Below are 125377 nucleotides of genomic sequence, written 5' to 3' on the forward strand. Positions count from 1 at the left end.
TTTTTTTTTTTCATCTCCTGTCCGTCTGTTGATTTTAGGTTTGGTCTGTCTTTGTCTTCTTGGGATTGTTTTTCTATGATTATTTGTTAGATAGAGAATATGATTGTTTAATGTTATAACTGGAAATGTACAAATAAAGTGTTGAAAAAAAAAATCTTAGAAATGTCCTAAAACATTCTTAGAAATGTGGGAACATAGCGCTGTGGGGAACATATGCATGCTCCCGTTGTCCTTAGGGCTCCATGTTTCAAATAGAACGGAGGGACCGCATAGCTGGTCCGAGACTGAACACCCACCCCAGCCTCCTCCACCACCGACCCCTCCTCCCTCGCTCCTCATAAAAACACGCACAACCACGCCTCCAGAGGCACGCGCACAAGCGCAGGCTCAGACACACCTCCTCCTTCCCCTCCATCACACACACACACAAACACACAAGAGAGCATCGCCGGGTGAAGTAGACAACATGTAAAGGCAGCGGGAAGGACAAGCGCTCGGCTCCGGCAGGCTCGCGGCAGGTGCGGTAGGCTACGGCCGAAGCTGCACGGTCTCGCGGAGGACGGGCTGCCTTTTCACCATGCCCCCCGCATCCCGACTACTCTCTGGCGAGACGGTAAGGCCCTTCGTTCACTCGCAAAAACCTTTCGTTTCCAAACTTGGCCGAACTCATATCCCCCCCTCCCCTTTTCCGGTGGGCTCTGTCCTGGTTTGAACCTGCTCTTTCTTTCTCCGCAAATGATGATGCCGTTCCGGGCTCAAAGGCGTTAGGTCGGTCAGCTACGGTGGATGGAGGGCCGATATAGTGCCGCAGCACCAAAATAAAAAAGGGGGGGTCGAAGTGCGTTACAGCAAGTAACGTTAGGCGATTTGGCAATTAGGCTGCGCTGCAAGGCTGACTGCGCCTCGGCGTGGCCCCATCGGGAGGTTTCAGGCGAATCCCCATCCCATTTGTTATTGTCTGGAAAAGCCTGCAAAATGGCAGAATAGGCTTTAACAGTCGAAGTTTTAGTTATAAACTGGCAAGCAAATTAATATTTACGCGCAAATAATATGAAACCGCATGCAGAATAACCTACTACAACAAAATATAGCACAGGAATACAGCCATTGGCTCTATAAGTAAGTTATTGATCAATATCATTGGTGCTTCCTTTGCTTTCAATATAAAGCCGCACTCGTGTGTCACAGATTTTGCCCACTCAGACAATATTAAAGCAATTCGTAATGTTGGCAGTGCTCTTTTTTTTTTCTCAGACTGAAATTGTGCCCTGGTGTGCAACTCCAGGAGTGTTTCATGGTTTCTTGGCTGAGTGCTGTAGCCATGGAGACAGTATGTGGCATGTGGTTTTATACTTGTGCAAGAAAGTGTAGTCCATCTATTCCAGAACAGCCTCAGACCATGAGGAAGCAGAGGGAAGAATGCATGCCTTTAGTTAGTCTCAGCTTCTTGTCCTGTAGTCTACTTTTAACAACAAATGTGCTATTTTGTCTTATAACTTCAGTCCTAGATCATTAACACATTAACACTTGACTTTGGAAAACAGAACAATATTTCCACAGATACTTAAAAGTGTGCCTGCGGTGGTCAGTAGTGATGTTACAGTGGCCTATTGTAGACCCACATCATTAATTCTGGTATTTTATTAATCTCTCGTGGCATTTATAAACTGAAGCATTCCTATGGCTTGTAGGCTACAGCAGCTTTGCAGGACTATTTTCACCGTATCCTTGCAAACCCATTCATATCTCATTTAACAACATAATTTGATACAAACGAAATGGGGAGCTATTGTTCATAACCACTGATGTATTAAAGCTGGGTAGCTGTTTGAGCCAGATAGATTGTGGAAGTGAACGACTCACTGAATGTTCACTCTTCACATCCTGCACCCTGTTGGGTTTATTTTTTTTATGCTGTGTAATAAAATGAAGTCTCATTAAGGCCCTTCCCATCCTGCTGACACCTCACCTCATTCATTTAGAGTATAGGAAGATTGAAAGTAAGATGGATTTAAGGAACTTTTTTTTTCTCCTATTTACTGGCATTTAGTTTTAACTTAAGTATGCAGCTCATCTTCATTTACATATTCTTCACTGATACGATATTAATAATGAATTTATTCTTGCTATATTGGCTATAACTGACATAAAATGAGTCCCAGATGGTATGACATTTCAACCATCAATTAGACATTAGTGACCATTAGTCCCAACAGTGATAGAACAGCTGATACTAGTACAGTGTGGAACCTGTCTTTTCACTTGACTTTTGGGAAACATTAGTTATTTTCAGAATTTAAAAGGTGGGGAAATTTGCTCCCAAGCTACAATGCATTGCAGGTGAAACACTATAACAGGAATACAACAGTATTTACTGTACTGCATGTAATTGGACAAATTCAACATGATAATTATAAGGAAAAGCTGATACTGTATGTAAAACTAACAATCCTATACTTAGGTCATCCATCTTGCCAAAGAACTAATTTATGTGATGTGGTATCAATTTGCTATGTTTTTACCCACTGACACCCAGTCATGTTAATCTTTTTAAATTAAATAAATAATCTTTATATGCAACTGTAGCTGCTGTGTTTATTTTTATTAAGAGCAGCAAAATACACACACGGGTTGGTTTGTCTGTTGCGCTTGGTCATGTGTGAAAGGACGGGGTGTTTAGGTGTGTTGTGGAGACGTGACGGGGAGATGGTTGGTCGGTCTTCTCTCATCATGATGAACAGATGGTAGCTCAGGGTTAGCTCGTGGGTCGGTGCCAACAAGGAAGCCTATGTGTGTGTGACATATAAATCCATTGTTGAAACTGAATCATTTTGTCGACAAAAATATCCGAAAGGCCTTAAGAAAATACTGTGGATGTTCAAGCGGAGATTGGTTCCGCAGTTGTCGGTATATTATTTATTCATAAGATGTGAATAATTCAAACCGTAGATAACAGAAATGCTTTGTTGCACTGCATTTAAAAAAACCCAACAACAATTAAAAACAATGATAGCCACTTACTGAAACTCAAACTAACTTTTTATTGTAATTTTGTTTACATTGTGAGGTCTCTAATATGTAACTGTAAACCAAGACATGCTGCGGTAATTCAATACAATTTGTCACAGATTACGGTATATTTTCATCAGAAATAGTTAAAAATATCTTTAATATTATAGTCTACAACCCTGTTTAGTGACTAATCTTTTGAGCAAGTTCAAAAAAATCAATACCAGCAGTTTGGTATTAGGCTGGCCGCACACTGGCTGCGTGAAGCGCTGGCGATGGCCGGGCAGTAACGTACGGCGATAACCCGGCGTGTACAGTAACGTACGACGTGTACGAATGGCGTGCGTTCTGTTGCGTGTCAGTTGTGTGGTGGCTAGGGGTGTGCAAAAAAAATCGATTCATATTCGAATCACGATTCAAGCTCTACCGATTCAAAATCGATTCAGAGAATTCCAAAAATCGAGTCATATTAAAAAAAAATATCTATATATAATTGCTTTTCATTTTCTTTTTTAATTGTATGTCTACTGCAATCACATGGGAAAAGTAACCACATTTACATACTGTGAATTGTTTTTTGAATCGAGAATTGTTTTTGAATCGAAAATCGATTTTGAATTGAATCGTGAGCCTAAAAATCGGACATCGGATCGCGACGTTTTCTGAATGGTTCACCCCTAGTGGCGGCTGGCGGGCGTTTTCTATGTCTTTTCACACCAGAAACGTGTCTGACGCGGCGCTGCTGCTGCTAGCCTTGTCTTTACACATGTATGTTTCCCATTGATTCACTGCACTCAAGCAGTAGTATACTTCATGCTAAACATAAATATATACTGATTTGATTACAGCAAAGACAACGTCGGCAGTATTGACTGCAAAATAGGCTACAGAACATTTTGTTCTGTAATTGACAGGTGAAATATTTGAAAATCGATAATTATTATAATTTTTTTTAAATTACATTTATATCTGCATTTATGTCAAAACCTAGAGACTTTCAAACATCAACATGTCATTTATTAATATGTATTTGTGTCAAAATGACATATAAACATCTTTTCCTATTCTATTTTGCGCTTACGTGTCGCGTGAAAAATAGCCGTCGGTCCTATTTTTAGCATGCACGCGTTTTTGCCTGAGACGTGTGCGTCACGCAGGCAGTGGGCAAGCTCTAACCTGTTACCATGGGAGCCGAAATAAAAACGGACACGCCACGCAGCTGACGCACGCTCACGCCACGCAGACAGTGCGCAGCCGGCCTTATATCATGCAAGTCATGTTTTGCATTTTCTTTTACTAAAGACACCTTCTAGTCAGCAGTGCAAGATAATGTACAGACCTTTTTTTAGCACACAGTGTCCAGTCAAATTAAAGGAGAACTCCGGGCAATTTTTACGTTAATCTTGATCGCTATATGTATATGAGTACTGTCGATAGCAAAACAAACGAGCCGAATCGGTGCTAGCAACACGGAGCTGCTGCAGCTAATGCTGAGAGCTCCCACTCAGCTAAAACGGCAGTTATGGGGGCATAAGATAAAGAGTGTCTTTGTGCCTCTTAACAGACACAAAATGCAATTAAAATGTGCAACATGAACAGGGCCCTTACATGACAACAAGATGCGTTTAGCAACTTAGCCATTGTTTAAATTCACCTACCCTCTTAGCTGCTAGCTGCCGTCTGGGATGAGGGAGTGTGTTCAGCCAGGCTCCGGTAATAATCATCACGCAGCAGTTCCATGTGTATTTGTAGCATATATATCCATTTTGTGTGCTGTCGTTGGTGAATATGAGTCTCTGCAGTGGCGAATTGTGTGGTAGTTTCCTTAGCCAGGCTAGCAGCCCCGACCGGGCATCCTTCTACTTCCTCCCCGCCTCCCTCGCCTGCCGCGCCAACAACAATCCACAGGCGCCCGCTGGTCTGGTGGATGTCCTCCAGAGGACAGGTCATGCTTTCACGGCGAAATATTGAAGTTTATTCCCCCCTCAAAAATAGGTAATTGAGCACTGTAGTGGTTATGATCATATCAGAGACTATGTAACTACATGGTAAAAAGACCAAATGATGCCTGTTTCTTGTAAAGTAACTAGCATTACATAAGGCTGTAGCCTTGCGCTGAAGCCCCGTGGGAATTCAGTTGTAGCAGGAAAAGGTAAACAACGGAGCGTAGTGTGTGAAGAGTGAAGAACGGAGGTGTTCACAAGGGAAGAAGCTTGGAGTAACGTAACTATGGAGCTAGAGCTAATCTTCAATAACGCTATTCGTAATAGTATTACAAGAAACAGGCATCATTTGGTCTGTTTCCATGTAGTTACATAGTCACTGATAGGATCACTTCAGTGCTCAATTACCTATTTTTGAGGGGGGAATAAACTTTCCAAATTGCCGTGAAAGCATGAACTGTCCTCTGGAGGACATCCACCAGACCAGCGGGCCTGTGGATTGTTGTTGCGCGTGCGGCAGGCGGAGGAGGAAGTAGAAGGATGCCCGGTTCGGGGCTGCTAGCCTGGCTAAGGAAACTACCACGCAATACCACGCTCCCCCCTGCAGAGACTCATATTCACCAACGACAGCACACAAAATGGATATATATGCTACAAATACACATGGAACTGCTGCGTGATGATTATTACCGGAGCCTGGCTGAACACACTCCCTCATCCCAGACGGCAGCTAGCAGCTAAGAGGGTAGGTGAATTCAAACAATGGCTAAGTTGCTAAACGCATCTTGTTGTCATGTAAGGGCCCTGTTCATGTTGCACATTTTAATTGCATTTTGTGTCTGTTAAGAGGCACAAAGACACTCTTTATCTTATGCCCCCATAACTGCCGTTTTAGCTGAGTGGAGCTCTCAGCATTAGCTGCAGCAGCTCCGTGTTGCTAGCACCGATTTGGCTCGTTTTTTTTGCTATCGACAGTACTCATGTACATATAGCGATCAAGATTAACGTAAAAATTGACCGGAGTTCTCCTTTAAAGGTCAAGTCTTGTCAGTTTCCGTGGTTGTGATTACATACAAACGTCCCTCTCAAATATGCTAAATTATCTCAAGGTTTCAAAATAATGAGTCCTTGTCCCATTGCTCAGATACAACGTTGTATTGTGGCTTTTGGTATGACATTAACTTGGTTAGTAAATGAGCAACTACTACTGTTCAATTCAAACGCACTCATCATTACAGAGGCGTCTGTATCATGGGGTCAGGTCGTTCTACAGATTCACTCACATCTGATTCAGCTTTATAGATGCTTTTAAATAAAATTGATTTAAAAATGTGTATAGAGATTTTGGTTTACAGACTAATCGAACATAAACTGATCCTACTACTGCTGTATATTGTATTTTACCTCACGTGTGTACATATAAATTGCATTGAAGTGTATTTGTTTTTTCTCTCTTTCTTCCCACAGGCTGTGGTGATCTTGAATCACACTGAATGGAGAGCATCGAAAGTTCATTAAGATGACACGAACACACCCCCCTGATATACTGGCATCAACTCTATTTCGGGACTTCACTCTAAATCCCATCCCTGACCCCTCCATTTCTCTCCACTCCTCCCGGCAATGTGACTTGAAAATGATTGACAAACCGGAAATCATCAACAAAAGACACTGCCGTAGCTTTGACTTCATTGAGTCCCTGGACGACCCGCAGTCCCTCGCTTCCTCAATGGAGTACCCTTACAAGAGGGCCGAGCATCAGACATTAAACAAAGATCCAATGTGGAATGGACTAGATCAACCGGGGCACCTTCGCTTTTCTTCTCCCGATCTGTTCAACACCAGGCTCTTCCAGCAGCACACCACCCAGGACAAAACCAGCCACCTTACGTGGTCAGACTCTAAAAAGAGAACACGATCTAGAAGCGCTCCGAGAATTAAGTCCACCCTCACTCCTGTGCCCATCTCCGTGTCTCCCCCAGGAGCCCGGAAGGGGAGGGACGCGCCTCAGGTCGCGTCAGATACCTTGAGGACTTCCGAAACAAACCGAGAACCCTACTCCTCCTCAAACAGGGCTTTTTTAAATGAGGTGCATCCCATCAAACTGCAGCCTCAGTCTCCCCTCTACGTTTCAGACTGTTTCGAGGAGGATAAACCGGATAAACCAGCCCTAACCCCTCATGTCAGGTGCCGTGTGGACATTAAACCAGATGCTGCTGTACTGCAGCACACATCTCGGCAGATTCCCAATGTACGGCCTGAGCATCTTTGGCAGAGATACTCCCAGGCCAGTAGCAGTAGGGGTTTGTATGTACCTCGGCAGATTGCCTCCTCACCAACGCCCACTCCGAGCGAATGCTACAGTGGAGATTTTAGACAAGGATATCACTATACCACCAGCATGTCTCCCATCTCATACCAGCATCTTGACATGCACAGAATGCCGTCACCGACAGCACCATATCTGAGTCAGGAACAAAGAGCTTACTCAAATCCTAACATACCAACCAAGTTTTTCTATACAGAGGACCCTGTTCGGTATCCAGTCCATCCCTACTCTAGAGCATACTTTCAGGACGACCGGTCCAGTCTGACCAGCCATGGTAGTACAATGACTAGTCAGTATGATCCAAGGACTCGATGGGTGCACACACTTCCTGTCAGGCCGTATTACACCGAAAATCTTTCCAACAGAGAGCCAGCACACTCTGTATATAGTAGGCCTTACTCCACCAGTGAGGCAGGATCATACTTTTCTCAAAGCCCACTGTCTAGATCTTTCTATGGAGAGGACAGCCGGTTCAATCCATACCATATGAGTAACCCAAAGTTGTTTTATTCCAAACCATGCTCTCCTGAGGAGCAGTACTTTCCACCAAGGCCATACCATACGGAGGGTCGCCGACGCCCTCGAATGTCGCAGGCCTTATCAGATGACTGGTATCGCTCGAGTATATCTGGTTACTCTAACCAGTCCTCCCAGCACACACCACTGAGAGTAAGGCAAGACCCCAGTATACCCCCGTGGTTTACTAACAGCTGTGTGGAGACAAGTAGACTAGGTGCAGAGGTCAGAAACCACTCCAAGTCTTGGGACAATATTCTATATCCGCGGCAGGACAGAGAGCAATCTGTGCCTCGTGGCCGGAGCTATGAGAACCTGTTTCACCAAGCAAAGCAAGCAGCATCGTCTGAAGTTACATCTCAACCTGTTATCCTTAACCTGTCGAGTTCACCGAGGCGCTACGCCGCCCTTTCGCTCTCTGAAAGCTCATTAGAGAGGGGCTCAAGCAATCCGTGGAGGAATACCAAGAGCGGGCACTGGTTTGTAACTCCTGAGATCACCATAACAGATAACGACATATGTGCAGGCAACAGAAAGCGGCGCGACGTGCACTCTGTCAGCTGGGATACGTTGGACGAGGAAAAGACACCGTCTCCCAGAGTAATGCATCACAAGCAGCCACAAAATACACCGGACATTACCAAAGAGAGGAAACACAACAACTTCTCCCTCCAGCAGAGTCTCGAGCAACTGGATGAGCTCTTAGCTGATTTGGTTATTGATTACAAACCACCCACTAGCAGAAAGTCAAGCGTAGACATTTTAGACCAGCTGAAACAACTCATTACCGAAGATGACGACAAAGACCGAGGATCTTCTGGGCTTGAAAACGTAGGATGTCTGAACTCACAGCTCCCGTCCTCTAAATCCAGCCCAGACACAATCAAAGACCCTGACAGTGGGTTCGACGCTTTACAAAGGAGTGCAGAAGAATGTTCTCCAGACCACAGCACCGACGACGACGACACTATGGTGTGCTCCAACAAGAAGTGCAACCGGATCGAGAGCATGTTCAACGCCTGCTTGTACTTCAAATCATGCCACAGTTGCTACACGTTCTACTGCTCGCGAAACTGTCGCAGGGATGACTGGGAGATCCACAAAGACACCTGTCTGTACGGCCGCGTGAACAGCGTGTGTCGACACGCTCTAAAGTTCTGCAGAGAGAATTCAGAGATCCACAAAGCCTTCTCTCGCGTCGCTAAAGCTGGCTTCCTCTCCAGAGGGAGAGGCGTTCTCTTTCTGGGTTTTGCTAATCCGGAGACAGCCGACAACTTCCTCCAAGTTGGGCTGGAGAGCCTCCTCATGTCTCCCACATACCTATCTCTCAGAGAGCTGGACGGCTTCAGGGACAACCTCGGTGAATACTGCAAGGAACTACAGCACGCAGGTAACGAGTACGACCCCAACGAATGTTTCCTTCTGAATGTATCTGTGGCTGTCGGTGAACTAGTGCCTAACAGACCTTCACCAAGGGTCCAAGCACCAACAGTTCGAAAATATGCAAAGGTATCCTTGGCCTCCTCAAGCCCTGACAAAAAGGTACTCAGGAAGGACAGCGAAATGGAAACCCTCATACTCACTCCGCCTCCAGGCACACCGGACATTGACAAGGAGGGGGAGGAGGGAAGGAAGGCCAGAGAGGTGTGCTTCGTCAATATCCAGCGCGAGCTCAGGACCAGGGGAGTCTTCCTACGTCACGAGTACCCCAGAATCTATAATCAGCTGTGTGGGTTTGTGGAGAGCAACAAAGGGTTCACGCCAACTACAATTTACCCAATAGATAAGAGAACAGGGAAACAGTTCATGTGCATGATCATGGCTGCATCCGAGCCAAGGACACTGGACTGGGTGGGTACCCCTCATCTCTTGGATGATATAATATAGTAGGCTACAGCACTAAATGATAATGATGTCAGCAACACTAAATGTACATACTGTAAATACATGGCGTGGTTTAGCAAATTGAGCGTTGATATGGAACTGTGTGTATACTGTATGTGACCAATCTCTCTTTCTGTCTCTCTCCTCTTCTTTCTCTCTGTCGCCACAAACACAATGTCACTCGAGCGCGTGCGCACACAAACAACACACACACACACACACACACACACACACACACACACACACACACACACACACACACACACACACACACACACACACTCCTAAAGGTTGCCCTATTTGTTTTTTTTGGCTTGTTTTGATCCTGTTGCACTCAGAAGAGTTATTAGCCTGCATGTCGACAAGGCACAAGTTATCCAGGTGTTTAAGATGTGAACATGTATGATCTGTGCAGTTTCTGCAGACAAATGTATGAAGCACACAATATTTATGAAGTACACACATCCCACCCCATAATAGTAGGCACAGCCAGGTGTTATATTGTAACATTCATCCATTTTTGATTTCACCAACAAATATTATATCAGAGATTTATATTATACCAGTGGTTGTAATATTACAACTGTTTATCAGTACTTTATTTCCTAAGTATACTGTAGTTGTGTGAGTACTTTTTTTTTTTTATTATTGTCATATTAATTATTCTTTGACGGATGAAGAAGTACAATCAAAGCACCTATTTGTTTCCCACTTCATTAAGTTTATTTTAAGTTTTTTAGTTGGAACTTATTTAATCTTGTGATAAGACTTGATGTCATTCTTGTGTAAATTGCTTTGTTTGAAAGTGGCCTTCAGTCGAAAAATAAAGAAGCATTTGACACAAAGCAATGTATAGGTTTATCTATTTCTAAAGGCTTGACAGCTCTTGACTAAGGTTGTTTGAACTATCATTGTAAAAGAACAATTATTTTGCTCAATGCATGTTATTTATATTTAGGTATTTTAATATGGATATTGCGTATAATTAAATTTATTATGTTAAGGAAGTACCATTTGATGCTTAGAAATGTAAGAGGTGTAATATATATATATATATATATATATATATATATATATATATATATATATTGAATATTAGATAATTTAAGCATCATGACCTGAGACCTTATCATAACTAATACCACAGTATGTTCTTAAACAATATGCAATAAAAGAGCAACCTTAAAATCTGTATTGTAAAATCCTATTTTATTATTAATATTGAATAATTCCCTGGAGCCAGGAGCTGTAAAGACTTTGTTTGCACTAAAACATAAATTATAAAATGAGAATGTTCCTAATACAGCTGCAGCACTGAACCCAGATGTGATGCTATGTCTACTAGTTTCCATGGCTTTTTATTATTATTATTGACTAATCTGAGATTGCTCTTTTACTTGATTATATATATATATATATATATATATATATATATATATATATTGTATATGTATATGTATATGTATATATATATGTATATGTGTGTGTGTCTAAGTGGTCAAAAGTTTGGGGTCACTTAGCTAATTTCCCTTCTACTCCATTATAGACAGAATACCAGCTGAGATCAGTTGCATTGTTTTTTTAATCAGGGCAGCAGTTTTCAGATGACATTATGTGCTTACATAATTTACAAAAGGGTTCTCAACTGTTGTAGAAAGAAGTGGCTGATATTTAATGCAATATCTAACTTGCCCATTATCAGCAACCATTCATCCAATGTTCCAAAGGCACATTCTGTTTACTGGTTAAAAAAAACAATGCAGCTGATCTCAGCTGGTATTCTGTCTGTAATGGAAATGTCTAAGTGACCCCAAACTTTTGACATATATATATATATATATCTATATATATATATATATATATATATATATATATATATATATATATATATATATATATATATATATATATATATATATATATCTTTGTGCAAGACCTTCCTCAACTTTCTATTTTGTGATGTTTATAACCTATATATAAATATATAATAAATGGAATTTAACGAGTGACTTTGTGGCTTTGCATTTCTCTTCCATAGTACTCCTTATTAGGCATTTACAGGGTACAATTAGACTGTCAATAGAATTGGTGGAATATGGATCAACATGTGGACATCGGCCGCGGTGTCCCATTCACTCTTCAGCTAGGAAACATTGTTTTATGACACACATGCAGGAGTATTCACAAGAAAAAATATACCAATCAACCCCCTACCTTAAAAAAGTTGAAATGGATTAGGTACATTACATAAGAACGAAAAAAAAGTATTAAGTGTATATTGTGTATGTATTAAGTGCAAAAACTATAACAAAACACAAAATGCTGGTCGGTTGAAATCTTACAAATTTAGTTATTATTTTGATGCTCCTCTCTTGATGCACCTGAATATATTGATATTGACAGTCTGTCAGCATTAATACAAGAGTTTATTACATAATAAATAAATAATAATATTTAATTCTTTTCGAAGGGTAACCACGTACTTAGTCATCATCTCTTGCAGTAAATACAGGTTTAAGCCTTATAGTTCCAGCTTTTTAAAAAGAAGCGGCAAATAAGGTTTCCACAATGGCCAAACATTAGTTACTGCTAAATGAAAGCCTGGGCTCCCAACCTCTATATCCTGATTCATTGGCCTATTTCAAATTGGCTGATGCTGGCAGATTCCCTTATACTTTCTTTCTGTTTCTTTTATTTATTTATTTCACTATAAATGTGCTACAACATGTCTAATATATGTTACTTCAACAAGTTGCTTACTCAAGGATTTTCCTGCAATCATTCTTTTATGTTATTAGACCACCACCTAGTGGTAGAATGCACGTATTATGACTTTAAAAAAAACACACTGTACCCACATCATGTCCATAATCTGTGTTATTGTATTACATAGTAATATTACAGTGCTGTCAGGGGATGAAGTTCATGCCTTGGGCATGGGGGACCTGGGTTCGATTCCCACTGCGATACGTTAACCAATGTGTCCCTGAGCAAGACATATAACTCATAGTTGCTCCAGAGCTGGCAACCTCTGATATACTGTTTAGCAATTGTAAGTCGCTTTGGATAAAAGCCTCAGCTAAATGACATGTTATGTATTGTAATGAAAAAGCCTGTGTTGATGTTTATATCTTTTCATTACCTGCGAATTAAAGTATATTGAAGTGATTTACTTTAAGTTATAAATGCATAAGTTTTTTTGTCAGACAGTTGCATTCAAATGCATTATTAATATTTATGTATATGCTGAAGCATTAAATGATAGGTTCACAATTGTTTTTAAAACAAGAGGTCTACATGAACATATATGTTAATCTGAAGCTAATATGAGGTTTCATCAGACTGAGTTTGTTAATTCAAGTGGATATATTTCAAAGTTACAGTCTGTTTAGTTTAACATCCCTCTCTGTTTCCCCAGACAGTTTCCTTGCTGAGCTGCGGTGGAGGGATAGTCACACAAAGAGGGAATTTTGAACCAAAAACGATAGAGACTAAAAGTTAAAATTTTAGAAGATACCCACTTGAGTTTTTAACTCATAATTACATCTTCTGTCGAATCTGTTTTTGCATTGAGCAAGCACTGAGGATCTTGTCCACCATCACTTACATTGGATGAAGGAAGGAATCTCTTTACGGTCACTATAGAACTGGACGCATGATAACAGCCAGCAAAGCCAATTTCAATGTTCAAAAGGACACATGAAACAATGTGAACCTATACTTTAACCAGCTTAAATTGTGTCCTGTAATCCTGTAATTATCTCATATTGGCTCTCTGCATCAGCTAAACCCAGCAGAGTACAGTAACAGAGTGGCCATATTAAGACATCTTTATTTATACGGAACATTTAAAAATGCATTACGATGGCACTGCATCGTACACAAACATAAAAACCTAAAATGCAGGAATAGAGATACAAGTGTTATAACTAGCTAGGCCTACACCAAACTGTGTTCTGTACAAATAAAATAAAACATGAATTTAGTGCTACAAAATTAGGTTATTCGTGTGACACTGGATCCAGACAGATAATACTCAGGTATTTGCAGTATTTGAAATACCAGTATTTCTCACTAAGTATCTCACTAAGTAGCCTAGACTGAAATTTTGGAGAGAATATGAAGAAACATTGCTATACAACCATGACGACAAAAATTACAATTTGTTATTTCAACTAGTGTGTACACTAATCTGCTTTAAACCCAAAGGCAACAGTTAGCAGAAAAACCTGAATTGATGATATGTGAAAATGTTGTATTGAGCCAGTAAGACAGGACATACAGCGTGTGAAACAGAAATTCACGAAAAAATGGGTTATAATTGTATACATTTCTGATTTTAAACTGCTTTGTCAGAAATTGCACCAACCTATTACATAAATAACATGATGTGTATATGGAGGCCCGTGTGGTGGGAAAGCTTCCTTTAACAAGCCTTTACGCATGCGTATTACGCATGTCTCCTCGTGATGACAGCAAATGACAGCACTGTTCGCTCCTGCAGCAGCCAGCAGTGTGAAGACGGCCAACCGCCAACAAACAACTCCTCTGATTCGAGAAATCTCATGATCGGCTGTGTTTGGAGAAATAGTGAACAACCAGTAAACGCTAATTACAGTAGGTAAGCTGCTGAATTTATGTTAGCATGTTCTGTTGATCACGTTTGGTCACCCAGGAGCTTGCAGCCTAAAGCTAGGCTAACGTAGCTAACTAGCTTATGGCTAGCTTACCCTGCTTGACTAGCAAACATTAGCCGAGTTTAACTTGGTTAACGTTAGCAGGCTACTGCTAGAGTTAGCCAGCCACCAGTTTGCTGCCTGTGCTCCTTCTCTAATTAGCGAGCTAGCTAGCTAGTGCAAACACAAGCCCGTCCTCACTGGTAACGTTAACCAATGTAACTGGGTGTCTTGGGTTGTGTCAGTTTTCTTTACAGCATTTAGCCAACCTAACGTTAGTTACGTGGTTTATATGATATGTTTCTTAGATTGTTGACTGTTATCTAACGTTAAGCCAAGGTTACCTAGCAAGCGGTAAGAGACATTAACTTAACCTAACCCATGTCGATTTGTTGGCTAAATCTCAGTTGGCTAGTAACCTTACACCATCAAATAAAGGGCACCATAAACTTGCATCTTAACGTTAGCACATTAACATGTTCCAGCTTTTTGTGGCAAATGTGCCCACACCCACCCATTAAGCTTGTGAAAAGGATGTTTAGCTAAAGTTGTAGCCTAATAACAGAACCACTCACACCGTGTTTATAACGTTGAGGCTTGTAAGACTGTGGGATATCGCGTACAGCCATTTAACATCATTAATGTTTAAAGACGGGATATTACTGTTAACTCTTTGTATCACAGAGGTAATTCTCTCCTCTTTTTGTTCAATATTACTGCAATAATTCGTCATAGATTTAAATGAGTCAAGTCTCTTTGTTAGTTAAAATACTGGTTTGCTGGTTACCACTTCAAATATGAGTTTTTGCTGCTTTTCTCTATTTTATATCGTCAAATTGAATACTCTTGTGTTTATACGCCTTACCAGACTAAAGATGCTAATAGAAGGCCAGAAGGCTCAGTGAACTTGTGGCTTAGATGAAAAATGATGTAAAATAATATTTAATTTACTATTTAATAGTCATTACCTCCCTCTTTGACAATACCTGGTGTCATAGTATATTGTTTCCTGAAATATCCTAGCTCTGTATCCACTCAACCCAAATAGACTAACACAATTTTTACCCAGTGGCAAATGCCACATTACACAGCAAATCATGCCTTCACGTTATAGACCTTTTTCAGGGCAGACATGTTGACATGTCATAGTAGGAAAAGCACAGGTGTATTCAAAAGCATTACTGATGGCTGCATTCCACTTAGGAGAGGTCCTGGTATTAAACCATTAATGATGGCTGCATTTAGGGGTGGTACGGTTCACAAAATCCACGGTTCGGTTCGTATCACAGTTTTAGGGTCACGGTTTTCGGTTCTGTACGGTTCTTGTTATTTTTTCTTTTAATCTTTAACACTCCAGAATATACTTCAGCATATGACATATAGCTAAAATTAGCATATTGAATGCATGTTGCACAAAACATGCACACAGTGGCAGTTCTATATATATTGTTTTATTTCATCATAGGTACCATGAAATCCAAAATGTTCCCACACACCAGACTATAAACGACGCTGGCGCATCCTCTCTCCCACCTGACATTTCTGCAGGTGACGTGACGTGACCTGCAGCGGCGCCCCACTCCACTTGAGGAGCGGTCGGCTCGGTCTCTCAAAATCTGACGAAAATCTTTTAAACTGACCTTTGTCGATCTGAAATGAAGACAGATTCAGCAACTGCATGGCCTATTTCTCGCTTAAAATGTTTTCAGAAACACGTTTCGGTGAACTATTTTAGTACGATATGAGATCGTATTCTGAACGAGCCGCCATGACAGTCTGTTTTGAAATTAGGGACCAGCCAGACCCATGTGACGCAATCGTCCAATCAGCTGCCGTGGGTTGCGTTTGTCACGCCCATCCCGCTCGTCATTTCCAGTAACTGTTTTAACATAGGTGTATAAAGTGGGCACTACGGCAGTAAGAGGTTAGTGCAGCTTAACAGTGTACTGACGAACCGTGCGGTACACACATGCTCCGAACCGAGACTAGCGAACCGAGCGGTTCGGTGTTTTTTTCATGAACCGTACCACCCCTAGCTGCATTCCACTTAGGAGAGGCCCTGGTATTAAACCATTACTGATGGCTGCATTCCACTTAGGAGAGGCCCTGGTATTAAACCATACTGAATGGCTGCATTCCACTTAGGAGAGGCCCTGGTATTAAACCATTACTGATGGCTGCATTCCACTTAGGAGAGGCCCTGGTATTAAACCATTACTGATGGCTGCATTCCACTTAGGAGAGGCCCTGGTATTAAACCATTACTGATGGCTGCATTCCACTTAGGAGAGGCCCTGGTATTAAACCATTAATGATGGCTGCATTCCACTTAGGAGAGGCCCTGGTATTAAACCATTACTGATGGCTGCATTCCACTTAGGAGAGGTCCTGGTATTAAACCATTACTGATGGCTGCATTCCACTTAGGAGAGGCCCTGGTATTAAACCATTACTGATGGCTGCATTCCACTTAGGAGAGGTCCTGGTATTAAACCATTACTGATGGCTGCATTCCACTTAGGAGAGGTCCTGGTATTAAACCATTACTGATGGCTGCATTCCACTTAGGAGAGGCCCTGGTATTAAACCATTACTGATGGCTGCATTCCACTTAGGTTAGGCCCTGGTATTAAACCATTACTGATGGCTGCATTCCACTTAGGTTAGGCCCTGGTATTAAACCATTAATGATGGCTGCATTCCACTTAGGAGAGGCCCTGGTATTAAACCATTACTGATGGCTGCATTCCACTTAGGAGAGGTCCTGGTATTGGGCATGCTGACTCACTGGAATAGCTTACTGGGACACTTGATGGAACTGAGCCATCGTTAAGGTTATCAATTTAAGCTGTGCTTTTCTTACTACAGGGCTCCAGACTAACTTTTTTCACTAGGAGCACAGTGGCCCCCAACTGAAAATTTTAGGGGCACAACCAGAAAAGTTAGGGGCACACACCGTAAATCAACATGCTAACCAAATATTCACATTTCTAATTTCCACTGTATTACTAATAAAAACTTTTGATAATAGATTCAGAAATTACAATGTGCTGTTTCAAATTCAGTGTCACTTTTGAAGATGCAACATATAAGGTAAACTGACAGCCCCATCGCTGTCATGACAGTAAAAAGTAAATGTATATATATTTAGTTTATTATTGTGTTTGTATATTTTTTAGCCAGTTTTATTTTTATCATGACTGTTTTTAATTGCTCTTTAATGTTTCATTGCTGAAAGGTGCTGTAGAAATAAAGTTGCCTTGCCTTAACCTCAGCCTGTCAGTCAGTCCCCAGGGCATTGAAACCACTGTTGTGCCTGGCTGCTCGTCTCCGAGGAAGTGTAATGTAACGTCAACAGCACCGCGACCACTTTCGGCTCGTCATTAATATCATATCGCAGCAAACGCTGTCTGCGTGAAGTTATGAAAAACTGTAACCACACTTGAAACCACATTATCGGCATTTCCGTGACTCACTGTGACTTGAACAAAACTGCAGAGCCGACGTAGTTTGCGTCGTCTGCAGTTCTGCGTGTGTGCGAGTGTGTGTGTTTGTGTCGGAGCACCGCTCTCTGTCAATTTTCAGAGAGGACAGATAAGCTTGCGCTTACGTGCTCTCAGGTACCGAGATTTCAACGTTTAACGTGTAAAAAAGGGGGCAAATTTACTGGTCGCACATGTGCGACAGGATGTAAAATTCAGTCGCACACTCTCAAATTTTGGTCGCAAAATGCGACCATCTGGTAGCAGTCTGGAGCTCTGTACTATGACAAGTCAAAATGTCTGCTGTGATAAAGGTCCATAGCTTCAGAAGTCAGCTTCTGTAAATGACTTTGTTGTATGATTTAAGTTTTAATCAGCTCAGATTGAGGCTCAGTCAGCAGGAATTTTGTCTGCTTTAGTGGGATCAGCCCACTGTATGGTTTGAGAGTGGAATGACTTTTAAGTTCAAGTGTGACCAAGGGATCACACGCTTGTTGCTTTGTAACTGGATGTATGATCATTCCTAGGCTCGTTCATTACTTAGAAGTAGGTCCATCTTTACTTGGCAGGATGCGCGCTACTGGAAGTTTTGCAGAAAACCGACAACAGCAAAAAAATTCAGTTGATGCAGATGACAATATTAATATTCTTTAATACAGTGCAATACCCCCATCTGTCTCCTTTTCTCTAGTGGTGTTAACGAGGGCTGCAACTAACGATTATTTTCATAGTCGATTATTCTGTTGATTGTTTTCTCGATTATTCGATTAGTTGTTTGGTCTATACAATGTCAGAAAATGGTGAAAAATGTGGATCAGTGTTTCCCAAAAAGCCCAAGATGACGTCCTGAAATGTCTTGTTTTGTCCACAACTCAAAGATATTCAGTTTACTGTCACAGAGGAGCGAAGAAACTAGAAAATATTCACATTTAGCAAGCTGGAATCAAAGAATTTTTACTTTTTGTCTTAAAAAAATTACTCAAACCGACTAATCGATTATCAAAATAGTTGGCGATTAATTTAAGAGTTGACGAATAATTGATTAATCGACGAATCTTGGCAGCTCTAGTGTTAACCTGATGCTTGGTTTATATGTGTCACATGTTACATGTGTTACAATCTGCGGTCACTGAAGGAGATGACTGCAATTTGGAGTAGCGAAATTAGGAGGATGTTGAACTGCAGAACTGGTGGTCTGGGTGTGTGTATCTGTGTTTGTGCTGTTTGCTTCACTTTGTCAGACTGCTGCTGTACATTTTAAACCTACATTCTGTACTTTTTTTGAGTTGATTCTTAGCAAAAACCCCTTTGTTCTTTCACAAATATGTGCTCATTCATGTGTAATTACTTCCACCATCTAATCAAAGTATTCTCGTAAGCGTAGAATGTGCCATTCAGAATACATACAGGCGAGTCACCTTAGCCAAAGAGGGACATACCTCCGTCTTTCACACTTTTAGACTCATTGGCACCGTGACGAATGCCAGCTGGGAGGGAAAAAAGAGAATTAAAATGACAATGCGACAGGGAAAGCAACAAGACCAAAGTTAATATTGGAGTGGCTAGAACGGCTGCGTGTAAACAATGGAGCTAATTTCGGGTTTGTCCACCGTAGCAGTTGAAACGATTGGAAAGTTTGTAAGTACACCAGGAGTTTATTTAAATAACACTTGCCTTCTGCTCTCAGCTGCTACAGGCAGTAAGACGAGTGCTTAGGGACGTCTACAAATTACAACACAGAAAAGAGATACAACACAAATATATATATTACATTATATATATATATATATATATATATATATATATATATATATATATATATATATATATATATATATATATATATATATATATATATTAATTTAATGATTAAATATGGTAGTATCTCCAAACTTAACTCAATTATAACTAGGGCTGGGGATCCTTGAAAATATTTCGATCCAGTGCTAATTTCGATACCTGAGTTTCCATGCCGGTTCCTAACGATACTTTTTTTGATACTATATGTTTTAAAATCCATTTCAATGTCAACAAAAATACATTAAGATCAAAGCTTTTATTTTCCACCTTAATTGTGACTCAAAACAGTTATCAAAATTAAAAAATTCTGGTAAAACTGCTCACTCAGAGTAACATTATTAAAAGTGCCTTGCCTTGCAAGCTCAGCCTGTCAGTCAGTCATCAGGGCAGAGAAACCGCTTTCGGCTCGCCATTAATATCACATCGCAGCAAACGGTGTCTGCGTGAAGTTTTGAAAAACTGTAACCACAGTTGAAACCACTTTATCGGCATCGCCGTGACTCTCTGTGACTTCAACAAAACTGCGGACAGTTTACTCGGTGGGTGTGGGTGTGTGGGAGTCAGTCGGTGAGTCGGAGCTCCGTGTCAATATGCAGAGTGGACAGATAAGCTTGCGCTTACGCGCTCAGACACTTTTTGAACCGAAATTTGGCACGAAAGAAATAATTTTTTGGTGCCATAAAAGTATCGACGTTCGGTACCCAGCCCTAATTATAACTTGTCTCCTGCTAGTTGCACTACAGCACTTACTTTAAAACAAAAAAGAAGTTAAATGAATAAATATTTTTGTTGTATCTCTTTTCGGTGTTGTAATTTGTAGACGTCCCTAAGCACTTGTCTTACTGCCGGTAGCAGCAGCAGAGAGCAGAAGACAGCAGGCAAGTGTTATTTAAAATAAACTCCTGGTGTAACTTTCCAATCCATCGTTTTGAGTACATAACCTTTTGTACTACTGTAGAAGTTTGGTATCATTTTGGGCATTATTAGTGGGGTAACCTAGGAAATACACAGTTGGATCCATTAGCGCCTGCACTAAGCTATTCAGCTGATAACGCTAACTCTCCCAGTGTTCGATCCAGGTGAAAAAAGCTTGGCTCGAGGTCATGGTGCAAAGGACCCTAGGGTGAAATTACTCCGAACCATCACTTTAAGTTCCTCTCACCGCAGTTCCTGTAACTCTTTGAGCGCCTACTTCAGGGCAGGGTCTTTTCCCTTTTCCGCAAAGGAACCCTTAGTGACCTAGCAAACCGTAGATATTCTTCACTGTCTGTTGCAAATCGCCTACGTATGCTAACTCATAAGACAAACATCACGCATTCAACCAGCTTAATTGTTAATGCTAGTTAAACTTATCCGTCGTTTCGTTTGCCTGTTGCGCTCTGTTCTTTTATCTTCTCCCTTCATATTAATTAGGATCATATTACGCTGGAGCCTTCGTCTTCTGTGTTTCTCTGTTAAGTACTCCAGCCTAGTCTTTAAACGCCGCCGTTCGAACTCCGTTATGAAGATCTCGGCAATAGAGGATGGATACCCGGGATCGGACAGATATTTAGAAATGATGTTCGGGTTTGGGTCGGGCTCGGTCACGTCAGTGCGATAAGGCAGTGAACATTTAAAATTTTAAAACAGCTTGTTGTTGAGACCTTTCTACGCTTGTTGTTTTAAACTGAAAAATTGTTGATTTAATATGTCAACAAAATATATGCAACTTCCGTGCGATTCCGCGTGTATAACAGAATTCCATTTTCATGTGTAGATTGCGCGATTCCGTCCGTGTTTTCCGCATCGCGGAAATCCTAGGGCCCTATGAACCTCAGACTGGCAGGGTAAACCTGGGTGGGACCAGTGAGAGAGTAAATGCCTCCCCCAACTAACCAACTCTTAAGAATCAGACCAAACACTCATTGAGGTTCAGTACCCAGCCCGGATGGTGGGAAAGGTCTCTCTTAAACCTCATGTACTTATTGTACAGTATCTGCTTGCTGAGAATTGTAAGAAATTACCTGAAAGGGAAGTGTGAAGAGGATGTTGGTTCAGAAACATGAATACCTTTTATAGAAAGTGAAGGCCTGTGAATATCCTATAAAAAGCACTTTGTTCCATTGGTGTGTGTGTGCGTGGGTGTGTGTGTGTGTGGGAGGAGTGGGCTTTGTTCCAAACACCTTTACTCTGGTGCTGTGATATATTCATAAAGTAGTGTTCTGTGCTTTGCATTTAAAAAAAGAAATAATAACTTAATGTGGTTGGACCTTGCGTTTTAAATCACTTGTTTTGCCTTTGCCCTGCCTCTTGTGTCTTATGCTACCTTGTTGTGATAGTTACAGTAAGTGCTTACACTGATATTATGGCTATACGGTTGGTTGTCTCGTCATGTCTCATGTTAACTGTATTCAGTGGCTATCCTGCCACAACTACCATCACTCTCACACAACTCCGAAAGTTGCCGATTTATGCTTTCCCTCCGACCGTCTGTTGTTTGGTTTCGCTTCTGCTTTAGAGTTCCTCAGCGCTCTCCACGACTGACTCACCAGGTGGCTTTATGCAGTGGATTGTATTGGAGCTGATGGGCACAGGAGGCCATGACAAATGGCAGCTAACCTCTCTGCTAGCCACTTAATAGCCTGGTTGTTTTTTCACTTCCTTCCAAGAATGTGATGAATGTGCTTTATTCAAGAATATGAGTCTATACATTTATTAAAAAAAAAAAAAAAAAAAAGACGGATGTAAAATGTTTTTGGACTGTTGGTCGGACCAAAAAGCGGTTTGAAGATCATCAGCTCTGGGAAATTATCATTGGCATTTTTCACAAATTTCTGACATTTTGTAAACTTTAGTCGATTAATAGGAAAAAAATAATAATCTGCAGATAATGAAAATAATCATAAATTGCAGCCCCAGTTAATAGCAAACAGATGTCGCCACCACTCATTTCCCACCCTCATGTAGCAGGACTACACATTTTCAGATTGGGCCAAAACTACTACACTTTAAGCCCCGCTTTAGTATTTATAAGCGCCAGACATTGAATAAATGGTTTATAACCAGGGTTGGAAATTAAAGCTGTAGTAGGGAATTTATTTTTCGGCATTGTTGGGCAAAAAAAGCCATACTTATCTTTCAGCATATTGTAATTCAAGTGGTCTGAGGGGAAAGAAAGACTTCTGCACCTCCTCTTGGCTCTGTTTTCAGGCTTTACAAAATCTAGCCCGTGACGGGAGACTTTGGCCAATCACAGGTCATTTCGGAGACAGAGAGCGTTCCTATTGGCTGTTTTGCGCATGCATAGCCTGTGAGAGGGAGAGCTGCAGGAGGAGGTCTCACTCTACTTCAAATTCTGCCATTTATTTTCGCTTTCTACCCATTAACTTAACTAACATTAACTAACATTAGCTTTAACTTTTTGGTCGTTTCCAAAATTTACCAGCAGGTCAAAAGGCTGCTGAGTGAAGTGAATCCAGCAACCACTTGCATATTTTACCAGTAGGGTTGGTTACCTTTCACATCTGAACCACTATCGGTACCAGTAACGGTGTTGTTCGGTCTCTGTATTCAACGGTACTTTTTTCGGTACCTTACTCTAACTGAAACTGTAACGCCGGTTTGTAACAACTACTAAATTTGATTATAGTTAAAAAAAAAAAAAAAAACTTCTCAGTTTAAACATTTTATTTAAACACAATACAAACACCCTCCCCACCCCACATATGAACATTTTGTCCCCCTCATAAAAATATGAACAATGGACAGTAAACATAAAAAAACAACACACACACTCAGTCAAGCTCATACATAGATCAAACTACTGCTGCTACTACTAATAAGTAGTTCTTGTGTAATTCTTTTTAAGAAAGACTAGCATGTCAACTCTTGCAGGTAAGAGCCGCGCCCGCTCAACACTCACTGTGTCCCCACCTGTTGAGAACACCCGCTCTGAGGGTGTGGAAGGAGCCGGAACACAAAGAGATTTGTTGGCAAGCTCGCGCTGCCGGCCAGTCCACCTGAACCGTTGGCTTGCTGTAAATAATATGTCATCTCGTTATTACTTTCAAGGTTGGCACAATAAATTCAGCCATTTTGCTCGCTGAAACAAATCGGCTGACTGAGGAGTGTGCCCCCGCCACAGCCTCGCTGACTCCCGGGGCTCAGTCTGGTCTGCTCCGCAGGTAGCAGCTAGCTAACGGGAGCGAACTGACCTGCCCAGCATTAGCAGCGTTAACGGCGGTGATTTCACAAACAAAGCCAGTAAATATCGGATGGGATGTTGTCGTGTCTCGTCCTACCTCCAGCCTTTAGCTGAGAGAGGTTATTTCTGAATGAACCTGAATGCCTCACAGGCTAATTCACATCCAGAATCAGCGGCCGCTAACAATAATAATAACGGGGATGATATAAACGTCTGGCCGGCCTGTGAGCTCTCCGAGCAGGAGGAAAACACAGCGGGATGTCGAAGTTGGCAAACAAACAAACAAGCAAAGTACCGAAATTCTGCATAGTTTGATTTTACGTGAACCAATACTGACATGATTTGATCGGTACCGGTAAAAGCACAGGGTTCGGAACCCAACCCTATTTACCAGCATTTGTCTAGTGGCTGGTGCTAATTTCCAACCCTGTTTTATAAGGTAGAACTTTGTTAGCAGCTATAATGGCATGTTTAAGTTTATTAATGTACAGTATTTATCAGCAATTATAACCTCCTCTGAAGATATTTTATACAACTAGAGGTGTGAATCTTCACTGATCTCCCGATTCGATTACGATTATCATGTCTTCGATTCGATATCACAATGCGTAAAATACATTTTTCTATTGAAGCCATGTAGGATATTTAATTCATAGCTTTTCAAGCTTCAAAAACCAAACATTCTGCAGTGCTCTGATACTAAATAAATTGGATACATAAAACTACAGCACTGAGCACATGGCACTTCCTGGATGTGCAAAACATAACAGAATATGTAAACAGAAATGTTGTTAGGCCTACATTAAATTGTAAACAGAAATAATCGATTAGGAGCTATGTTTTTACTGATACATGACTGAACGATGAATTGCTCATGAGATTGTCTGTCCGTTCTTTTTGTGTTGATGGACTGCAGCACCCAGGCAGGCGGCCATCATGTTTCTCACGTGATATGGAGCAGCTGTGCTCTTTGAAGAAATTTATTTTTTTCTACCCCAAACACACAAAATAACAATACTGAATGTTTTTCTTTTTTGTATTAGAGGCGTATTTAACTAAAATGGGTTTTTGAACCTTTTTTTTTTTTTACTTACAAAAATTATGACAATCTATCACAGTAATTGGAGACCAGTAATCACTATTTATTCTTGGTTTGCCAAGGGAGTTCAATGTGAAGCCTATCATTATGTGTTTTAAATCTGCATAACCAATCTGATTTGTCAGACCCGTCAGCTCCAACGTTGTGGTTGTCTGTTAGCTTGCGAACAATGACAGCGCCTTGCAGTCCTTGCCTCTCTGAGGCAGTTTTCTCCAGTCTAGTCTCATTCTCCTCCCAGAGCTGTAACTCTACAGTTAAATCCCCCGTTTGCTAGGTTTGCAGCCTGCCACAAAGACGCTTTTGTGCAAAGGATTCACCAAGAAATCATTCAGATTTCATGCACTCAGCTTGGTTTGTATGTTTTGGCTGTGTACATATCTGGAAAAGGACGAATGATTTGCATATTCTGCTATGTAGCGTCCCCTGAAGCTTGTGAAACACGTGCTTTTGTTGTCGTCGCTGGGACAGCGTGCGATGCGCATGGAATATAAATGATCCCTTCCCTTGCATGACAACGAGCATCATGTGTGAGCTGGCGTTCAGCCAGACCTTTGCAGAAAGTGAATCAGTTCTCGCATCTCGTCTAAATACAGTTACTTATGAATGCAGCATAGCTCAAATCATGCATACCAGAGTTTTCCCTACTATTATAAGGCTTATGCCCAGCATCCAAGCCAGTTTGGGCACCACCTAAGCCTAATGACTTTTCTCAGATCGAATGAGTGTAGTTGGTCCCCAGTGGACTTCTTTAGCAAGTTTTGTCTTTAAGCCTTTTGAAAGTGATTTATTATCTGCTCCAACGTTTGAAACGTTTTTTTGGTCCAAAAGGATGTGAAATGTAATCCTTTTTTGTTGAAAAAATTTAACATTTTCTTTAGGGAGGACTCCTTAACTTCTAGCTAAATATGTGCCCCTAAGTCTTCCACAAACCTAGGGAAAACGATGAATACTGATACTATTTGGAAATGGTAAGGTGAGTTAAACTACTAATGCTAACTTTCTTGGGTGTTCATTGGAGTGTGTTCATTGAAATACGCATGCTAGACGAGTCCTACAGCATCCTAACCAGTCCCATGCCGTAAAGTTCCAACAATGACATTCTGAAAAACTGACAGCAATAACAGGGCTGGAAGAAATGCTGTTTTTCCTCTTTGATTGATGTGCCTGCGAAAAAAATCCTCCCCAGTTCACTGTATTAAAGCTTAACGCCGTATGCCAGCAATTTAATAATTCCACTTCTGTAACGTTGGGGGATTTAGGGAAACGGATTAAAAAAAGGGTGGTCAAATTTGAAGTAGCATATGGTCATATCTTGACATTGCCCTACTTGGAATAGTACAAAAATGTTCATCACAATGTCTCAAAGATTTCTTGTTTTGTCTCCCCAATAATCCAAAACCCCCAAAATATTCAGTCTACAATGATATCAAACCGAGAAAAGCCACGAATCTCCTAATTGGAGAAGCTGGAACCAGAGATAGTTGGGTGTTTTTTTTTTTTTTCTTTGATAAATGACTTAATCAATTATCAAAATTGTTGTAATCACATTTTTTTTTTTTTTGTGATCAATTATTTATTTTCTTACAATCATTCATACATTGAGGAGGAAGCATCTTCAGAAAAAAAACAACAAGAAACCTTAGGCTGATTACATCGCCATTGAAAACACAACAAAAGCACAACAAAGTGTTGTTCAATTCTGATGCTTGTCCCCCTCCAAACCTCACCCCCAACAAGACTCGCTCAAGGCACTGAACAATTAGAAAAAAAAAAAAAAAAAAAAAAATCACATTTTTGAGGATCGATTTATCCATTAATTGACTAATTCAACTCAACGTAGGCTTTTTATAAATGTGTAGCCTCGAAGCCCGAGCCGAGGTAACCTTAATGACATCATCGTGGGTTATTTTCTCCGACTTGACAAAGCATCTCCAGAGCCACCTTGGTGCCATCCGTGACAAGTACACTGATCTTTAACACAGCTGACTTCAGAATCTCTTTTCTTGCCTGTTTGATTTTGGCTGAACATTTGATTAGAGGTTATTTGAGCTTTTGTTTAGTGTCCGTTTCCACACATTGACCTCGCTCGCCTGTTTCCGCCCCGTCTTGTCCCTCCAGTCGCTGACCTCTCTGTCTGTGTGAGCTGGGGAAGATGGTGAAGCCAGACATCCACACTCTGGCCCACCACCTGAAGCAGGAGCGGCTGTATGTGGCATCAGAGAAGCAGCTGATCCAGAGGCTCAACAGCGATGTGCTGAAGACAGCCGAGAGGCTGTACCGGGCCGCCTGGATCGCCAAGCAGCAGAGGATCAACCTCGACCGTCTTATTCTCACCAGGTCAGACCTACCGTCACGATCCACTCTGGCCTTTTTAAAAGGGAATAGTTCAACCTTTTGGGCAATAGGGTTAGGGTATTTGCGTGAGAAGGTGGATTTTAATGTCATGTCTGTGCATGATGTACAGAGCTAGAGCCAACATGTGGTTAGCCTTGCTGAGCATAAGTCAGGGGGCTAACTGCTACAGTAGCCTGGCTCTCTCCAAGGTTAACAAATGTGTCACTCACAGTCACTTCCTATAAAAGATGGCTTCTCAGTATGTAACACCATTTGCCTGATGAAGATCTAGTACTGAAACGTTGTGTGTGTGTGTGTGTGTATATATATATATATATATATATATATATATATATATATATATATATATATATATATATATATATATATATATATATATATATATATATATATATATTTATTTATATATATATATATATATACATACATATACATTTATATATATATATTTTACATACCAATTTTCTATTATGCATGCCTGTCAGTTATTTTTGTATCTTATTTTACTCGTGTCAACAGAAAGCACTTTTGAATGAATGACGGAGAGCAATAAACAGTGTGTTGTCAGGAAATGGTAAAATACTGGTTTTTATTATATGTTCAAATACCAAACCATGTTTCAATTTTGAGGACGTGCTGAGCATTTTCTAAATGTAAATTCTGTTGTGCTGCTACAAATGCTAAGATACCAACCCGAGAACAAGTTTGATGCTGTGTGGTGTTTGCGTGTGCACTTGACCCTGTCACTACAGTTTAGATCAGTTGTCACAGTTAAGAGCCTGCGGAGCCCGAGCATCCCCTTGATCTTTGAGCTTGTGAGCTAATGCTTGTAACTTGCTTGTCTAAAGGTGGATGCGTCAGTCAGAACAAGTTGGACAATGTGTCTTCTACCACTTAGGAAAAAGCCGAATGATTTTATACGTTGGATATTTACTAATGAAAAAAAAACTCTGTCGTACAGTGCGGAGGCCTCTCCGGCTGAATGCTGCCAACATGCCAAAATGCTGGAAGACACACAGTTTGTCGATGGCTACAAGACTCTGGGCTTCCAGGAGACGATCTATGGCGAGTTCTTGGCCAGGTTATGGGAGAACCCCAGACTGGTGGCTTCCTGTCTGGTGGCAGGAGAGAGGCTGAACCAGGAGAACACCCAGGCGGTCACACATACCGTCTTCACCGCACTTTATGGCAACTGTATTATGCAGGAGGATGAAAGCTACCTGCTACAGGTCAGTGGCCTTACCCGTCACAAGTGTTAGACACAGTGGTGGAATGTAACAAAGTACATTTAATCAAGTAGTGTACTTAAGTACGAATTTTAAGGTGCTAGTACTTTACTTGAGTCTTTTCTTTTCATGCCACTTTCTACTCCCCTACATTTCAGAGAGAAATATTGTACATTTTACTCCACTACATTCATCAGACAGCTTTAGTTACTTTACACATTTTTGCACACAAAATGCATGTAGTATCAAAATTCAAACTACCCAACAATATATAGGCTTTCGAGTCCAGCTGAAATGATTAGACGATAAAACACTAAGTTGATTGACAGAACAGTTTTCATCGTTTCCAGTTTGTAAAATGTGAGGGTTTAACCTTAACCGTTGCGTTGAGTACTTTTAGTATATTTTCCTGATGATACTTACATACTTTTACTTAGGTAACATTTTCAATGCAGGACTTTCACTTGTAACAGAGTATTTTTTCACAGTACATAGTAATTGTACTTAAGTAAAGGAGCGGAAGGCTTCTTCCACCACTTGGTGCACATTTGCAAAATAATTGACTAGCCTCTCTTTTGTCTTGGTGCGACTTTCTGTCTTGCCAACTCCCAGGTGCTGCGGTACCTGGTGGAGTTTGAGCTGAAGGAGAGTGACAACCCTCGGCGCCTACTGCGACGGGGGACCTGCGCCTTCAGCATCCTTTTCAAGCTCTTCACCGAGGGCCTATACTCGGCCAAGCTCTTCCTCACCGCCACCCTCCACGAGCCCATTATGCAGCTGCTGGTGGAAGACGAAGACCACCTGGAGACGGACCCTGCCAAGGTGACAGAGCGCCTCACTCCGGCCCAGCAGGAACGCTTCGGAGAGAAGGGCTCCGAGGGCTACAAGCAAAGGGTGCAGGCCGCCGTGGAGGCCAACGAAGCCAAGCTGGTCGCTCTGGTCAACAAGTTCATCGGCTACCTGAAGCAGAACACCTACTGTTTCCCTCACAGTCTGCGCTGGATCGTGTCGCAGATGTACAAGACTTTGTCGTGCGTGGAGCGTCTCGAGGTGGGCGAGGTACGCACCATGTGTACAGACCTGCTGCTCACCTGCTTCATCTGCCCAGCCATAGTCAACCCCGAGCAGTATGGTATCATCTCAGATGCACCCATCAACGAAGTAGCCCGCTTCAATCTAATGCAGGTGGGTGGCACAGCGGGCGTTTTGTTGACACATCCTACATGTGGGAATCATTCTGCAGTAGGGCGTGGTACCCAACTTCGATCCTTTTTAGGCATCGACCGAATTGCCTCTGTAGTATTGGTTATCGAAAAATACCTAGTCATTCAATACCAAATTTCAATACCTAAGGAGCAAATCTCATCAGCGTTGGCGAGCCAATAAGCACGCAGCATGCTTCTACCAAGATCTAATAATCGATTGGCTGTCTAACGTTACAGGTCAAAGAGGCATGCAGGAAAAAGTGTGTGTGTGTGTGTGTGTGTGTGTGTGTGTGTGTGTGTGTGTGTGTGTGTGTGTGTGTGTGTGTGTGTGTGTGTGTGTGTGTGTGTGTGTGTGTGTGTGTGTGTGTGTGTGTGTGTGTGTGTGTGTGTGTGTGTGTGTGTGTGTGTGTGTGTGTGTGTGTGTGTGTGTGTTGAGAGGCTTGACTACAGTTTGCGTCACATAGGTGTAAAGCTAAAATGAGGTTGGGATAAAAAATAAATAATTGTTTTCGTTTAAATGTATTTCATAAAATTGGAAAAAATGTTTTGTTCTGGAACCGATATAGAATTCCCGGTATCTGTACTGGTATCGGTATTTAAATTTTTTTTTCTAACTATACCCGGCCCTATTCTACAACAGTATAGATTGATTTTGCATATTTCTTTGTTACACAGGTTGGGCAGCTTTTGCAGCAGTTGGCCATGGCCGATGATGATGCAGACCCAAGGCGGAAAAGCAGTTTGTCCAAATTTGATAAGGTGTGTGTGTGAACCATTTTGTAGTTACTTCCAGCCCAAGCGCGACATATTTCTGCTCGTACTAACGGACACTTCTTCCTCTCTGTCTGCAGAGTTGTGTAGCCGCCTTTCTGGATGTGGTGCTTGGGGGAAGAGCAGTCGAGACCCCACCCATGTCCTCAATGAACCTTCTAGAAGGCCTCAGTAGGACTGCGGTCTATATTACACATAATCAGCTGCTCATGCTGGTAGGCTCTTTTGCAATTGACATCCGAATGTGACATTAGCATACCCATACCCCCAGACTGGAACCCAAGAACAATGCATTCTAAAGTTCTTAGGTAATCCCTAGACAGGGAAAGAGTTTGGAGCACCTTGCTGCATACATAAGCCTATTTCCTTGGAACTCAACTACAACTACTTAAAATGTTCCAATTAAAAGTCCATGTACAGGTAGAGATGGCCATATGTAGAAAATACCAACTACCTCTATTGATATTGCGGCAATAATGTAGGATTGACTATTGGTGCTTTCACAACATATTTACACAATGAGATTTGAGAAAAATAATTAGCAATACTGTGGATATAATGACTTAAGTGGGTAAAAAAGGCAAATAGAACAGTCTGGTAAGTTCAGAAAATGACATCACTTTGCTGTAATGCAGCCTGTAAAACCAGGAGAAGACAACGCTTGTGTCATATTATGATATCCAAAATTTAAGACAGTATCTAGCCTCATGTATCGATATAATTTTGATATATTGCCCAGCCCTATGTACAGGCAGTGGAGAAAATAACGACGAAAATACCTAACAATACATACTGTGCAGTAAATATCCTTTGGGAAATGCGGAGTGTGTTTAGTCATTTGTTAAGATCAGGCATGTTGTTTCAATGCTATTGTTTAGTCCCTCCAGAAAAACGTGATTATGCGATCGCATAATTCAATGCAGAATCAACCAAAGTCCGCATATTTATGCAGGGGCCGCATAAAATCACATATATCTTAGCAGAAAGTTGAAAAATGTTGCGTTTACTTCACACAAGAGCAGCCATATTCCCCTGTTGCCATGGGAACGTTATGAAGTGACGTAATTACGCAACGTGAACATCATCAAAAGCAGTGTGTTGGGGGAATCACTTTTTTTTTCTCTTTTTCATCAAATCGCAGTTTTTGCATGTTTTTTAAGAAAACGTGCCGCATAATCATGGATTTTTGCCCGCAACAATCACAAAAAAACTCAGCATTTTTCTGGAAGGACTGATTGTTAATGTTTCAGGCAGAGTTTGTAGAACTGCTGAGCAAATAGCTTGCTCCTCCAGTCAGTGTTTACGGTTTTCTTGTGACCAATTGCCTTCGCAGCTTTTCATCTGTTGTTCTTCACCTATTGTCACGGTACATTTTGCGGTGTTTACCAGTACATTACTAGCAGTTTCAATTAGGACTATGTAGATCACATTTTAAAAAGGGAACTAATAAAGGGAGTCACTTTCACTTGAATGCCAATAGCGGTATGTGAAAGCTTTTAATAGAGGTGCGACAAACGCTGTTCTTCTAGGGAACGTGCCAAAGCAACCTACACACAGGTAAAAATAGGCTAGCTAGATAGGCAGTGTGACTTGCAGATGAGTCAGTCGCAAACAAAAGCAGAAATGTGGCAAGAGGAAAAGCTTATGTATTAACTTACCTCATGACTTTAGTGTTACTTCAGCGTTTGTCAGGACATAATCCACCTTTTAGCTCAAAGGCCTTTTTTGGTTTATTTGTGTGTAATAGCCATGTGTGGCTTTTGTGTTGATTCTTTCTCTCCATTCATTACAGAATACCTTTCATCATTGGACTCTTATGAAGCCATGTGTAATCATACAGTTTGTACCAGGAACAGTTTAGGGTCCAAGCAGACTTTGGCGAATGCAAACTTGTCATCTCACACCCTCCCTGAGAAAAACTGTTGACGTCTAATGATTGATTTTATTGTGATTGTCTCGAGAATAAATGTGTGCCAATCCCTGCATGCGTAGGTGGACTTTGTGCGGAATGTGATGGCAGGGGACCACCTTCGCGAGGAGGAGCACATGGCTCTGGAGACCCTGCTTGCCAACGTGCCCCAGTCTCGAACTGTGAAGAGCAACAGTCTGGAGCTCACCCCCTCCAACACCCCCCAGCTCTCCCCAGCCACCACTCCTGCCAACAAGAAGAACAGGCTCCCCATAGGTACCTACCTCCACGGCCTCTACGCCTCTGTCTCCCTGTCACTTTTTAGAAAAAAGAATATGTATCGATGTGCTCAAAGTGATGCAACCTCTTGTAATTTTCCGATGTGAGCATCTAAAGGATATTTTGCTTTATAGGAATATCACAATTTGAAACAAGAACTACTAGACAGAAGTGTAATATTTTGCTTAATGAGAAGCAAAATAAACAAGTAGAGCCGAGTGGTGATGACTAGTGAAAAGGCCTGCGTTTTATAGGAAGCTAATGAGCGTCTTCTCTGCTTGTTATGAAGAAAATTAGCACGGCCTGGATTGAGGCTCAATTACAGAAATGACAACCAATTAAATTACCAAATATAAATGAACTCATTTTAATTGGAATGGATGGAAAAACATGCATAGACTCCCCTCATTAGCATTCTCAAGACAAATGATACTGTAGCAACACCCCCTTAATTAGAAATGAACCACTTGTGCTTTGCTACTCTGACAATATGACATTTTTACACACACACACACACACACACACACACACACACACACACACACACACACACACACACACACACACACACACACACACACACACACACACACACACACACACACACAAGCTTGACTTGTTACTTGAAATACTTTGAAACATTCTGAGATGTACTCTGCATTCTTTCTCCAACTCCCTACTTTGTCCTTCTCCCTTTTCCTCCCGTGCTGCCATTGAACGACTAGGACAACACTTAGCCGCTATAACGTCCTGGGACCCCACCACCGCCGCTCTGTCGGCTCACATTCCATTAGTAACCCCTTTTGGTGGGTAGCCTGTCACTCGTGTTAGAGCTGGAGACAACCTAACCCATGCAGCTGTTGTTTCACCAAGATAACTCCCATCCAGTCCATGCTCCTAGCTGAACAGTAACCCCCCCCTGGCTCGCCCACTGTTAACCTAGATAGGGCTGGGTAGCGTTAACAAATTTTCAATACCGGTAGCGATATCAATACAGGGTTTCCTGCGGGGTCTTTAAAAAGTCTAAAAAAAAGTCTAAAATTTCAGGCCTTAAAAAGTCTTACATTTGCTCTCAAGTATTGTGATCTAGGTTTTAAATAATTTAAAACTGGTCTTAATTTCCCTACGTCCATGTAACGCTACCTCTAATGCTCATTGAAAAAAAATTATATATTTGTTGTATATGTACAGATTATTATCACTCTGTCGCTTTTTTCTTCTTCAATTTGAATACATTTATTTACTTTGCAAGTACGTTTGTGACTCTGCATTCCGTATTACTTTTATGTTGTGATATAGGTCTTAATTCATTCATAAAGGTCTTAAATTTGACTTGGTGAAACCTGCAGAGACCCTGCAATACCGTGCGTTCGATACCGGTTCCTAAACGATACTTTTTTTTTTTATACCAACTTTAGAAAAAGAAATTACAACATTACACAATACAGCACAAATCTTTTAATACATTTTTCAGCTCCTACTACGTGAGCCCCTTCTCTGTGCGTAACGTAGAGTTTTTCCTGCGTGTCTCTACCAGGTGTAACGTTAGACAGCCAATCACCAGCATTGTGAGATCTTGGTAGAAGCACGCTGCGTGCTTATTGGCTCACTGACGCTGCTGAGATTTACTCCGTAGGTATTAAAATTGGGTATTAAATGACGAGGCATTTTTTCAATACTTGACCCTTCAGAGCCAGTACGGCCGGTGCCTAAAAAAAAAAAATAAAAGTATCAAATTGGGTACCCAGCCCTATGCCTAGCACTGCTGCTGTTTGGTGCTCTTCACCCTGCTTGCTTTGCCTTGCGCAGTGCTTTGACTCATTATTGGAGCTAAAATGTTTGATCTCATTTCGTTTTTCTAAGTTTTCCCCCCTTTTGCTTCCTTCATTCAGCGGATTATGGCTTTTCATTACCAGGTAGCGTGGGAAAAATAAATAAAAGAAGACACTAGTGTAGTTACTCACAATGATGGTAGCTCTGTGATGGCGTAGTTGTGAACTCAATAGCACGTATGGCATCCACTCATCTCTGAGAAAGTAAGGGCAAACGCAATTAAATTGACAATAGCAAGGAGTGTGAGTGATTGTATTGGCTCACTGTGTTTGAAAATGAATTGAAGGACTGTTAGTGTTTCAGATCTCTTAACTTGAGATAATGTGTCGTCGAAGAATGTGTGACATGACCACCCTTTCTCTTGTTCTTCAAATGGTTCATTACCTATTAATGTTTTGATGGAAGCAGTGTTGATTCAAAAACAGCACCTTTTATTAAGAAGGAAACCCAGGATGAGTGTAATGTGGTCAAATGTCTTGATGGCCTTTATGTAATTCTCTTGAGATGATTGGAAGCGAGTACCAGACATCCCATGCAAATCCAGCACTCCAGTGAAATTGTACATAGTTGTTCTTTTGAAGTGCTCATATTATGCTAATTTTCAGGTTCATAATTTTATTTAGAGGTTATATCCGAATAGGTTTATGTGGTTCTAATTTTCAGAAAACGCCATATATTTGTTGTACTGCACATTGCTGCAGCTCCTCTTTTCACCCTGTGTGTTGAGCTCTCTGTTTTAGCTACAGAGTGAGGCATCTCACTTCTGTTATATCTTTGTTGGGAGTCGCACATGCGCAGTAGCTAGGTAAGGACTACTAGCCAGTCAGAAGCAGAATATGAGGGCGTGCCCTGACAGTAGCTAGGTAAGTACTGCTAGCTAGTCAGTTGCAGAGTATGAGAGTGTGCCATGCTAGCAGCTAGGCAAGCATTATAACGTGTGTTCCAAAGTGACCACGTTTGTCTCTGAAGTAAAGGCTGGACTACATTAGAGCTGTTTGGAGCAGTTTGTGAACAGTGTTTTCTGGTGGAGATGGTAAGTCCCTTTGGGGGGGGACTTTGGGCTTTTTCACTTTGTAAACCTATAACATGCACAAAAGAGATATATAACACAATAAAGGAAAGGGGAAAAGCCAAAAAGCATAATATGAGCACTTTACATTTCTAAGAAATAAATCGAGTTAGTGTAGCTGAAGAAGTCTGTGTGTGTCTGTGTGTGTGTCTGTGTGTGTGTCTGTGTGTGTCTGTCTGTGTGTGTGTGTGTGTGTGTGTGTGTGTGTTGCAGCAGCCACAGAAACATTGAGCTGAAATGTATCCGAGAGCCGTCTTTGTGAGTGGTGTGAATGGCACGTGTTTCTTTGTGCCAGGCCGCCCATTTTAATCCAGCAACATTGTGAAAACAAGCCAGATGGTATTTCTCACCAGAGTTGCATGTTTCAGCACAAGACATACCAAATGCTATCAAGAGTGACCTTAAATCATTTTTCATGTTAATATTTCTATGTACAGTCAGTGTTTTTAGAACTTCTATGTACTATCAATTCAATTCAATTCAATTTCAATTCAATTCAATTTTATTTATAGTATCAAATCATAACAAAAGTTATCTCGAGACACTTTACAGATAGAGTAGGTCTAGACCACACTCTATAATTTCCAAAACCCCAACAATTACAGTAATTCCATCAAGAGCAAGCATTAGCAGTGGCTATCGCGACAGTGGCGAGGAGAAACTCCCTTTTAGGAAGAAACCTCGGCAGACCCAGACTCTTGGTAGGCGGTGCCTGACGGGCCGGTTGGGGGTGTGATGAACAGTGCCAATAAAAGTCACATTAAAGGTCACAGTGACTTCGAAGGTTATCGTGGAAGTTCATGTCATAGCAGGGCACATCGTGTCATACTGAGTAGTGCAGTCCCCTATACCGGATCCAGACTACTCTGTGCATAGGAACATCACAGCAGGGCGTTGCAGGATGTAACGTGGCGCTGCAGAGCATGGGTGGATGCGGCGGATGCAGCAGGCGACTAGCAGGACGCGGCGAAGTACGAGAATCGCAGAGCATAGCTCCTAAGAGAAAGCAAATATAGAGACTCCGGGGAGTAAACTCCCCAGAGCTAGATTAGTAACAAGCAATTCTGGGACAGGATGCATACAAAAGTAACAAGTAGAGATGAGAGAGCAGCTCAGTGTGTCACAGGAAGGAAACAGCCTCCCCTGCAGTCTAGAATTGTAATAGCATACAATACACAGGGCATACACGGGCTGTACTGGCCTGCCTCCCTCTACTCTTGCTATATTATTAATTATACAGTATATAAAACTGATGACTACGAGGAGAAGCAGGTGGGCCGGGTTAGGTGGACGCTGCGACTCCTCACTCCCTAACTATAAGCTTTGTCAAAGAGGAGGGTTTTCAGTTTACTCTTAAATGAGGCGACGGTGTCTGCCCCTCGAACCCAGACTGGAAGCTGGTTCCACAGAAGCGGAGCCTGATAGCTGCCCTATCGTTGCTAAAATAATTTTGTTCAAATCATATGGCAGATGAAGCATATTTAGTCTTCTAGAGACCTCTTCAGCAAAGCTGTCTATGCACTTGTGTGTCCGTTTTCTGCTTAACCAATGAACAGTGGGAATACCATTTTCAGATAGAACAACAACTTAATTTTCATGCTCAAAGAAAGCTACGCCTTAAACTAACTACCGCCTAAGATCTAAATACAAAAGATAAACTCGTCTTTAATGTCACACCAGTGTACGGTATAGCTCCATGAGCAATAACTTGGAAATCATTCAAAAGGTAATTTTGACATTTTCTGTGTGAAAATGATAAAGCCATTGTGACTTTTAGCACATTTGGTAGTACAATAGGCCTGCACGATTCGGGGAAATGTGAATCACGATTTATTTTAGCTTAGAAATGATATCACGATTCTCTGCCACGATTTTTTTCTAACAAAGTGTAATGTTTATTGCACACATGAGCCATGACAAAACTAAACAAATTGGCAGTACCAAACATAGATAGTTTTTTTTTTTTGTGGCACCTATAGCACATTGCGCATCACCACAAGCCTGTAAACTTAGAGGCTTCAATGAATAAAGAAAATAAAGTACATACTGGCCATTTACAGTAGGCTACCAAAAATAGTGACATAACACACTGAACTAAATATGGCCCTGATACAGGCTCTATCTGAACTCCTTGAACATGTCTTTACATAATTAAAACTTGTCAATGTCAGGAGAAAAAGTCAAAGTTCTTTAAAAATTTAATCTCGAACAGGGGTGAATCGAGATCGCGATTTTTATAACGATTTATCGTGCAGGCCTATAGTACAACTTTTATCACGGGCACGGTATTGGTGTGACCTCACAGATGAGTCTTGCTTCTCTCGTTTTCAAGCTTTAGGCTAGAGCTGTTCATTCTCACAGAATTTCCTGATTCCTGATCATTTGTGGGTTCAACACCTAGCAATACATGTTGTCCTCTGAATGTAACGATCAGAAAACAACAGCGCTTTCCCTACTAATTTCCCTTCAACCCTACCAACCAGCAGCGGCTCGAAGCCGCAGCCGTACCAACATCGCCCAGGAGGGGGAGGCAGAGGCCAGCTCCCAGGAGTCCCTGCAGGAGCTGATGCCAGAGGAGGTGCTGGTGATTTCACTAGGAACTGGTCCTCAGTCTGTCCCTGGGATGATGTCAGAGAATGAGGTAATGGGACTGGAATGAATGTACTCATTTGCAGGAGAGATGATGATGTGATAAATTTAATGTCATATTTTTTCTCCCTGTCACTGAAGGGAGTAAGGCTTCTCGGAGCCAGTGTCATGCATTTTCCAGTGTTTTATGCAATGTTATGCAATTGATGAGAAGCCATCACGTATAACTAACTCCCTGATCTAAATTTAACTGTCTCCCGATGCCTTTGGATGAGATAATGCCTGGGGTAAGAATGACTCATGGCAAAGCGCGTTAGCAACCAAAAATAAGTGTTTGTATGTATGCCCTTCCTCTCTCTACTGCTCTGTAGGTTTTGAACCTGCAGATGGCTGATGGGGCCCAGGGGGACGGCCATGCTGATGATACTAAGCTGCACGGTAAACCTGACAAAACCCTGCGCTTCTCCCTCTGCAGTGACAACTTGGAAGGCATCTCAGAGGGTTAGTCTGCAGTCTGATCACACATAATGCTGAAAAAAACAAACACATTTTTTTTTTAAATGCATGTTCAGAGTAATATCAGAAAACTTGCAATGTAACTTGCAATGTAATGTTTTTTTGGTTTTGGGGGAAGCACTTCATTGTGATTATGAATTAATGCTGTTTTATGGTCGTAGTAGCCTACATAAGTGGCCTGGTGTTTATACTTATACGGCGTGTGTGTGTGTGTGGGGAGAGTGAGAGAGTGAGAGAGTGACGGCGATTAGCTTCAGAGCGAGTAGCGACTCTAGAGTCCTAGTGAGAGAAACAAAGTGTCTCCCTGTGTTTTCTAACCGCGGTGGCAAATCTGTAGCAGGAAAAGTTAACCCCCTCCTTGATTTCATGTTTATGGAGAAGGAGAACCAGGAAATGAGGGGGGGGGAATGCAACGCTACCAAGCCATGGCAGAGCGACGTGCATCGCTGCGACATGTAGTTACATTTTTCGAGAGGTGCAAGTCAGGCTACGGCGTAGGGTCCGGCGTAGACGCAGAGGGGTGTGCGGGGGTACGCCGTTGATTCGACGCACAACCATAAAAAGGCCTTTAGTCTCCATCAGAGCATGTGAACCGAGGACGAGTGGGAGGACTTTTTGAGTGCATGGCCCTCATCTGGTGCAGAAAGACAAGTCTTTTTGTCTGCGCTCTGATCTCCTCCTGCTCCGTGCGCGCTCCGTCTCCACGCGGTTCTCCGCATCCATGGCGGCCTGGATCCTTTCTCGTGCGCCCTGCTTTATTTCCGCATCCAAGTAATGGTCTTGATAACGCGGATCAAGTCCAGTCGCGATGAAGTGCAGAGGATCCGAATAGATCTCACTGAAACGTGTGCTGACAGACTCTAAGAGTACTTTTCATTGTTTTCACTCCGTGTTCCGTCTCAACCTCGTTGCCTAGGAGACGCTTTGCAGGTGGAACGGATCGGGTACTGACATACGTGCAGGTCGCGGTTACTGTTGGCGTCATCACAACATTTCGGCCGAAAACTGAAAATGCCCTTTTGGGCCATTTTCGGCCGAAACGTTTCGGTGGCCGAATATTCGGTGCATCCCTATGTCCGAAAGGTTGGAGCGTCGCCCTATCTCTCACTACAACTTCGCTCCGGTACGCCACGACTTAAATGCATGCCAGAGGCCAAGCCCAGAATGCATCTGTGTATTGCTACTATTTTTTTAGTTTTGTAAATCTGCTGTGGCTGTGAGCTCAACGATGGAGTTCACAAAGTACTTTTGAAGAAGAAACTGAGAAGTCCTACAGGTGTGCTATTCTGTCGTGCCAGGTTAGGGTTTAAGCTAAAAAGAAACTATGATGCAGCTATTTTTTATTTTTTTTTGGGTGGGGGATTTGAGTGGACCGGGGTGAAATGGGAGTTCAACCCGGAGTGACGTTGAGTGGAGCCGCTTTGAGAAGGGGAGCGAAGGGGACACACACTCTGCTCACATGCTCTGGTTCCCGTCTACTTGTTTTTGACTCTAAAAAAAGTAAACCAACTGAAAAAAGAGAAAATGGTACAACTCCCTTTGACTCTCCAATATACATTTAAAATAAATAAAAGTCACAAGGTCATAATTACTTGTCTACGACAGCTGATTGAATTACTGGCTGTCCCAGTTACCTTGTGTATGTTTTAATTTATTTATTCATTCATTCTCCCCCCCCCCTCTCAGGTCCATCCAATCGTTCTAACTCTGTGTCTTCTCTGGACCTGGAGGGAGAGTCTGTCTCGGAGCTGGGAGCCGGACCGTCGGGGAGCAATGGGGTGGAGGCTCTGCAGCTTCTGGAGCATGAACAGGGTGTGTGTGTGTGTGTGTGTGGGTGTGTGGGTGTGTGTTTCTGTGTTTCTGAATGCTGCTACAAAGTTGAGTTGGAAGTATAAATATCACTTTTTTTTTGTTTTAAGATATACGTAAACGGACGAAAGATAAGAGATGAAAGACTCAGCCTCCTTTTTCTTATGCTAAACAGCTATTTTGTATGCATTTGTTTCTGTATTTATTCTTTCTTTCTTATTTAGGTTTGATATGTTTGTTTTCTGTGTATGTACGCACCATTCACCAAGATAAATTCCACGTAGGTGTAACTTACTGCGGCGATTCTGATATTCGTGAGCAGGCCCTGTCTTAACACCCTTTATGTCTCCCTCAGCCACCACTCAGGACAACCTGGACGACAAACTGCGCAAGTTTGAGATCCGAGACATGATGGGTCTGACAGATGACCGGGACATCTCCGAGACGGTCAGCGAAACCTGGAGCACCGATGTGCTCGGCAGTGACTTTGACCCCAACATGGATGAAGACCGGCTGCAGGAAATAGCAGGTTGGGACATGGCTTTTCTCACCCGTATTTGCACCCATTCCCTCCCTGCAGCAGTAAGCAGAGTGATTGATCTACACAGCCTGTGTGATCATTGCACATTTTATGGTATGGATTTGCTGCACTTAGGGGGTCCTTCCTTACTGTTGATGAAGTCGATTTAGGGAAATGTCATCACCTTGTGGTATGTGTGGGAAATGGCATCAAAAGGCAATTGTGTTTAAGTGCACATCATAAAATGTCTTACCTAATTGAGCTGAAAGTAAGAACATAGGCCAGATTCTTCTAGTTGTTTTTGGTGCACATGGTTTAATACAATGTTATGTGTTCTGTCTTTAGGTGGATGTATAAAAATGTGTTCTAAATTCAGCGCTTTATTGCTGTAATGCAATGCAAATGTAATTTCCTGCATCACTGCCAAATGTTAACTTTTAAACAATGCTCACTCTGTTTTTGTTTTTTATACTTTTGCGATCAAAGAAAAAACCACTGAATAATATAGTCATTGGATAATAATAGTAATTGAGGATGAAGCAAAAAATTTCCAATTTCATATGGTTTGTTTGTCTGTTTTTCTTCTTCATTCTACTGCCACTGACTCCCAAGATACGACTGCATATGCAATTATCCTCTAATTGATAAAATAATGAAGTGGACGCATGGAAATAGAAAATGGACTCTTAGGGCGAAACAAGATATTTTCTACGCGTCTCTGGGGTATATCCTGAAGTTAGCTGGCGTTATCGCAGTGGCAGTATCTAATAAGTACATGCATAATCATAGTATGCTGATATATAAGTTACACATCTTCAGGAGATAGTGGAGTGCAAGTTCAGCCTCTGCACTCTGTTGAGCAATGCCAGGAAAACCCAGGTTGTAAAAAAAAATTTTTTTTATAAAAATAACCGGTTCATCTAATGTGAAAGCAGCTGTACAGTAGATGGAATATTTGAGTCTTCATGTTATCTTCCTGTCTCCTCTGCCTCTTGTCTTTTCCTTCACAGCCTTCCCCGTGCCTCTCTCTCTCTCTCTCTCTCTCTCTCTCTCTCTCTCTCTCTCTCTCTCCTTCTGTCTCTCTGACATTCACTCAGTCCCTGCAGTCTTATTGACCTTGGTTCCTTCTCATTTGCATCCACCATTTTTCATTCCTCGGAATATGGCGTTGGGGGACTTTTCCATCATTAAGTGAATTTACAGCGATTTCCTTATGTGTTTTCTCCAAGGGATTGGGTTATGAGATGCACATTAAATATCCATTAATACCTCATTATCCCACTGATAAGATTACCATGATAATGAGGCAGAAATTCTAATTGTTTCACTTCTTGTTGTGCCACTCATTTAATCATCCACCTGAAAGACAAGTACTCTGCGCCCCTACCTTGAAGACTGTAAACACGGACAGCGGGATAGAAGCTCTCCCGCCGCCAGCGAGAGCCCTGCCCCCGCCAACATCGGTACACACTGTTGCCTGGATGCTGGCACGCGTGTTCTCACGGCGTGTGTGTGTGCGCGCGCGCCATGAAGCGGAAGCGTGACATACCAGGGGGCGCGTCTACCACAGGTCGACTTTTTGGTCCCGAGCCTTGGCCGCTGACTCCCACTCACACCTGCTAGCTCCCTCCGCATTCTTCCGCCTTGTTAAGCCGTGGCTTCTCAAGTGGAGATGGAGGGACGCAGCGCTGTGGACTTTTTGGGAGGGGTGGGTGGGCGAAGCGGTAATTTGGTCGTGAGTAATGCTCGGCTTAATCAACGGCTCAAAGTCATGGCCCTGGAGGCCGGGGCGGGGTGAGATATTACTGTTAACCTCTGACCTTTTGCACAGTGGTATATATGTGCCTGTGGGTCCCAGCATGCAATGCATGCGACCTCCAACTCTCTCTGTGTCTCTGTATGTCTCTGAAGCCCCATCCACACACCATTCAGAGAGGCTTTTTTTTTTCTTGAGTGTTTTTGCTTATCTCAGACCATTTCCCAGTGTTGTTTGAAAGTCAGACCTGAAGGCATACTGTAAACGTGATGGAACAGCTTTTAATTAAGATAGTAACACGTGAGAGCAATGCATTCGGTGCCATATAGTCCTGAAACAGTTATTCGCCAAATCGTTTACGTGGATCGAAGAGGGAAAAAAAACCTAATGGATCGGTCAACGCGTGCCGGTCCCAGCTTACATATGTTCCTCTCCTTTTTATATTGTTTTAAATGAAATACTTTTTGAAGTGTTTGTCATTCACAACTAGCAATTTGAAGATTTCATTTTCACTTTGGGCTCTCAGAAGTTGAAATCGACATAACAAAAAAACATAATTTTATAGACTTAAAAAAAAGTGATGTAGGCATGATTTCTGTAGTGGCACTCTCAACTTTACATGTTGCTCATATTTCAAATATCTGAATAATTTAGTAGAACTAATTGCAGAATATGAATCAAAACCAATGCCATAACAACACATAAAGGCTGGGTAAAGGACAAAAAGGTGCCTTCTAGATGACTTTGCGACTATAGAGGTGACTTCTTACTTTTCCTGACCCCTCCCCAAAATAAAAGAGAAGCCGGTCCATGCTGTGGCAGGAGGTAAACTCTCTGCGTCTGTGCTTTTCAGGGGCAGCTGCGGAGAACATGCTCGGCAGCCTGCTGTGTCTCCCTGGCTCGGGTTCAGTGCTGCTGGACCCCTACGGCTCCACCATCTCGGAGACCACAAGCGAGGCGTGGAGCGTGGAGGTCCTCCCCAGTGACTCAGGTAGGGGGCCAGGTTTGTTTTGTCTCGACGGTTTTCTTCAGCGATCGCCTGGATTCCTACACTTCTTCTCCACGGCGTCTCAAATAGGGCGAGGACGCTATGCTTTCGTCCCAATTACAGTAGATTCTTTCCCCGATACATGGCTGCCGATTCGATTCGCATTGGGATTTTCATTCATTGCGATTCGATAGTATTGATTATTGCGATTTTTCTTTTCATCTTCAACAAAAACAAACATTGAATAATACACTTCTAGAGACAATAAATAAATAAATATCATGAGACATTTATAAAAACCAAGACGTTTTCTAAGAACGCCCATCACATGTCAGTCTGACATTTATTTCATTTGTAAAGAAGTACATAACATGGATTTTCTAAATTTTCTGCTTTCGGTCAGTTTAGCTGGAAACGGATATGATGTAGTCGTATAAACGTTTCATAATTAGGAAAATCATTGGTTAAAAAAAGATATTTAAAAAATCGTTGCAAATACAACAAAATGCATACGTGAATGGATTTTTCTTTCCAAACCCCTTGGTCTCATATGTGCGTATGCATACATATTTATGTTTGTTTGATACGGTGGGGGTTGGGACACCAGGTGCGGTTTGCGCGGCATTCCATACCAAACAATGTGTGCGTGCATCTGTCATCATATTGTGTGCACTAGCCTGTCTTTCAGGGCAGATCTGCGTGTGCCAGTAAAAGGTATCCTTCGAGGGACCACCAGGTGTGTTTGCACCTGGTGGTGGAGCAGTGGGGGGGGGAAGCGCACAGGACAGCAGCTGTCCTCCATCACTTCACATGGCGTCAGGTTTCTATCTGGCTAGACGTAACAGCGCAGCGCTCTGAGGCTGGTGTATGCTCTATAGTCACACAGGGCATCCGTCTACAGCAGTTGTCGGCAGTGGTGGAATGTAACAAAGTACATTTACTCAAGTATTGTACTTAAGTACAAACTTGAGGTACTCAGGTCTTTTCTTTTTCATGCCACTTTCAACTTCTACTCCACTACATCTCAGAGGGGAATATTGTACTTTTTACTCCACTACATCACCTGACAGCTTTAGTTACTTTACAAATCAATTAATTAATTTTTGCACACAAAACACATGGTTTGTAAAATACAATGTGTTATTATAACAACTAGCAACTACCCAACAATATACAAGCCTGCAAGTCCAGCTGAAATGATTAGACAATGCAACAGAGAACAGTTGTCATCGTTTCCAGTTTGTAAAATGTGAGGGTTTAACCCTAACCCTCGCATTGAGTGCTTTTACTTTTAATACTTTTAAGTACATTTTCCTGATGATACTTACATACTTTTACTTAACTAACCTTTTCAATGCAGGACTTTCACTTGGAACAGAGTATTTTTACCATGTGGTATTAGTACTTTTACTTAAGTAACGGATCGGAATACTTCCACCACTGGCTGTCAGTTCTAAATCCAAACGCATACACAATCTTATGAACCATAGGTCATACTTTCTTTGTCTGTTCTCGCAAATTGAACATGCAGTCTAAACCATTTATTAATGAGACATGATGTGCCCCCCTCCCCCTGAAAACCAGTGTTTTGTGAAAATCAGTAGAGTGCTTTTATTAACGGCGTTAAGTGTTTCTTTGAAAAGCCTTGGCCTTATGTTAATTGAGGTAGTACACCATTTCAATATGTGCGGTGCAGAAATGACATGCATGAGTGTCTTGATTGCTTTCTGTTCTGTTTGCTGCCCCTGTTCTGCTCGGTAATAGCGCGATCGGCAGCTCGCTCGGAGTACGCTTGTTTCATGGCTAGGCAGCAGAAAACTACACTCTGAAGAGCACTTCACCAACACATTATTACTAACGAGCATGCAAATGAGTACTGCGGTTAGTACGGAGCCTCTGGGTTCGGCCCAACAGCTCCATTGGGCAGCCAAAGAATTGGGCGTGCTTGCTTTACGGTTTGGTTTGGCTGTTATAAGACATGATAATGTATGCTCGGTTTGATTTTCATGCATATGTGCACACTTGGTTAGAGAGAGAGAGAGAGAGAGAGAGAGAGAGAGAGACCATCATCTGTTGCAAACTGCCACGAGCACAGTGGAATTATTGGTTTCTTTTAAATGTATCCACACTTGAAGTGGGACAAATACACATTCTTGTTAGGGCTGGGAAATCTATCGATGTTAATATATGAGACTAGATATAGTCTTCAATTTTGCACATCGTCATATGACACAAGTGTTGTCTTTTCCTGGTTTTAAAAGCTACAGTAAAGTGGTGTCATTTTCTGAACTTACCAGACTGTTCTAGTATTTGTATCTACATTAGTGATGACTATTTATTCAAATATCATTGTGTCAGTATTTACGATGGTGATAAGATGGTGATATTTTTTTCTTCAGCCCTACCAATAATGTGAAACCTACTTATTGTTGGATTGTATGCCACAAACTCTGTGCTTTAATATATTTTTTTTGTTTTTGTTCGGAGAACCCACAGGTTCACCGATTTAGTCTAAGGTAAATAAGTCCCCTGTGCCTTGCTGTGCCTTCAACCTAAGACAATGAAGTGTGCTGAACTATGGCTATAATTTGCCTTTACCCACTTAGTCATTATATCCACATCAGTGGGGATTATTTATCAGCGTTCTCATTGTGTTAATATTTTTGTGCAAGCACCAATAGTCAACCCTACAATATCGCCGCAATATTGACATTGATATATTTGGTCAAAAATATGGATTTTTTTTCCATATCGCCCAGCTCTAACTCTTGTCTCGGATGTCTTCTTTTTCTTATAAAAATATGATTTTTTTTTATTTATTTTTTTATTTATAAATATTACTTTCTTTTTGGGACCACTTCCAGAAGCCCCAGACCTGAAACAGGAGGAGCGCCTGCAGGAGCTGGAGAGCTGCTCCGGCGTTGGCAGTACGTCCGATGACACAGAGGTCCGAGAGGTCAGCTCCAGACCCAGCACACCCGGCCTCAGTGTTGTCTCAGGTATAGATCCCACCTCCTCTCTCCCCCGTCTCCACTGCCTTGCATCCTCTCTCTCTTTCTCACCCTCCTTGATTCTGTGTTGCTGGGAGGGTTGTTAACCAGTGTAATGGGGTCAGTGTGAACGTGTGTGTATGACACAGGTTTTTTATTTGCTGCTTGTCTTTTCCCTGGGCTCAGGTGGACACGCCACATTGACAAGCATGAAGTAGTATCCTAGATTAGGAAGCCAGGGGGTGATGTTCGTGGCTCAGCTCACAGGAAAACGTCCCGTGGGAGCCGCCCGATGGATAGTCTGCATCTGATGATCACTCTTACCTGTGTCTCTCCCCCTAATCCTTTGGGATCTTACACTACCAATTTAGAGTTCCCAGTGGGTTCCCATTCTGAGAGAGAGCATACAGTATAGTAAAGAGAAAAGAAAAGTCCTTTTGTTTGAGAAAACATGCGCTGTTTTATTTGACAAGCCAAAGTGTTTTTTTTGTTTTTTTATACTGCAGAGGTGATTTTTGAGTTGCTTTTGTCCTGAATGTCAACACAACTGTTGTTGTCCCCCCCCCTTCCCCTGCCACGCTGCAGGCATCAGTGCAACCTCAGAAGACATCCCCAACAAGATCGAGGACCTGCGGTCAGAGTGCAGCTCAGACTTTGGAGGGAAGGACTCTGTGACCAGTCCAGATGGGGATGAGTCAGGCCACGGTAGGAGAGTGTCACATCCCAGCTAGCCATCAGCCCAGTGTCTGTCTGGTCTAAACCGCATCAGCCACAGCTATCCATCCCTGTCACTTCCACAGCTGCCGAGCCTAATCACTCTTCTAGTTCTCTGCAGCTGTAATTGTTGCATGAAGTTGTTGTGTAAAGTTAAATATTCTTTGTTAGCCTGGCTGGGGAATCATCAGGCTATTATCTTTTATTTTTATTTTTTTACTTAAAGTTAGGGCTGCACACTTAAATCGCAATTGTATCGAAATCGCAATATGAACTAGTGCAATATCAAAATCGCGGGGGGTGGGCAATATTTGATAAATGCAAAATACATGTGTCAAAGCCATTCTGAATTAAGTATTGTGCTGCTGCAGAGACGTCCCCGCCTACAATTTGTATCCTACAGACTGAAGAAAAAGTCCTTTTTCGGTACAGATCCTCGCAAAAATCACACTATAATCGTTTTAATTTGTTTTTCAATGAAAATGAGAACAATGATACAAAAATTATCATTCCCTCCAATATTGTGAATCATATTCCAATCGCAATATCAGTAAAAAATAATCGAGATTATCTATCTATCTATCTATCTATCTATCTATCTATCATCTCGATTTATTTTTTTATACATACTTACATACATACATACAGTGAGGAAAATAAGTATTTGAACACCCTGCTATTTTGCAAGTTCTCCCACTTAGAAATCATGGAGGGGTCTGAAATTGTCATCGTAGGTGCATGTCCACTGTGAGAGACATAATCTAAAAAAAAAATCCAGAAATCACAATGCATGATTTTTTAACTATTTATTTGTATGATACAGCTGCAAATAAGTATTTGAACACCTGTCTATCAGCTAGAATTCTGACCCTCAAAGACCTGTTAGTCTGCCTTTAAAATGTCCACCTCCACTCCATTTATTATCCTAAATTAGATGCACCTGTTTGAGGTCGTTAGCTGCATAAAGACACCTGTCCACCTCAGTAAGAATCCAACTACTAACATGGCCAAGACCAAAGAGCTGTCCAAAGACACTAGAGACAAAATTGTACACCTCCTGATCTAAAGAAGATCTGTGGGCCAAAATCCCTCCTGCAGTGTGTGCAAACCTGGTGAAAAACTACAGGAAACGTTTGACCTCTGTAATTGCAAACAAAGGCTACTGTACCAAATATTAACATTGATTTTCTCAGGTGTTCAAATACTTATTTGCAGCTGTATCATACAAATAAATAGTTAAAAAAATCATACATTGTGATATCTGGAAAAAATTTTTTTGATTATGTCTCTCACAGTGGACATGCACCTATTATATATATATATATATATATATATATATATATATATATATATATATATATATATATATATATATATATGTGTGTGTGTGTGTATATATGTGTGTGTGTGTGTGTGTATATATGTATATGTGTGTGTGTGTGTGTGTGTGTGTATATATGTATGTGTGTGTGTGTGTGTATATATGTATATGTGTGTGTGTGTGTGTGTATATATGTATATATGTATATATATGTGTGTGTGTGTATATATATGTATATATATATGTGTGTGTATATATATGTGTATATATATGTGTGTGTGTGTGTGTATGTATATGTGTATATATATGTGTGTGTGTGTGTGTATATATGTGTATATATATGTGTGTGTGTGTATATGTATATATGTGTATATATATGTGTGTGTGTGTATATATGTGTGTGTATGTGTGTGGTGTATATATATGTGTGTGTATGTGTGTGTGTGTGTGTGTGTGTGTGTATATGTGTGTGTGTGTGTGTGTGTGTATATATATGTGTGTGTGTATATGTGTGTATATATATATGTGTATGTATATATATATATGTGTATGTATATATATGTGTGTGTATATATGTATATATACAGTGCCTTGCGAAAGTATTCGGCCCCCTTGAACGTTTCGACCTTTTGCCACATTTCAGGCCTCAAACATAAAGATATAAAACTGTAATTTTTTGTGAAGAATCAACAACCAGTGGGTCCCAATTATGAAGTGGAACGAAATTCATTGGCTATTTCAAACTTTTTAACAAATAAAAAACTGGAAAAGTGGGCATGCAAAATTATTCAGCCCCTTTACTTTCAGTGCAGCAAACTCTCCTCAGAAGTTCAGTGAGGGATCTCTGAATGATCCAATGTTGACCTAAATGACTAATGATGATAAATAGAATCCAGCTGTGTGTAATCAAGTCTCCCGTATAAATGCACCTGCTCTGTTGATAGTCTCAGAGGTGTGTGTAAAGAGCAAGAAATCATGAAGAACAAGGGAGACACACCAGGCAGGTCCGAGAATACTGTTGTGGAGAAGTTTAAAAGCCGGTTGGATACAAAAAGATTTCCCAAGCTTTAAACATCCCAAGGAGCACTGTGTCCGCGATAATATTGAAATGGAAGGAGTATCAGACCACTGCAAATCTCACGGAGAGACCGGCCGTCCCTCTAAACTTTCAGCTCATACAAGGAGAAGACTGATCAGAGATGCAGCCAAGAGGCCCATGATCACTCTGGATGAACTGCAGAGATCTACAGCTGAGGTGGGGAGACTCTGTCCATAGGACAACAATCAGTGTCGTATACTGCACAAATCTGGCCTTTATGGAAGAGTGGCAAGAAGAAAGCCATTTCTTAAAGATATCCATAAAAAGTGTCGTTTAAGAAGTTTGCCAAAAAGCCACCTGGGAGACACACCAAACATGTGGAAGAAGGTGCTGTGGTCAGATGAAACCAAAATCGAACTTTTGGCAACAATGCAAAAACGTTATGTTTGGCGTAAAAAGCAACACAGCTCATCACCCTGAACACACCATCCCCACTGTCAAACATGGTGGTGGCAGCATCATGGTTTGGGCCTGCTTTTTTTTTAGCAGGAAGGGGAAAGAGGGGTAAAATGGTGGGGGAGGGGGGGGGGAGCTAAAAAAGGATACAGGGGGACCATTCTGGAAGAAAACCTGATGGAGTCTGCAAAGACCTGAGACTGGGACAGAGATTTGTCTTCCAACAAGACAATGATCCAAAACATAAAGCAAAATCTACAATGGAATGGTTCACAAATAAACATATCCAGGTGTTAGAATGGCCAAGTCAAAGTCCAGACCTGAATCCAATCGAGAATCTGTGGAAAGAACTGAAAAACTGCTGTTCACAAACGCTTCCATCCAACCTCACTGAGCTCGGTGCTGTTTTGCAAGGAGGAATGGGCAAAATGTCAGTCTCGATGTGCAAAACTGATAGAGACATACCCGCGACTCACAGCTGTAATCGCAGCAAAAGTGGCGCTACAAAGTATTAACTTAAGGGGGCTGAATAATTTTGCACCTAATATTTCAGTTTTTATTTGTTTAAAAGTTTGAAATATCCATAATATATATTATATATATATATATATATATATATATTATATATATATATATATATATATATATATATATATATATATTTATATTACATATATATATATATACATATATATCACATACATATATATATGTATATTATATATATATATGTATGTATGTATGTATATGTATATATGTATATATGTATATGTATATATGTATATAATGTATATGTATGTATAATATGTATGTAAGGAGAAAAAAACAAAAACAAAAAAAACACATATACATATAATAAGTAAATAACAATATAACACAAGTACAAAACCAATATCAAAAAATAAAATAAAAAAAATTAAATAAATATAAAATACAATAATATTATTATTAATAATATATATTATTAATAGAATATATAAAATAACAAACAAAAAAGAAAAAAGTAACTATTATACGTAGTAATAAATAGTATATGCTACATACAAAAACATAATATACTACATATTAGACAATACTATAATACCATATACCACATTATTAAGTATGCATAAAAAACAATCAATAAAAATATATTAATATATTATTAAGTATATATATAAGTTATAATGCATATATAGGTTTACATACGTATATGTACTGTACGTAGCACGCATCATCCCCAACAACATCCCATACGCACCTTGTGGTTCAGTGGTTAATTTAGTAAATGCTCTTAATTGTCTCGTGTCCTCTTGTGTTTTTCCAGGAGCACATCATCCGACATCTCCGCCCTCACAGGCCGATTCCTTGCTGGCCATGTTCGATCCCCTCTCCTCCGCCGAAGGTAATTTGCGCTCCCAGAATGCTCTGCAGCCAATCGGAGGTAGAAACGAGTTATCATTAAATCCCTGCCCTAATGTCGCGGGGTCACAGAACAGCTTGAGCTCTGTGGAATTAACCAAAAGAGTGCCTGTGCCCCTCGCACATGCCCTTACCCCCAGTTACTGGTCATATTAGAAGTGCAAATGAACTGTCATTTCATTTTGGCCCATTTAGTGTGCCAAATGATTCTTCGCAGTCTTTGTTACTGTGCATTTTTGTCCGTAGCGCAGGTTTGAAGTGGTGTGTGCGAGAGGAATGGCTTTGTGTCTGTGGCAAGGTGAAGGGATGACAGGTTGAGAGACCTCACCCCGGGCTCTTTGGCACTGTCCCCTCCTCCCACTGTGCTCATGGCACCAGGCTGCCTTTGGAAGCTTTTCAGGAGAGAGAGAGTCTACCCTTGGAACAGGTGGCCTACCTATACCTAGGGCTCATCTCCCACTAATATCTCTCTTTAGCACTCTCCCCACTCTTTTTTTCTTTCTTCTATTGGTTTTGTATTGTTTAGCTACTGTGTAGAAAAGTGAGATTTTGTGGTACGAAACTACACTTAGTTCCTAGTAGCTTCCAGAAGTCCCAACCTGTAGGGCTGCTCGATTTATGGACAAAAATCATAATCACGAGTATTTTGGTCAATGTTCAAATCACCATTATTTAACAGAATTACTCGTTGACTTATGGAAAGATGTTGCATTTACTGAACCTAAAAAAATAGTGAAACATTTAAACAAATAAACAGTGAAAACACCTTGAACTGTAGAATTTCCCTTCATACATTTCCTGTTTGAACTTTTTTATTCCACAGACAAAATAAGAAAAACGTAATGTGCTAAATAATTGTTTTTGTCGATGGCGTTGTTTTTGTGATCGCTAGGTGCCGAAATCGGAATGGCGATTTAAAATGTGATTAATTGCACAGCCCTACCTTCTTGGAGGATTTCATTAGTATATTTAAGGCTTTAAAAACAGATATTTACCTAGGCAAGTCTTTGTGGAGCCTGTGCTGTGAACTGGTAAGTAAGTAACCTAAAGATGAAAGAGAAAACAAAGTGCTCAGGTATATTTAAATATTATCCATTTTTCTACCAAACGTACCTTTTGCTTTTCTCTTTTATTTCATCAGGCTCCACTGGAACAATAGTGAGGCCCAAAGTGCACTACGCCAGGCCCCCTCACCCTCCCCCCGATCCTCCCATCCCTGAAGCCAGCGCCCTGGGGCCGGAGACGCGCTACTCTCTCTTCACGCCCCACTGCCTGGCCCAGGCCGAGCTGGAGCATACCAAGCAGCGCCACTCCTTCCCCGACAGGCTGGTCCGGAGTCGCAGCTCCGACATCGTGTGCCCAGGCCGCCGGCCCACTAGTGACCCCGGCCTCAACCGGCGGGTCGCGGTGGAAGAGCGCGACCCTGCCGGGGCCTTCGCCTTAGGACCGTCCTCGTCCCCCAGCAAGGACTCCCTCAAAGGAGAGGTAACCAGACACGCTCTCAGCCACTGACAGAGACAGTTGTATTTTTAACTAATGCTGCTGAGGAACGGCCCTAAAAATAATTAAACGGTTTCTTTCCAGCTGTGGTCTGTAATCATGTTAGGGCTGCACGATTTGGATAAAAAAAGTCATATTGCGATTTACAATACTGCAATTACGATTGCCATTGCCATATAGTATCATGAGTTTACTTCATAATCAAGGAAAATGCAAAAAACAATTCACTAAATTTTTTAAATGTGTATTTTTTAACATACAAAGTTAAACGAGCATAAGAAGATATACGTGAACAAAAATGTGGGATACGTTTTTCATTTCACAAAATGAAATAAGAAAAATGCTAATTCGTATTAAATTAATACATTTTGTTTGCCCTTATAAACGATGACATTCAGGATGGGTGTAATATAATAACTAGTGATTGAGTGACAAAATAAACCTTATACAACCTCTACACCTGTGATACTCGCATGACCATACGCGACACGCGTGCCACGGCCTAAACACTGACTGGTCACTGGTCATCTTTTGTGGACGTTGTTACGTTAATACATCCTCGGGGTGGCGTGATTCAACGTACACTCAACACAACCATAATTCAGGCACTAGCTAGAGCGAGAACCGCAGGCGAGTGAGTGATGTCGGTGGTGGTGCGAGAGGAGGGAGCAACCGCCGGTGAGCGGCGTCGGAGGTTAGCGTAGCGGCTGTGTGAGGGAAAAGATATCGCAAAGACGATGTAAAGTAGAGCCCGACCGATATAGGATTTTTAAGGCCGATATTGATACAAATATTTGGTGATTAAAAAATCCAATATATCTGCCAATATATATTTTTAAGAAATCCAGAAACGTAATAAAGCGTAATAAAACCTAAACAGATTTCCCTAACATTATTTGTATTTATAAGTCCTCACAAAAATAATATGATAATGCAGTTTAAAAATACACTTGTTTGTTTTATTGTCACAACAGAACAGAGGAACATCAAAATATATTAAAAGTTCTGATAAATAAAATGTATAAAGATACAAACTTAAGATGTGAAACTTAAAAGGTTAAACACGAGCGTTGCCAACAGGGACGTTGTAGAGCGCCCTCTGGGGGACAAACTATGCAACGCCAACACTCAGAACGTGGTTGAAGGGGGTTTCGTCCGTTTTTATTTTTTAAATATTCATTTATCGGCCATTATAAATGCCATACAGATAGTTTGGAAAATGCCTAATGTGGGCCGATAATATCGGCCTGCTGATATATAATCGGCCGGGCTCTAATGTAAAGTGAGTTAACGGTAAACACCAACACCCTTAAGACACGGTGGCTTTATCTGTTGTTAACACTGAAGGGTGTTACAACGTGGAAACTGATCTGCACACAGAGTGTCTCACACACACAGCACACCTTTTTGTTTACTTAAATCGCACAATTGTTGCGGTTATGTTATGTTATGCACAGAGCGACATTGCGATTAGATCAACGGTGCAGCCCCAAATAATGTCCTCGCTAGCGTTTAAGTCTGTCTTTGTAATTACTGTCCAAAGGTTGAGGACAGGAAAGACAGTGACGACGAGAAGTCTGATCGCAACAGGCCATGGTGGAAGAAACGTTTTGTGTCAGCCATTCCAAAAGGTAAGGAAAGAAAACACTCCCCTTAAGCATGTCCCCTTTTCTAAACTGAAATATGAACTGTTACACATTTTAAAAGTGATCGGTTTGATTTGATCTCCTTTTTGTTGCACGGGAGAAAAAAAAGATCTTAATCACAACCGACAGGAAATATCACACTTTAAAGAGCAGAGCGAAAGCTGATTTATAATGTGAGAGAGAATGATGGTCTGTGTTGTCCACTCCATTGCTGATGTTTCAGTTGGAAAATCATGTTTCTTGTTGTTTGAAGTTAACTCAGAGACGCGTCCAGTCCTTTATTTATTTATTTATTTATTTTTTCTCCTCTCACGTCTCACTGGCTGCAGATTTATATAGACTTTTCGTAGCTAATCAGTCATCGGAGGCGCTTTAGCTGTGTAGATTGTACGGCCGTAGCCCTCCCAGCAGTGCTGTCAGCCAGCGGCTAATGGTCATTAGATAGACCTTTCTGTCATCCGCGCTGATAGATGACACATCTCTTTGTTGCAGTTCTACTCTACGAGCATCTCTCATACATCTGTCTGGGAAATAATGAGCTGTGCCCACACAGAGTGACTGCTTCTAACTCTTTTGAGATAATGATGTTTCTTAAGTAAACATGAAATTGATGTTCATAAAACGGAGCGCTGTGTGCACATGGAAAAGTAAAGAGCCTAAACCGCCCGATTCTCCAGCCAAACCTCTGTAAAGTCCACAGTGTGTGTGTGTGTGTGTGTGTGTGTGTGTTTGTGTGTGTGTGTTTGTGTGTGTGTGTCCTGTCGCTCTGCATGGTGACGCACAGTTGTCCGGCAGAGCGAGCGGCAGCCCGTGTGTGAAAGGCCAACCCCCTGTCTGTTGTGTCCCTCACAGTGCTGTATTGGACGGCTGAGAGTGATGTCCCAGGTAACGCTTCCACGCTAGCTTTGCTGCTGGAGCCAGCGGCTGGCCCCCCCCATGCTGCTTTTAGTAGATGCCGCCTTTAGAGCTGTGATGTGACATGGTTGTAGCCCGACTTCGCTCCTCACCCATGCATCCGTTTTTTTATCACCCCCTCACCTTATCCGTGTTCTCTTTTTTTTTTTGCTACAGTTACCATTTTACTGTACGGAGAACGCAGAATATCAGTGTAGATACTCCACCCAGCGTTTCCTGTGTGTGCCATCAAATTGTAAAACCCCCGTGTCTCTCTTGTTTATCCTGTTTGCACCCTCGTGTTAATAGGATAAGCATCAGTGGGCTTATTTCCATGAGTATATCGACTGGACTTTCTATAATGACTTACAGTGGACCTTTGTGATATTCTGCTATGATCCAGTGGTTTAGTTCACCCTCTCAATATTCTGTTGCTTTTTGTTTTTCCTTAGTAAAGTTCTACATTAGACTGTTTGTGTTAACGTATGATACCATACATCCTTCATTGTGATTTATTTTAGTCTCAATACAAACCATGGAAAAAAACAAAAACAAAGATTGGCCCAAGTGGCTGTCAGCAGGCAACTCATGATCAGCATGTCATCCAGCGATAGTGACAGTGGTGTCAGTCCACTAATGGCGTGTCTGTCCTCTGCAGCGCCCATAGCTGCGTTTCGGAAAAGGGACAAGCAGGAGAAAGACGACGTTGTCCCGGAGCGTGTCCCCCAAGGTGCGTCCTGGTTTCGTTGAATTAACACTCCTAACTGGGGACACAATGTGGATATCTGAAGCCGGCTTTCATTTGAATCCATCTCGTGTGTGTGTGTGTGTGTGTGTGTGTGTGTGTGTGTGTGTGTGTGCGTGTGTTGTGTGTGCGTGTGCGTGTGCGTGTGTGCTGGTTGGTTGGGTTTATCAGATGACCCGTTGCCCAGACAGAGCTCTCACGCGCAGGCAGCTGAAGACATCCTGGACAAGTACAGGAACATCAAGAGGACGAGCCCGAGTGATGGAGCCACAGGCGGAGCTTCTTACGATGGTACAGGAGGTCAGGGAAAACACTTTTTACTTTCACTTTTTATATATATATGTAGGTAGGTAGGTAGGTAGGTAGGTAGGTAGATACTGTAGATAGATACTGTAGCTAGAGTGCTCAGCATAAGTGAATACAGCCATGCTAAAGTTAACTAAAAAGAGGAATAAAAAATCATCTTTTGGAAATTGATCTTAATGACTTAATTAAATTATTCCAGGCCAGTTATTTCATGGATCCAGGATACTATGTATCCTGATAAAGTTCCCTTGGCCTTTGGAATTAAAATAGCCCCACATCATCACATACCCTTCACCATACATAGAGATTGCCTTAAGGCATTAAGATCAATTTCCAAAAGATTTTTTTTTTTTTATTCCTCTTTTTAGTCAACTTTAGCATGGGTGTATTCAACTTATGCTGAGCACTGTATGTGGCTATTGCAAACAGTTGCAGTAGATGCATTGAGTCATTTGCCTGTTTTTGTTCATGTTGACAGATCTTTGTGTTGAAGACAGCGTGCACGACTCTCCTAGAGAAGACGCTCTGCAGAACATATCTGCAGACGACCTCCCAGACTCAGCCAGCCAGACGGCACAGCAGCATGACTGCAAGTTCTCTTTCAGGTCGGAAAAACCACAGAACCCCAATTTACAATCACTCACACAACACTTTCTAGTTCTTAATAGATATTCTTAACCATTGCTGTTAATTAAATATGTTTTTGTGCGTGTGTGTGTGTGTGTGTGTGTGTGTCTGTCTGTCTTCCAGTGATGCAAAGAAGAAGTTGAGGTTGGCATTGTGTTCTGCAGACTCAGTGGCTCTGCCCATCATGGTTCCTGCAACCACGCGAAACGGGCTACCTGACCACATGGACTCTGAAGGTAGGCAGTCCATCTGTGCTACATCTACACTACTGTGTTTTCCTTTTTAACATTCCTTTTTGAGACAAAAACCATCTCCGCCCACACAAGTTTTTGCCCCGGTAGCAGAACTAATCTCGGTCGTTATTAACACGCCTGACAACTCGTATCACACGACCATTCGCATGCACTGGGTATGCGTGTACCAGTGTACCAGAGTGTTACTCTGCGGTTGAAAATCATGGATGTAAAAGTTGAAATTACAGAAAATACTTTGGAGAGGAAAAAAAACAGCAATGGCGAAAAGTAAGACCGGGGATGTATTTGCTTGAATCGACAACGAGGTGGAACTGTTACTGAAAGAAATGCAAGCCTAACCGACAAGTCTGACGGACATGCATCTCCGTTTCTGCCCGTCCAGACTACAAAGCAACCCTGGAGTTTTCAAACCAAAACCTGGGCATCAGTCTTTCCAAATGTCTCCGATTTAGGGGCTTGGAAACGCCAGAGTACGTTACATTACATGTCATTTAGCTGACCCTTTTATCCAAAGCGACTTACAATTGCTATATATGTCAGATGTCGCACGCCTCTGGAGCAACTAGGGGTTAAGTGTCTTGCTCAGGGACACATTGGGTGATGTACCGCAGTGGGAATCGAACCCAGGTCCACACCAAAGGAATGTGTCATATCCACTGCGCCATCACCACCACCAGTAGTGTAGAGTAGTGTGGACTTGAGGCGTAATCGTAGTAAAAGATATTTGTTTTTAAACCAAAACGTAGTAGTGTAGCCTTAGTAACTAATAACTGGTGATACAATACAAACTGATGAAGTGCAATGCATTTAAAACATGTTCAGAGGTAGAGTGTTTTCATTTCGAGCTCTTGTTAAAGTTTGTACAATCTACTAGACTTTGGGTATCTTTGTGACACCTCTCCATGGGGAGCAGGGTACAAGCCTTTAATGTTGGCAAGCATCCAACCTGCTGAAAGTGTCCTTAAGCAAGACACTAAATCTGTACCACCTTCACATTCTGACTGGCCTTCCAAGGTTTGGGGCAAGGTCGAGAGAGAGTGGGAGATGTTAAACGAGAATTCCCATATGGTGTCAATACAACTTCCCATTGTTAAACCATCCTACATATTAAAAACACTTGTGTAACCCCAATATTGGTCCAACATTTTATCAACAAGATACAAGTGTTCTGATGCCGCACAAAATAAAGGCAGACCTGTTAGGCCTTTCCACCTTCACATCCAGACAATAGGCAGAATCAAGTGGCATCCTGTGAAAGCAGTCACCAGTTAAACCCATAGGCCTCCCATCTTTTTGTGGCCATCAGTCCCACTGTCATGTGGAGGCAGCGGGTTGATCAGATTACAGCAGCGTTGTCTAATGCCGTCTCTCTGTCGTCCTCTCCCTCTCAGAAAATTTGATCGTCTGCTTCCTGAAGATCCAGCTAGCAGAGGCCATCAACCTGCAGGACAAGAACCAGATGGCCCAGATCCAGGAGACCACGCGCTGCGTCGGCCGCTTCGACCCACGCACCTGCAGGAAGCTGCTGGCTGCCATCGCTGAGGATTACCGGTAACCGTGGACACCTGGGGGGTTGATGCAAGCACCCCATGGGTCTTTCACTTAGTAGGGCTGTGGCGATATGATTTTGTCCCGATTCGATCCTTTCACAATACGTGGGTGCCAATTCGATTTGTATTGCGTTATTTTATTTTTTATTTTATTAATTGCGATTCTAGAAGTATTGTGGTTCGACAGTATTGAGGATTGCCATTTTCTTTTCATTCCAAGTTGAATAATACAGTTCTGGAGACAATTTATCTTGAGACATTTCTAAAAACTAATTGTTTTCTAAGAAAAATGCAACACAACACAAGGCTTAATGCGTACTCTTGTTTTAGGCATCTACAGAGATGTAGCCATTGATAAAGTGGCAATAATAGAATACAAATGTCTGCGTGTGTGTGTGTGTTTCCTTCAGAAAGCGAGCGCCGTACATAGCTTATCTAACCCGGTGTCGCCAGGGCCTGCAGACGTCCCAGGCCCACCTGGAGAGGCTTCTCCAGAGGGTGCTCCGAGACAAGGAGGTGGCCAACCGCTACTTCACCACCGTTTGTGTCCGCCTCCTTCTGGAACACATGGAGGCCAAGATGCTGGACTTCATTAAAGGTATTTATCGCTACTTTTTTAAGACATAAGAGGCTTTATTTTCATTGCACTACTGTCTCACAATATCACAGCAAAATTGCGTTGGTCCTGCCTGAAAATTAAATTTAAATATTATAATTATAATCACAACAACAAAACAAACACTACAATGTAAGAACCTATTTAAATTAAAAAAGACAGATTAAATAGGAGCAAGAAGTGGATGTTTAGTGGAATATTTAATTGTCCCAGTGAAATTGCAACCTTAATGAAACTATTTATATATGTATTTAGTCTGGGAGGATACAGTATGCTTTTTTGTCCCGATTTGATTGTTTCACAATACATGGCTGCCGATTTCAATTTGTATTGCGGTTTTCATTTATTGCGATTCGAGAAGTATTGATTATTGTGATTTTCTTTTCCTCCTTTAACAAAAACAAAAGTTGAATAATACACTTCTAGAGACAATTTATCATGAGACATTTCTAAAACCTAATTGTTTTCTAAGAAGAACGCCCATCACAAGTCAGTCAGTCCGACATTTATTTCATTTGTAAAGAAGTACATAACATGGATTTTCTGCATTTTCTGATTTCGGTCAGTTTTGCTAGAAACGGATATGATGTAGTTGGCGTCAGGTACTTTTTATGGTACTTTCCATAAAATCATCTCTCAATGCAAATCAAACCAGCTATTAGGCTAACTGAAATAAAACCATGCTAATCTGTAGGTATGGTGAAGGCTATGTGATGATGTGGAGCTATTTTAATTCCAAAGGCCAAGGGAACTTTATCAGGATGCATAGTATCCTGGATCCATGAAATAACTGGCCTTTAAAAATAAAAATCTGCCTGCCTCTATGGGAATTTAACATACGGGTGTACTGACTTTTGTTGCCAGCGGTTTAGACATTAATGGCTGTGTGTTGTGCTCTCCCCTCAAAATAACTCATTTACACTGTTATACAAGCTGTACACTTAATAATATTACATTGTAGCAAAGTGTAATTTCTTCAGTGTTGTCCCATTAAAAGATATAATGAAATATTTACTAAAATGTGAGGGGTGTACTCACTTTTGTGAGATACTGTATGTAGGTAAATCATTGATGAAAATGATGATTCTAGGGAAAACAACAGATTTGAAAAATCGTCGCAAAAAAACCCCACAATATATACTTGTAAAAGCCCCCCCTCCCTCCCCCCATCCCTATTATGTATATATTTCACATTCAGTGTAACTAAAAGTGCACAAATTCTTTGTCTGTACTGTCAGAGACTAGAGAGAATCCTGACCTTCCTGCCATCCTATTATCCATATATACAGTATATACATGATTTGCAAAATATGTGGTGGTGGCCCTTAAAATTTTAACATTTAAACATTCAAGTGGGATGTGTGTTGTCTACCTCTTAAAGCTTGACAATTGAATGTCAGCTAATATGAAATTACTCCACAATTTGTCAGACATAGTCAAGATTTAATCCCTTTTTTTATACGAAACTTCCACAAGTACTTGATATGCCTCGAAGTCTTTACACAACATCACTTTCCTAGCTCAACTTGACTCCCTTGAAAACACTCCCATTGTAACATCTGTTGTTCCTCTGCTCCCCCCTCCAGCGTTCCAGGGGTGCACAGCATCGGATGACAAGACGGCAGCCGTGGAGGATTTTCTGCGCTACTTGTACGGCGCCATGGCCCGTGATGCCATTTGGCAGTACGCTAGCGAGGACCAGCTGCAGGACGCCCAGATGGCTATCGAGCGCAGCGTCATGAACCGCATCTTCAAACTGGCCTTCTACCCCAACCAGGATGGAGATATTCTCCGAGACCAGTGAGTAGCTGGAATGGCACCAGTTACCACACAGTGTCACCAGGCAGCACTCCAGTTTATTTGTTATTTGATCTCATCATCATGTTATTGCTAAATAATATTTCACCTGTAAATATAGTACAGTTTATACTATATTGTTAAAGTCTGCTCTAAAATCATTGGATCCCTTTAAAGAGACTTAGGGCCTTATCTTGCACCTGGCGCAGCGCGGCGCAAAGCCCGACGCAGTTGTCATCTTTCCGTCCAGCGCCCGCGTCGTTTAAATAGCAAATGCACCTGCGCCCATCTGTGCACCCATGGGCATGCTGGTCTTACAGGGAGGTGTGTTCAGGGTGCATTCTTGGGGTATTGCTATCTTGAGGCAGCGGGAAGTGATCGCGCCATTGACCAACAAAAACCCGGTCTGAAGTCAATAACGCAGCATTTCATTGTTATTTTAACAGCGAATTAGTAAAATGCACCAAGGCTCGTGCACAGCACGTGCACGCTACAGTATGCGTGTTACACACACAGGGACGCGCAGCAGCGCACAAACATACAAAAGATTAAAAATAAAAAAAATATTACAATGTGAAATAGTATTATGATATGATCTGCTCGTGCACTTTCACTTCATGCACAAGCAGATCACTTTCTTCTCCTGAAAATATCTCCTTCCTGCTCAGCAAATCATCATAATAGCAACGCGCCAAGGTACAAACGCACCTGGCTTTTAAAGGGAATGCGAGATGACACTGACTGGTTTTAGGGTTGCACGATATTGACAAAATGTGATATTGTGATATCAATTATGAATATTGCGATATAGATAATCATTTTTAAACATATGTCAAATTACAAAAGTTACGGGGGAAACTGATCAAAATAGATTCCTAACAAATAAAACAAGTGTTCTTACAACCCAAGGTTTATTTCAACTGACAGTCATATTGGACTGGTCCAACATGAATAAATGAATAAGGACCATGTCTAGAGAACAGGACATGTTTTACTGGTTGGACAGTATAAAATAAATAAATAAAGAGAACAGGACACAACTTTTCTTTCGCTTCTCTGATTCGTTCCGTTTTGTTGTCTCTATCTATTTCTTCACTTACACCGTCACTCTGTCCAAATATGCACACACGTGGTACGCTCCATAGGGTTTGTCACGTAGTGGACCCGTGCACTAACGTGTGCAAGTGGCACGGTAACTGGCCAATGAAAAGATGATCATTATAGCGTTTCAAGCGGGCTCTGAATCAAACACAACTAAGCCACACAGCCAACGGACGGGACGCAGCGCTCCACAAAATTATTGCATACTTATTGCAACACTTTCGATATAACATTGCACAACGTGATATCGCGATAACGATATTGAGTTGATATATCATGCACCCCTAATTGGTTTATTGCATGTTACGCCCAAAACACACCTATGGTTAATTAAGACACTACGTACAACCCTTTTGAACCATGCGCCTGGCACACAGACCCTATTTTCAACTAGCAAAAGTGGATTTGTACACGTCCTAAACGCACCTGCACCACGTGCTTCGCGCCGTGCGCTTAGATCGCCCTTAAACTTTGTCTGGGAGAAACGTGTTCTCCAAAAGGCGAAACGTATTAATAATCAGGATCATATTTTGTCCAGGGAGTTTACACTAATGCCTTGAGGACGGCGCTGTCGGCTTGCCTCCCAGAAAGAGCCAACCGTTACTCCAAATCCTTCATTCCCTCTGCAATTCAGTTGCTGAATGCGGAGTAGCTGTCTGGAATGTATTTTGTTACAAACCTCATATTGGTTATGTGTTATGTGTTTATGTATGTGCAATACGCTCGGCACTTTATGGATTCTTTTTATTTTTTATCTCGTTGCTCTTTATCGTCTTTATTCGGTTCTAATTTCAAATATTTTTCTTGCTGTATACTTTGGATCTCACACTTACTATATGTCCTTTTATTGTGCTCCCTCTGTCACTGGTGACTGGCAGTATGAATGTGTGTGTAGCGGCTATGTTTGGGTTGACTGTAGCAACTGAATTGCCCTTCGAGGATAGATAAAGCTACTGTATCTGTGTCTGTACACAATAAGCATGACGCTGGAACATGTACTAGCAAGCCAGGTAGATGAATTCTCAAAGAGTTGAAGCCACTTAATCACTAGAAAACCAGAGTGGAAGATACATTTACTGTAAACTGCTTTTAAATTTAGGTTGAAATGTTGGATTGGATTGGATTGGACAGCATGTGCGCTGTCTCTCTATGTTGTCATGTGCTGAGTTGAGTTGTTTTGTCTCACACAGGCTTTTCCATGAACATATCCAGCGGCTCACAAAAGTTGTAACGGCCAATCATAAAGCTCTTCAAATCCCAGAGGTATCTTCTTCCTGCTGACGTTTTTTGTTTATTTATTTTTCGTCCCTTCCATGCATTTCTGGAGCTGGAAGAGACTTCGACAAGTGTTAGTCATTGATTTGAGTTAACTCTTCCGGTTGCAGGTGTACCTGAAGGAGGCTCCGTGGCCCTCTGCGCAGTCCGAGATCAGGACCATCAATGCGTACAAGACGCCGCGAGACAAAGTCCAGTGTATACTGCGCATGTGCTCCACCATCATGAACCTCCTCAGTCTGGCCAACGAGGACTCCGTCCCTGGAGCGGATGACTTTGTCCCTGTACTTGTCTTTGTCCTCATAAGGGTAAGTCTGTTCTTATTTTGTTGGCTCTTTTTATTTAATTTTTTTTTTTTTACCTTCGGTATTGATCACTCATTGACTTTGACTACATAAGAGTGACATGACACTGTCATGAACTTGTCATAAACATTATAAACAAGTCATAAACGTTTATGACATAACGTTTTTTTGTCATGACAAGTTATGGTTAGGGTCCACTGTGTCATGACAGTGTCATGTGTTCATGACAGTGTAAGAAAAAGATCCCACCAAATGACTGCATTATGGCTGCAAGGCATCATGAAGACTGTTACCCGCTCACCTGCGTGGATGCATTGTACACATTTGCATATTTCTGATTGTAATCCGCACGGGCGTAGCGCGAGCTCGTTTCAGCGGCTAATGTGGGCCCGTCCCTCCATCTCCTCCTCCCCCTCCCCCCTCCCCCCCCTCCAGGCAAACCCGCCCTGCCTGCTGTCCACCGTTCAGTACATCAATAATTTCTACGCCAGCCGGCTGAGTGGGGAGGAGTGCTATTGGTGGATGCAGTTCACCGCGGCGGTGGAATTCATTAAGACCATCGACGATCGCAAGTGAAGCAGAACAGCCACCTGTATGGGCAGACTGCGGGGGAAGGAGCCGGGAGACTGGGAGACTTCCCAACCAACTGCTCCCTCTGCACAGCTTAGAAAGCCTGGCCCTCAGCCTGCTCTGTATTTGTATAGCTTGTACATAGCCAGAGACGTTGAAAGAGTACAAAAAAAATATATATATTACTGTATGTATGTGGACAAATCCAGGTTTGAGCCGCGCTGAAAAACAAACAAAACAGCCTTGGGTTAAAAAAAAAAAAATTGGCAAGATGTTAAGTCTGAAACCTGATTTAGATTTTTTTTTTTTTTTTTGTCTCTTTAATCACGTTTGGGGTCCGTATTAGGAATTTTATATATACACAAACACCAATATGACATTAAATCAACCTAAAAGATAATCCTGTATAAAGGGACCAGACTTCCTTGATGTGATCAATGATCTTTATATCCCCCCCCCATGCTGAGTGAGAGGGAAGGGCTTCCAATTAAATTACAATATAAATGTTCATTAAATGCATTGTAACGTGGGGATACACAGTGTGTGGTAGTTACTGATTAGATTTAGTGGCTCATTCACACGGAGATCAATTCCATACTACTCATAAGGTAAGCATATCAAAGCAAGTAGGGCAGCTTTTTTTCATGGATTGTTTACATCATCTTTATTCCCAACAAGCAAGTGTGTCAGCGACAATTTGGACATAAGGGCCCACATATTTATATGAAATAAAAATGTATTTATTTCTGTAGTTCTATTTAATGCTTTTGTTTGTTTAATTTAAAAAAAAAAAAAAATGGAAAAAAATGAAAATGCATTTCATGCCCATTCAAGATGTCTGAGGCAAGCGATTATATATAAAGTACATAAACTTGCTAGAAAAGCTCGAGTTAGGAAGGCACCTTAGTGATGAGTAGGTGGGAATGCTGGGGGATTATGATACAGGGTCAACTCATGCACAGAGTAGCGGTGGCATTTCTGGAAATATTGAGAAAAAATTGTGCCTTTTTAACGTGGGGCGCTCTGTACAGGTAGTTATATTTGACTATTATTTTTAACCCAGCATAGGCATTATTCTTCCCCATTCCCCCCCCCCCAATGGGCCAACCACATCTCACTGAGAAACCTTTGTCCCGCCCCCGCTGCAGGAACATCCACATCCCTGATTGTCGTGGCTCAGTCCCTTTTTTTTTTTATTTTTTTTAAATGCACTTGAATTTGAACAAATATCCCCTTTTGGTATTCTAGATCCTACCTCAGAGTTGAAACCAATGAGCCTGATTATGACTGTCCTGCATTGGTTGTCAACAGTACTGGATCTTTCTTTTTTTTTTTTTTTTTTTTTCCACTGGTAAGAAATAGTAAAACAGGAAAGGGGGGGGAGGGAGTAAAAGTTGGATTTTGAGCTGCTGTGATGCTTGTTGTGCTCACATCACTCCTGATTAAAACACGCCTTTGTTAGCGAACAAAGACCTTTTATTAGTTTCTGATCGTATACCTGAGATGCCACGTGGGCACACTAGTGAACTATAGGATATTAGCTCTCTACCTCCTCATAAGTTCAAGAAAGGGACTCGTCTTTATGTGCACTTACATATTATTTTCCTCTCCCCAATTTGGCGTGCTGTAATATCCCAGTGTCATTGTATCTTTCCAAATATAGTCCAAGCATGTCTTTAATTATCCAGAAATGACTAAAAACTCCTCTCTCTCGAAATCCTCTGCTTCATTTTTGTGCACAGACGTGCCACGTGTATTATAGTTTTTCGATAATCCTATTACTTTTCACAGTAACTGACCTGACAGCACAATACACCGTAGGATAGAAGAGCAAATAATCAACATTATTGACTTCTTACTGATTTTTTTTTTTTCTCTTCTTTTCTTTCAGTTTATGCTAAAGTGGTTGGCGTAGTACGTGAGTGTGGTTTTTATCTAGTGCGTGCGTGCGTGCGAGACGGCCGTGTGATTGGTTGACCCTCTGCCTCCTCTTGCATGAGTCACTGAGTGGTCTGTACATTCTCAGTCATGGTAAACCGTAGACTAGCGTTAGCATCTGCCACAGGCCAGTAATTGAACCTGCAAGAGGACGCAAAGCTTCTCTTTGTGTCCGTGATACTTGTACATCAGAACTCGATGATTTATTTTGCACAAAACAGATGTGTTTTCCTGAAAGAATTGACGGGGAGCAGGGCGTTTTTTTTTTTTTCTTTTTTAAATGTCATTACTTCTGGCGTCTATAGTAATTCAACATAAAAGAATTGTGATTCGAATAATGTTCGAGTAACGTGTTAACTCTTTTAAGCTTCCACATTTATGTGCAACATCATAAATGCATTTTTTTTTCTTTACGTACTGTATATCGGTCTACAGTCGCATACCAGATTCGTATGTGCAGCATGCTTTCTCGCAGAGTCTCTGTAATCAATTTGATGAGAAAACCATGCACTGGAAAATCAAGTTGCAGGTTGCATCTATACTAATTAGGTTCATGTGATGTCACTTTAATTGGAAATGCATATACTGCACAAATCTGATGAAATTATTTGGACCTGGCTTATGTTTCGGCGTTTTCCCTCAAGATAGCCGGTCGGCAGCAGCCATACAGATGACCCTAATGGAGTACTGATCAAAAAGCCCGATTATTCACACAAATGTACACACGACTGTAACAGTAACTTTAGCTGTGATTGTATGCAAACTACTGGGCACTGGTGTCAAGTGTTGAGTCAAAGCTTTACTGCTCTGCTCCCTGTACAATTGAGATAAAAAAGCTGAGCAGAGGAAGAGGGCAAAAAAAAAGCAGTTCCACATCTTACATCTAATTTTACATTTAATTGTAAGCTTGCACAATTATGACATGCGGGGAAAGCCGGTTTGTCTTTACTGTGATTAATGCATTGTCATTCTTTAAAAACAATAAAAGAAGCAGAAGTTTTTTCTTTTCTTTTTCTTTTATTATTATTTTTAATTCTTATTCTGTGACTCTTGTGATACATTTTCACTGAATGGGTTGGGGGGTGGGCGGGGGGGGTTTACCTACTGTACACAATGGTGTTTCATTATTCCGTGGCTTCTTGGGACAGTTGTAGGTGTATGTGGCTGACAGTTCACACAATAGAAGAAGAGATGGTAGGGAGATTTATGCGTGGAATATAATTGTTGGTGGGGGCAGTGGAGCAGCATCATTCAATCTAGCAGCCACAAATAGCAAGCTCTCAGCAAACATTTCATTACTGCTGACAAGTGTACAGCGGATTGTAATTGGAGATATCCCCTCATCTAAAAAGCCCTCCTTACTTCACCGATTGCCTGCTCTAATACTCATCTTTTTTTTTTCTTCATCATAAACTTCTTCGTGGGGTGCTTTGAGTCCCCTGATGATATCGCACAATTGTTAATTTAAATTCAAATTTTTTTCGGTGTGTGAAGTTAATTAGTTGCACAAGCCAATGGCTAGATTAGGCCAGATTTGGAGATTGGATCTTTTGACTATGTGGCATTTAGCTGATTCAAGATACAAGGCGGCTTGCTTTTTGTTTTTGTATTCTGCTGCTTCACACATTACAGTATTATTATTATTATTATTATTATTATTATTGGCTTATACTTTCTTCAGCAGTAGACTCAACATGAGGCCTGTGCAGACCTCACATACAGGAGGTGTAACTTTACTACCAATTTAGACAAGGGGTTTGATTTTACAGGTGAGGGCAGATGGATCAAGTGAGGAAGACTCATCACAGTTTTATATTGATGTCATCCTGCTGCTTGAAGACATAAGCAGGCCTGAGGTCTCACCCAGATGGCTGTGTAATGACAAATGATTAGTCCAGCGGGGCTTGTGCATGACTTCACACGTTGGTCTGGTACTTCTTGGCTGAAGGGGAGCAGTTTAAAAAAAAAAAGAAAAAGGAAAAAAAGGCACCCCCTCCCCCTGTTTAACTGTATCATACACCAGCTCAGCATCAGACAAAAATGATCTCATGAAATCACACAAATTGACTCCCTGTAGGCCTCATTATAAAGCTCCCAGTAACTTTATACAACAATGGGAAGAGTAGAATTCACAGTAGAACAATACAATTGCCACTCATACTAAAATATATTAAAAAAAAAATATGCATAATCAATTGTAAAAATGTGTGTGGTAACAGATTCCCTAAAGATGGGCCGAAACTGAAGGGATCCAAGAGTAGGGAGAACACAATAATGCACAAAAACATGACTAAAAGTACACCATTATACACCACAGGCAATGCTAATCAACACCTGGAATATGAATATAGCTGGGTTATTCCAAGGAGTCATTGCATCTAAAGCATGGATCCTGTATTTTTTTTAATTTTTTTATAAAAACCATAGGACCATGCAGCTGCAGGAAGAACAACAGCAGCAGCAGCAGCAGCACTGTTACTCTCAGTGACTGCTACGTTCTAGCCACCGTACAAGAGGGTGTTTTACCCTCGGTGGCCTGCAGATGGCAGACGCGCCATTCCCGACGACGGTGTGCAGATCTGATCTGAGAGCGGCTCAGACAAAGAACAGCACGGGGGTGCGACGGCTTGACATTTAAAAACCAATGGGACTCGCTGTCTGGAACTGGATCCGTTTTGTTCATTGTGGCTGTTCGTCAAATTCAAAATGTTATTCGGTTATTGTTCTCGTTATTCCCATTTTTGAAGTAGCAGACCTATTAGTCGGCCTAGGTTGAACATATAACACGCGTAAAGCTCAACGCGCAGGCAAATAAGTATTGCTTAGCTCTTAAGAATGCTCTGTTGTTGATTTAAAGGTTCCGCGTGGCATTTTCTTTTCTTCCTGTTCGCGTGTCATCACTCGCTCACTCGCGCCCTCCTCCCACCGCTCACGCGCATATACGCTGCAGGTACAGGTCCACACGGAGCCTGCATACGGTATCTGGTTGGGACTAATCTGCCGGTGGTGGCGGGAAATCTCCACAAAGGACAGAATAAACAACACAAGGCAGCATCACGTCAATTAAATTAAGTGTGGTGGGGAGTAGGAGGGGGAGGGGGGGTGTCTAAATGAACAAAAATGTCAAATACACATATTAAAACTTAAATGAAATAGCCGCAAGGATGCAGGCAGAGGAGGAGATTAAAACTCAAAGGGGTACCAAGTCTCTGTGCCCCGAGGTGGTGGATAGGCTACTGTAAAAAGTGAGAGCCATTCTCTGTAATCATTTCAGCTTAAACTACAAAGACAAAGGAGATGTGTGTCTTTGTAACAAATGGCAGAATAGCTCTTAGAAGGTTGCCATAAAGAGTCAATATTAAACCATGGAAATACAATAAATGCTAACCCCAAACAGTTGTGCTATAGCATAGAGCTGGCCAATATATCGATATTATATCGCTATCGTGATATGATACTACATATCGTCTTCGATTTTGGATATCATAATGTCGTAATATGGCATAAGTGTTGTCTTTTCCTGGTTTTAAAGGCTGCATGACAGTAAAGTGATGTCATTTTCTGAACTTACCAGACTGTTGTAACTGTTCTATTATTTGCCTTTACCCACTTAGTCATTATATCCACATTACTGATGATGATTTATCAAAAATCTCATTGTGTAAATATTTTGTGAAAGCACCAATAGTCAACACTACAAGATCGTTGTGGTGTCGATATCGAGGTATTTATTCAAAAATATTGTGAAATTTGATTTTCTCCATATCGCCCAGCCCTACTATAGCATCATTCCGAAGGACAGATATGTGGATTATTGCGTCCCTATGCACTTTTATTGTGGCATCAAACCAACTGGGTTTAGTCTAAAATAGTAGACATAGTAATACATGACGTTCCATGTGTTTTCTTTTACTGCTCGCCACAAAGGATAGCCTATCAATTAAGCAAGGGTGTCCGTTACAATGGTGCTTCTGAGGCTTTACCACTCCTTCCTTTTATATTGTGCTTATATCATTAGAAAAAAAGAACCATTTCCACAGGCACAGGCAAACTCTTTCTTGTGAGAGAAAGAGTAGGTGGTGACATCAGATTGAACCATGGAAATAGAACAGGAATTAGATGCACTTAGCCATCACATGTTAATGGCAGCAATCAACAGCCAATTACCCGGTGTACTTGAGTACCTTGACAAGTGCAGGTGTACCCTACAACTAACACAGGCCCCTTCTTTTTTTTTTTTCTCCACGCATTTCCATAAATTCGACAGTAAACTCCCTCCCTGATTGAGCGTGCATGTTTCATTGAGGTTGCAATTAAGCAATATTGTTAGGGCTGTGTCAAGCGTAGATCGTAAAAGAAACAAAACCCCTTAAGGGCAACAATAACATATTTTTACCTGCATGCATGCATGCAAATCAATAAAGTGATTTGTTTTTATTAAAATGACCTTTGTTACTGCCTAGAGAAATGTTCATATTGCTTACACACGTTTGCTAATGTGAACATTTCTAAATCAGTGTTCAGAATTGTGTTGGCGGGCGGCAATCTTTTATTTATTTTTTGTGCACAACTGGACAGTGCAGCGGTGTCAGCGCCTGGCACGGCTCTCATTGTGAACATGATCTAGGCTGAAGATCTGCTGCTGATGCTGATGATCTGTGTCACTGGGGTGGATTTCAGGGCTCAGCTCTGACTGCTGCCCTGACAAGTCTAGGAAACACGCAGGCACACACACACACACACACACACACACACACACACACACACACACACACACACAGATGCATTAGATGAACACATCAGCCCTTGCACAAACTGTAAGGCGAGCCGACCAGTATGACCCACTTTGATTATTCTGTCCTTAAGCAACAGGTTGACGGGCTTCCCTAGATGTCATCTGTGTCGTTGGCCTCTGTTCAGAGGCAGCATTCAGGACCCAGGGAGAGCTGGCTGGCAACATGCCCGATCTACAAGTGAGCTGTCCTATCATTGACATCAAGTAAGCCGAAGATGTCATGTCTTCATCTTGCGAGAGTTCAATCCCCCTTTCAGGATGGATCAAGCTCTGTCGCTGCAGAGCGGCTGTGCAGATATGTGCAGCGGGTCATACTTCCTCCTGGGAATGTCTGCAAAATAAGCCTTTGGGATACAGGCATGCTTAATAAAGGCTGCTTTATTGGCGGAGCAATAAATTGCACCAACGTGCGTGTGCACTCTGTATCCTACAACACTGGATTTGCAATGTACAAATACACACCCCTGATCAAGAGACAGAGTGTAGGCCTATATTTGTTGCTTTTTCAGGCACAGGAATGTGTTTCTGTGAGCCGTGCATGGCCTGGTATCCCAGGCTAACAGTCCATCTGGTGGACAGCGCTGTGAGCTGCAGCGGTGGGGAGCTCTGATCTCAGCAGCTGGTAGGACACACCCCACATTGGAGAGGTTACCATTAAGATGTAGGAAAAACCCGTAAAAGAGAATGTGTGGAGGGGTGTCTAATTTAACAATCGAAAAACTGAAAAGAAAAGGTTTTTGAAAAGAAAAGCTATATCGTCGGTGGAAACGCACTGTTGTGGTTGTTAAAAAAAAACAAAAAATCACATTGCTGTATTCAAATGAAAATATGCAATTTGAATTAATTTCTGTTTTGTTGACGTTTTTTTGTTTGTTTAGTCTTGGTAAAGTAATAGACGGCCAATGACTAATAGCACAGACTTCACATGAAGTCACATGTTCACATGAACATATTTTATAATATTCGATAGAATTCAATATGACCATTGACAGTCCATTAGCTTTTAAGAATGACCTGTTCTTTCCCTCCTCTCTCTCCCTGTTTTGTTTGCCCTCCAGCTACTTGACTTGTTCTACTTGACTCCTGAACCATTTTAATATCAGGCTGCCATGGCTTTCCTTCCTGTAAGCCAGCGTCTTCATATTTCTGTTTCTGCCCAGAACGAGAGATAAAAACTGAAGCGTGCTGTTGGTTCACTCTACCAGTGTATATTAATAGACTCGGTGACCTTGTTAAACACCGCGGAGAGTGTGCAAGGAGCACAAATGTTGTGAAAATATTTTGGATTCATTTGACTATGATATTTGTGTAAATAAAAAAAAAATAAAATAAAAAAAAGAACACCTGTGTCCTCCTGCTGCACGTGACGAAATGCAAAGATGTTGATTCCCTGAAAGGAATGCATTAATACATTGATCTAAGAGTCCAGAACACTGTGCTAAACATTCCTTTCTGGAGCTTGTTGACTTCCAATTGAAAAGACATGTAGTTTAATGACATTATATGTCGCCGTTAAACCATAACACATTTTTGATTGCACAATATTAGAAATATACAAAAAAAAAATTAAATCCATGTAATACAACGTGCCAGTTCAGTTGTGTTTAGTGCTAAATGCAACAGCTCGTTAGCAGTTCATATTAATCACTTTTGAAATGACATCAATAAAGCAGCCCAACGGAAAAATGGCAATTAAGCATTTATCGGCCCAACGTGATCAGTGTTGTCAGAGGTCATGTGCAGACGTCAATGGCAGCGTGTGTGTGTGTGTGTGTGTGTGTGTGTGTGTGTGCGTGTGTGTGTTTGAATGCACATGTGCTTGTGCATGTTAAAAAGCGGCCTAACTTTTTCTTCGTGACAAACGGCCTCTATAAAAGATGCAGCCTGTCTCGCTGCAGCAAAGCTCTTATGCTCCGTCTCTCTGTCACTGGCACTTCGTTTGCTTACTCGCAGAGGAGTCCACAATGCTATATATTAATTAAGGGCTTCAGAAACAATAATGGCGACAATAAAGACAGTCCTCCCTCTTTGTCCTCCGCGTTGTGCCGTCAGACGACATTAGGAGGCATTTGAGAGGAGATAGGGGAGGAGGAGGGGATGGAGGAGAGATAGGGCTCCTTTTCGCCGGAATGTAATCTCCCTGATGTTACATGGTGCAGCCTAAACTGATAAATTGCAGATTAAATGGCGGCCACACTCCACTTCACCCTACAGCCTACACCACACCCCCTCAGTTCCACACATTTTTGCTATTCACTGCCTTCTTGGCCTGTCAATTCTGCCTAATCGTGAGAGGCACTAAAACACCAGGTCTTGACAGAGCCAGATCAAGAATGATGAACATCTCTCAATGGCAAAAGACTTGTGCTCCTAACTCTACTAGAAGGCTCGCATCACTTATGCAGAAATCAGCGGCGCGCCAGCATCCAGGAATTATGCCTGCTGACAGGAGATGCATGAGGTACGCATTGTGCGGCTGGAGAAGCCTTGACAAGTTATAGTTAACTGCAGCAATGGCGACCCCGAACACAAAGGATACAGCGGCTTATTAATGGTGGAGCATCCATGTCAATAATCCCTGCTTTTGGGTTGTGTCCAGAGTCATGCATCTTGCCACTTACACACACACTTGGTTTCACAGCACATATTCTCACACACACACACACACACACACACACACACACACACACACACACACACACACACACACACACACACACACACACACACACACACACACACACACACACACACAGCACACATTTCCTCAGTGGCTATTCTCTCTCTCTCTTGTGGGCTGGAAAGCTTTCTTTTCCTATAGAATGAATGGCACAGCAGCTGGGGAAAAAAGAATGAAAAGTGAATATATACACCTGTGTTTAATTATTCATCTTAAAAAAATAAATTAAAAAAACCTGCCTGGGGAAGGTGTGCCCTCCCGACCTAATCCATAAGCATGAATACAAAGAAATAAGTCATTAAATTCCCAACCGCATGTTGCTTATGTCGTCTATGGAAATATTTGTAATGTATATTCTAATTTTTTCCGAATAAATTAGGTAGAGATGCATTTCCATGTAAATTTATTCGAGGCGAAAGGAAGAGGAGTGTGGGGGGTGCGGTAAGATCTGCCAGATTATGCATAATTGTAGTATTGTAGCCCTTATTTCTACATCTAGCTCCGTATTGCGTGGTCATTAAATTCTAAAATAATGGCAACCTCACAGCTTCTTGTCCTAATTGCCCCTTCCATACAATTGCCTTCTCAAGACAATGTGATGAAGTGTGCTGTAGGATGTGTTAATAAGATGTCATTTCTAACTGAGGAGGACAATGCTTTGGACTTGTACTCTCAGTGTATACCAAGTGGAGTGACTTCACTCACTCACTGTCTCTCTTATTTGCTCACCTTTTCTTTCTTTTCTTTTTACTGCTTGATGCCTTTGAGGTGGCAAACAACTGAGCTCACAGTAGCCCTGACATATCAGGAGGAAACTGGGATTTCAGCTTGTCTCCACTCATTTCAATATGAGGAGAAATCAAAGAGGGGGGGGGGGAGGCTCATTAATAAAAAGACGTGTCTCTAATCCACTCAGTGGTTGGGAGGAAATTCTTTTAATGAAATGCAACATTTTACCTAATTGCGTGGCTGCATTAGGAGCACGGTATACATTTCAAAGGAAAATATGCATGAATTTTTTTTCAAATGTAGTATCTCTCAATTGAGATCGGATACGAGTGAGGGGAAGGGAAGGAGAGATCAATCTCTGTGATGATATGTGAAAAGGGCAAGCTCCTCGCCCAGCATGTACTTTTCCTCATTACCTTTCATTTGGCAACCGAGCATCTTCCACTTGATGCAAAATAAACAACTTGAATGCGGCGCGATGATATCTGGCCGCAGTGGAACCTGCGTGTCCTCGTCTGTGCGTATTGGTAAACGCACATTTCAGACTGAAAGCTTTAGCTGCACTTGCATGATAGAAGGTTATTATAACGTGTTTAAAGTGTCCCCCCGGTGGACATTTTGTCCACGCTGCGACTTGGTGGACTCATCACCAGCAGTTTGGTCTGTGCACGCATGCACACACACACACACACACACACACACACACACACACACACACACACACACACACACACACTCCCACACCCCCCCAGAGTGCTCTCCTAGCAGTCTAACCTAAACGTCCTCCCAGCTCCCTCTGACGTTTAGCCATGCTTCATCTCCACATCCTTAAAAGCAGAAATTAATGACAAGCACAAAGCTGCTCATTTATAATTGCTTCATTATACCGATGTGTTCTCCTGACAATAATGGTGTTGCTGGTGTTTTTCTAATTATATGGCATTATTTTTTGCTCGTTATCAAGGACTTCAGGTAAATTATGGAGAAAATAATGACTGCCTGCCTGCCTGCTTCCTCCGTCTCTCATGGATTGCACATCACAAACAGTCTCTGTGCAACCGAGAGCCTTATCAAGGAGGCTGTTGGCTTGCCTTTTTTTTAAAGCCAAACTCCATCTACACTGCTAGTCATCAGCAGCCCAGTGGCTCAAGCGTCTCTAATGAGCAACTTGTATTCAAGTGTTCAACTCAAGGTTTCTGACAGATTACAATTAGCTTTTTGTATTTGTAGTTGCACTTGAACGCAGACTTTCTTACTAATTCTCATTTCGTACTTAAGATTTGAGTTGAACTCAGAAAAAATACAAATATTATCCTTTTAGGCTATTTAAACCCCAAAGGAATAATACGAAGTTAATAAAAGAAAAACATGCATCAAACCCCTATTCTATAAGTCTCATATAAGAAGTCTCCAATATGATGTGCAGCAGTGACGATAACATCACTAATAATGCTGTCTGTGTAGTGTGATTTCATTCAACTGTGGCGAGATTAGTGATTTGCCATTTAATACCCGGTGTGCTCTGCTGTTTCTTTTCCATGCAACATTGCCGGATATGGATGACGACATTATAATAATTAAAGAACATTATGGACAGAGGGCGCTTCGCTATTTGCTAGCGTGTGTAATGGCGGCTAACACTGTTATTTCTATTTGAAGAATGCACCCATGTGTGAAATAATAATACTCCCTCCAGGAACACCATTGTCATATTTTATTTGTCGGTATAAAAAGATGAAACAGAAAAAAAAAACATAATAAAAATGAACTCTCACTCTTCATTTCCATCCTTCTTCCTTTTAGCTTTTTTTTTTTTTTAATTCTGCTGTTGCAGCATCCAGTAGCATTGCTGTCTGCAAAAACCTCAGAGGCGGACTTAATTAGCTGCTAAGAAAAATCTGCCAGTGGTGGGGAGCTAAGAGAGCGGGGCAGATTTTTAGTTTGCTCTGAACTTTGCTAATTATCAGGTAGGATGTAATTTCCTCCGTTCCCAAGAGGCGCCCAGCAGAGAGCTGCACCAACTAAAAGCAGAGGAACAAGGCTGGGCCCAGAACAAAAGTATGAAATATTGAGTGTTCTGAACAAATCCTTTTGTTACTATTTCTTCTTCCAGATCACTAAGACTTATATATTTTTTTTCCCCTGCTGTTTCTGGAGGTGTGATTATAGTCTAATGCTGTGACACATCACGACCAGAACAGCTACCTGTGAGGGTGTGGGAGAGAGCGTTTGCACAGCAGTGATCATGGACAGGTGGAAACAGGATGTAGTATGGCTCAGAATGGGGATGGCAAGCGCACGGCGTGTATCATTTATATCCAGCAATGTCTGAGCAGTGACAGGGACTGTGTTTAGCAGGTTCCTATCCCACATGCATCACATTATGATTCTGAAGTGCCTCAGACGAAAGAGGAGGTTGAATTGCCGTTGACCTGAGTGAGCTAAAATGACATAGATTCAGACAAATAGAGCACTGAGCTGAGTGGGAAAACAAGATGGATGTCTAGTGGCAGCACATATGCACAGTCTCTCTCTCTCTCTCTCTCTCTCTCTCTCTCGCTCGGTGTGTGTGTGTGTGTGTGTTTGGTGAGCCCAAACTTTTGAAATTTTCTGCAGATGCACCACATCTAAAGACGTCTGGATGCATGCTTAAAGGACGAATCCGGCGCAAAATGAACCTAGGGGTTAATAACACATGTGTACCAAGTCGACTGTTCCCCTGGACATGTTTTCATGCTAATCAAATGTGTCTCTAGCTTGAAACAAGATATCGCAAACCGCTGATTAGCTTATAAAGCTAGTCGTCAGGGCATGGGTAAAGTAAAATATTACAGTCGTTCGACTGGTCTTCCCAAGATGGCGCCCGCCTGTATACGTGAACGTAAACTATCTTTTTAATAAACTGTCTGTACACGTACAAAGTTCTCCATGCTTCGGTTTACATGTAGAGACCATCATTGTGCTAGCGTGGAAGTGTGGTGCTATTTTGAGCCTTGCTAGTGGTGTAGAAATAGTGATTTCTTTTCACTTTACCCTCTGCCCCGACGACTAGCGTTATAAGCTAATTAGTGGTTTGCGCTATCTTGCTTCAAGCTAGAGACTCATTCGATTAGCATGAAAACATGTCCCAGACTCGGTACACATGTGTTATTAACCCCTAGGTTCATTTTGCGCCGGAATTGTCCTTTAAGGCAACTTTCATTTTGTGTGTATTTTGGCGGCCCCTGTGATCAAAAGCGGTAGTGTTTCCATGCCTTGTGTTGTAAATATGGTGATCTAGCTAGCATTTGTTTTGGAAGTGAGTGAAAGAAAAACGCAACTTATTTTTCTTAAATTCTCATTTCTTCATTTTTCATTTCATTCTCATATTTTTTAAACAGCTGTGTCTATTTTTGACTATATAATATTTATAACTGTAAGTAAGTAAACTTTGTTTAATCCACTACTGTAATATACATTTATATATGGAGGTAACCTGTGCCACATCTCGCAGTGTTTTTCATAAATAACATAGACTTGAATATCACAAACCTGTCTAGGAAGAAGAGGCCCAATTCAGGATCAGTTTGGAATCCTTTTAAATGCTGCAGTTCTCTTCATATGTTGAATGCGCCAGGTTAACTTACCTGCTTTTGCTGGTGCTCTATCGCTGTCCCTCCTAGCTTTTTTTCATTCTTCGGTCAAAAACGTTCTTTTTCTCTTTGCTGATCCTGCCCCAGTATCTTACCTCGCAGGGCAATTGGATTCTCACGATATCACGAGATTACGCGAGAATTGCGGGATCACATATCACACGGAAATCCACCTTGTCTTAGGCTTCAATAAATGTGTTTGTGCCTGTACTGCAGCTTAACGAACCAATTAGCGTCCAGCGAGGAGCTCCGGCCAGTTACGGGCGTGGTCCAGGTGTGTGTGACGGCCGTGACTGTTCGTTCAAAACAACCGCGGTGGACGTGACGGACAGATGGTTCGTCCAATCACCTGCCAGGTATTTCTTTTGAATGTGCCTTCCCTTTTCCAAACAGTTTCCAATGATGGCTTCTCAGAGGGCTCTGTGTTACCAAGCCATCTGGCACGTCAGGTTACCCAGTATCAGCCATAACCACAAAATACATCGTCGAAAAGAAAGGACTCCTCACGCTCCCTTTCAATTGGGTAACTTACGACTCAATGCCAAACTTTGCCTGGGAAACTGTAAATATAGGCTCATTCGTTCTGTGTGCCATAATTAGTTTGGTCTGATTTGGCTTGGACAGGCATTAAGATTAACTGTATAGAAATATAGATTTAGCTAATCTTCTCGCCAATGGTCTCGTTGGCTTATGTAGGGCATAGAGGCATCAGTGTTAGATTGAGAAAACTCCCTGTAGCTGCTTTAATAAGACTTGCAGACGTGCAACTTAAAACCCGAAAAATTATGCAACTTCTTGATTTCTTTTAATGTTGCCATGACTCAGAGGAGATCCTTGAACTGCACGGCCTGACATTAAATCTAAGGACTATAGAGAGAGATCTCTCTGTTGTTCTAAAATGTCAACGTGAAGTTTTCAGAGCGGCTTTTACAAGCTTCCCAGTTTTAAATCTTGGCAGACTCTTCTGTGTGTGAATGTATCACCATGGTTGCGGCGTCTAATATGCACGCCCCAGTGCATTGAGAAAAGAGAGCACTTCTTCCACACTTGGTTTAATTGTCCCTCAGAGACCTGTGGAATTGGAATCTAAGTGGAATAGTCTCCTTTCTAACCAACACACACACACACACACACACCACCACCACCACCACCAGCAGCAGCCACCATCTTCCTCTTCCTCTCTCTCTCCCTCTCTCTCTCTCTCTCTGGGGTTGGAGCGGGCATTCGGAGACTCTTGATTTGGGCCTGTCTTTATTTCATCACAGGCATCTTCTCAGCTTGCTCCGAGCGCCACAGCGTTAGGCTTTATTAACCCCCCTAAGCAAGAAGTACCTAAGGGAGGTCAGACACTGGTCGTTAAAAATCTATTGTGACTTGTCTGAAAAATGAATAAATGAGCACATTATTTCCCCCCGTTCCGGAGCCCCGGTGCGCTGTTTGTCTAATCAAGTGCAGGAGCAGGCAAAGTCAACCAGGGTTGACATGCACATTTTATTTAAGTTTTTGTCTGTCAGAGGAGTTTAAATGTGTAATGAACAAAGGAGTGGTGATTTGAAATATAATCCCATTACACTGATGAAATTACAAAGACGGCGAGAGTTCACAAATCATGCTCATTGTTTTCTATCATGAGCGATGCCCCTGTTGAGGTTGCAGCGCGAGGAGGAAGGGCAGAGTGTGAATGAATAGTGACAGGCCTGTAAGGGGATTGGGAGTGTAGCGTGGCCCGGCCTCGGTGCACCTCCCCGTACTGGGAGATGCTGAAGGGCTTTGTTCTTGCCTTTTTCCTCGGCTCCGGATGAACCCATTAGAACGGGCCCAACACAAAATTAGAGCGCCGAAAGAGCTGTGTCTTGGTGTAAGTGAAGGTGGACATATTTAGGAAAAGATTGTTGGGGTCTTTTTCCAAAAGTCGTGCCGAAAAAAATGTAAATAGCTTTGACCCAGAGCAAGCCAAATGAGATTTTCTGACAAGAAGTTATGGTATCAATTCATATATTGTGATTCTTTGCATTTATGAAGCAACCGTACCACACAATGTGCAAGTATGTCAAACTGAGTTTTCATCTCATCTTTACGCTACAGTGCATTTAGGCAACTTTGAGGATGGACAACATCAACAAATCATGACTGAGCTGTTCATTTCTCTTTTCCAGTCCATCTTGGACGATTCTGTTTTAAGGATTAATATATAGCTGTGTGTGCAGAAGCTGCAGACGTCCTTTGATGTCTGCCTTTGATAAGGAGGGTGCTAACAGTTAGGCCCATGGCTTAGAAAAAGTTGCATCTAACTCTAGGAAAAAAGAAGAAAAAAAAAAAACATTAGAGAAACTTCTGTTTTAGTTTTCCACAGCTTTAATTGGAAGCCTCGTATGCCCCTTAAACAATATCATCTGAAGCTAATAAGACTTAAAAAAGTACATCTGGCTCTAAAGTGCTTACCATTTTTAACACTAATGAACTCAGGCGTGCAGTAGAGATCGGCAAACTGCGGGGAGATGTACAGTATATTCTGGAGAATTCCCCTGCTGCACAGGAGCTCATAAAACACATCTGAAGACAGGAACTTGTATCTGGTTATTCGTGTTTAATTGGAAGCGCTGAGTGATGCAAACTAGGTTTTAATGCCCTCCCCTGCTGCCCGACTACAAGTAGCATCAGTGTAGCCACCCCTTTCTTTTCCATCTATCCTCGCAGAAATGACCAGACATACTGCTAACACCGTCTGAAACACCCTCTCACACACTCCCTCCTAAATGTGGCGACACTTCATGCAGATATTAGACGCTAAATGCGTCTAAAAGCCACAGTGTTGTTTTTATTTCCTGGAATGTGAGGAAGTGCAAAAGTACTTGTGACAATCCTGCCAAAGATATTATGACTCATGTGGAAACTTTATTAAATCACGTTTGTTCCCGTTTTAATTTGGGTTTGTAATTAATGGCCCTATTAAAGTGCGGGGTTTATAATGTGATACTTACTGTATGTCATCAGTCCCCAGTAGAGTTGGCTGCCATCTAAAGCTTGTGACGGGTGAAACAGCAACATGTAAAGTGAGAAAGCTGGGTGTCATGAGCGTGATGTGTTAAATCTTACACCCGATCGAGTTGACAATTACATCATTCAAAACAAACCGGCAGGGGGAGGCTTGGCTAAAACCTTCCGACTGTAGGGGCCATTTGATATTAATTTTCTTTAACTGCCACATGGGTTCTCCGGCGAGCGTTGTCGAATGTCCAGCTTTTTGCTAAACGCTTGACACAACGTTCTGTCTTGCGCCATTACATTCTCTTCCAGGCTTTGATTGTCTCCATGTACAATATAATAGCTCATCCTGTAAACATGAGAACAGATTGAATAAAGAATACTTTGCTTTCCCTTGGCCCTGGAAAAACAGTTCTGTCATGTGCTGTCCACGCTCATCTCAGCTCTGGGCTGGCTGTGGCGCCTTTATTCAATGTGACAGAGGAGAGCTGGGGACTCTTTCTCCTGGCACCCCGGTACGCGCCACACTGACACTCTCCTCTGAAGTGCCACATTAATTCTAATAAAGCGCTGCCTTACCAGGGCCCATGAAGACTAGGGCTGTTGGGGCAGGGTGGGGGAGGGGGGGACGCTCGTATAAATACCAGGCTTAATGAAGGGAGGCAGTGGTGGCGCAGGTGGCGTGGCAGTGCAGGTGGCACCTCTCGCCCCCAGGCTCCTGGGTGAGTCCGCTGCCACTGCCACTCCAGGGGGCACAGCAGCAGAGATTGCATTTTAATTACCAGGTACACCTTGTCCTCCGGATGGGTCACCGCCTTGGTGGGAGTGAGTGTGCAAACGTGCCTGTTTTTCAGACCTGCTTTATCTCTACCTGCATGTTTACAATGAGATACTCCCCCCCTAAACGTTGTAATGTACTGCTGGAGCTCGAATAGGGATCTTATTCTTCATGCTCGGCCTGTCACCGCTCAACATAACTAATTCTGTATATGGGAGAGGCCGGCATCCTCCCTGAATTATGTGCACCTCTCTCCCTGTGGGGAGGTATCTATCCAGCCCCAGTCACTGCTCTATCCACAGGGAGGTCCACACCTGTTTCCTTCCCCCTCCTTACCTCCTCACTCTGGAAAAATCATCTCTCTCTCTCTCTTTCTTCCAGTGGTAACTCAAAACGGTCGTTAGGGGTTTTCGGGGGTTTTGCGTGAGTGGCACACCTGGGTGAGAAATGGATCATGGTTTCACGGCACCCATCCCTTCCACGCGTCGAGACTCCTGTACAGATGGGTGATGAGAGGGCTTGGATTTGGGGGAAGGGAGGGAAGGTTGTATGTCCAGGACATGTGAAGAACCCCCCCAGCCCCTCCCCCCCTCCTTTCTCTCTCTCTCTGGGGATGCTTCTGTCAGCACACACCAGCACTCAGCAGCACAGATGTTGTTGCATTGTCTGGAGCACCACAGCCCGGATCAGCCCAACTGGGAGCTTCTACTCATTAGCTATTGTCTCTGTGTGTCTGACTAGGCCTTTGATGAATGCAGCAGTTAGCTGAAGATCAGACACCAGACACAGAGAGAACGGGAAAACAAACCATCTATCCCTCGGAAAGATGCAGTTCAAAAGATAATACCCCACTATGTTCAACATCTCCAAATGACCATCGCTGATTTCACGTTCATTTCACATTCAAATCCATTATAGATTTTTCAAAGCGTAGTTGAGGTGGATCTTCTTGGTCGGACAGTTTGTCTTTTAGCTTTTTCTACACTCAGCGGACATACTGTATCAACCTAAGCATAAAGAGCATGGGCTCTAAGCCCCGGAAAATAAAAGGGCATCGCGTCTGCCACTTGGAAACTCTTCTCCACTCTTTGCTTACTCACCCAGAGAAAGGCCATGCTATTATTTATTTAATTCCCCCTCCTTCCCTTCTTCTCTCTTCTCCTGCATGCACCCACCAACACACCCACCCAGCCAGCCAGCGAGCCAGCCAGCCGGGCTATGAACACATTGCGGGGCCTGAGGGCAGTACTGTGGACAACCTGTGCTGTGTTCACATCGCTGAGCAGAGAGCGAGAGAGGAAGACTGGCACGCTGAAACCAAACAGGTGTATGATTCAGAGGCGTGAGCTGTGAAGGGTGAATTTTTTATACAAGTCAATGTTGCTTTTGGAGCAAACAGCGGCTTGGAGCTGTCCCAGGAAACATTTACACGCATTGTGAGTTTTTCCTCTCATAAGACAGAATGTGCCTTTATTGTTTCATGGCAAGCTTCTGCATCCCCCCCCCCCCATCTTACTTTAGGATTAAAAGTGAATATTGGCTCAAATCACATTCATCAACAAGACAAATAAAATATAAGTAATGACATAAGTGGTCAGTGCTGTGCGGTTTTCAAACAGTGATGTCTGTGGATTTTCTCTAGATGAGTTCTCACTTTGTGTAGGTGGGCCTCTTTATTTAGTCACACACAGTATCACTGCTTTTGTCACAGTTTATTTTTTTCATGCTGACAAAAAGTCAGCGCTTCCTGTGTGTCAGTGTATTATTATTTGGGAATATCTATTCAGCACTGAATACTGGAGAATTTTAGTTTCAGAAGGTCACAGATTTTAAGCAAAAATGTTAATAGACAGTCGATTCTGATCAACAATTTTCCAGTTACTTTCACTGTGGAGCTCTATGCGCAACACAGCATAGTAGTTTTGCAGGCCCCCGCTCGACAATTCTGTTCCTCATTTCAGCTTGTGACACAGCTGGATACAAACATCACAGAAGCAACGAGAGAATGGTGACACTAGAAGTTCCGCAACCTTTGCTATACTTTCAAGCAGGGCTTTAGGCCTACATTAATGTGAAGGGTGGCCTAAAGCATTTATACATACCTTTTGCATACAGTAGAATACTAAGCTATTCAAATAGCCTAATAATTGTTGGCATGATTTTAGAAATCAAGTTTTAATGTTAAACATACATGTGGCACAGTGAATCCTTAGGATTAACTAATCTGTGGATTGCCTTAGTGACCACCTTACCTATAGGCCAAGTGGGGATTTATATTTGCTAATAATATGATGGATTCTAGGGGTGGGGGGGGAAATATCGATACATCGATAGCATCGTATCGCAATATTTTCTGTGGCAATACTCTATCGATACACAGATGCCAAGTATCGATCTATTATTATATATGTGTTGGTCAGTTTGTCTGCGTGACAATCCCATTTTGCAGCAATACAATTAAAGTGAGATGAACAAACAGAGACATGTATCTTTTTAGATAAAACAGATGTTGACAAAGTTTCCTTTTGGGGACATAAGTTGAAATTGGGAAAAATTTGAAGTTGGAAAAAAGGTAGTAAATTGCAATATATTGCAGAAACTTCACTTTATTTCATTTCATTTTAAGACTTTTTAATTTTTGAAAAAAATAATTTGGAGGCCCCCCCTGCATTGACTCTGTGGACCCCCTAGGGGTCCTGGAAGACCTTGAAGACCTCTGCTTTCAAGGCAACAATGTAGAAGGTTTGCCGTTTAAATTTTTTTAAATTGCTCTGATTGAACAATTATCGCACAACATTTCAGTCAACGTTTTAGCATTGCTCAGATAATTCCTTGTTTAATGTGGTGGTTGCACGTTTTTAAGTGCAATAGATTGTTTATGATTTTCAAGTATTAGCATAAACTCAACATATTTATGTCAGCTTCGGATGGCTGACATTGGTGCATTCCCTGCTGTGTTTACTATTTGAGCTAGCTTAATTATTAATTATTTTACCTAACACACCCTGTAAAACATTCACACAGCCTGCCTAAAATGCCTTTTTCCTTTAGCACTTGATATCAAAATGAATCTGACATGACCGTCACGGCCCAATTTCGCCCTCTAGCTACAAGCTACCTAGCTAGTTAAGTAGCCTTTGGAATAATTCCTGTTTAATATATTTTTTGTATGTTTTGCCATCATGTCTATTGATATGATCCGCTGAGATCTGGGAACATGTCAACATTGCTAATAACAAAGTCTGATTGGGAAAGAATGATTTAGATAATCTGACGGCTGTGAGCAAGCTAGCAGTTTAGCTATCTTATCTAAACCAGTTTATTTGCAGGTAAAACCCCAAAATGAGCGCACCCATAATGTTGGTAATGATCCCTAGGAAGTCCGGGAAGCCGGTGTGTAAACTGTGATGGATGTTTATAACGGACAGTAATAGTGAGTAACAGTGGGTAATAGTTTAACCATTTTGCCTCTTGCTCTTCCAAATAGGTTTTGGGGGATTGTTAATCAACGTCTTATTGATCGTATTTCTTATCCCATTGGATTTCTCTGCAATTACCTTGGTTAGTACAACGTGATTACAAAACTAAGAAAATAAGACCAAAATAAAACCACAATTTTCCTTTTTAGGCAACTTATTAAAACTTAAGTGTATGGTATTCAGGTTTCACATACGGAGCCATTGAAGGTAGGTGTGTTAAACATTTATGTACGAGTCTTTGCGTTTCCATTAGCTCTGTTGGGTTGATTTCCAGATCAGCTCTCTCTGTGTACTGGAGCTACATAACTGGGAGTATTATTTGAAACAGCAATAAAGTCATTCAATTTGAATGCAGCCTTTTTACTATCTAATAATCAATGATAATCAAAGAAAGTTATACAGCTATTCAGCCCGTTTCCCTTTTACACTGCACTTATACGAAAAGATTGGACCTGCAAACTGGGAAAGCGCAGCGGTGTTTAATAATGTGGTTTAACAAGAAACCAACAGACCCCTCTCCACACTTTGGAATACCAAAATGACACAATGCCCCAGAGGAGTCACTAAAGGAAGCGAACATAAATCTCTGCGCAGTCAGTCCTCGAAGGCCAGACCTTGAGGTTAAGATAAGAGACCATGTTAGTGGTTATTAAGTGAAAGTTTCCAATCAATAGCCAGAGAGACGTAATCAGGGAGGGTTTAATTGCAGAGGGGAAGACATCTATTCACGTTATTGCAGCAGCTGTCCAGAAAAGCTTCATTTTTTTGCCCCAGAGTCTCCCTCTCACTATCTGACTCCGACTGACCTCCTGAAAGGCTACCGCTGGCACCGCGTATAGGTGTCAGGCATTCAGTGATATCACTCCAGTTTTGTCACATTTGTATGACTCATCTTTCTACAGTACCACAGTGTATTCCTGGCATCAATGCATTATAAAATTGCTTTTCCTAGTCTAAATCATCATCGTTAACTACACACATTACATCTTCATTTTGCATTTGATGCATGCTTTTGCATATACCACATGTATTTAGCCTGGGAAAACCCTGACGAACTTCCGGCAAATATGAGATTTGCTCTGCAAGTCAGTCTGGCCGAGAGCCCATTCAAGCCCATTTCCAATATTTCCAAATCGCGGCACCAATCACAACCGTTGAGGCGGGCTTTACACGATGACGATAGCGCAGCGACAGCAAGCTGATTTTTGTTTACATTCAACATGACGGCCATCGAAGCGCAGCAACCCGTTGATGCCGTTCTCTTGATACATCCATGGTTGACGCCGCTGTCGCTGCTACGTCACCCGGATCGTTGGTCTGATTGGTAGCCTGGTTAACACCAGACCCTTCTCAGCTGTAACTGAGAGTGGGTCTGGGAAAGGTTCATTGACAGTTCATTTCCAGAGGGGCGTCACCAGCGGATGCCACTCAAATGCCTCTGGGCTCATTGGATAGTCCTTCAACCAATCAGACCAACGATCCGGGTGACGCTTTTCACATCCAATATCCAACAAAACAAATGTGATTCTGGTTCTTGGTGTGGTCCCTCCACGCCCTACTGTCTCCTTGCAGGTGTTGCATATTGCTAACTTGTTATCTTCTGTACACACGCTGAAGAATTTCCAAACAGCTGATATGTTGCAGGTTAATTCACGAGGCTCCTTACATGTGCAAGAATAGCGCGGACACGCGCTTCACACCGCGAGCGGGTACGCGCCACACACGGCGGAGAAGTTGAGAGAAAGGAAACAGAGACTGTGTCTCTGTCCGTGTGTGCGTGCGTCCTTGAGAACTGTAACTCGTATAACTTCTGTTGTCAGTTAATTATAGCATTGACCGGTATAAAATCGGCATATGTCAGACTGACCTACCGAGCCCTGGTCATGGTGAAGCACGGCTTCGGTAGCCGTCATGTTGAATGTAAACAAAAAGCTGCTCGCCGTCGCTGCGCTATCCTCGTCGCGTAAAGCCCGCCTCAACGGTTGTGATTGGTGCCTCAATTTTGAGGACATTGGAAATGGGTTTGAATGGGCTCTTGGCCAGACTGATCTGCAGAGCAAATCTCAAATTTGCCGGAAGGTCGTCAGGGTTTACCCAGGCTATCTGATTGGTTGAAGGACTATCCAATTGCTCCCAGAGGCAATTGAGCGGCGTCCGTTGGTGACGCCCCTTTGGAAATGCGCTGTGAATGAAGGTTCCCCAGACCCACTCTCAGTTCCACCTGAGAAGGGTCTGGTGTCAGCCAGGCTAACATGTATTTCTCTTTCACACCAAATAACACAAGAAAACTATTATTTTTTCCTTTTTATTCTGCAACAGAATCAAGTGAGCATGGAGGGAGTTTATCAGCTTCACAGAAGGAAAAGGAAAACTTATAAATGCAACTCCCTTTTTTTTATGAGTCTGAATTCTCTAAAGCATTAACCTTTAAAAATTTGATTTACATCTGCATTTGTCAACCTCTACCGGGAAACCTGGCAATAAACACCTTAGAGACTCCAAACATCTCCCATGACCTCAGAAAACATTTGACTGTAGTTATATATCAACCATCAATTACCTCTCATGCAATATGAATCACTGAATACAACAGGTATGCCTTTGTGCTGTCCAGTACATCTGAAAGAGAAAAAAGTATTATGATATAAACTGAAAGGATTTTTTTCAAAACAAATTTTACAACATTAATCACATGCAAAATCCTTGTATTTCTTGCTAATAGGGCTCCACTCAATAAGGTGCTTAACTATAAGGATTCAGCATTACAGATAAATTGGATTCTCACAAAGAAAATTGGGCGCATTATTCAGTGCAGTGGTTGTCTCCTTTCTAATTTAAAGAGACTCTGCCACATTATGTTGCATGATCATAATAAGCATAAAAACCCATTCATTTCTACACCATGTCCCATGTTCCTGGTTCTGCAGCAGCTTGTTCATTTCTGGCTCCATGTGCTGCTTGATCACCAAAATCCAAAGGCGACTTATTGCAGGGAATTTTATACCATGAAATGATGATGGTGATGTGAATGGATGGCTGATGCCGCGTCAAATCCAGTAGATGTCAGTAAATTGGAACATATGTTACTTAAACTATAACATCATGATAATTCTCCTCCAAGATGGCTCATAAAACTGGAATTTATTAGGCTAAATCTAGGCTGATGATAACATAGATAATTTTTAATGGAAGGTTAATGCGAGAATCAAAAGATAAAAATGGACCCTTTGGCCTTGTATCAGCTGGATCCTACAGTGGCGTGCTAAAATCGGAACAATTTTTATGCACCGTGGGGTGTTCCCCTTTCATTACATTTTATGGCTTCAAGCATAAAAATATACGGAACATTTTCATGGCTAATAAAATCCCAGATCTTCACATGATAAGCACAATAGAGACACGGTGTAAAGGAAATGTAGCTTCTGCAAAATATTCCCTCTGCTGTTTGTCCCAGTGCTGTCCCACCAGAATGAGGAGTGTGTTCAGCTGCTCGCGAGCCATATCTCCTCCCAGCGGGGACCTGGAGAGCCTGCTCTGACACAAGCACAGGAGCGCTTCCTCTATTCCCACAGACGCACTTTTAAAATAGGCCACATTGGAGAAAACATGACTTTTCACTATTCTAATAAATGGGAGCCTGCCTGTTTATTATTAATGACATCCCAGCACACTTTTCAGATTTGGTTGGTGTTACGCTTTGTGAGTAATTTATATTCATGCCAGCGTGAGAGCCTGCGTGTGTATGCTTACTGTCTTTTTACTGTCAGCTATGTGTAGCAGCGCCATGAAATTTTAATGTTTACCAGGTCAGTCCTGACCTTCTTAATCCTCCCGGTTATTAATACGGCAAAGCCAACACAGAGGAACAATTAATCAAAACCACCTCTTTTCTTCCCTTTTTCACCTTTCATACATATTAATTATATTCAGCTGCCTTGGGCTGAGGAGTGCATTACAATGTATGTTCCAGCACAGAGAAATAAGTCAAAAAGCAGAGCGTCTGTGCCCCTACAGCGCCAGGTAGTTCCCCAGGATTAGCCTTATGAGGCTGAGTGGCAGGAACTTGAACATGACAGAGCACTGATACACTTTCTTGTCCAGACAATTATCTGTGCCCTACTTTTAAAGCTAATTCTACACGGGCCCCCCAGGTTGTGTGTGAAGCTTCCCGGTGGGGGGGGCAGCAGTGGAGGGTGTCAGTCACAGGAGGACCAGACTGCCCCGGAGCAAAGCTGCGGGCCCCTTCTCAGAGTGAGGGGGGAAGGGGGGGTGATTGAAATAGAAGTTGAGATGTAGGACACATAAATAAAGCGTTTTTTTTCTTCTTTTTCCTGGAATACATTTCCCCCTCCTCACATTTACATAATACTCTAGCATGCACACCGTCACTTCTATCAGCCCCACGTTTTGTGATGATGCATTTTTCATATATTTTATGTTTTTGGCACTGCAGTACCTACTCCTAATGTCTCACTATTTGTGTAAGTAAGTAAGTAAGTAAGTAAGTAACACTTTATTTATGTAGCACTTTTGCATAAAACACGCAGTGACAAAGTGCTTCACACACACATATGCAATACATATGAACAAATAAATAACAGTAAACATGAATTACAGTAAAAAAAATAATAATACATCATAATAGGGGTGTAGCCCTTTACAAGAAGGCTATTGTATAAAGGTGGGGTTTTTAAAAGACGTTTAAAAATAGTCCAAAGATTGTCTCATCATATTCAAACTACGGAAGCCTGGGTTCACTCTCGCTGCTCAGGCTATTGTACTTGCACACGGCATGACCTCCAAGGAGAGATGGAAGACAATGCGAGCGTGCTGGATGAAAGGGCATGGGAGAGCGGCCGCGTCCATGGGTGGGGGAACAGGGAGGATGGGAAGCAGATGGCAGCGGCTCCGTCCCATCAGCACAACAGAAGGGGGACTCAAGATGGCCACAGCACCCCCCTCACATTAACAGCATTCAGGGAGACGCCTTATCATCCCGGCAGCGTGATACGTTTTTAACAACATCCAAACCCCACCGCCCCTCTCAAGCCCTCATCGCAGTACTGGAGATGCTGAATCAATCATCTGGGTACTTATAGTGTTACATTAAAGTCAAAGGTAGAGCCTATCGCATAATATAGCCTAAAAGTGGGATCTAGGTGAGGAAATGTATTCCTCACAATGAGACGGAATAAAAGCAGGTTTAAAATGATGGGGCACGACCCGCCTGACGCGCCTCGTGGTCGGCTCTGCATGCGGCTGCAGCCTCTCCGAGCAGCTTGTTTGGGGAGATAACCTTCAGCAGCCTCGCATCCCTCGCCTCTCTGAGCCGTGTGGCCACGAGCATGTACTGAATAGCTGCTAATTAAGCTTTGTGGATATAAAGAAAACGCCATACGGTTGCAGCCGGAAAAACAAACAAAAATCAGACACTTACAGTAACGCACACTTCCTTTATCTCCAGTCGAGACGTCCCGGTTCACTCAGAACATCCAGTAGCACTGCATACATGTATTTTATTCCTAAGTTGAAAGAGAAGCTTTTTCTTAAGAAATAAAATATATATATATATATATATATATATATATATATATATATATATATATATATATATATATATATATATATATATATATATATATATATCCACAGTAAATCAGAGGTTGAATCTAAATTGTTCATCTGATGACTTTTCCCCACGCAGCATAGTTCATCATATAGACCAGTGACAGAGCAGCAGAAAAAACCCAAAGAATCATGCATCTTTGCGAGTAGAAATTAATAAAAACACTATGTCAAGGAGCCAGAAAAAATGGTTTCCCCTAATGGATTCTCCACAGAAAACAGCTTTTAGACAATCAATCTTTTCTTTGAAAGCCCAATTATTTAAGTAATTGTTCCTAACAATTGCCACAGGAATTTGTCCTCTGGATGCTGTAAAAGTAAGCATCTTTTGTCACTCGTAAAATGGCTCATACCATTTTTATTACTCATTTAATTCCTTTGGCACGGTTCTTAACACCCTTTGTCTACATTTATAAAACTGTTCCTTCTCTATTTGTCAAAGGACACACACACACACACACACACACACGCACACACACACAGACACAGACATACACAGGGTTTGTAGTATTAATGCATAATCGAAAGTCATACAGAGTGGAGTGTCAATCACACATGGCGCTTTGTTTACAGTCTGCTATAAGCACCTGTTGACTGACATGTTGTCATTTCTACAGCATATGGTAATGACTATACAGCATGATACTTTATTGGTAAACTGGCAATGTTTGATTTAATTCTGCCATCATTCCTTCAGCCTTGATTACGCCACAAAGCAGGGTTACAAATTGAAATCAAATGACTATTTATTCAACATTAAAAATAATTCATCATATATTATTTTACCCCTCTTACAGGTTTAATTTGTTTTCTTCAAAACTATGTTCACATTATATATCTCTTTTAACCAACATGCTTTGGCGTCTCTGTATCAGAATTGTATTATTGAAAAATAATATTTATTCAGCATCTTGCACGAACCCTTTGTCACACTTGACCCAAATAAAACTAACAATAGGCATTACAAGATGCATCATTTTGCATTTGAAATATCATTGAAGTTAAAAAAAAACAACCAAAAACTTTACTGTATGGGATGGACTACAGTAAAAACCATAGGAACCAATAGGAAACATGCTACAGTTTGGCAAGTTTGCATTGAATAATTCCAAAGCTGGATTACCAACTGCACCACTATAGTGCAGTATATCAACTTAGGTGTAGGCATACAAGCTGATGTTGTGTACCTATGTATAGAATTTAGTTTTAACACCCTAATTATTTTAGTTTTTGTTGTGCTCACATGGATTGTAATTAAGTAAATAAATTACACACAAATCCTGCAGTCAGGTTCAACAGGGGCCCCACAGGAAATGTTTATATATATATATATGGATGGACAGGGTTAAAAGGAGTGGAGAGGGGAGGAGAGGAAAAGTGTCAGTCACTTGTCTTTCTTTGGCAGTGTCCAGACAAAAAACAGGAATCAGCAACGGTTGATATTTTTCTGAGATTTGGAATATATTCACAGAATTGCTTCAGTTTGTTTTTTGTTACCTCCTGAATTTATAACAGTAATAAAGTAGGCATAATTGGCCGTGTATAGCATAGTACTTTGACAATAGTTGAGAAAAGATTCATGACTTTTGAGAATAGTGTTTTCTAGCAAAATGGCAAAATATATCCTTGTTTTATTCACCAAACTACTGCAAAATCGACTGCTGTTATGCCAGCTGTTTAAAAAAAAAAAGTGAGCTGGAAGCATATTGAGAAGTGTGTGTATAAAACTGCAATAAGCAGATACATACACAGGCGGACAATGCAACCTGATTTAAATACATTTCTACCCAGAATTCTGTAGTACAGGTCTTCTAAAAGGCTTTACTTGCATCATTATAATAATTTTGTTTTGCTTGTTAGTGTCCAGGTTACTGACAGCCTGTAAAATACTGTTACAATTAGGCCTGGCAGCAGTGCCAGATGTTTCTCTGAGAGGAGAGAGGGAGATGTCAAAACACCTGTCTGATCACCATGGTGCACATGCTGGTGCAACCAGTCCTTGTTAGTTTAGTCTCCTCTTCAAGGCCCAGTCTGTGACTACACAACGGACACCTCTGCTGACAAACATACTGCAGATTCTTCTCTCGGCATTACTACATGTGCAGTTAGCCCAAGAATTTCATCCAATAGTGTTGCATTTGTATAGAGTGATTTAATCGTTGTTCTCTCTTTGAAATGTTCATTCTGGGTGTGTGACACAGTAATTGACAGTAGAAATAATTTTGTGACAGCATATATAGAATAAATCATTGTGTGACTTTGTTCTTGTCAATCTTCCTGTAATAAATAGATTAGGATGTTCCAGAGCGGTTGCACATTAACACTGAATTCATTAGCTGATTATGAACAACAACAAATATGGTATGTAAATGAAGCTAGTAACAGTTCTCTACCAGTCAGCAACATGTCGCCAATCTCAGAGTATCTATGTCAAAGTGGTTCAGGTTGCAGCATTTGATCACCTTTTGCTCTTTGGCAACTCTTTTCTTTCCCTGCACTCCTGTACATGAATGAAGTGATGTTTTTCTTTTTTTCCAGATTGAAATTTAGTTTTTGGCTTCCGGTCAGATGGCTCCTAAAAATGACTTTTGTCTGTTTTGACAAATAAAACCCAGCACTCCGATGATGTTTTTTATTTTAAAATCATATGATGTAAAGATTCTTGAATCTGACACAATAACGGTGGCTTGCCAAGTCACATCTCTTAACTTTCAATATTTCTCTGAAAATAATGTACAGTACAGAGATGCAAGATCCAGTGATTGTGATCGAATGATGTAGAATGATCTTTTTGCTTACAGCTGTTTCAGCTGAGAAAAACATACACGTGTAATTGTAAAAACAGTGATACTAAGCGGTGAACATTATAACTGCATTGACCCGAGATTGCGCTTTTATTGGAATGTGTTTAATAAATTCTTCTTGTAGCTTGTGGGCCAAATATATACTGTAGTGTTACTCATCCTTTCAAGTGTTCAGGTCAGTTACTATGGCAACCTGCACAAACTGGGGATGAGATAAGGGCCAGAGCCGTGGCCTTGAGGGAGTCGTTAAGCATCTGTCTCCTGACTCCCCCTTCAGTCTGTGTATGGAGGAGGCTGCCAGGGAGGCAGCACATAAACAACAAAGGTGGCTCACCCTTGCTCTGTCTCCAAGGGCTGACCATCATCACGCTGAGTTAACAGTGCCACCCATCACCGCTCAGTCTGACTGGGATGAAGGAGATAATGTTGAGAAGTCAGAGAGTTTTCGGATCATTTCTTCCGTGCTTGTGGTTTGGGACATTTTAGGTTCCTTTTTACATAAAACGATCAAGTTCAGTCACAGCTTCACCTTTGATATCACTCACGCTTGCGTCCATTCTTTTTCCAGCTCTCTCTCTCTCAAAGAAAAAAGACAGAATAATAGATGATTGTGTTTTCTCAGTCACATAACAAAGTGAGACTCTTTTTTTTTTTAAAGAGTGAGAGCAAGTGAAATCACTATGGATACCACGGGCGGCCAGGATTGGCGGTTAACTGTTTGTGAACCCGTATGCCGAGGTATACGTGCTGAAAAATGAACTATTGCTTGAAATTATTCCGACTCCATTGCTGTAGTGTGAAGACAAGAGAGATGTCAGAGGCTAAGTTCATCAGTGGATTGTGATGAGGTTGGTGGTGCTGCTGCAGCAGCAGCGAGTGAGCATGCCTCACTGAGTTTCAATGCAGCTGCGCTTTTCAACATGTTCCAATCAAGATGTAACCGTCTCCTTTAGAAAAGTGAGTTTTGTAACGGAATACAAGACCCAGAATTTGTGCTAAAAAAAAGTCTTAATAGTGTGGTTTGGAACAAAATATTTCAGGAAGGTTTTGTTTCATAAAGCCTATTGAACTGTGATGTTGATGTCTTTATAAATTGACTCGAACAAGTCAGTTACTTTTATTGGAGTCTTACTGACAGCTTTGGTTTAATTCCATAGAAATCAAATGACCCACAAAAAACATTTCAACATGGACACCTGGATATCTCAGTTGGTAGAGCGGGCGCCCATATATAGAGGTGTACTCCTCGACGCAGCGGGCCTGGGTTCGACTCTGACCTGCAACCCTTTGCTGCAAGTCATACACCCCTTTCATATCTTCAGCTGTCCTGTCAAATAAAGGCCTAAAAATGCCCAAAACATAATCTTTAAAAAAGATTTCAACATCAGAGTGGAAATATGTTTTTATTTTTAATATTATATCAAGGCCTATTGACATAAACGCAATGTATACTTGTGCTCGCAGCCTTTCTTTTTCACTCGTCAGCATCAGCGTGTGGACTGAATCCAGCTTTTCTACCTACCGAATGAATTAATCATTCTCTAAACACACAAAACAGCAAGAGTCAGCTAACAAGAGGCCCCTGCTGGTTGACCACAGCGTGTCAATGTCAATAACAGCAACATTTACTGGACTCAACACCACCGCACAATGAGGACAACAATTTGGAGGCCTGATACTCTTTCAGATACTGCCACTCAGGGTCTTCCAGGGGTACCTCTTATGTTAAAGTGTCATGTTTCAGCCTCGCTGCTGTTTAAACTCGGAGCACAGAGCATCAAGGCTACTGTCCACCTGCATCCTCACCTAGCAGTGTGTGGACCTGGAACAGCCAGCCTTGCTTTAGAAACAGATGATAAATAAATCAAAGTGCACTAAGCACTGCTTCCACATGGCAATCGCCTCCTTCATAGCGTCTGCACCTCATCAATCACGCCATTGTCTGCTTGAAAGGCGAGCCTTGTAAATGTCATATCCACTCAAACCCAAGGAGAGGCGGATCAGAATGCGGCTCAGTTTTTTTTAATTGGATAGTGTAATTAAACTAAAAAACCCTGCTAGGCTGCCTTTTGACAGGACAGATGAAGACCCCTTTTAATAGGGCTATGAAACATATTTGTTAAAAGGATGAGGCAATATGTACCATATGATTGGGTGCCCTTACGTGTCATACTCTTCATTTATGATTAAAACGGCAAAAAGGTGTCTTTATGGAAAAAAAGAGAGTTTCTTAAAAGGTCTCAATACATAAGAATAATTAATGAAATTTGCCATCCAAATTATAACATTTCTTGGAACCGATTGAAAAAGAAAGCTTACGTATATTACATACACCAATCAGATGCATATATCAAAGCATATGTTCTGCAGCATTTGTGAAACATTCATCTTGGGACCAAGCGATTAAGAGAGGTAGAGCTTGTTCTTGATTAAAGTAACAACCGAGAGAGGCCAAGCTATAATATTGATTACATGCGCAAACGGGATACGGGTCACTTTGCTACCCACACATGCTTTCTATTTAATTTCATTAGCGGCGTTCTTTCCTGATGTACTAATGTTACACAAACACCAGAGGAATACATGCACGCATACACTAAAAAAAAAAAAACAGCCACTCGCTGTCACATGTCCGGGGTCATAAAAGCAGTGACACACACACACACACACACACACACACACACACACACACACACACACACACACACACACACACACACACATGCACATTCAATATCCCAGTGCTTAAGAGTTGATTTTGATGGTTGCCGGTGAGAACCTGGCTTGAGAGGTCTCTCTTGAGAGGCAGAGTAAGGCCTCCATACGAAAGATCGATAGGACAGGGGTGCACAAATAAATCAGCATGCTCTAGTGACGTCTGTCATAAAGCTCCTGCCACAGTTGCAGCTCTTAGGTTTATGGCGGCGTTGAGTGTTATTGCAATCTTTTGATAGCTTTGGTTAATTTATCTGATTACAAGAGCACCCAAAGAACAAGCTGCAGGCAACCTCAAGTGTTGCATCCAAGCAGTTCTGGGGTTTTAGTGCATACAAAGCCATCAATGGTTAGTAAGGAGGTGAGCTGTTCTCTTCATTTCTCTCAGGAAAAGGACATTGTAGGATACAATGTCCTTTTTGCTTGGTAAATTTATCAATGTGGTAGAAGTTTCATTCTTACATTAACATCTGGACATGTGTAATGTGAAAGGGGTAACTGGTAGGGAAATTATCACTCAATTGCAGTTTCTGTCTGCTCTACGGAGTGTTTTGTAGCGTTTGTAGCTGTTTTGGTTTAACGGACCGCAACTTTAAAGTTTTGGTTTGACCTTACACAGGTATTTTTTTAAATTTAGCTTCTTCTATGTATTTTGGCATTCGCTACTGTAAGCTGATCTTTTGGAAAAATCCTGCCAGGGTAAAGATTTTGTCTGGTACTGTAATGTCTGAGTGTCTCTCCTTTGTGAGGCATAACAAATAAGGCGACATTTCGTGCAGTGGCAAAAGTGGCAAAAATACTGCTGGTTCTAAGCTCGGTCTAACAGCTAACAGCACTTTTTACATGTTTACACATGAATGAACAGTTGCACTTCCTCTATTGAGGAACAGAGGTGTCAGAATGTGCTAGGTTAATATCGCCGCTTGTTAGTTTGGCATACACTCGACAGCGCTTCAATGCGTTTTTGCGTTTTCATTTGGACAGAGATTTTTATTAATCAGTACTTGTGTGGATAGGATTTTTTTTCAACAAAGTACTCATGCATGTGTAGACTAGGCCTTAGTCTCTTACTGGGCAGCTGGTTTCAGCAAAAAACTGCTCTGAAACGCCACTGTACGCTACCTGCCCAGCACCACACATGGCACAGACAAAGTTAGTAGCTAGCTAGTGAATATGTGGAGCGTTAAACTGCTAATATAGTCGTATAGTATAGTATAGTGAGAGTAAAACTTGGACTTACATTCATCACATGGGCAGAAACATGACTACAAATGGGTGCTGTTTCTCTGTAACTGCTGGATGTTTGCTAACACATAGCTAAGCTTAAAAGGTGAACGTTGTATTTAGTGCTGTTATCCGCTGTCCCCAAGTGGCCAAATGTGTAAATGCAGGTTTAAGATGCTTTTCTGAATTATGCAAGTGCAATTTTAAAATTGTGGTATCTCTAATCCAGAAATGAATGCTTATTTCAAGAATAATATAATCTTTTGCCACTTACGGTGATCACCATTTTACAGGAAAATGGTATGATAAATCACTGACACCCAAACAAAGACAGACAAAAATAAAAGAATATCTCTGTTTTATTCCTGCTTTTACATTGAGGACACATTTTCTGCTTTATCATTTCACTGTTATTGGTGGCTTCAGATCAGCAATAAAACCCTCTCAGACAATATCAAAGTGAGGACTGTAGACCTTATCCAAGAGGCATTTGCCAAAAGTGAATGAACACGTCAGCTACCTCATGGTTTTAAATGAAACTGCATAAAGGGTTGCCCTGCCATTCAATCTACTGGCAGCCAGTGTGAATTGTGCTGGAAAATCTATTTTGGAGAGCTGGGCCTTTCAATTCAAAGGGAAAAGACTGACTGCTGTAGCGACATCAATCAAACCAGGACGCTGTGTTGGCTCTGCTACACAAGTGGAAGGTCCAGAGTTCACGGGTTAAAACAGGCAATATAAGAAAAAAGGTGTAGAGACGGCTGAGCTGGGGGCAGACTGTTGTTGGTTTCTGCTATCTCCTCAGTGGAAGTGTTGGAGAGGTACCCCCCTCCTGTATTAGCTGGACTTCATTAATCTTCATGCCATCTTCTTTAACTAGTCATGTAGAACGGCTCAATAGAAAGCCGTATAATGGGGAAGGCCCAGTGCCAATTACTAGGTTAACATAGTGTTCAGCCCCAGTGCAACAAAGGAATGAGATGGAGGAGGAGCGCTGGCTCACAGGGAGAGATGCACAGTATTTGAATTGACAAGAGATGCAAAATGGATGTTGCTGTGATGTTATTTGACCTGAAAAAAACTCAAAGGTAGCAATAAAAATATCATGCAAGTATATATTCATGTAATTCCTTTCCAGGAAGATGATTAGAACAACTGCAACATAACGGGAAAATCACTGTCGCAGTTTTCGTAAAAATACAATGAAGTCTCCCTTGGTCTTGCATTTGTGACGAGTTGGACTGTTTGCATTGGATTTGCCAAATTAACTAACTGTAAATAAAGCTCTGCAGAGAGGAGAGCTAGTTTTTATTGTTAGACCACACAAGCACTTATACACATGAGTTGTTCTGGCTTCAAGTCTTTTAACTTGAAGGTAAATATATGTACAGCTAATGAACATAGTGCAGCATTTAGCAGCTAAAGAGCGGGTGGTAGAGACCAAAAACAGAGCTAAAAGAGAGTGAATATTGGACTTACCTTTGCTAGGTGACCTGAAACATGACATCAAATGAATGCTAATGTTGCTAAGTAACTGCTAGATGTATAAATGTTTGCTAACAAATGTCCGCCATATGAATTTAAAAGGGGATGATATGTCAACATTGTGTTCACAACTTATTTCCGCTATTATTGCAGGTTGAAGATAAAGGGGCTGTACTCAGAATACTGAAAAATGGCTCTCACAGACCGTTCCCCAATATGTAAAATACCCACGTTTTTTTCATGGTCACATGCACCAACACGCACGTGCGGCTAAGAAGATCAGATCACACACAGAGAGAGTGTGACTTCATTCTCTGCTCAGGACGCCATTACTCCACCATATCTTTACATAGCAAATATTTGTTTGCTGCTATATTAATGTTCTGAATGTCGAGGGCAGCCCCTTTAAGTTGCAAAAGAAACACAAGTAGCACATCAGCAGACTTCAAAGCATGCACGGTTTGAGAATGATAACTCTCCAGAGACCCTCTCTTTTGTAATAAAAAAAAAAATTATGGAAACTTGCTGTGTGTTATTAATACATGTTGAGACAAGTCATTGTTATTTCTTTTTAGAATTATGAAAAAGTAATCATGATTAAGGTTTCACAACACATCTGCCAGATTTTGAATTAAACATTTGACTTCCAAATAACAATAAAGTCCAAATAACTGACATTTTTAAGACAGGAAGGATACATACATTTTTAAGTTGTGCCACAAAACAAAACCTATTGCAACTGTATTCATCAAAAAAGTTATAATGGAGTCACATAAATGTAATCATAGAAAATCATGATTTGTTGTTTTCTCTTTCACTATAGTTCTCAGTAATAGTAAGTATCACTGCTGTCATCTTCCGCCTCCATTTACTTTGTTTTTATTCTTTATTTGACTAGAGGGGAAGTTTGCTGTGCAAACTACTTGTCATGCTGCTGTCAGAACAAGTACAGTGTTGAACTGTACTTATTTAATTCCATGTGATTAAAATGGGACTGGGTCAGTTTGGGAAGGGCCTGTAGGCTACAGTTTTATTTAGAGGACCGAGATTAAACTCGAGTAAAATGGAAATGTCACACCGTCATGGAAGATGCTGCTGGAGTTGTGAGAAGGATAATATTATTGTGATGTGAAGTGATAATTCTGCCCTGTCCACCCTCATTATCCAGCAGCCTAGTGTATTTCTGGCTCGCAGCTGTATGTGTAAGTGTGCGTGTGTGTGCGGATGCCCTTTCCTTTCTCCACACACACTCACTGCAAATTCACAAAACAGAAAACATGGGGAGAAACATTTGGCATATTTGCGTTTTATTGTTGTCAAGGCGCAACAATTGGTATACACATATTCAGAACATGTGTTAATGTGTGCGGCAAAATAAAAGGGTGTGGCCTTGCATGTGCGTGTTTGGTGATTATGTTGTGTGTGCAAAAACTCAAGTACACCGAGTATCAAAAGTAGTTCCCCACACTCCCCTCACCTCCGCCGAGCGACAGCAACAGTGACACAAAACAAAGCAGAAGATCTCATTCAGTATTACATGCAGAGGAGCAACGCAAGCGCAAACATAACAGCAGCCCGGACAAACAGCAACAACCCATCCAGATGCAACACAAAGAAATTGAACAAGAGTATGATCTGGAGAGGCTCCACATTCATGCAGACCCCAGCAGTCTGAGATAAGGTATATTTTTGTCGGGCAAGATAAGGGAGAGAAAGCAAACATATTACAGGGCTCAAAATTCTATATCTATAGCTCCTTTTCGTGAGTCCAATAATTCATTCATTCATGGCCTCTGTTTCCTCTGCCTCTTGGAACATCTGCCTCATACATACATCACTGCACTGATAAAGATCACAGACAGAATTGGTAATACACTGCAGCGCTGATTAAATAACTTTGGTGGCACAGTAAAATTGAAGCGGCCATGGGATGAAAGGGGACTTATCGGGGGCTTTGTTAAAGGCAGTGGAGGATGATTTTAGGTTTAGGGTGATGTACACAATTTAAGACACAATATCCTGCAACACTGCCAAGGGATTTAAAAGAGAAAACCAAAATGGCCTTTTTGACCTCTGTCAATGTGTCCCCCCCCCCTCTACACACAAACACACACACACACACACACACACACACACACACACACACACACACACACACACACACACAAACACACACACACACACACACACAAAGGAGGAGAAAGTATTATCCTATATGTGCCGGACATAAAAATAAATTGAAGGTTAGGACATGTGAGAGAGAAGTTAAAAGTTTTTGTAGAGAACTTTTTATTATTATTAATTAGAGCAGTGTTATTTTTCTTCAATAATCATCTTGAAATCATATTTATGATGCAACCCTGTTTGGGAACTATTTTTTCTTTTAATTTCTTATTGTGTCACTTAATCCAAAAGTCTTCCTGGCATATTATAAATGCAGATGAGGACAGGGTTGACCTGTATCTAATCTATTCAGGTAATGACATTTTCAATCTGTCGTTCCTTCAGTGCACATCTACCTAGCTTCAATAGAACAACAGATGCATCTGAAGTTTTAAAGATGACCCTAATAAATACTGTTGTGTTTTGTTGGATTTCACTTAACTTGCTTATTTTTTGGGGTCTCAAAGCTACTACTGCTGCGTTTTATTCCTTTTAGTATTTTTTTTCCTTGTCTTCTGACAAGAGTTTCAATTACACGTTTCTATTTTTGCTGCATGTGTAAAGATTTCACTCGATTTAGATTCGTTTTACATGCGACTCAGAGAAAGCCTCAGTGGAATTTGCCCGCTGCAATTAATCTACACCGATGGTCTAACAGGGATTGTCTATGCAGTGTCTCCACAGCCAAATCATACAGTATGAAACTGCATCAAATGAACAGATGGCAGTGACACGAATTAAAAGCACAGAACAATAGTAGAATATAAACCAGAAATGACACCCAAAGTGGCTGTTGATTTATAGCCGTAGTGAGTTTGGTACTGGGCTTCCATGTATATTAGTGCTACAAATCTGGGTCCATTTAGCAGGGAGATGCTCATACATACATCACCGACTCCTGCTCCAAGCCAAGGTCAGTCCTTATTGCATCAATCTTTTCAACAGAGGCTACTCCACACAGCAGTAGTTTTGTAACTGTCGCAGCTGTAATGGAATCTTTTTTCTCGCGCTTCATCTTTCTCTTATCACATGAAATATATATTCAACTTCTCTTCTTTCCCCTCATTCTCCTGATTCTTTTTATTTTATCTGTAAAACATTCCTCGGGACCTCATCCCTTTTCTGAGGAGGCGGAGGTGTGTGTGTGTGTGTGTGTGTGTGTGTGGGGGGGGGGACATTCCAAGTAGCAAAGATTTTAACCCCTTAAGGTCTCAATCACAGCCTAGGTCACTTCTTAATACGTAGATGTAATACAATGAAAATTTAAAATACATTACGTGAAAAGAGATTTTTCTCGTTGATAGGATGCTTTGCTTTGAGTAAGTGACAAGACATTTATTAAAAATCCTTCCACTCCCCGCTGCTGTATTTATTATTCACAAAGTCATTTCCCAAAGGTTTGACAGAAATAAAAGCACTTAACATCTGTGCTCCGCTCAAAAGTAGTAATAGGATGTTTCTTTCAATAGGTTCTTTATAAAACATGAAATGTCACTTTTATCTTAAATGCCATAAAAAAATAAAATATCAATCCTGAGTGTGTTGTGCCTAATGGATGTGGTCAAATCACTCATAGAGAAGTGAGGAATCTGAGTGGCTGAATTGTGAGGTGCCAGTTTTAGACATTCATGCTGACTCAGTTTCTGCCGTCCTGATTACTCATGCTACAGCCTCACGTAGTACTTTAATAAATGAAGAAATAATAAAATCAATCATTTTAAATAGCACCGGACCATTTACGGCGCAGGCAGAAAAAAAAAAGAGTAGACTTTTAATTGATGAACTTGACCCGCTTTTCCCTGATAACAAATTTCATTTGTTCTATAAAAATTATGCTCAAGTGACATTATTTGACGGGATCTTTATCACCTGCAGAGTAAATAAGAGTAATTTATGCTGTTTAATTTTGAGCATGGATTATAAATCATGGCTGTATCATACATTACGGAGCTTGCATTGATGAGGGAAGTGAGAGCGGGGGCCAGCTGATTGGGTTGTTAAGGTAGCAGTACAAAGCAACAGCAACAGCAGAGCCTCATTCTCCCAGCATGGTTCTTTACAGCCGGGCAGATTGATGCAGATGATAAATTATGATAAACACCCAGCACAGCCGAGTGGTGAAAGATAGACTTTTAAATAAATTATAAAGTATGCATCATTAAAAATCAGACAACAGCTTGATGCAGAAACAGATTACAGGTATGTATATTGTCTTCCTGGCAAATAATGCAGTTCAAGTTCATAATCATCACTGTAAATCCAGTTGTGTTGCTGTGCATGCTACATTGCCTTTGCAGTAATAACAACATGATCAAATGATACAATAAAGTGCGATCCGTAATAATAATATTAATAAAAGAAAGATAGATTGTGCTGATTGTACATATGACAAAATGTAATGTGAATTAATACGGACATAATTTCTTCTGCAAAGGCTGATTGCAGGCATCGCTCTCCTGCAGGTGAAGCCTTGCAGCACACCGAGGCAGTCATACAGCAAGCCGTGTCTTGGCTGAGAAGACCCTCAGATCCGGTGTCAAAGAGATGGCTTCTGACAAATATCAGTCTGCAGTCATGAAGACATGACAGCTGTCAATCATCTCCTAATAACAGGGAACCGGAGCAGCTCACTAGCCGGGAGTTTGACCTGTGAGGCCACACACACAAACACAATTTGATTCATCTATCTATCAGCTTTTATTAGCAAATATAAAATAGCAGGGGATGAAACATGAGTAATATTCAAAACAGCAGTGGAGCGGTTCACATCGCCAGATAATATACTCGCCGAGCATAAAAACAATCAGCAGAAAAGCTTTAAAGCGCCCATATTATACTCATTTTCAGGTTCATAACTGTATTTTAAGATTGTACCAGAATAGGTTTACATGGTTTAATTTTCAAAAAACACCATATTTTTGTTGTACTGCACAGCTCTCTCTCACTGCTGTAGATCCTCTTTTCACCTGGTTTCTGTTTTAGCTACAGAGTGAGACCTCTTTTCATCTTCTTCTTCTGTACTATCTTTGATTGCACTCGCACACGCTCAGTAGCTCAGATGTAGAGCATGTCAGCTAGCTAGCTCTAGAGACAGTAAAAGAAAGGCTGTTTCTCCAACTTTGGTCAGTTACAAGGCAGGATTAGCTGGGAGACTTCTAAATGAGGGCGCACATGTAAGTAGTTCTTTTGTAGATTATGGTGAACTTGTGTGTGTTGTAGCAGTGCTTTGCTATTGAGAACGACGTAGCATGCTAGCGTTAGCATTAGCTTTAGCATGCTAATGCTAACGGTTAGCATGCTAACAAGCTAACGGTTGTGGTTTGCCAGCTCATTAGGCCAATTTTGAACAGCTCACTAGGAGACTGAAAGCAGGACACATTCAGAAACCGTATCTCACTCAGAACAGCATGGATGGATTTTTTTCAAAGTTTGTATGTGTGTGGAAGCACCAGAGACACAAAAGAACACCCCAAATCCCAGAAAAAGTGATTTTTTCATAATATGGGCACTTTAAAGAAAGAGTTTGATATTTTTGGAAGATATGTGTGGGTGCTATTTTCTGGTCTACATATCCCTGCTTCTGCTGAATTATTTTTATCCCAGTTTTATACCTTTGGGGACAAAATGTATCCCCACCCCCTCAAAGTGCTCAATGCTACTTCACCAATAGACCATTATATACCTAAAACAGAAGTATTTAAACTAAGTAAAGCGCTGTAACGTGATTAGTCTACAGTACGATAGATCGATAAAATCCAAGCGGCAGTTGCTGGTTGTATTTAGCTGCTACAGAGCTCCGGGACGCTGGCTACCAGCGGCAGTTGTTTAGCCGCCAACAGGTGACGGTGAGGGCGTTTTCACACCTAAAAGTCCAGACCAAGGTTCGAACCAACGTTCGTGTTTAATTACATTGTATACATTTGATCCCGTTCTTTTTGGTTTCACATAGTGATTTTGCTAGCACACTAAAGAACTTTCCATGACATACCTACGGTGTGTCGTCACCAAGTATGTGTGTACATCTACTCCCTTTGATTGGTGAGTAGATTTCCGTGTGTCTGACGTTGGTGTGTTTTTCATTTTGGCATTTTTTTGGCGGGTAGTCTTTTCTGTATGAATGAAAATGAATGAACAAATGAATGAGCAAATCCCGATTGCGTTATTATGGTATTACTACCAGCAGCAACAACGTCAGCACCAACTGCAAGCGCAGACCAAATTGAAATTAAATATCTAATCTCCTCCTCTCCTTCTTCTTCTTCTATGGTACGTAGTTGCCTAACTTCCTGTAATTGGTCCGAAAGTCCGAACCATCCAAAAAGTGTTTTCATACTGCAAACGAACCGAACCATGGTTCAGTTTGGTCCAGAACGAGACCACCTCTTTTGATTGGACCAAAATGTTGTCTTTTGATCCGGACCGTGGTCCGAGGGACCTTTCTCACCTGCAATTTTGGTTCGGACCAAACTGAAAAGTCCGAAAGTCTGGACCAAATGAGGTAGGTGTGAAAACGCCCTGAGATGGCTACAGGAACCGCAAGATGGTCCTTTCAGGGGCCGTGGTAGTGGAGTTTATGCACCAAAAGAACTTTATGTTTAGGAAAAAGATCCTGGTTTGGATTAAAACACTCCAGAGAAACGACCGAGCGTTTCCTGGGTGAAAGTATTTTGTTTTGGCTGCGGCTTGAATACGCTGTGTTTTATGTTGACACCATTTTGGGCTATTTCATTTTGAGATTATTTTCCATTGGATATTGACGTTCATAAACAAGTGTTTTGGCATGGCAGGCCGAGTGCCACTATATCCATGGTATTGAAATGGTGATTTAATTCTTGCATGTTTTGTTTTGCTGTTTATGATCAAAAAACAATTTTCACATATCGCACCCTGCTTATGTACTTTAGGTTAAAAGATTTCTACTAGCTACAGCTTAGCTTAGCATAAAGGGAGGAGGGGGAAACTGCTAGCCTGGTCCTGTCCTAAGGTAAGAAAATCCACCTACCTGCACCTCCTAAACTAATTAATTAACATGTTTATCTTGCCTGTTTAAGTGTAAAAACATCACATTGTGGCTTTACAAGTAGTTATGTGCCGGACTATTTATTGTGCGGAAGTGGTGTCTTTGTTTTGTTTTTGTGACTGAACTAGAAAGCTCTTTAACTGGCACTTTTTGCACAGACATTTCTGGACTACTGAAGTATAAAATCTTTATTGTGTATGATTATTTTCTATTTTCTAAAACATGTACAGTGTAATGTTCATGATACTCAGTCAGTGCTAATTGTTGCTTATATAAAAGGAATTATGGTCTGTTGGTACAAACCTAAATTACAAACATATTGAGTGGACAGTTGTTCACTTATGCTCAGGTACATCATATTATCGTTAGCTGGGAAACAGACAGGTTTGATTGTTGCCCTAAAGAGGAAGGCTTTGTTTGCTATGTTCAGATTAAGGCAAAGTCCAATTCATGTTTTATTGCTAATTATGACAATAATAAAAAAAAGAAAAACTCTTTTTGTGACATATGTTGTTTGTGTAGAGCTTGGAACAGGAGACACCGGTTCTTTATTGCAATGTAATGTTATATAGACGTTTTGTTCTTGTCTGAGAGTTGTGTTAAACACTGCAACTGTATTATTATTATTTTTTTCGAAGTCAACATGGGCTGGGCACTTGGCATGAAATAACAAAAGAATAACATAACATGAGAAGCATTTCTGAATGTGCACAATTTGAATGTTTTATTTGGGTTTGACAAAATACATTCTATTTTTGACATTTTGCCACTTTTAGAGCTTTGAAATTCAATGTGAACAACTTGGTTTAAATGATTCTAATAATCTTTCATTGTTAGACTAAGCTGTAAATTCAGCCCACATCTTTGAAAACTTTAAAAGTTTACTATTGAAGTCCTTGTTCCATCGGACTTCTTAAGTGTCCACCATAAAGAACGCCATCTGCAATCAGTTAATGAGATGCCACATAATACTGGTCCCAAGCGTGGATGCTGTGTGCAGCACGGAGCGCCATGTATTCAGATGAAAAAGGATTAATAATGCTCTTCCTCCTCTCGTCTCATCCTGCAGAGCTTTATGAGTTCTTTCGATCCCTGCTTTCAGAAGCCATTAGTGCTCTTCCTCTTGAGAGATAGAAGGCGAAGCCCGGAGCCATAGTGAGACTCCTCTTCCTGCTCTAACTAGAAATGACACAATGTCAATAAGTATACTGATTATTCTGCCCATTTGTTTTGCGCAATGCAGTTAACGAGCTTTATTATACAAAAGACATTGTGAAAACCCAATAACCATTCTTTATCATTTGTTTTGATGAGAGTAATAGAGTGGCTCATGCGGATGGCCTGCTCAGTAGCAACTTCTGTTAGTGGAGCACACAATGGATGGTTTTACCCATCTGTAGCGGGTGTAGGAGAAAGGAGGAACCCACATCCGTGTGGAGGCCTCAGTCCACTCCATCGTCTTGAAATGTTTGTGTTTCTACATCAGCTGTCCTCCCAATTCACCATTTATCTTCCCTGAACTGTCCTAACCTTTTCAAGCTTTCACTTATGACAGATTTCAGATACACTGGGCCAAGCCTCACTGGGAGCCAGCTACAGTATCATACACACAACTGTCAGCATAAAAGGAAGCCTACACATGGCCCGGCACACTGGATTGGCCCCCTCCTATACAGCCACATAAATCTCAGTAGCATCAGACAGGTGGGAGGAGGCTCTGGCAGATGTGGCAATGAGGAATGGAGGTAGTGATGCCTCAGACAGGTCCTCTTCCCAACCTCTGGCCCTGTTACTCTGCAGAAAGCCAAAGGGTTATAGGAATCTGAGACAAAGGTGAGATTTCTGGCACTCAGAAAACTTGCAGCAGGAATCCCAAGTCTACACTGTTATCCCAAATTAGTTGACTTTACTAGAAATTTGCATGGAAACCCGTTGCCTTAAACCGTTTAAGTTTTTCCACAAGGTGAAACTTAACAGGTCAAGTTGTATCATCAGAGCTTGGTAAGTTGATGCAGTAGACAAATCAAGTTTACATTAGTAGTCACTACCAAAAATCATTAGTTAACATAAGTTACTTTGGTTTAAATATATTAATATGAAACATTAGTCCCTACTTAACAAAACTATAGAAAGATTCATATAAATATGTTTTGCCTTTATAACAGTATAGTTTTAAGAACAATGTATTCAATACATTAGTTCCAGTACAACAGAAAGAATTACAATACATAGATTGTAACTTCCGTGCTCTACATGGATGTGAAAGATCATATTCTACCTCACTGCCCAGACCCCATCAGTCCCCACCCAGGTCTCGGTCATGGTGCAACAACAAATGGAGGTGAACATGAACACTAAATCAACCATACAAAACTAAAACCACGTAACATAAATGCACACCCAAAACTTTAACAGAACATTATTAAAACACACTTTAACTGCTCCTCCCATGCAGAAACTTAACATTCTCTGCTTAATATGATATATATATATTTTTAACCTCAGTGGTGGTATTGAGAGAAGAAGCACTGCTCTTTCACTTTCCCCACCCAGATCTTTATCTTGTTGGTCTGGGGATTGAACCAGCAACCTCACAGTCACAAGCTCACTTCTTTAACCATTAAGCCACCATTGTAGACTTTGGCTGATCATTACAAACAGCTAAGGTGATTTAGTAATAAATATGTTTTTTTAACAAAACTTGAAAGAATAAGTAGTGACCACTAAATGTTTTGATTTCAACTAAATCTGTGTTTACAGTGTAAAATTAAGAACATTTACAAATTTGTAACCCTAATTTAACAAGATTACCCGAACCTAAGTTACTTCATTTTCAGTAAAGTAACTAAGACCAGCTTTGAATTCATTATTGCTAGGCATTACACTTCAATTATTGATATTAATCGACAAACACACATGGATGGCTTGTAAATACTAGAGAATAACTCTAGATGACAGGGTCTATTTCATCGCTTAAAATAAGGAAATATGTACTTTTTTTGCAATTAATCTCTTAGATCACTAATGTACTTATAATGCTGTAGAAATATTATATATAATAAATATTCTTTTTATTAGATAAACATGTGTATGTGGTTGTTGTCTTCAGCCGAATTTGACAAGTAGGAGGAAATTCCCTGGTCTCATCTTGGTGTTACAAACAGCTCAAGGAAAAGATAGAAACATGAGATCTCTTGTTGGATTTGTGCTATCCTGTGGGGATAGCTGAAAAAAATCATTTCTAACCAAGAGCCTTAAATGAACAGTTCTGAAGCGTACTTGATTGACCGAACCATACAGCCTGTCATCTAATCAGCGAGCTAACCAAGTCTGTGCTGTACTTACCTTGCCATTCACTGTCTGTTGTTGTTGGAAAGCTGAAAGACCACTTCACTTCTCTTCCTTCACAGCTACAATAACAAAGCCAAGGCACACATGCAGTCTGATAGGTCCGGATGATTCGTTGTGCTGAATGTGTACTGACATTTTTTTGTGTGAATACTTTATAAAACCAAGTAAAACATATTAATAATAAACTTAAGAGAGGAAAAGATAACCAAGACCTTAATGTGTGTGGTCATGAAGTGTAGCGCAACTCCGTGCCACTTACATTTGGATTTCACAACATGGCAACTTGTCATACCACACAGCTCCAGTCACATGCGTGGTCTCCTCCTGTGGGCAAAACAGTGAGTATAATGTGGGTTAGTTACAATAGACTCTGGCTCGTTTACTTATATCAGCGATATGACAGGCTGACTGACGATGAGCTTCTGAATTTTGTTGGCCCTCCTTTACCGTCTGGCAAGTATCTGACAACCCTGATTAACATTATTACACCCAGCTATAGGCTTATGTAAAGCACTTGTGTGACAAAGGCACAAAGATTGTTGTTTAAACACTATGTCCAAATGTAAAGAGATACAGTGTGTGAGACCAAAACACTTTACAAATGTGCATGTATCATATTCTTTTACCTCTGCAATAGTCTTTGTAAATCCAGACATAGGCATTTCTTTCTTTTAGAACTGTCCTCATGACAACTATTTGATACATTTTTTATTATGTATTGTTTGGTCTTGACTGAGCTAAGGGACTGCACAAAAAGTGTTGGGTTGGCGAGGCAGGCATTTAATAGATATGTAAAAAGTGACTTTTTACCAGCCACTTTTTTTTTTTAAATGTCTACATGTTGGCAGGACGGTCTGAAAAGTGTTGACGGTCTTTCGCTGTACGTTTTGTTAGTAAATGTGAGATGTTCGAGTCACACACACGTCTCGTCTTCGTAACATAAAGAAGGAAATTAATTTGACCTGTTCTCCCTCCCGCTTGGTCAGTGGCTGCGCGATAGGGAGTTCCGGCTGTCAATCAATGTCTTCCAGTGATGTGGGCCCCTGATTGGACCAGGCCAGGTCAAATGGACAGTGTTACCCGCCAATTGCAAAATTCACCCACATTTGGCAGGTGGGCGGGTGTTAATTTCATGCCCTATCAACCCGTTCTCATTCCGAACTCGTAAAATAAGTACGTTTGGTCATTGGCCTTCAGCGTCTGATGCGACGAAAAAGGCACCCTTCGGCGTATTTGTGTAACGTACTGGGGAGAGCCGCTTTTTGTTTCCCCGTCTCTGGCGTTGTGTTTCCCGGCTTTTGAGGCGTCCTTTCCCCGTTGTTTTTCTCCTAAACTCAACCTCCGCGATTCCGTTATTGTCGCGCTTCACCCGCGGCCGTCTCCCGGCGTGTGAGGTGTCCTCCCCCGCTTGCTGGAGTCGCTTTATAGAGTCGCTTTTTTCTTTCCTCCCGCGTGTCACAGAACCGTACGCCCACCCATGACCCTTTCCTAAACCCAACCGTCCCGACCAGGCGCGTCAAAAGGGACGGCAATAGTGGTGACCAAGCACGTTTACATGAGACGCTAAAGGAGACTTTTAACGTCAATAAGAACGAGAAAGGCTCCTGACCGAACGTCCTTATTTTACGAGTTGGGTGTGAAAATGTGTTGGCCCAATACAGTATATATATATATATATATATATATTTTTTTTTTTTTAATCAAGGCCCTTCACAGTATTAGCCCTCCTGACTTAGACAAAATTGCAACACCCTACCTTTATATTTATGGCAAACATAACTGAAAAAAATTATAATTCTGGGACAAGAAAGAGTTAAAAACACCTGCCCTGCCCTCCCAGGAAATAAAGACTACCCTCGCTTGAGCATACATTTAAAATACATAACCCTGCCCTTTTTGTGACCCTCCACCCTAAATCACTAACAAGATATTCTGTTGATTAACTTAATTGGTTATGGTTATGTATCATATTATTATTCATCATAGGTGAGATTATAGTTTTTCAGACATTGACATTATGCAATTTTTGTATTATAATAAATGTATTTACTATTTTCCATCAAAAGGTGAATGAAAGAAATTAGGTCTGAACGTAGTTTCCATTGTTCACAAATACTAACCACTCTGTATTTTAGTGCTGCTTCAGACAATTGACCATGCTATCTCTAATCTCCACCTTCAAAATCTGGTTTGCATTTCAGGTTGAGGTCACATTTTACACTTTTTTGTGCACTCAGACAGTTTTGAGTAAACTCTGGGTTGGTAAGTATAATAATGTGCACAGATAAATTACAGTATGGTGTGCCACAAGGTTCCGTTCTTGGTCCTATTTTAATCTCCTGTACAGATTCTGTCATCCGTAAACGCAACAGCAGATTTTTCTGATGTGAAATACATTTTCAGTGTAAGATTATTCAATGTTTTCAAAAGATAAATACCCAACTGATGGGTATTTATATCAATTCATCAGTCAATTAAACCATAACAACACCCTAAATGTATCATGAGTCCATCAAAAGCAGTTAATTAGCAAATTATGTAATGGGGTTGGCTTTAAAAGAGAAGCTAAGCCATGTTTTTGAATTCGGTTTTTGATATATGAAATAATATGACTGCATAAAGCTGCATTAGCTCCAGAAAGCATAAAATGTAGCAGGTTAGCACTAAGGATGTTTGCTCTGAGGCATGGTGGGGGTGGTTGGGCGGTAGCGGGTGTTTTCAGCCATCTCCTTGATAGGTTTGCATTTCAAAAGACCTTGGTCCAATCCATTAGGGGTGTAGGAAAACAAGATGCTCCTCTCCAGTTGGACTAATTAGTTTTTTTGGAGGGAACCTTCCATATCCTTAAATTGCTGTGGGGATCCAGATGTGTAACTAGGCTAATGACTGACTGGCTAACAAAGAAAAATGGGCTGTAATCCTTGAGCAGCACAATAAGTCACCTTCTCTGAGGCAGTAGTGGATTGTCATTATCCATGTAGCTCTGCTCATTGCGCCAACCTATGGTATACAGCCAACCTTGATCTATTCGGGGGTCAAAGCATATGCAAGCTCCCCATTACACTCTAAATAGAGTGATTACAAGTCCATTTACATGTTCTACACAGAGACATGAAAAGTGACCATGAGAGGATGGGAGTGGCCCAGGGGGTGAAGGGGGCGAAGGGTGAGAAGGCGCGGCAGTGTCGTGCTGAAGCCGTGTGTCTGCTTTGAGGCGGAGTAGAGCTGACAGAGGCCACCTCAAGAGACTCTTCACTCTCCATCAAAGAGCTGAGAAGAAGAGGCAGGGTCTGTCAGGGGTTCCCAATTCCTACAGAGCACCCACATGCTGCACCTCCCACCCTAAACACCTTTAGTCAGTCTCGCAATGCTCCTCGTGCTGCCACAAGCCTCCAGACTCATTGGCAATGCATGACCAATCCCCAGCTCAACCACCCAAACATCACCAGAGTTTAGCACTTAGAACATGACAGACACGTCCAGGGGGCTTCATTTCCACACAGTCTGCAAACACTGGGATCATATGTAGACTCAGCTTGCAGTGTGTGATTAAATCTTATTATAGGGGGTATCAGATTAAACGTACAGTATTTCACATCACAATTATCAAACAATATTATATTATATCTAATAGAAATCCTAAACTATTGAGACAACTGAGATAAGAATTCTCCCGGTGGAAACAGCCTGACCATATCTGGACAACCAATTTGACTTGTTCCCCTTGCAAATTGAGATTCCTTCACCTGCACCCCCCCTTTTGAACAAGGGCTATCAGTTTTAATTTTCCAAACTTTCTCTTTTCCGTCAAAATTGGGTAGGAGGAAGAAGGGGAATATAGAGGCAGAGACCACCATTCCAAGTTTTATCTGCTCTACAAAATGCCGTTATCTTAGTGTGGTGTCAAGAACTCTATCTCTTTTTTTTTCCAGGTGACAGGCACAGACGAGAGATAAGATTGGAAAAGAATCCCACTCCACTGAGTAAATAAATAATCAATACTCATCTAAATGTAAATGAGAAAGTAGCCCCCTTTGATAGGAGGGTTTTTATCAACCAACCAATTTTCTACAGGCACTCACTGGGCCTCAACCAAATCACCATCATTCAGCTCCCATGTAATGGATAAGAAAAGGGTGGGGGAGGCGGCTATGGGGGTGCTATGCGGGAGAAAAGAGGAAGGGTCATCTGAGATCAGCCATGTTCAGAGGGCTGCATCAATAGCACAGGCCCCATGACTACTGTATGCACAAGCTCTGTTTTGTGACGAGATGTGTTAAACACACATTAGGATTTTCCTGATTATTGCATGACAAATAATGCTGCACAAGCTTGGGAGATAATAATGATGAACATGGTAAAAATAATGATTGGGTGCAGATTAAAGATTAGAAGCAGCACACACACTCTTTTGTCAAAAGTGGAAGAAGCAAAAATAAAAAGAAGTTTCTTATGCCATAGATCAAGATATAACTTGATTAGTTGACCATTTATCAACTTTCTGTACCTGGATATTCTGTTAAAACATATTTTCCTACATCGAGCCCATCACTCTATGTCTGGTGAACCTAAATTATCACATTCACAACTGTCAAGTTAAATTCCAGCACAACTTCCCTCCAAAAATCAAGAAAGACAAGTCCGTACATGCTACGATTATTTCTCACGCTCTCTCCTGTTAACATTTTTGATACCTCTGCACTTTCCTAACCTTTGTTGATGTTGTATACGCGGGACGAGATTAGCAATTTATTGTCATCACAATGCACTGCTCTGACTTTAAATTGATCCAATAAAAACCCTCAAATACTATTTTCCTCATCCTCATTGCATTAGGTTTTATTTCATAACTCATGGATGTCAATAATGGAAACCATTATATAGCAGTATACTCAATAACAGAATTTCCCTGCTTGAAATGCATGCAGTATTGATTTCATGTTTTTTCTGGGTCCATAAGGGCAAGTAGCGTGGCGGAGGTTGTTTTACTGTACTCAGTCCGCAATGCAGAAAACAACATGGAGAGCACAATGAGAGCTTCACTGCTAAAAAGAACATCTTTAAGAAAATAAGAAAAAGACCAAATAATAAAAGAACTCTTTTACTACCCCTTAATATATTAAATATAGGACAATTCAAATTTTTTCTTTCAGTTTAACGGCACACATCTGTACACGTCATACACAGACATTTCAATGCACAGTCAAGTTAGATCTGCGGCTGGAAACCTGTAAGTTTATCTAACATTTCGGTCTCAGACCTTCATCAGGTAAATTTACCTGATACGCAATCAATAATTTATTTAGAAGAAAAATACAACGTTTCGGTCTCAGACCTTCATCAGGTCTGAGACTGAAACGTTGTATTTTTCTTCTAAATAAATTATTGATTGCGTAATGGTCAGTGTGCGTGATTTTCTCTAAACATTTTGATCTGCTACTTTTGATCATGTCCTACGCACCTGCCCGACAAAAGAGGTGTGCAAGAAAGCTTTCCTACATTGCCCTTTATTATAGTGACAGTAATAGACGTGAGAGATGTGGGGATGACACACAGCATAGAGCAGCAGGTCAGATTTGAACCCATGCTGCTGCAGGATTCAGCCAACATGAGGCGAACGCTCTTACTAGGTGAGCTAAAGGGTACCCCTCTGTTCGTGATTTTGCGGGAACCAATCACTAACCGGCTTATCCATCTGGCGCGTTATTGCCGGGTTTAACACAATGACGGTAGAGAAGCGACCAAGCAACCTTTTGTTTACATTCAACAAGCCGGCCACCGAAGCGCAGCACTCCATGGCAGCAACCCGTTGATGCCGCTGTCGCTGCTACGTCACCCAGATCGTTGTTCTGATTGGTTGAAGGACTATCCAGTTGCATACAGAGTCATTTGAACTATGCCCGTTGATCACGCCTCTTGTGCAGTAGAAAATATAGAGCAGACTCCCCAGACTAATGTTCAATCTTAAAAGATTGAGCTTGGTCTGGTGATAGCCAGACTACAGTTAAGTAATCCAAACAAGAATGTGTTATTTCAGATGCTATTTAAACATATAAGCACTACTATGTTTACGATTGCTGTGAATGCAGCATGTGAGTTATCGGCTATCACTGTGCAGGACAATGCTTATTTTTCAATAATAGTCCATTGTTTCATAAAGTATGAAATGAATGTGGACAGCAGTGCTTTTTTTTTTTTTGCAACAGCTGTATAGTGTCTGAGCCTTTTACAGTACTGTGGAAGGCTCCAGGTGAAGCTGTGGTCTGTGGCCGAGCTGCTTTTGATTTTTATTGTGCTGAATTGGAATGACAGAGCAAAGCATTTCACAGAGTGTGTCTTCCATTTCTTCCCTGGGTTCCCTCCAAGCTAGCCTCTCGTGTCCCATGGGAAACAGACCCATCCAGCTAATATGCCATAAGCTGACAGCCCTCCTCTGAAATGTGTGTTAAAGAGCCGGGTATGAAAACATAAAGGCATTCTTCAGAAGCTGACGCAATTCCTTTTAGAAAATCACACCTTCCAGTACATGCAGAACGCTCACAGCTCTGTTAATACCAGACCACACGGGCATAATGCAACATAGTCCATATGAAATACATTTTCTATTTGAAAAAAAAAACGGTATGAACAGACAAATTGTTTTAAGATGAACTTCCAAATTCAGCACAGGCACACGGAGGCAACAAAGTCACAGTGATGCTTTTAGCGGAAAATAAAACGTCAAGAAAATGGACTTTACAGTATTATATGCCTCTGACTCACTGATATCTATGCAATTTAGCAAGTACATGAAATTGCCCCAAGTTTTCCAACGTCGGCTGTAATCCGCTCAAAGAGGATTTGCAGACTGTTCCTCCAAACCATTTTAAATCAGACAGAGCTGCGAGGGTGAAAAAAATAACACTTAAAAAAAAAAAACATCTTGACAGGATAGTGCAGTGTTAATGTTACACCACAGCTGCTTTTGTTTAAATCCAGCACATTCACTCTTAAAAATATTGCATAACTGCAGCTTTATAATCTAAATCTCTGCAATTTCACTCTTTGATGGTCTTAAAGAATGTGCTGCTTCCTGACTTATTTTCCTACGAATTACTGAATACCTAATATGAGCATTTATCACAGCACACAGGCCAAGCTGAACTGCAACATTTAGACTATACCCACACCTACTGAGACTCCCCGTTGTGCCGTTATTCAATTCACACAAAAATATTAAAGCCAGAACTTTTAAGTACAAAATGCAATATTGCTGTTTCATAGAGCAATCTTTCCCAAGCACATTGTTCAACAACAGAATCACCAGCCGTTTAAAGACCAATACCAGAGACCATAACGCCTTTACAGTTGGTGTTGTCAACTCAATTTTCAAATTCCACCCCACACTCCGGCTCTTCTATTGAAGTGTCATCTGATCTGCTGAATTACTGACAAGGCCACAGTCATCACCGTATCGCTCTGCCTCTCTCTCCAACAGCAGCCATCAGCAGATGCATTACGTTCACCTTAAAGCAGGGAAATAACAGCTCAGTGGGAAAAAAAAGCTGCTTGGATCCAGTGTGCCATCAAACTTTCAGTACCAGTGTCTTTTATCTGGAGGATTGCATTTCTGCTTATTGCCTTACTACTATGCTGCTCACAGTATCACAGACACAACATTTGTTATATTTATTTAGATATTAATAGCACATATGATAAACTACTGTAATGTAACAGCCAGCAAGCTTCATTCAGGTGCAACGGGACAGCCCTGTTTCCTAAAAATTACGTTACCATACAACAAAACTACAATCTCAATTAGGCTAAGTTTCCAGAGAAACATATTTTGCGCCGGATTATGTTTGTCTTTGACGTATCACAAATACGTTTCTAATCAAAGTCCATGTAAGGAGGAGTTTGGGCCGGGGTGGATAAATGAACATGCCTTTCACCCAGGAGACTGATGTTCATGTCCCATGTGGAACAAAAAGTCAATGTTGACTTGTTTAAGTAGAATACTTAACCTACAAAGTACCTAGGGTACTCAACCTATGTTACGTACCTAACTAAAATTATGTAACAAACGTACTTATTTTAACCCAAACCATTATCTTTTTTCGAAACTTGACCAAGTAGTTTTGTTTCAATTCACAGCCTTAACCACATGTTTAAAACGGCGTCTGTTTGCAATGTGCGCTGGTCGCTGGAAAATATGTTTCCCTTAAAACGCAATTGAGGAAGCAATTTCGTTGCATGGAAATGGAATTTTTAGGACACAGGGTTGAATGGGAATCACTTAAAAAAAAATACATTTTTCAATTCATTTTTTTCAGTTTTTAAGCATTGCTATTAGCATTTAATTTAAAATATGTTGTCTTGTCATCTCTATCGCTATGTGTGCCTTAATAGTAGACTCAAACTCAACTCTAGTTATGGCTGTTTCCTACTTTATTTTTGTCATGTGACTTTTTGAGGCCAATGTTTTTGCTGCAGCTGTGTTGGACTGCATAATAAGCTGTGGTATTGTACTGTATTCTAAAGTATTGTACAGATGTAACTTTAAATTATCAGTCAATTGAAAGTTTGAACATTTTATAATTATAATAATAATAACAACTTTATTTGTATAGCACCTTTCAAACACTTAAATGCAGCTCAAAGTGCTTTACAGTGTGGTATTAAATCAAAACACAATAAAGAAAAACAACATACATAGAAATGACAACATGCATTAGAGGAGTTCATAAGTAGAGAATAGAAAACAATAAAAAAGCACAGAGATGAAAGTAGAAAAAGTGGCAGTAGAAAAAAGTAAAAAACAAACCACATTAACTAAATGCCAGCCTGAATAGGTCGGTCTTTGGTTGAGTTTTAAAACAGTCAACAGAGATCGTGTTTCTGATTTAACTGGGCAGAGTGTTCTACAGTCTCGGAGCTTAGAAGCTGAAAGCAGATTCTCCGCTTGCTTTGTGGGCTGCTCTGGGAACTGTTAAAATACCAGTATCAGATGATCTGAGGGCTCTTGTTGGCTTATAAGGAATTAAAAGATCTGCAATCTATGAAGGTGCTATATCATTAAGAACCAGTGTACCAGGTAACCAGTGTATGGCAGCTAAAACAGGAGTTATGTGCTCTCTTTTCCTAGTTTTGGTTAAAAATGTTGCAGTTTGTAGTCTTGACTTCTTTGCACACCAAGCAGAGGGGACAACATTGCATGCATGTGAATGAGCATAGGTGGTAAATAATCACTAGCTACCAGTGCTAAATGAGCTAGTAAGAGTAGTAAGACCCAGATGACCCACACAACTCATCACCTCACATTGAAAGATGGTGGGGGGTCCCCCGGGAAAATATCCAGCTCGCTACCAAACTCAAGGACACCGAGTACGGCACGGAAAGGTTGCCAGAATCAAGCAAGGACACTGGGACACTTGTGTTTTTTGCTGGTCAGTGATAGTGATCGTTACTGTATTTCAGCCTTTTATCATGCGAGAGAATGCCGCCATATTCAAAGCTGCTGCTACTACTCTTTCACTTTGCACCTGTGAGAACTCTGTGCTAAGTGACTAAAAGAACTAGAGAGATGAGTCGAGCTTTCACTGTGTTAAGGAAAAGAGGAGCTCAGGAGAAGCACAACTCATTTCACTTACGTGAAGAATGTTCAGGATACTTTGATGACTTACACAGGAGCATTTAATGAACACTCAATTGAGGAGACAATTAAGCAGGCAGGGCAGCTTAACCACAATGTGTTATTGTGCATTGCCGTCTCAACTCTCTGAAGTTCCTGTCTTCCTGAAGATGTATTTAATCTCATCCTAGATGCGTTACGTTTAGCTGAACCTTAAAGGTAAGGTAAACAGAGACATAGCAGGCGCCTAAACACAGATGGCGAAACCTAGTTAAGCCTAGCTCTCTCTCTGGGAAGTATGCTAAAGTGTGGCAAGCCCACTGACTTACAAAAGGAGACAGACCTGAGACAAAACATGTGCTCATCATGCAGCTATCTACACTGCTTGAATCTGTAGAGAGACAAACATAATTATAGATGAACAGGTTTGTTTTTTAGAGACAGGCTGAATATTCTCATCCCCTAATCTGTGGCCTATGAATGACCTGATGTTGTCTAAGGTTTCCCTAAGTCTCATCATAACACAACATGGTGTCTCTGGAAATTCCACCACACACTTGATGGAGCGCTTTCTTGTTAGTGTCTAGGACAGTGGTTCCTAACCTTTTTGGTCTGAGGTACCCCGACAGCCGTGTCAGATGAACTCACGTACCCCTTCGTCAATTCCCAATGTATGTTCCAAATGTATAACAATATTCATTATATAAAAGTGGTTATTGTTAACTATTTTCCTACTTGTTGAGCGGTCAATATTTCGGTTGATTTGTTCAGCAATCATACTACTACTACTTGGAGTGAAGCTGAATATTACTATATATACAATATAACTATTTATCCATTACTTTTAGCTGACCATTTCAGCTGCTTTGTAATACTTTAAGCTAACTATTTAAACTGTTTATCCATTACTTTTAGCAAATCATATGAACTGTTTAGTCTTTTTTAGCTATTTATTTCAACCATTTCTTAAACTTTTAGTTACCTGTTTGAACTGCTGTGCTCCCTTGCTAACCAGTTTTTATGCACTCTTACAGAACAACATGTAGTGTTCAGGTGTTAAAGCTGATATATTCTTTTAATCAAATCATAATTTCAATTTTATTTCAAATTAGTTGAGCTGATTCACAATCTTTCCACGTACCCTCTGGCAACAGCAGAAGTACCCCATGGGGTGAAAGTACCCCTGGTTGGGAATCATTGGTGTCATTGGAGACAATTTGCATTTTATTCTTAAGATTTCCATTGCCACTTCCAGTGGGTGAGAAAGCATCCCGAGCTACAACCACAGTTTCCATTTTGGAAAACAGGTTGAATCAATATGGTCTCAATTAGGGTGAATGGAACTTTGCCACAAATCCTTCAGACCAACATTTTGTCCTCAGCACAGCGCCACTTAGAAAGAAAAAAAAACATTTCACATACTGTAGGAGTCCTTTCAAATTAAGCTCCGTCTCTGATAATCTGAATACTTCTAAATATGTTCTTTCACAGATTAGGACTCTGTGCTTGTTTTTTTATTTATTTTTTTAAGTAATTGCACTTTCTGCCTCAGGCACCATCACATAAGAGACCCATGTAACTGCTTTAGAGACGTAAGCCCCTTGAAGACTTTAGCTCCTCTATTATTCATTATCGAATGGCCAAGCTGAATTTTGATGCACTTCTGCAAAGGGTAAAGAGACTCTTTGACCTGCAATATGTAGGATTGAAATAAATTGCCCAAATACTGTGCATGCAGAAAAAAGCCTCTTAAAGTTGTACAACACTTCTCTTTTGGCTCATGTTTTAGTCCTGACTATTTAAATGTACTGTCTTGAAAGTAACCCGAGTTAGAACTCAAACGTTTCATAGTTTCACAGTTGTAATGGCTGTAATGTACCAAGAAACAATGCAAATGTGCCAGCAGGGAAAAGGGAGACTGTAAACTAGCAAACATGGATGTGAACAATGCAGGATTTAGAACATTTCAAAATATCGGCTTTGCAAACATTTTATGAGGAAGGAAATGCATTCAATGCGTATGTTTGGCGTCAATGCATGTTAGTGGTAAACACTGAATGTAAACGGATCTTTATAAAATGAGTAGCTCCAATTGAGCAATCTGATTGGTTCATAGCTGTGATGTAATAACCACATGTCCAATACCTTTGCACAATAAGTATCACTCCACGTCTGAGAAAGAAACGTTACAGCTTCACAAAGTAAGCTCAGCTAAAACCTGATACAAAGTAGAAACATTTAAGGTCAACGTTGCCCTCCTGAGGGTCCTAACTATGGAGGAGTGGATTAAGCAGTTACCCATCTCCTAAGGACGAACTGAACTAACCCTTTAGCGTTAGGCAAAAGAAATAGCCTATGCCAGCTACTAGTGTAGGCTAACGTTACCTGTGTTCCATAGAAACCGCCTCGGTATGTGCAGGCTACCAGCCCAGGAGGGCCTATTTTATTGTGAACATTATTAATTATAAAAAAAAATAATCTATTTTGTGTCAGGCCTAACAACACCCCTTAGCTGTGATATAATCACAACACACCACGGCCTGTCATGAGCTATTGCTTAGTTGTTTACAAGAAAAGTCCATTATTTTCTTCCATATAAAGGGTCAGTTTACCCAGCTAGCCAGGCAGATAGTTTGGGTTGCACTTGGTGAGATTCATCCTACACCGAGACCTCAGGCGTTCCCAACACATGCACTGTTTGAACCAACAACTCTCATTTCTGTGAACTGTGTTAAAAAAAATACAGTTCTGTTGTTGAGTTTATCAGTTTGAGCCCCGCAAATGATATTCCGTTCACTTCCGCTGTATTAGCGTGATGGGAAAGGTCTCCCTGGCAGTTCTCTCAAAACCTCAGCTAATGCAACTGACACTACCTACATCACTAGACACCACTAGGGGTAATTGAAAAATCAGTGATTTTTTTTTGTGTGTGATTTGAGTGAACTGACCCTTTAAAGTCACTTGCGTATACATAGCTCGTTTTACTCTCTACACATCTACTCCTGGTAATGCCGTCTCTGAGCAGCATTCCTGATGCTCAGGTGAGTGTTCTCCTGGTGTGAATTGCAGACCTTGTGCTGAACATTGATGCACTGCCTCCATTACCGCCCTGCCTCCTTCCGAGGAGTCGACGCTATTGTTTATGACACTGACACATGCAGTAATGGGTATTTCACTTCTGCACCTATACTGAGCGCGTGTTGAAACTGGAAACACAGATAAATATGGTGCGTATCCACAACATCCGTAAATTTCGATTTCATCAAGTGAAGCATTAGACTGATCACTAGGAAACCACAGTGCAGTGGTAGCATTGCTCATCGGACCCACTGCTATTAGAAACTGAAATCAGAACGTTGAGAGCAGAAATAATCCCGTGGGTAAAACAGTTAGCTTCTAAAAACTCACTCTCTGTTATTTCTCGGACTTAAATGTTCAGGGAATTCAAAGGCGCAAAACTTCTGAAAAAGATTTAACTGGAACCATCTCCTCAGGAAAATCATCAAACATGTAAAGATGTGTCTCGGGGGATTTGAGGAACTTCAGACATACTGTACAAGTCAGATGAATCCTCCAGTACAGTACGTCCCTGCAGACTGGGGAACATGGCAGCTGTCACTAACAAGGAAAGTCATATGCCACTCTTCTCCTTTATGTTCAAATACAAACACAGACTCTGGTGTATTGGTGCCAGATATTTTCAATTATCTCGTGTCAACCTTTATCTCTTCACATTTACTGCCGTGCAGCTGGATTCCCTTCTTTCTTCTTCTTCTTCTTCTTCTTCTTCTTCATATTTCAAGCACCGTTGTACTTCAGAGGAGAAGGAGGAGGAGAAGATCACAACAGTTTCATCCAACTTTTATGTAGGTGTTTTAGATTCGGGTAGCCTCAGGGTGTTTGGTGCACACTGTTAAATTCTTTAACAATGCTCTTAGCGGCACAGTGATTGTAAAAGAAATATATAAATAAATTAAATAAAGAGAAGGCTCCCAGGGAATGTTTGTCTTGAAGAAATCTTGTTCACCAAACAGCTCATTCATTTCAAACATAGGAATTATCAGTTCAGATAAAAGACTGATCACGTTTGCAGATACAGATGAAATCCCGCGTAGTCACAGTGTCGATGGCAGACATTTGTATTACAGAGGAGCTGTAGAGCACAGCATGCTTTTTTACATCTCCTCAGTAGCTTTCTATTACAGTGCAACAAAAACCCCTTTTTTTCTGTTTACATAGCAAGCTTGAATCAAGTGGAAGATTGTGCACATATAATTACCATAATAGACGGCCACCGGGTTTGCTAACGTGCTTCTCTGGATGATGGCGCATGCAGAGACTTGCTGAGAGACAGACAATGTGGCGAAAAACAGACAAACCCTCAGTATATCCTCATTTTTCCAGGCCCTGTTTAGTACATGGGTGTGCAGCCACCCCAGGAGCAGAGAGGTTACCCCACATCTGGAGAAATGAGTTTGACCCTCTCAAAGGGCACAGGAAGTTGCCCCCGAAAGCTGCAAACAAAAGCAGCAGTGGCGAGCCGGAGCCCAGAGCGCCATTCATCGCGGCTAATGACTTGTTCATTAAGAGTGATGATGGATAAAGACTTCTCACGCTGAGATGAAATCAAGATTTATATGCGTTGTTTCCTCACCCAACTTGTGGGAAGATCATCATCATTTAATTCTATCTCTGCGGCCGGTGATGGGCATCCAGAGAGCGGGCTATCAAACGGTGCAGTCAGCTGGCAAAATCCAAAACGTGCCGTTGGCACATCTGGAGCTTGCCGTCGCAGCTGAGGGTGAGCAATGGCTGCTGGCGGGTGGCCAAATTACAGGCAGAGACGCTTCAGGACTCCACAGCCTCCACCCTGGCTTCTCCTCGTTTAGATCATCATCATTATTTATTTGCTTATTTATTATTTTTTTCCATTATGTGTGCTGTGTTGCATTTCAACAGCACTTTTTATTTTTTTGCTCAGCATCAGCGCATTATCACACTGCGCTAGACCCTCGACCCACCTCTCTCTGTAGGTTCTTATCTCGGGCTGGAAATAGGCCCCAAGACACTTCATCAGTGTCCTTCACCGTGCTATCTGCTGCTCCCAACTTTTATTAAAACTTCAGCCTTTATCAGCTCCTGGGTAATTCAGGCATGACAAATTGGGCACCAGATGCCACCTCCATTTGAGGCCGCTGTACATCTCTTGCTCCCCTATCAAGACAATGGGAGGTGGCGGGCTGCAGCATTGTGGGATATCCACCTTCAGCCCACCGCATCAGGTTACTTCAGCAAACTTCCTGCATCCATCTGAATGCTGAAAACCGTGTGTGCCGTTGGAGAAGTTCTTCACTATGCATCTCTTCTACGTCAGTGCAGTGCCACTCACCGCAGCCTTTTTCAAACAAAATCTGTAATCTCAGACAAGAGAATTAATACACATTAGATGTCCTTTCAACAAGCAAGTGCCAGACTAAGTTTTTTTTTATTGTAAAATATCATGGGTCAAGT

The 125377-nt window shown here is 41.3% G+C and overlaps 2 protein-coding genes across 11 annotated transcripts; both read left to right on the forward strand.

The window, feature by feature from the left end:
- The first annotated feature begins 361 nt into the window (after window positions 1-361).
- unm_hu7912 (un-named hu7912) lies at window positions 362-9896 on the forward strand. Its single transcript, XM_039804336.1, has 2 exons — window positions 362-613; window positions 6420-9896. Exon 2 carries the CDS (start codon window positions 6472-6474, stop codon window positions 9682-9684), a length of 3213 nt encoding a protein of 1070 aa, XP_039660270.1. The 5' UTR covers window positions 362-613; window positions 6420-6471; the 3' UTR covers window positions 9685-9896.
- Window positions 9897-14152: 4256 nt separating this feature from the next.
- On the forward strand, window positions 14153-65610 carry gapvd1 (GTPase activating protein and VPS9 domains 1). Of its 10 annotated transcripts, none has more exons than XM_039803355.1 (30): window positions 14153-14302; window positions 27040-27258; window positions 28238-28505; window positions 29115-29687; window positions 30383-30466; window positions 30559-30693; window positions 32471-32663; window positions 33392-33472; window positions 34559-34582; window positions 38052-38209; window positions 38529-38658; window positions 40360-40485; window positions 40838-41011; window positions 43612-43749; window positions 46611-46745; window positions 47322-47441; window positions 51573-51650; window positions 52809-53152; window positions 54711-54798; window positions 55666-55698; window positions 56366-56437; window positions 56624-56752; window positions 57237-57363; window positions 57509-57621; window positions 59031-59190; window positions 59600-59787; window positions 61392-61605; window positions 63894-63966; window positions 64089-64286; window positions 64719-65610. In XM_039803355.1, exons 2-30 carry the CDS (start codon window positions 27074-27076, stop codon window positions 64857-64859), a joined length of 4482 nt encoding a protein of 1493 aa, XP_039659289.1. In that variant the 5' UTR covers window positions 14153-14302; window positions 27040-27073; the 3' UTR covers window positions 64860-65610. The 10 variants fall into 10 exon arrangements, with proteins under 10 accessions (XP_039659289.1, XP_039659290.1, XP_039659292.1 ...); XM_039803356.1 differs by having other exon boundaries at window positions 14153-14298; XM_039803358.1 differs by lacking the exon at window positions 14153-14302 and having other exon boundaries at window positions 27074-27258; window positions 46614-46745.
- Window positions 65611-125377: the final 59767 nt, after the last annotated feature.

Source organism: Perca fluviatilis, chromosome 6 (assembly GCF_010015445.1).
Source record: "Perca fluviatilis chromosome 6, GENO_Pfluv_1.0, whole genome shotgun sequence".
NCBI classification, from domain to species: Eukaryota; Metazoa; Chordata; class Actinopteri; order Perciformes; family Percidae; genus Perca; species Perca fluviatilis.

Excerpts from the sequence above, each read along its gene's own strand:
- gapvd1 (XM_039803355.1), top strand. The coding sequence starts at position 27,074 with ATGGTGAAGCCAGACATCCACACTCTGGCCCACCACCTGAAGCAGGAG. Across the intron at positions 46,746-47,321 it reads CGGCCTCAGTGTTGTCTCAG|GCATCAGTGCAACCTCAGAA; the intron begins GTATAGATCCCA and ends GCCACGCTGCAG. Across the intron at positions 54,799-55,665 it reads TGTGTCAGCCATTCCAAAAG|TGCTGTATTGGACGGCTGAG; the intron begins GTAAGGAAAGAA and ends TGTCCCTCACAG.
- unm_hu7912 (XM_039804336.1), top strand. The coding sequence starts at position 6,472 with ATGACACGAACACACCCCCCTGATATACTGGCATCAACTCTATTTCGG.